Consider the following 141,213-nt stretch of genomic DNA (forward strand, 5'->3'; position numbering starts at 1 on the left):
TCTCCAGTTCCATTCATGATGTTGCAAAACAACAATGAGGCACCACCTCACACCTGTCAGAATGGCTATCATCAACAAATCAACAAATGACAAGTGCTGGAGAGGATTCAGAGAAAAAGAAACTCTACTTCATTGATGGTGGGAACGCAGCCACTGTGGAAAACAGTATGGCGTTTCCTAAAAAAATTAAAAATGGAACTGCCATTTGACCCAGTAATCCCACTTCCAGGAATATATCCCAAGAAAACAGAAACACCAATAAGAAAGGATATATGCACCCCTATGTTCATAGTAGCACAATTCACAAAAAAATGTGAATTTTTTAAATGTTACATCTCGAATGTTGGGCCGCCTGCAATTTTCAGGGTCGGTTGGGGAACCATCCTATTGATAGAAAGAAATGCTTCCTCCAAGTATTCTTTTGTGTTTGTTTGTTTCATCCATTTCTTTTTAAAAAATTATTATTTTTTAATCCTCACCTGATGATATTTTTCCATTGATTTTTAGAGTGGAAAGGAAAGGGAGAGACAGAGAAAGAAACATCGATGTACATCTACTGGTTGCCTCCCGGATGCACCCCAACCAGGGCCGGGAGCCTATAACTGAAGAACGTGCCCTTGACTGCAATCAAACCTGGGACCTTTCAGTCCACAGGCTGATACACTATTTACTGACTCAAGCCAACCAGGGCCCAAGTATTCTTAAGTAACACAGTTTGTGTTCACAGACACCCACATTCACATTGACACAGTCCCACTCCTGCCCACGATGCTCTCACACTCTGTTGTGGCACACATGCATGCTCACACGTGCACACACACATGCTCACATGTGCACACACGCTTGCAGACTGCTTTGCTTACTGTCAAAAGGAACTGCACATGTGGAGCAGAGCAGCTGGACCCATTTCTCCAGAGAACAACTGTTGCTTTTCCGTTAGAAACATAAACTCCAGGATCAGAGGCCCCAGGTCACCCAGCCTGCAGAGGAGCCCCAGTTTCTTAGGCACCCTCAGTTGTCCTCCCCTCACCCCGATCGCTGGTGGAGAACTGGATTCTGTTTTTCAAAGATGTCTTAAGTAATTAGCCCAAAAGCCAGTCTTGGTAGAAGAGGAGGTTTCCCTTCGTCCATCTAACAGGTTTTTGAGTGCCCACCAAATGACAGGTGCTCGGGTTTGACAGTGGACCAGTTACTATCGCTCCTGTCCCTGCAGAGCTTAGTCTTTGGGGATTGCTAGTCTTCCATTGTTGTCATAACAGAATTTCCACCAACTTAGAGCTTTAAAACGACCTACAATTAGTAGCTCATAGCCCTGTAGGTCAGAGGTGCCAGGTGGTTGGACTGCTCAGGGTCTCACAAGGCTGAAATCAAGGTGTTGACCAGCGGGCTCTCGTCAGAGGGCTGTGGGAAGAACCCATTTCCAGGCCCACTAGGCTGCTGGCAGAACGCAGTTCTTTGCTGCTGTAGGACTGAAGTCCCTGATTCCTGGCTGGCTGTTAGCTGCAGACGCCTTCGTTCCTAGCGCCTCTCTCTGGTCCTTGCCTATGGGCACCTACCTCTCAGAGCAAGTCAGACCCTTCTCTGCTTGGACTCCCCCTGACCTCTGCTTCTACTGTCTCCAGCCTGAGAAATTCTCTGCTTTTTAAGGGCTCATGTGATTATACTGGAGCCACCTGGATAACTCAGGAGAGTCTCCCTACTTTAATCACATCTGCACAGTCCCTGTAGCCTTGTAACGTATTTCATAGTCACAGGTTATGGGGACCAAGGCACAGACATCTTTGGGGGCCATTCTGTCTACTAAGGGCTATAGAGAAGTAAACTATTTTAACAATATACACTGATAGATATTAATAAAGGGGAGGTAAAAAGTTGCAATGGGAGCAAGGAGCAGAGACATCTAGATCTTTTGGGAGGAGGCTGGTAAGTCATGGCTGGCTTCCTAAAGCAGGTGACATGTAAGCTGAAACGTGCAGAAAGGGCTCTGAGTCAAAGGGTTAACTCTTCCAGGCAGGTCTGTGCTTGGAGAAACCTGGGCGGGCTGTGCCCTAGGGCGACACTCAACTTCGGTGCCTTTAGCTCAGCCTGGATTTCTGACTGCGGGGTCTTTAGCAGGGTTTGATGGTCCAAGCCTGCACCCAGGGAGAGGCAGGAGAGAATGGGGGTCCTGCCACTTAGCCCCCATGAGGTGGGGGCTTTGCAGTGGGTGGAGCTTGGGCACCAGCACTGAGCTCCCCACCTGCCCCAAACGTCCTGGGGCACGAGAGTCTGTGAACCTCTCCCCCTTTGGGTCTGGTGCCCTCCTTCCCCACCTTTCCATGTACAGCAGATATTATTTTTCAAAAGGAGCCTCAATGCAAAATTCTCTAGTTCACATATTCATAGGATCACTTATTCATTACAAAGTATCTGTTGAGCACCTAACACAGGCCAGGCGCCTGCTAGGGAACGCAGCAGAGAACAAGGTAGAAGGGGCACCTACTCCAAGTGAAATGGAAATGTTTAATTCGGGAACCTGGAAACCTCCGCTCACAACCTGTTGCTAGAGGCCGTGGAGAGTCTTTCTGCTCAGGCGGGTGAGAGTGGAAGCCACAAGAGTGACGACAATTGGTTGAGCATAAGAAATATATAACGACATTGATACTGTCATTGATACCCCTAAGTTCCAGACGAGGAAACTGAGGCACGGGGCGGTTTACCCAACAGTGCCCAGACAATAGGTTGCAAAGCCAGTATTTAAATCTGGCATTCCGACTGCAGAAGCTGAGGCTCAAACACTACATTAGGAGTGTCTGTATGTCTGCCAGACACCAGAATTGTGCTTGGGCTCTGTTTAAGTCCTAACTGGATTCCCCTAATCACCCCACCTTCCCAATTAAGACATGCAGAGGCCCAGGCCCAGGACAGGTCAGTAACCGGTGTGTGTCAGCACTGGGAGCTGAGCTCCTGTCTGCCCAGCTCCAAAATGATTTCCTTGGAGGATGTGGGGAGAGTCAATTGTGGGGAGAAAGGAGCTGGTGGGGAAGGGGGTTTAGAGGGAGAAAAGATGTTCTCAGGGGCATGGCACCGTCAGAGCGGAGGCTGGATGCAGGTGCAGGAGAGGCCTGTGGAGGCAGCAAGGGGTTAATGCGGAGAGAGCAGTTTCTGGGCACAGCTGGACTACAAAGCTTCAGAGGAGTGAGTGGGCTCATGTCAGGTCGTGGAGAGGGAAGGGGTCCTTTGAGCATAGAAGACCCCCCCTTGTTTGCTGAAAAAGGGGAGGGAGGCATGAGCCAGAGCAGAGGGAGTCCGTGTGTGAATGTGTCTGTGTGAGTGAAAGTGAGAGTGTGTGTGAGTGAATGAATGTGAGTGTATTTTGTGTGTGTGTGTCTGTGAGAGAGAGAGAGAGAGAGAGAGAGAGAGAGAGAGAGAGAGAAAGAGAGAGAGAGAGAGGGAGAGAGAGTCAGTGTGAGTAGGGTGCAGGGGTTGTATCCAGACTATGGGAAGGCTATTCTCAAGGAAGAGAGAGACCTTCTTTTCCTAAGAGCAGAAGAAAGCAGCAAGAAGGGTAAGTCTACAGAGAATTTCTTCGTGGAAGAGTGATGTGACAGGGGGAATTTGTAAAATGAGACTCCCATCTTTGTCCCTCATACCACCCCCATGGTATGAGACTGTGTTCATTTCCTGGGGCTGCCATAACCAATCGCCACGAACTGCGGGGCTTGTCAGCAGAAATGAACTCTTCTCAGTGCTGGAGGCCAAAAGTCGAAAATGCCGATTTCGCTGGTGGCTCCTTCTGGGGTGGCTCCTTCCGGGGGCTCTGAGGGAGAGGAGGGTCCAGGCCTCTCTCCATGCGTGGTGGTTGCCAGCATTCCTCAGTGGTCCGGCCTCTGCCTCCATCCTCACGTGGTTCTCCTGTGTGTGCCTGAATCCAAATTCCCCTCTTCTTACAAGAACACCAGCCACTGGATGAAGGCCTACCATAATGTATGACCTCATTTTAGCATGAGTACATCTGCAAAGGTTTTATTTCCAAATAAGGTCAAATTCACAGGTACTGGGACTTGAACATATCTTTTTTTTAAGGGGGGGAAGGGGGAGCGCAATTCAACCCAGAACAGGGCACAAAGGATATAGTGTGTGGAAAGGCGCCCTCAAGGGTATAAAATGCGACAGGAATTCAAGGTTGTACCAAAATCACTGGTTCAAGGGACCTTAACGTTGAATGTATTCCTAAAGTAAACCATTTCTTCCAGAATTTATGTTTTGCACACAACCCCAGAGTGTCCAGTAAAGGGTTTGTTGAAAGTAGTGTCCATCACCGCACAGCCCCTGGGAGAAAGCACTCTTAGCAAATGGACATCCTCAGCGTGTGCTTCCTGGGAAGGCTTCCAGGGACAGCACACATGCTCCCCACCTTCCTTTTAGGGGTAACGGGGAGACCTCTCTGCCACAGATACCCTTTGCCTTGGATGGGGTCTTACTGTGGGTTCTAACCATAAACCAAATGAGCCTCAACTCCCCCCATCTTTTCACCTTCCTCCCACCCTTAGATTCCTAGTTAATCCATCTAAGGTCAGAGGTCAGGTGTGTCTTGAAGGATGGGCGCCTCTGTGGACTATTTAGGCTTTAGGCTCTGTAGTTGCTGTTAGGGAAGTGGTGGCCAGAAGGGGGAACCGTCTCTCAGGGGCAGGAGGGGGAGGCAGGAGCCAGGGAGCACGTCTGGATCCCAAGCGCTGTGCACCAGCCTCTCCTCTCCTGGAACGTTGCTCAGCCACAGCAGCCCAGCCTCTGAGTAGGGAGGCAGCTTAACATAGTTTCCTTCTGCCATTTCGGGGCCCATTTGGGGTCAGGGGGCCCTTAAAGAGTTTGATCAGAGCTACAGACATTTCTCCTAGAAATATATGTAACTACCCACAAAAAAGCTCAGATAGCTTTAAAAGCTTCCCTGACACCCTGAGGCTTATTCATGAACCCATGGCTCATGCCCCCAGGTTGAATACACTCTCCACCCGTTGAGGACACAGAATTCAGCCTGGGGTAATCGGTTTGCTCCCGTGTTGTCCATTTCCTTAAAGGGAAACCCAAAACGGAAGTATAAAGTCTGGGACTCTTGTTCTAACCATATATATATATATATATATATATATATATATATATATATATACATACACACACACACACACACACATATATATAATTAAAAAAATTTTTTTACAGAGAGGAAGGGAGACAGATAGAAACATTGATAAGAGAGAAACATCCATCAGCTGCTCCTGCACACTGCACTGGGAATGTGTCCATAACCAAGGTACATGCCCTTGATCGATCGAACCTGGGACTTTTCAGTCCACAGGTCGACGCTCTATCCACTGAGCCAAATTGGTCAGGGCTCTAGCCACAATAAAGAGAGTTTGTTTCCATTAAATAAAAGCTACTCCTCCCCTTTAAAGATGAGGATCTGAAGGAGAACTTTGCTTTAGTGGGGGGAGGAGAAGAAGTGATGGGAGCAGGAGGGACGTATCAGCTGGAAAAGCACCTGTGGCCCCCTGTGTTTGTAAATGAGATTCATCCATCACAAATATCTGCAGTGGCCCTGGGATCCCACAGTACACCAGGGTGGTGGGGTGACTGCGAGCCAGCAAGTGGGGTTCCAGCTTCTAAGGACCTTGTCCTCTGAAGTTAGTGGGATGTATGTGCTTACAAAGGACTAGGCTGGGAGGCAGGAGACACGTGGAGCAGGCCTTAGACCCCTCACTGAGGGCATCTCAAAAGCAAGGCTTCCACAGCCCACTGATTGGCCTCTTCCCCAGACCAGCTAGAATCTGGGGGTGTCGTCTAGCAGGGAGAGCCCTTCTGTTGCCCAAAAGATGAATGGATCTACAGCAGACCCCCACCCCCTTCTTTCTCACCCAGGAACACATGCCCTCCTCTTCTCTACGTCCAAACCCTTTTAGACTCTGGGGACCAACCCCTCTCCAATGAGGGCCGGGAGAAAGACCCTGATGAACCAACCTTTGGGGATTAGCTTGGGAAAGTCTCTATATAAGCGCTCTTTGGAGGTGGGGAACTCTCACAGACTCAAGGGAGGTCTTCATTTGGAGATGTCCAAGTTTAGCGAGCCCAGTCCCCCTCAGCGGTGTCCAGGCTTTATGTTGGAGTTTTCCTATTAGGAGACCCTGGATGGGGGTCAGGGTTTTTGTTTGAGGGGGTCTCCAGTTGTCTGAGGTATGGCCGTGTGCCTGGCCCAAGGGGCTGGGGATTCCTGCGAGGCTCCTAAATCCCTGTCTTTCACCCCCTGCGGCGCCTGGGCCTGGGGGACTATGGGGGGGTCCATTGGCGGTCTGGGGGCAAGGACCCCTTCCCTTGCCCACCCCTCGGGACCGGCCAGAGACGCAGGGGAAGGGGACAGGGTGGGGGAGCGGTGGGGGCGCACCCGCCAGGCCAGGCCTGAGCCGTCGGGGGCCTGGGAGCTGGGAGCTGGTTTGGGGAGGCCGAGCCTGGGTGTCGGGCGAGTTGTCCCGCGGGGCAGAGGGAGCGGCGGCGGCGGCGCGCGCGGGCGAGGGAGCATGCCCGTTGGAGCCCGGCCTCGGACGCGCCCCGGCCGCCGTCTCCACCTCCGCCTCCTTCTCCTCCTCCGTCTCCTCCTCCTCCTCCACCTCCTCCTCCTACTCCTCCTCCTCCAGTCCCGCCGCCGCCGCCGCAGCCAACATGGCTGCGCTCCTGAGCCCGGGAGGCGGCTGCCGCTGAGCGCCGCCCGCCGCCGGGCCCGCCGCCGCGCCCCCGCGCATGGCCCCCGCCGCCCGCGCCCCGGCGCGCTAGGCTGCAGGCGCCGGGAGCCGCAGCCCCGGCGGGCGGGCGGGCGCGCGCCGCCATGGAGCCGCCGCGCCGGGAGCTGCTCGCCCGCTGCCAGCAGAGCCTGGCCCAGGCCATGACGGACGTGGAGGCCGTGCTCGGGCTGCTCGAGGCCGCGGGCGCGCTGAGCCCCGGCGAGCGGCGGCGGCTGGACGCGGAGGCGGGCGGCTCCAAGGCGGAGCGGCTGCTGCAGCTGCTGCTGGCCAAGGAGCGCGACCCCCTCCCGGAGCTGCGGGCGGCGCTGGAGAAGACGCAGCCCCACCTGCTGCCCATTCTCTACCTGAACGGCGTCGTGGGGCCGCCGCAGCCCGCCGAGGGCGCCGGTGAGTGTCCCGCCCGCCTGGCCGCGCGGCCCGCCTCCGCCGCCTCCCTCTCCGGCCCTCGGAGGGGCGCGGGGAGGCCCCGGCGCTACCTGGCGCGGTCCCGGGGCCAGCAACCTCCCTTCTCCAGCTGCCGGGGACCCCGCTTCACACCTCCTCCAGGGCCGGGGACAATGCCCGCGCTGCAGGCCTGGGCTCCGGGGCCGGGGCTGCAGGGTCCTCCTGAGACCACCGGGTCCAACAAGGGCCAGCCCCCTGGGGACCGCCGGGGGATGTCTGTCAGCCCCATTTCCGAGGCTCTTCACCACCCACCGGTCCTTGGAGAGCCTCTGGGAGCCTTTCGTTAATACAACAGTCAAGGAGACTGGACCCTGGGCCAGGACCCGGAGTCCTGAATGTGGGTCCCTGGCCACCTGGTTTGGGGATCACGGGTGCCTTTTCTCTTCCTGGCTCTCTCCGCTCCCTCTGCCCAGAGCTCAAGCCCCTCTGCGAGCCCAGACTTGTGGCTGGTTGTGCACAATGCCTGCTAGGTTTCTTTGGAAACTGTGGGCCCGGAAAAGTTGGGGAAGTTGCATTGCACCATGGGAAAATCCTAGTAAGTGGCTGCTGGGGCTCAGATCTCAGAATGGGAGTGCTGAGCGGTGCCACAGCGAAGACTGGTGCTGGTTCCCTTGGGTGGTGGGTGACGGATTTGTGAGTTTTCACGTGTGTGGGGTGATGCTGGGAATTTGTGACAAGGGGTAGGCCTGGGCTGGCCTGCTTGGGGAGTGTGGACAGCCAGTATTTGAGACAAGGAAGCTCCAGGAAGGTGTAGCACCGAAGAAGGAAGAGGACAAGCATGTATTAGGCACCTACTGTTGTGGTGGGGACACTGGTTTATCGCGTTTCCTTGTTAATACTCTGTGAGCTATTGTTCTAACCTTGCCAGAGAGAAAACTCTGGCTTGGAGCGGTTAAAACGCTCAAAGTAGTTTTCAGTTGTGACCTACTGTTTTATTTAACTTGTTCGGAGCCAGGAAGCGGTAAGTTTCTATGTCTTGTCCTTGTTTTAAGGGTGAACCTTAAGGACCAAAAGACGGCCTGTAGCAACCTGTAGGCCCCAGGCTGAGGAGACCCGTTTATAAGGCTGTTAAATGCCTCCCTTATTAAGGGGATGATTTTATAAGCCGTTCTTGGTAACAGCTCTGATGTGCACTCGCCCGCTGAACCTCAACTTTTTATAGGGAAGGGACTGACCTCCAGAGGGACTAAATGGCCGGCCACACAGCGTATCTTTTTATTGGTGGCCCTTTTGTCTCCACTTGGGGTTGCTGACTCTCTAGCATTTACACCCCTCAAACCTGTGTTCTGTCCCCCCCCCCCCCCCCCCCCCCAATTATGATCGTATCTGAGTTTCTGGGCAAACCCAGCCCTCTCCTGGAATGGTGTTTTTGAAGATGCAAGGAAGGATAAGGACAGAGGGAAATCTCTTTGCGGTGACTTTTTTTCCTTTTAAGTTGCTTTTATCTTTCTGCCTGCCTCTCATTTATCTGCCTTTGAAGGAGCGGGTTTATCGCGGATTCCCAGAAGCCGGATTGCGGAGTCAGGCCCTGCTGGGGCGTGTTGGAATCAGTGCTAGGCGCAGTGTCAGGCGTACAGGGGTGAATTGCCGTCATGTAGGTGCCCCCTTTGCCTTGGCTGGTGGGGAAGACGGGGCCGCACGGAACCAAAGTTCTAGGAGCCGCTCCCACCCTGTGAGGAAGGAATGGAGTAGAGTTTGGGTTTTATGCCCAAGGGCAATGGTTTCAGACCCGAATTTTACTACAATGTAGAGATCTGTAGCCTTGCAGAGGGTCATGAAATCCACAGAAAAATAATTTTCAAGGGGAAGTTAAATTATTTTAGTTCATACTTTAGAAAATAAATATAGGGTAGCATATGATGTCATAAGATGCCACCTAGAGCTTCTGGGAGAGAAGTGACACGATGTGCAAGCTAACAGTGGCGTGCTGGGGTCTGTGTAAAGGAGGACAGACTGTGCAGTGGTTTTCCAGCTCTTTTTCCTTTCAGCCAGGGAGCCCTTATGGGGCAGACCTCAGTGCATAAAAGCGCTGCTGTGGCTGAAGGGGTGGCTGTACCCATCGCACCCCCAGGGAGCCAAAGTCCGGGGAATCCGGTCCTGTGTCCTGCACCCTTGCTCTCCCAGCAGTTTCCACTCTGCGTGCAGGTCCACTGCTCTGCTGTGGGTCGGCCTTAGAGCCAGGCCCGTGTGGGGACCTGAGAGGAAGCAGTTGGCTTTGTAAGGATCAAGCACAGCATCCAGGGAAGGCCCCTTGGTCACCATCTCTGTAGTGGAGGTGCTGCCACCACCCAGGTATGGGCTTCCTTGGCCCAGAATGCCCATCCCCTGCCTGGCACGTGTATGCTGTGGGAGTTGGCTGTGCTGCAGGCCTACACTGTCTGACAGCCCCCCCCCCCCCCCCCCCCCCCGGGCCCTGGAACCGGGAGGAAGCAAACCCACCTGTTCTGCCCATGCTTAGTTAGAGCCCCGGACATTTATAACCCATCATGCTTAGGCTTGGCGTGTGAGAGTGGCTAAGAAAATACAGTGCTGTTTTATTTCGGGTGGCAGGGGGGCTCCTATGTCAAGACTCACAGTACAGTGCTGTTCAGCGTATGGCATCTTACTGAGTGCTTTATTTTTTATTTTTTTAAAAATATTTTATTGACTTTTCACAGAGAGGAAGAGAGAGGGACAGATAGTCAGAAACATCGATGAGAGAGAACATCGATCAGCTGCCTCCTGCACACCCCCCACTGGGGATGTGCCCCCAACCCATGTACATGCCCTTGACCGGAATCGAACCTGGGACCCTTCAGTCCGCAAGCTGACGCTCTATCCACTGAGCCAAACGGTTTCGGCATTACTGCGTGCTTAAGTATCTCACTTAGTCCTGTGGTGGCTCCAGTGAGACGAGTGATGCCTTCCCGCGTGATGCTGGGCTCTGAGCCCCCATCCCTGAGTGTGAGGACAGGACAGAAGTTGCAGGGCAAAGAGGAGTGGGAGTCCAGGGGAAGCAGTTCCTGATTCTGCGATTGGGGACACCTCTTCCTATGACCTGGTTCGACCCTCCCCCTATAATTGCAGGCATTTTCTGCCTTGGGGACCCCCGGGGCTCCTGCAGCCTCTCCTTGTCCCCATGTGGGTCTGTAAGGAGGGGGGGATCGTCCCTGCACCCCTGATGGTAGAGTGAGGGGAGAACTGCTGTGTCCCTCGATGGCTCAGCCTGGAGGCTTTTTCCACCATTGTACCAGGATCGTGTTTGTTCACTTGGAACCCAGGCGGTCTTTTTCTCCCCTCTTTGATTCGGTTACTAACAGCTGGGTTTTCTCACTTGAGGAACATGGACTGTCTGTTCCTGGAGTGAGGGCCTTCCTGGCTGTGTGAGCCTCAGTGTCTTCATCTGGGAGATGGGGCTAAGTGTACTGCACTGCCTGCCTCAGCCCCTGGGAGGGTGGAGTGTGATCGGAGAGGACCGAAGTGCCTGGCTCTGTGCTTGCTCCAGGTGAGGCCGGAGGGTGTAGATAGAGACAGGGGTGCGTAGGATGTAATTCCAGCCTGCAGCTCACTGCCTCCACTGGGGGAATGGAACACTCGGGAGAGTGACAGTATGAGACAGATCAACTGAGTGATACAATACAAGCAGGCCTTTTCCTCCCTTTAAAAGCTCTGGATGCTACATGGCTTCCCCAAATACTCTCCTCCACCCTTAGGGTCTCTAATTCCCATCTCCCTGTGGAGGGCTCCCCACGGCAGGCCTCCCTGGTGGGACAGAAGTGGCCAAATTTGGTGATTGCCGCCAGTCCCTGTAGGGCAAGCATGTCAAACTCAAAGGCTAACGCGGGCCAAATAAATGAGGCATGCGGCCCGTGGGCCGCAAGTTTGACATGCTTGCTGTAGCGTGTGCTCCGAGCTGGATGTTTCTTCTCTTCCCCTCCATGCGTCATCTTTAGTTTCCTAGTGAGCTGGCTGATTGGGCTTCACCAGAGTGAAGAGAATGGAGACAGTGGCAGCTGTTGGGGGTGGTGGAGGAAGCTTCATGGAGCCTGAGCTGGGTGTTGAAGTGGCACTTTGAACACGCAGAAGGAAAGGAGGACGTTCTGGGCGCTAGGCATCGCCCGAGCGGAGCAGTGTGTTCAGGTTGCAGAATTAGGCCAGCCTGAGTGGCGTGGGGGATGCAGAGCTCACCTGGAGGACCACGATGGCCAGCCGAGCGAGGCGTTTGGCGTCTCTTGGAGTTCAGGCATTGTGCACTTGTCAGAAGTTAAAGCTGGAGGAATTTTTCTTGAAGGAATAACCCTGCCAGGTTTTTCCAGTAGGACAGGTGCAGTTGGCTGCTGAGAGTCAGGTGTGGATTATTTATTATTCATTAGAGGTTACCTGGGCCTTTTGTTCTCTGCCTACTCACTTAGGTACCAGCCACTTTTTCTTCATCTGCTTTGCCCTGGAGGGTCAGCAGGGACAGTAACATAAATAAAAGCTCCAACCAGTGTAGCTTTTCTCTTCATTGTGTTATTTGAGAGGAAGAGGTGGAGGAACTCGGAAGGAATGATGGAGAAGCGTTTTCTAAGAGAAAGGCAGAATTTATTTCTCTCTCTCTGGTTTAGTTCAGGGTGCCTCTTGCAAGGGACAGAAACTTAGCCCAAACTGTATTAGACAGAAAAGAGAAGTTTATTGTATAATATTTCAAAACCTTGGGATGGGTTGGGGAACTGGCGCTTGGGTGCTTGAGCCTCAATGCTGCCCTCTTTTCCTAGAACGTGGTTCCCAGCTTCCGGGCTTCCACCTTCACAGCCCCTGACCAGAGGAGAAAGGGCGCTCTATCCAGCGAGTCCAGGCAGAAAAACCTCCAGGAAGGATTTCCTTTGGCCTGACAAGGGTCACGTGTCCATGGGAGGCCCAGTCCTTGTGGCCAGGGCTAGAGGACTAAGCTTGGCCCAGCAGCGGACCCAACCAATAGGGCTGGGCGATGGGACGCTGTGATTGGCTCTTTGGAGAGGGGAGAAGCAGCTCTCCAGAGGCAGAAGAGCGGGAAGGAGACTGAGGTAAAACACCGGTGAACGTCGTGCTATGTGGCCGCACCTTCGTGTGACGACGCAGCTAGAAGGGGAGGCCATTGCTAGCGTGGGAGAGTGGGGAGGTGGGCAGACGTCACCAGGCTTCAGACTTTGAGCAAGGCATTTAACCTTTCTGAGCTTACTCTACACAATAAAACAATAACTACTTCTCTATGCTGTTGGACAATCCGTGGTAAGAAGAGAGGAGGAGCATTTGTTAGTGTGGTGAGCAAAACAGCCCAGAACCAGCCTTAGAACCAGAAACCTGGGATCCTCCTGACACTTGTGGGGGTTATGGGAGAGCTCCTTGTAAACCGTGCTGCACAGATGGCAGGGATGCTTTAGCTGTGGCTGTGGGTCCCCGAGAGCAGAATGTCATATTCAGGAACCGAGTTTGCTGTTCTGTCCCTAATGCCTAGAATAGAGCCTGGGCCCAGAGAGGTGTTCAATATATTTCTGTTGAGTGGATGACTGGTCAGCTGTGTGTGCAGCGTGTGGTGTGATCCTGCGTAAGACCGGATCTCTTCAGAAATACGTGCAGATTTCTTTCTTTCTTTTTTTTTTTTTTAAATATATTTTATTGATTTTTTACAGAGAGGAAGGGAGAGAGATACAGAGTTAGAAACATCAATGAGAGAGAAACATCGATCAGCTGCCTCTTGCACACCCCCTACTGGGGATATGCCCACCACCAAGATACATGCCCTTGACGGGAATCGAACCTGGGATCCTTCAGTCCCCAAGCCGACGCTCTATCCATTGAGCCAAACCGGTTTTGGCGCAGATTTCTTTTTTTATTTTATTTTATTCTTCCCATCACCTTCTATCCTCTCTATGCCCTCTTTCACCTCCACCCTCCCTCTCCCCCTGGCAATCATTTAGGTGGTGACTTCACAGCGGCAGAAGGCTGTGGGAGTGCAGGAAGGCTAGAGCGAGTCCCAGATGCACGCACAGATGTCACCACCTACAGCATGTCTGTGATGGAAGCAGGTGGTGTGACTTTGGTGTCTGAAGTTCCCAAGGTCACCCATCAGGTACCGGCATGGCGGGGCTGGCTGCCAGGAGCCATGTGGAGCCTTTTGTAGGATTAGAGAGCCCTCCCCTTTCTGTACTTAGAATTTGAATGTCAGCTTGGTGTCCTCGAAGGAGTCTTGGATGGATGGTAATCTGTTCCTAACTTTGCAGTATCTTGACATTGGATGAGCTTTATAACCGCCTGGCACGTGTGTTCTGTGTGTGTATATGTGTGTGTTTTCCGTCCAACAGTAAAACCAGAAGTTTAGCATGAGGGAGGCCGTGCTCAGTCCTGTGGGACCCTCAGTGCTTCCAAGGAGGCGTCAGGTCCAAGGAGGCTTGGTGAGAGGGTTGGGCTAGATTTTTGAGGCTTCTTCCAGCTCTGTTCCATAATTACTGTTTCCTTGGAGTTAGTGTGGAGTGATTTTTGATACTCTGGCTTTCTATTTCCTGAAAAAGTAAGCAGCAGATAAATGTTTTGTCTTAGTTTTTGTTGTTGTTGTTCTACCTCATTTCCAACCGCCTTTACCTTCTGCTTCAGTAATTTCCTGCAACTTTGGGAAGATGGAGCCGCACAGAGCGAGAGAGCTAAGCTGCTGTCAGGCTGTGCCGTAGGGATGCCGGGTGTGTTCAGGAATTTTAAGGTGAATTGAGTTGGGATATTGCATTTTTTTTTTTTTTCATCTTTTACCTGAAGCAGATGGCTTATCTCTAAATTGTGTGTCTCTGTTGATTTTTTGTGACAGAGTTTCATGAAAGTGCTACAGAGAGCTTTTAAACTCAACAGAGATGTTTGGAATGTTTCATGTCAGTCTTCCAGATCTAAACCCTTGGTGACTGTTGACCTTGATGCTTGTTTCATATTAAGGGTAATAACCTATTTGCTTTTTATGTGTATGTGTGGTAAAATATACATAACATAACATTTACTATTTGAACCATTTTTTTTTAATACATTTTATTGATTTTTCACAGAGAGGAAGGGAGAGGGATAGATAGCCAGAAACATCGATGAGAGAGAATCATCGACCAGCTGTCTCCTGCACACCTCCCACTGGGGATGTGCCCGCAACCAATGTACTTGCCCTCCACCGGAATCGAACCTGGGACCTTTCAGTCTGCAGGCCAACACTCCATCCACTGAGCCAAACCGGTTTCGGCTATTTGAACCATTTTTTTCCCTATTATTTAAAGCTAAAGGCCTGGTGCACTAAATTTGTGCACTGGGATGGAGGTCACTCAGCCTGGCCTGTGCCCTCTCACAGTCGGGGACCCTCTCATGGGATTTCTGCCTAAGCCAGCAGTCAGACATCCCTCTTGCAGTCTGGGACACCTTGCTCCTTACTGCCCGTCTGCTCGCTGCTTCTTACCACTCGGCTCACTGCTCCTTTGTGTTACACTGACACAGAGGCAGGAGAGGCTCCCGCTAGCCCTGCTGCACTCACCAGCCGTGAGTCCGGCTCCTGGTTGAGTGGCGCTCCCCCTGTGGGAGCGCACTGATCACCAGGGGGAAGCTCCTGCATTGAGTGTCTGCCCCCTGGTGGTCAGTGCACACCATAGCAACTGGTTGTTCCACCGTTCAGACAATTTGCATATTAGGCTTTTATTATATAGGATTGTGGCACACCATACATAACATAAAATTTTCTGTTTTAATTATTGTTAAGAATTCAGTTCCATGGTAATTCACATTGTTGTAATCATCACTACCATGTTTCAGTAGAATTTTTTCGCCTTGCAAAACTGAAACTCTCTGCTAATTAAACAGTAACTCTCTATCCTCCTCTCCTCCCAGTCTCTGGCCACAACCCTTCTACTGTCCTGTTTCTGGGAATTTGATTGCTCTAGGTATCTCATATAAGTGGAATCATACATTGTTTGTCTTTTTGTGACAGGCATCTTTCACTTACCGGTGTCCTCAGAGTTCATCCATGTTGTAGCATGTGACAGTATTTCTTTCCTTTTTAAGGCTAAGTAATATTCCATTGTACTATGTATAGACCACATTTTGTTTATCCATTCTTCCATCAACTTGGGTTGCTATTGGCTATTGTGAATAATGCTGTATACAGATATCGCTTTGATAATTTGCTTTCAGTTTTTTTTTGGATATATATCTTGGGGGTAAGGGGTGTTATGGCTCAGGAGGCAATTCAGTGCTTACTTTTTGGAGGAACTGCCATACTGTTTGTTTTGAGTTTTAAAGGAAATCCGTACCATCCACAGCTCCTTGACATGGGGGTGATTGGCCTGGCTGGAGTCTTAGTGCCAATATTTTCTAGAGTTTTTCTTCTAAAATTGTGTATCCCCGCCCCAGACCTATTTTGGGAGTCTCGGGACAGTTCCTTTGGACTTTAAGTAAAGATTTAGTTTCAGTCGTCTTCTGTGGCTCTTTCGAGGCCAGCGGTTACTAACCGTAGAATCCCAGCAGTATTCCTATCTGGCAGCCAAGGGATGTTCACACATTTCCTTTGGGTTTCAGCACTAACAGCTCCATCCCCAAAGGCCTTGAAGTATGTTAGTTATTTCTGCTCTGTAGACACTCCTCCTTATCCCTTTCAGGGTGGATTTGGTTTCTTAGTCTTGATCCAGGAGAACCAGCTCTCATGATTCTCCTTCAAAAGGCTTAGCTCAGCATTTCCCCGGGAAGCATCTCAGGACTGGTTTGGTGGGGTTGCTCGTTTAAAGGGTTCTGCGGTCAGAGGCATCGGACCAGAGCTGGTTTGAGCAGGTCACGGGGGCTCCTCTCCGGGGAGCCTCCTGAGAACACAAACCAGCCTGTGGCTTTGGGCTTCCCTGGCGTGGGTTCCCTAGGCAGCGTTTCCCAAACTGCTTTGACCACACAATCCTTCTTCATTGAGCATTTTGCGACATTGGTGTCCTGAGGAATGCGCTTTTGGGAAACTTGAGCGTTAGTGCACAAAACTGGGACATTAAATATACCATTGTTTTTCGTATTTTCCCTCGGCTCTCTCACATGGGGAACCAAAACCTTAAACTTTCCCATTCTTTTAAATTCGGCTGAAATGGGCACATATGATTCTGGGGCCAGTCGATTTTTTTGGTTATGTGATCTGAAGGTGTGTGACTTCCCTGGGCCTCAGTTTCCACAGTGTGGCTTGACAAGAATGAAGTCTAGTTTTGTGATAGTTATTCTTTGAGATGGTTAAGCCTCTTGTCTTCTCAAGGAGTGGACTTGGTCCCAGAAAGCGGAACATGGGCTGATTGGAAGGTAGAATTGAGCAATGGCCTATCTTTCTTCTTTCCTTCTAAACTTTATAGTCTAAAATTTTCAAGCATAGGTAGAGATGGAGAGGATAATATAATAAACACCCAACTTTCCAATCTCTTTTGTTTTCTGTAGTATTTTAAAACAAATCCCAGAGAGCATATCACAACCCCCCAAAGTGTCTTTAAGAGATAAGGCTTTAACAAAAACATTACCAGGTGACCATTTTTACAACCATCAGTACTAACAATACTTTTTTTTTTTTCATGTCTATAGTTTTTTTAAAAAAATAAATCTTTATTGTTCAGATTATTACAGTTGTTCCTCTTTTTTTCCTCCCATAGCTCCCCTCCACCCAGTTCCCACCCCACCCTTTTCCCTTACCCTCTCCTTCACTATCCTCATCCATAGGTGTACAATTTTTGTCCAGTCTCTTCCTGCACCCCCATACTCTTTTCCCTTTGAGAATTGTCAGTCTACCCCCTTTCAATGTCCCTGATTCCATTATATTCACAGATTTTTAGATTCACTTGTTGATAGTTATGTATTTGTTGTTCATAATTTTTATCATTACCTTTTTCTTCTTCTTCCTCTTAAAGAATGCCTTTCAGCATTTCATATAATACTGGTATGGCAGTGATGAACTCCTTTAGCTTTTTCTTATCTGTGAAACTCTTTATGTAACCTTCAATTCTGAATGATAGCTTTGCTGGGTAGAGTAATATTGGTTGTAGGTTCTTGCTGTTCATTACTTTGAATATTTGCCACTCCCATCTGGCCTGCATAGTTTCTGTTGAGAAATCAGCTGACAATTGAATGGGTGCTCCCTTGTAGGTAACTAACTGTTTTTTCTCTTGTTGCTTTTAATATTATCTCTTTGTCTTTTGCTCTTGGCATTTTAACTATGATGTGCCTTGTTATGGTCCTCTTTGGATTCCTTTTGTTTGGGGTTCTTTGCGCTTCCTGGACTTCTAAATCTATTTCTTTCACCAAGTGGGGGAAGTTTTCTATCATTATTTCTTCAAATAGGTTTTCAGTATCTTGTTCCTCTCTTCTTTGGCACCCCCATAATTCAGATGTTGGTATCCTTGAAGTTGTCCCAGAGGCTCCTTACGCTATCTTCATATTTTTGGATTTTTTTTTCTTTTTTCTTTTCCAATTGGATGTTTTTTGCTTCTTTGTATTTCAAATCTTTGACTTGATTCTTGCAATCCTCTAGTCTGCTGTTGGACCTCTGTATATTATTTTTTATTTCAGTCCGTGTATGCTTAATTTCTAGTTGGTCATTTTTCATATCCTCAAGGGTCTCGCTAAATTTATCGGCGTTTTCTAGAAAATTCTTGAAAAATCTTATAACCATGGTTTTGAACTCTATACCCAGTAGTTTGCTTTCCCCCATTTCTTTCATTTGTGACCTGTTTCTTTGACTCCACATTTTGGCTGCTTCCCTTAGTTCAGTGTTTCCCAAAGTGTGGTACGTGTACCCCCAGGGGTACGGGAAGAGTTTGGTGGGGGTACGAGTTGCACTAAGTTTGGTGGGGATATGCATTGCACCGTGTTTAGCTGCGCCTAATTCTACGTTCTCATGAGTACGAGGGGTAATCAGCATTACAAAAATTATAAAAGGGGTACACATATGTCAAAAGTTTGGGAAAAACTGAGTGGCTTTGTGTGCTAGATGTCATATAAGGCCTAGTGGGTCAGCCTCTCCAGTTACCTGAGGTTGACACTCTTGGTGCACCTCTCTGTGGGCTGTGTGCACAGTCTTGTTATAGTTAAGCTTTGATTGTTGTTGGTCTCACTCAGAGGAATTGACCTCCAGGCCAATTGTCTGTGAGAATCAGCTGTGTCTATGCTGGGAGAACTTCTGTGTTAGAGACACCCTTATGAGGCAAGACTTGCTTCAGTGGGGCTTTGGTGCTCACTGAGTCTGCCCCCTGAGTATGCCCCTTATGGATTTGAGGAGTTGTAATCTGGATGGTCCTACTCTGACCCTTGTGTACACTGACTCTTGGATCTCCAAGGAGGTGCTAATTTAGCCTCTGCCTGAGGCCACCCAGCAAGAGCTACAAAGAGATCTACAGATTCCTCTTCTTTGGGTTTTGGAGGTGCCCAGATGTGGCCCATCCGTGAAGCAATTCAAGCTGCTGTGGGGCCTTGGACCTTCTTTTGGATGTTCTGGGTCTCACTGACTCAGCTGCAGTTTGTTAGATAAATTTAGATTGCACAGGACCAGGCCATTCATATGCAAAAACCTCTGCACAGCTTGGATGGGGCGGAGCCTCAAGGTGGAGCAAACAGCAGTGGCTTCCCATCAGCCCTCCCTTAGAGGCCCCAGGGTCTCAGTGTCCCTTTGTAATCTCTGCAAGCACTTCTGAGAGAAAGCCACCCTTGAGTTCTACCCACTGCCAAACAGTTCAATTTCTCCCAGTATGAGTCTGGGTCCCCAGAATCTCGCCCAGAATTGGAGTTCAGAGTACTCGGGAGCTTTAGTCTCCCTCTGGCTTGAAAAAGCCAGCCGCTTACTCAGTTGCCATTTCTCTCCACGCGTGTGCCTTCGTACATCTGTCTTTACTTTCGTACCTTCTCAGTGTGCTTTTCTCTTCACTTCTAGTTGTAGAATTTCCACTCAGCCAGCCTTCCTGTGGTTCTGGATGATGTCCTTTTTTTCTTTTAGTTGTAGTTTTGAAGTTGTTGTGCGAGGCAGCAGTTCAGGTGTTTACCATCTTGGTTTCTCCTAACAATACTTTCTTAATGTCACCTCATAGCCAGTTGATGCTCAGTTTTCCTTGTCTCAGAAATGTCTTTTTATATAGATGGTTTGTTCAGATTAGGATTTTAATGAGATGCATATGTTGCACTTAGTTGCTGTTGCCCTCTGAACCTCTTTTATAATCCCTAACAGCTCCTGGACTTCTAAATCTGGGCCTTTAAAAAAAATAAATAAATAACATCGTTTGAGCACTTACTATGTGTCAGGCACTTAAAAAAAAAGTATATTTTTTATTGATTTTAGAGAGGAAGGGAGAGGGAGAGAGAGATAGAAACATCAATGATGAGAGAGAACCATTGATTGGCTGCCTCCTGCATGCCCCCTACTGGGGATCCAGCCCACAACCTGGAACCTATTAGTCTGCAGGTCGATGCTCTATCCACTGAGCCAAACCAGCCAGGACTTTCCTGGGCCTTTTGTTTAAGGAAGAGCTTGTTGTAATGGCCATTACCAGCCCTCTCCGGAGTGGACTGTTTCTAGGTGGTGACCCTTCTTCCCCGAGAGTCCAAGTGGACACTGGGCGAGCACAGTGTGGTTACTCTGCAAATGGGCTGTAGAATCTGACCGGACGCCTCTTCAGCCTCAGTTTCCTCAAAGGGCTGTTGTGAACAGTGAAATGGAGGAGCATGTGAAGTGTAAATGAAGTTCTTTTTTTTTTTTTTTTTTTAAATATATTTTATTGATTTTCATACAGAGAGAAAGGGAGAGAGATAGAGAGCCAGAAACATCGATGAGAGAGTCATCGATCAGCTGCCTCTTGCACACCCCCTACTGGGGTTATGCTCGCAACCAAGGTACATGCCCTTGACCGGAATCGAACCCGGGACCCTTCAGTCCCCAAGCCGACGCTCTATCCATTGAGCCAAACCGGTCCCGGCTAAATGAAGTTCTTTATGATTGGGCCTTTTTCATTAACTGGACTCTGACAGAAAAGCCAGCTACGTAAAACAGACCAAGAGGTGCTGTGGCAGTCAGGTGTGGAGGCCTGGAGCTTGCCCCTCCTGTGGCCTCCGTGAGGCACTTCCCCAGGGCCCCCTACCCTCCCACCCCAAAGCCTTACCTTCCTTGGCCTGAGCGCAGATGGTGAGACACAGGTGGACACAGCAGCTGCCATTGGTGGCAGCTGTGCTTCCATGAGATACTCTTGTCTTCCTCTGCTTCCTCTGTTTACCTTTATAGGTTTCCTTTCAGGATGACCTGGCTCTCAAAAATAGTGTGGCTAATAAAAAAAACAAAAAAACCCTTCTCTTCGTCCCAAGACCTTGATATGGGAACGCATAGAGTGAAACCCCACCCAGATGGTCCTTTTGCAGTGGGAAGTGGTTATCTTTTTTGAAAAATTAGCCTGTTTTTAAAAACATACATGGTCCCTAGCTGGCCCTACATTACGTTGCCTAAGAGAACTGTTAGCCATGGATGCATAGGTGAGCCCCGGCCAGCAGGCTCTCTGCAGGTGGGCTGGGCGGAGCTGCTGCGTGGGAAGCTGTGCCATCAGAGAGAATCACCTGCGACTCCTCTGCTGCCTTGTGGGCTGGCTCCAGCCAGGGTGTGTGTTCTGTGCCCACAGCATTTTTCCAGGTGTGGCTTGTCTCTCCTGCGGCTCTCAAGTCTCTTTCTGAGTCAACTTTAGGTTATTATACTTATCTGAATGGTAATCTGTCTGACTCCTTAAGGTGGCCTGGGACCCCCCAGATAAATCTCGTACATCATTTGACCGTTGTGAGTCTGTTGACCAAAAATGATGAAAACCCCCCCGCCAGGGGTGAGTGGTGTGATCAGAAAACAAGTGGGAAGAGACTAGAGTTTTATATTTTAATGTCAGAAGTCATAAAAAACATTTAATGACCTTTTCGATACTATGAGAAGCTCTGTTCTTCTTACTCAGGGTAACCTCGTTTTCATCTCAGCGGGCCAGAACTTCCATTTCCTGTTTATGTTTCTTAAGCAGCTTACGGCTGTTTAGTATCAGGGCTGGAAGGGGTCTTGGAGACCGTTTTGCCCAAACTGCCTATTTTACAAATGAGAAACAGCAGTCAAGAGACACCGAGGGACTCCGCCGGGATCTCAGCATGCCCCTGGCAGAGCTGGACCCAGGACGCAGGTTTCTGCCCTTGCTGGGGTTCTTTCCAAGGCATCTTTGCCAGCCCCAGGCTGGGCGGGGAGTCTGGTTTTTGCTGATCCGGGCCCTGGCTCTGCAGGCACCAGCCTTTCCCGTGAGGGTGAGCGAGGAACAGGGCATTGCAGTTCGCGGAGTTGTGCTGCAGCTTCTCATTCCTGACCATTGAAGTGAATCTTTTGTCCGTCTGTGTAAGAGGTATTTGCATCCCACTGATGGGCAAACCAGGCGAAGAGATGTTTGTCAGCTTGCTCAGGGCCGCCAGCTGCTCGGAGACTGGGCAGGTTTTGGAGTCCTTGTCAGTTTCTTTATAAAGACTGCGTTTGTTCTGTGCTCTGGGCCAGCCTGGGAAGGTCCCCGTGGAGATGTCCAGGTCCTCAGTCTTGGACACCCCTTCCTGTCTTGCCACAGCATTCATTCATTCAGCAGATGTGTTCTGAGAACCTGTCACGTAGGGGGGACTGTTTGCTGCAGACAGAGGTCGTGACATCTCACTTTAAGCGCTGAGTCAGATAATGGGTCTGATGTTGGCAGGAGGTACCTCCTTGTCCCATTCTTGTTGTGACACAGCAAAAGAAACTCCCAGGGCTGACTGTTGTGGCTTCTTACTGCTTAGTCACAGGACAGAGTTCAGGCAGGAAAATGACGCCACCGAGTCTCTTGCCTCAGAGGAAAAAGCCTGAAATAAAGATAAGAGGGTAAAGGCCCTAGGACACTGAGCTGGGCCCACCCCCACACGCCAACCTCAATGGGAACTGGATCCAGGAAAAAGCAAGAAAGTAAACAAAACCAAAGTGTGCTGGTTCTCAGTCTTTTTCCCAGAAAAAAACAACAAAAAATATACAGCTGTACCTGAAGCAGCTTAGACTCAGGGGCTGTGTGTGAGAGAATACACACGCCTGTCTGTTCTCCTACTAATTTTTGGTAGAAAATGGCAGATGACCATTATAAATCCTGTCATATTTTCTAGCTATTTTATGAGCCCAGGGAGAGGGAACAAAACAGTGACCTTGCTTTCTAGGGAATTTTGCTTTGTGGGATTTTATGTCAGCTTGTTCTGCCCGCAGCCCCCCTCATATTAAGGTTGTCCTGAAAACTCAGAGGAGCTGATCACAGTGTCTTCTCCCCCCCCCCCCCCCCCCCCCCCCCACAGTGTCTTCTTGCACAAGATCACACAGCCTCTCGGGTGGCTGTCCACTTGTCTGTCCCCCCCACCATCCACCCAGCATATATCTGGTCTGTGACTCTGGGAGTGCTGAGTGTGTGAAAGACATTAGCATCACCCATGATTAGCACCATAGGCCCAGGCCAAAAGCTCTGACTTTGATTTGTTCTTTTAGCTGCAAAGCCTATCCTATTGTTCACTGAAGCTTTTCATTTTGGGTTGCTCTATTCTCTATTCTGCCTGTACTGCCAGAAGTAAGCAGCCTAGCCTACTGACTTCCTATTCCTCACCTTCCATTTTTTTTGGTTTATAGCAAATGGCAAGTGTTTTTGGTTGCAGAAACCTGAAAGATTCTCAGAAGGGCGGAAAGAAGATGATTCTTGGATCCCAGGAGTTTACTGTCTCATTGGAAAGCCCAAACCTGCTGGAGCAGGTAGCCTGCAGGACAGGTCACGCAGAGCATGTGAGGCCGCCCCACGGACAGTGTGCAGTGAGCTGGGCGCGGGCAGATGCCTGGAAGGCTGGATGAGTGCACAGGGGAAGGCAGGCCTGGCCAAGGTAATTCCCAGAAAATGGGAGGAGACTTGGGAGAGAATCCATTCTCCGAAGAGTGCATCTTTTTGTTGTTTGTTTTTGTTAATCCTCACTAGAGGATATTTTTTCCATTGATTTTTAGAGAGAATAGAAGGGAGGGAGGAGAAAGAGAAAGAAAGAGAGAAAAAAACAAACATTGATGTGAGAGAGACGCATTGACTGGTTGCCTCCCACACGTGTCCTGACCGTGGCAGCGGGTCGAGCCTGCTACCCAGGTACATGCCCTTGACTGGGACTTGAACCTGCTAACTCTAATCACTGAGAAACTCTGGCCAGGGCTGGAGAGTGGGTCTTTGTGGGAAGTACAGGCTTATACTGGAGGCAAGCATTCGGCAGGCACTGGGGAGACAAGCCTAGGCTAACCTGCCCTGGCAGACACAGGGCGGCCAGGCTGCTGCTCCCAGTCACTCTCCTGCCATTAGGTCTCTGAGGCTGCCTGAGCGGGGCTGGAGAGGAGTGGCAGAGTTGGCGTGGAGGAGGAGGGTCATCCATGGGATGTGGCCAGAGGAGGGTAGGGTGAGGGGATAGCCCCGCTGGCCTTGGCAGAGTCCCAGAGGAAGGGGTGAGTGTCTGATCCGCTTTCTGTGAGTTGTTAGATGGATTGGAGAGCCATCTTTTCCCTAACTTTCAAGTCTGAGAATTACAGCTGGGCTGTTTAGAAACCAGAGTCCAGGAGTCCTCTGGAGAGCTTGAGACCAGTTCCCATCGGCTGGCCTTCTCTTTGCAGAGGAGGAGGAGGGAGGGATTGAGGAGTAAGGTGGCTGACCGGGAATGAGTAAGTCTAGCTGTGTTCCCATGCCGCTCACATAGTCTCCCTGAGCCTCATCCTTATCTCTCTGTTGGGGTCCATGACACCACCTCTTTCTCGGAGCTGGCGTGGAAGTGGGTGGGTGGATGGAGCCGGTGTGTCTTGTGTGTCTTGTAGACGGTGTTTCTATTGCACAGATGCCTTGTCCTTCTTTTTGTATTTACTTTCTCATTTGATCTCATGAGCAACCCTTTGGGGGTCCTTATTCCACCTTACAAGTGAGGGAACAGGTAGGGGAAGCCAGGTCTCTTGGGAGTCAGTTTAGTGGGGTGGTTAAGAGTCTGTATCTAAGTCAAGAAATTGGGTTCAAAACCTGGATCTGCTACCTACTGTGATCCTGGGCAAGTTCCATTCCCGCTCTGTGCCTCAGTTTCCTTACCTATGAAATGAGGGTGACAATAGGGCCTTGTACGGTAAGGATTAAAGGAGTTACTGTCTCAACAGTGTCTGGAGCAGTGCCTGGCAAACAGTAAGGGCTATGTAAGCATAAGCTGTCATTGGTGCTGTCCAGAGTGCCCCAGTCCCGTAGCTATTGAAGTGCCACATTAAATGGTGATTTTCGGGAGAGGGTGACTGGTTTGTTCCTGCGCTGCATCCCACACTCAGGGTGAGGTCTGCAGATCGGCGCTGGGCTCGGGCTCTCGGTTTCGGGACTGTGCTGTCATTAGCACAGGAATCTAAGAGGAAGCGGTTAGCAGCCTCTGGAGCAATTTGACCTTGCGGGGACTCATGGAACAGGTAGAGACTGCTTCAGGTGCTGTCAGGTCACATGGCAGTCACCTGTGGCAGGAGCCGTGCGTAACAGTCATCAGGTAGCAGGACCGTGTGATTGCAAATAAAAGTGGCATGAGAGCGCCTCTGGATTGCCGCCTACCCCCAGCAGTCGGCTTCCTTGGCAGGAGCCTCTGCCTACCGGAGCAGGCGGGTGGGCGTGCGGGACCCAGGGCATTGTGCAAGCTAGTGTGTGATGTTTGTGCTCTGGCAGCCCGTGACAACTCAAGGCAAGCGAGGGCTCCCTACGAGAATTCTTATTAATGAGCAGTTGTTTCCATTCAGCTCAACCTATTGTGGTAAATGCCGTTCTTGCCGTTCTAGCAGGCGTGGCTCCAGTAGGCTTGGTAAGAATCCACAATGAGCTCTGTTTCTTTCCATCTCTGAGGCTGGCAGAAACAAGAAAGCTGGGTGCTGTCAATGGACAGTGGTGTGTGGGGTTTGGGACACACCCTTCTACTGGTGCAGCTGAGCTGGAGCCTTTGGCAGAGTGCTTGAAGGCCCTACCCTACTTCAGAGCCTGGAAATCCGCCCCCCTCCCTCCCAGCCCCACACGCCAGGCTCTCATGCAGGTGCCTGAGGGGATCGGTCCCTAGAGATGCCTATGGGAGATGCCCATCCCTGGGGGAGCTGATGGGTGGACACGGGCTGGCAGTCCTCCGAAGCAGCTCCAAGAGACTGATGAGAGGCACATGGCAGTGCCATGGGTCATAAAGCATAGAGCTCAGTGAGAAAGAAAGACAAGTAACACAGGGCTGGTATGTAGTTGCATACAAAACAATACCCGATTTGCAAGAATACAAAGAAAAAGATTAACCCAAAGAATGGTCACTATGGGCTTGGGGCAGGAGAATGGGAAGGGAAATGGGAATAAAAGAAAAAACACACACATGCCCTGCTGCTGTCTTTGAGGGAAGGCCTTGGGTGTCTGGGCTGCACTTGATCCCTCAGCTTCTCGTAGTGAGGCATCTGCTTGTCTTGGTCTAGCCAGCAACTTTAAGCAGACAGTTCACCTCAAAACGGTCTCTGTAAAGAGTTACTGCCCAATGAAGTGGGGGTGGGGCAGCTGTTCAGGGAACAATGAATGCAGTCGGGGTACAGGTGTTTTTAATCATCTAGGTCACATGTGTCAAACACAAGGCCCGCGGGCCAAATCCATCCCGCCAGGCCTTGCAATGTGGCCCGCACCGCGCTGTCATCACTGCACTCCGCTGCGTTTCCATCACAATGACAGTTTATGACTGTTCAGTAAACCATTTGGCCCGCGATTTAGGCTGGATTTTAGATTTTGGCCCCTTCTCTGATTGAGTTCGACACCCCTAATCTACAGTAGGTGACTGTGGGGAGCAAGAGTCAATTTTAAACATGGCACATTGAGAATAGCCATGCTTGCAAAACCCCAGATTCTCATCTTGGCCGTAGTGGGGAAGCATGGGGCTCATCCTGTAAGCCAGTTAATTAAAAAACACGGCCCTGTGCCTTGTGTTTATTGGGCATATGATGTCATGAACTGCAAACTGCGTTCGGGAAACAGGAGACTTGAACTTCAGGAAGGCAGACTCCTGTGCAGGAAGGGGGATAATGTTTACATTGCTAGATACTGCTCTATGGAAGGGAATGAGCTGCTGCTATTGCTGAAGGTATTCAGGTATAACTTTCATTTTAAAATATGTTTTTTTTAAAAATTATTATTGATTTCAGAGAGAGAGGAAGGGAGAGGGAGTGAGAGAAACCTATCGGTTGCCTCCCACACATACCCCAACCTGGGAATGAGCCTGCAACCTGGGCGTGTGCCCTGACCGGGAATTGAACCAGTGACTTTTTGGTGCTGAATGATTCTCAACCAACTGAGCCAGGCAGGGCTTCAGGGCTTCAGGTAGAACATCAGGCAAGCCAGGGAAGGAGTTCTGCCATCTTCATGGTTGAAATAGTTGCTGTCTACAGTCCCTCTTGTTCTAACTGAACTGGGCTTCAAATTTTAGGTTTGATGCTGGTAATTAAAACTAAAAAAGTTACGTTGTTTCAAAAATATTATTAATCAGCCAGGTTGACAGTAGAGAATTTAAATAAGGTAGATAATCAAAAGGGAAATAACTTGAAGGTAATATTACTAACTGGAGATAACCACTATAGATTTTTTTTTTTTAAGTGAAAAAAGGAGTCATTTTTTGTGGTTGCACGGTATTGCCCTAGCAATAGGTCATAAGTTCCCTTCTATGGAGATTCAGAGAGTTCCCATTTTTGAGTATAAATCATGCCGCAGTGAACATCCTTATGGATCTTTGCTCACGTCTTTATTTCGTCAGGATAAATTCCTGGAAGTGGTGCTCTTGGGTCAGAGGGTGTGGATGTTTTGAAGGCTGCTGATACAAATTGCCAGGCTGATGGCATTGACCCTGAGTCACTCCCCCGTTTCTCCAGGTGTGGTGTCGGGACTGGCTTCTTCAGAGTCACTTGCCCCGGGTGAAGCAGAGCCTGGGGGTGGGCTGGTCTCAGCAGCTGCATTTCCCAGCAGCGCTGGGGAGGCCCTTACCGTCAGGGTGGGGATTTCCTCAGGGTCCGAGCTTGCTCCGGGAAAGAAGCCGCAAAGCAGGTCTGTTCTGCCTCCTCCGAGAGAGAACTGGGATGCTCACGGGGGTCAGCGAGGCAGTAGGGGAAGGAGAGCACCGTTCAGGGATCCACCCCCGGGCACCACTTTCCTTCTCTGTAAAGTGAGAGTCTCAGAGTGGTTGTGATGAGCCAATGTAGTCTATACGAACACCTGTGTGATTGTTTCCCTGCTGATGTCCCAGGTGAGAGGGAGCACACGGGGCCGGGCCAGGGAGCTCTGGGAAAAGTGGGTCAGGACGCAGAGCTCATCTTTCCGCCTCTTCCCCGAGGGCACCCCGGCCTGATTAACTGTGGGAGCTGGAGCTTGGTGCGCTTGGCCCAGGCCCCTCCAGGTCCTGGCGTCTTTCTGTCTGGGACAGCAGAGAGGAGCCCAGGATTGCCTCTTCCTGTGTCAGGAGTGAGAGAACCAGGAGGCCCCGGACCAAGCCTGAGGTGGGCTCCCCTGCCAGTGCCAGGAGTGGGTGCAAAAGACCCAGAGACATCCCCCCTCTGCAGCAGTGTGGCTCCTAGAAGGCCCGATGGCGCCCTCACCACCGCGTTACCATGTGGAGGTGCTGCTTCCTGCCGCTGGAGCCGATAGTCCTGAGGGGGTCACTCCTGTGCACCCCGCCGAGAACGAACTGTTTGCCAGGAGGCTACTCTAGACCTGCTGTTTACCAACTGTCCCTGCAAAGGTCAAGTCCACCTCTCCCTGTGTTTGTTTCCTGGTCTGTAAGTCTAGAAGGGAGATATTCATTCACTTACTCAGGCCAGCACACTTAGCGGTGGTGACAAGATGAATGATCTCCTTTAGGGAGCCGCTGTCTTGGGGACTGGTAAGCTGTGCTCTGATACACATCTGTGGAAGGGACTGGTTCTGCCTGTGGAAGGGAGTCGCTGGGCTGAGGGCCGGTCTCATGGAGAAGACACCGGGGAGCTGGGCTTTGAGGAGTGAGTGGAAGTTGTCAGGTGATGGGGAGCTGCAGCCCAGCTGAGGGGAGAGAAGCCCGCGGAAGAGCAGGGAGCCAGGAAGCCTGGTCTGGGAGGCGCTGGGGGAGACAAGCCGGAGGAGGAGGCAGGGCCGGGCCTTGGAGCCCGCTTCTGAAGCTCCTGAGCTGTGAGGCTTGGGCAGAGTGCTTACTTTTTCAGAGCCTGACTTCCTCCCCCCTGTGCGATGCAGTAGTAAGACCTACCTGGAAGGGCCGAAACCGGTTTGGCTCAGTGGATAGAGCATCGGCCTGCAGACTGAAGGGTCCCAGGTTCGATTCCGGTCAAGGGCATGTACCTTGGTTGCGGGCACATCTCCAATAGGGTGTGTGCAGGAGGCAGCTGGTCGATATTTCTCTGTCATCGATGTTCCTAACTCTCTATTCCTCTCTGTAAAACTCAATAAAATATATTTTTAAAAAAAAAGACCTACCTTGGAGGGAGTTACTAAATGGTGTCATACATGTAGAGTATGTAGCTGAGAACTTGCCACCACATGAGATGCTCAGTGAATGTTTCCTTCCTTTCAGGACTGAGGGGAGACTTTCCGACTGGCCTCGTAGGTCACAGGGAGCCCTGGGAAGTTGTGGAGCATGGGGTTCGTACGACTGTATCTATTTGCCTAAGTGTGTGTGTGTGTTTTGGTGGGCTGGTGAAGGATCCTTTGGGAGTCTAGGATGGTGGGCTAGAGACATGGGTCAAAACAGGAGAGATGAGAAGAGTCCTCCCTATCATGGCACCCAGCTGCCTTTCTTGTCCGCCCTCTCCCGTAGGGCCTGCCTGAGCTCTGGTCAGAGGTTTTGGGGGGAGGGGCTAGGGTTGAAATGTGTGTCGGTAAGCCAGCCATCCCTAATGGAGGCTGCAGTGCTAGTCTGGTTGTCAGAAAGTGGGGTGCGTGTCCGGTGAGGGGCAGCAGACCATGACAGCAATGTGGCGTGATGGTAGACAGTGATGACCACTTATGGCGGGTGCCTGGGAGTTTATATGGATGTCTCTTGAGTCTTCCCAGAAACCCAAAGATGAGGGGCTGCTGTCCCCATTGTACAGACGAGGAAACAGGCACAGAGAAGGGAAGCTACTTGCCCAGAATCTCAAGCTAGTGAGTCAGGATTTTGCCCCTGGTGCTTGGGATCCAGAGCCCCATCCATGGAGATGTGCTGGGTCTGGGAGATTGAGCAGCTTATGGGGCTGCTAGATTTGAGCGTGGCTGCCCGTTCCTACTGGCAGATTTCAGCTGCCCGCACGGAAGAGCACTGTGCACAAAGAACTGGTCAGCAATGCAACAGCTGCCTCAGGAGGTGTGAGCTTCTGAGCCAGGAGGGTCTGGGTGGCTCTGTCAGGGGCGCTGGGGGTGTGGGAGGAAGGCGAGTCCGCACCTCTTGCTAAGGAGACGAGTTTTCTGCCGCTCGCTCCTGCAGCTTCGAGACTTCCTGCTAGATGTCCCTTCCTTCCCACCTTCTTCCCGCACACGCTCCAGCTGTGGGTTTTGAGCTGAAGGTGGGGGTGGGAGATGGACGTTTGCAGAGGCAGGCAGAGACCACCTTGCATGGGGGCAGGAATAAGCCCACGGTGTCTTGGAAATTGCTGCTGCGGTGTCCTGAGTGACTTCAGGATCAGAAGTCAGGCTGGCTTGACTCCAGGCTGAGCCTGCCCGGGGTCCCAGGATGCTTCTCGTTCAGAATCCTAGGCAGCTCACCACGGCCAGTTGGTCACAGCTGTTCTTGATCTGCAGCCCTCTCTGCCACATCTGGGTAGAAGGGGAATCCTGGCATGATGCCAGCCTGCTCAGTGACCTTGGGCCAGTGCCTTCCTTTCTCAGGTCTTTGCATCTGGTATTGGGGACCCTGCAGAGCACGGCGGCTCCCTCCCTCCGCTCCCTCCCCCACAGCCTCGCTGTCCCAGGCGTGCACAGGCCTGTCAAGCAGTAGGCCTTGGAGAAGCAGGGGCCTCACCGCCCCTGGAGCACGGAACACGGAGCCCGGGCAAGCCCTGGCCTGAAGGAGAGACCAGGGCCCCTTGTGCCTCCTGTGCCTCAGGAGCTGCTCCTGTGCTGCTGCCAGACGCTGTCGTCTGGGGTTGGATTAAAAGATAACTCGAAGGGCGGGAGAAGCAGCCCTCTCCCGGCTTTCATAAGCAGCCATCGGGCTCTGCAGCCTCTCAGCGCCTGCCCTGGTATCTCTTCTCAGTCCCCTCCAGCTGCCGGACAGCCCTGCTCAGGTGATCCTCCACTTCTGTCTCCTTCACCTTGTCACCAGCCCCTGCTCTGTGGACAGTTCAATAATCTCAGTGAGCAAGTTAGCAGCATTCTCTCTCCCTTTTCTCCCCGTCTCTCAGAAAATCAGTCTGCAGGAATGCTGTCTAAGTGTAGGGGAGCAAGGTAGAGATGAGGAAACGGTGTGTGTGTGTGTGTGTGTGTGTGTGTGTATGTGGAGGGGAAGGGGGAGTAAGGGGAAGTGCAGGGCCAGCTCAGCCTAAGTGTGGGGGTTTGCTCTGAGCCATGTCCTCCAGTCACTGGTGCAGGGGGCCTTGCAGAAGGTGCTGCTTCGAAGCTGGGTGGTCATGAGTAGTCCTGGGTGGGGGGTTCCATGTTCCTGGACCCTGGGTGGGCAGTCACAGGGCTCGGACCCTGGGTGGGCAGTCACAGGGCTCGGACCCTGGGTGGGCAGTCACAGGGCTCGGACCCTGGGTGGGCAGTCACAGGACTCTCGAGGGCCTTGGGAGCCCCCGGAGACTGCACTGACTATGGACAGTGGAGATGGAGGGTGAGCTCCACCTGGAAATTCCACCACCACCATCAGGTGACCCACAGGCAAGCAGACCAGAATATTCTGGTATAATATTTTCCGATTTCTTCCCTCTATCTCCTGTCTTTGCACAGGCCCTCATTTTGGGAATCACATACTTAAGAAAAAATTCATTCTACGCGCTAAGAAATGATGCAGTACACTTTTAAAAATGGATTATTCCTTATTTGCCTATACATTGGTTTATGAAGAGAAAAAAATTCTCTAGAACATTTTCCTTCTTGAGTAGGCAAAACATGGCTGGACACAAAATATTACCTATTTTTATTTATCTTTAAAATTTTTATTTTTCAAATACAATTGATTATTTTGATTAGTTTCAGGTGCATTGTGGTTAGACAGTCATACACTTTATAATTTGAACCCCCCAATATTTCAAGTACCCACCTGGCCCCATACATAGTAATTATAATATTATTGACTCTGTTCCTTATGCTGTACTTAAATCCTTGTGACTGTTTTATAACTACAAATTTTTTTAAAAAAATATATATTTTATTGATCTTTTACAGAGAGGAAGGGAGAGAGATAGAGAGCCAGAAATGTTGATGAGAGAGAAACATCAACCAGTCGCCTCCTGCACACCCCCCACCGGGGATGTGCCCACAACCAACGTACATGCCCTTGACCGGAATCGAACCCGGGACCTTTCTGTCCGCAGACCGACGCTCTACCACTGAGCCAAACCGGTTTCAGCTATAACTACAAATTTGTACTTCTGCATCTCTTCACCTTTTTCACTAACCCCACAATCCCCAAACTCACATATTTTCAAATTCACAGTTATATTGCAACTATTTAAAAGAATTATCTAGGCATTGGGATTATGAACCATTTTATTTAAAAAAAAAAAAAATTTTTTTTTAGTATGTTTTTATTGATTTCAGAGAGAGGAACAGAGAGATAGAAACATCAATGATGAGAATCATTGATCTGCCTCCTACACGCCTCCTACTGGGGATGGAGCCTGCAACCCAGGCATGTGCCCTGACTGGGAATTGAACCATGACCTCCAGGTTCATGGGTTGACGTTCAACCACTGAGCCACAATGGCTGGGCTAAATTTTTGTTTTAAGCAAATTCTAATGGTACTGTTTTTTTCTTTGATATTTTGTTTTATAAATTTTCAGATCCACAGAAAAGTTGAGAGAATAGCACAATAAACATTTGCGTAGTCTTCACCTAGACTCACCGCTGGGTAACAGCCTGCATATTTGGTTTTTCATTCTGTGACTCTCTCCCCATATATATTCACATACATTCCCCCTCCCCCCCATTCATTTAGAAAAAAGTGGACATCAGGACACTTCCCCCTGAAACACTGACGCTGGCATCGCTTGTGAACCAGGGTGTGCTCTTACCTAACACACCACCCTTAGCACTCCCAAGGAGTTCAGTGGGGATACAACAACATGACCTACTGTGCAGTCCATTTAAGTCTCCCTAATTGTCCTAAACAGGCCTTTTATAGAGTTTTTATTTTATTTATTTTTAAATTTTTTATTGTTGAAAGTATTACATAAGTCTCCTTTTTCCCCCATTGACCTCTCCCCGGCTGCTCCCACCCCCCAGCATATGCCCTCACCCCCCTACTGTCTGTGTCCATGGGTTTGCTTATATGCATGCATACATATAGTTGTACTGGTAAAGATATTGCTACGACATGTCTGATAGTTTATTGCCTATCGATTCTTCTAAGATTTTTATGGTTTCCCATCTTACATTTAAGTCCTTTGTCCATTTTGAATTTATTTTTATGTATGGTGTAAGTTGGTGGTCTAGTTTCATTTTTTTGGATGTATCTGTCCAATTTCCCCAACTCCCATTTATTGAAGAGACTGTCTTGACTCCATTGTATGCTCTTGCCTCCTTTGTCAACTATTAATTGAGCATAATGGCTTGGGTCGAATTCTGGATTCTCTGTTCTGTTTTTTTATACAGTTTTTAAAATGTAGGCTCTGATAAACACTTATTTGGTTGTTATGCTAATGTTATCAAAACCGTGGATTATAAACTCGGTTACCAGTGATTGACACAGCTTTGTTAGAACCCATTGTTATGAAATAGACATGTATGTACATGCTACTGATAGTGTCCCCGAGACCAGCAGTCACCAACCGTGGTCCATGGGCCACTGGTGGTCTGTGAGGACTGAAAGGTTGGCAACCTCTGGTTTAAGGAAACCGCTGCCTTAGTTTTAGAATTCCTCAACTTTGGGCAGGGCCTGGAGATCTCTCTTCCCAGAGTCTGTGAGCCGAGCAGTGAGAGGCCCCTCCGGAGTCCCAGCGTGCGGTTTGCACATGTGCTCTGAATCGCTCCGATTTATGAAATCTGACACCTCCACGTCTGGACATTTTAAACTGTCCTGCTAAATTCTTCTAAGTACCCAGGGCTCAGCCCTTTTAAGTACCGCTGCCTGGGGTGTTAGAGGTCATTTGACATAAAACAGAAAAACCAGCAGTATCTTCTACGAAACCCAACCCTCCTCCTGCTCACTGGCCTCCTCAGCTATGGACACCCCCAGAAGGGCTGCTGGCTGCTGTGGGGCCATGGGTGGACCAAAGCCCAGTGAGGGAGGAGGGACGTGAGCAGTGAGCGGGAGGTGGAAGGGAGGGAGCAGAGAGAGAGGTGCCACCTTGGCATCGCAGTCTGCCCTGTGGAGCCAGTGCTTAGGTGGCCCTGGCGTCTGCTGTGGGCCTGCCCTGTGCCTCCCCCGGGGAAGCAGTGTTGGGAATGAGCCCTTGATTAGAATCGATCAGACTGGCTTTAGTCCAGCTGTGGGACTGGCTTACCGCTTCCCTTCCCTGAATCGGCCACGCATAGGGTTGTAGTGAGGATCCAAGAAGAGAATTCGGGCAAGTGCCTTGAAATTGCAGAGGAAGGAGGTGGCCTTGCCCTCAGGACTACCCATGGTGGGGTTGGCCAGCTTTTCACCCCTGGAACTGATTCATGACGGGCTTGCTCAGGGGTGGGCAGGCACCAGGTAGTGGAGGGCAGGGCTCAGGGAAGCTGGTGTCCCAAGGAGGAAAGCTGCAGTGTGGCCCTCAAGGAGGCCCTTTCCCAGGAGGCCAGGCTAAATGTAACGGGGTGGGCAGGGGTGGAGAAGAGGTGAGGGATCCGGGGGCTGAGAAGGCTGGGGCTGCCTGGGCAGTAGAGCTTCTGCCCTGAAGGAGGGGGTGGGGGGGCAGTTTCCTGAAAATAGAGCAGCCATGAGAGGGCGGCTTCGGCGGCGCTGAGGGTTTGGAAGAAAGGTTGCCTAGGGATTCTGAGTCGTTTTTCTCGCTCCATCTCAAAAACATAAACATGAAGCTTTATTCACTGCCGACAATAAGGCATGCACATTTATGTAGAAAATGTAATTAACGGCCGGGACCGGTTTGGCTCAATGGATAGAGCGTCGGCTTGGGGACTAAAGGGTCCCGGGTTCGATTCCGGTCAAGGGCATGTACCTTGGTTGCGGGCATGTCCCCAGTAGGGGGTGTGCAAGAGGCAGCTGATCGATGACTCTCTCATCGATGTTTCTAGCTCTCTATCTCTCTCCCTTTCTCTCTGTATAAAATCAATAAAATATATTAAAAAAAAGAAAGAAAATGTAATTAACGAAGAAGGAAAAAGAAAAGCACACAAAATCCCAGAGGCGGCGACACTATAAACATTGTGCTGGGGGAAAACGGAGCTTTTATTTTATGCCATGCATTGCCCCCAACGTTATCTCACTTCGTCCTCACAAAAACCCTGGCAGGCGGGTACTTGTAGTGTTCCTGTGTTACCAGTGAGGAGAGTGGGGTGCAGAGAGGTTAAGGAAGGTGCCCTGGCCACACAAAAGGGGCATGAGCTGGGATTCCCGCAGGCAGGCGGGCTCCAGGGCCCATGCTGGCCACCCCTCCAGGATGTGCCCATCCGTGCCGATACTGGTATGTGCACGCATGTCCTTATGCACCTAAACTAGGACTCAGATGCTCCGTGGGTGATGGAGACCCCCTAACCGCATGCAGTGGGTACCAACAGACGGGAGTCTGTGCCATCTTCCGCCCCACAGCTCCCTGTGTGAAAGCCGGTTTAGAAACTGAGGATTGTCTGCTTGCTCTGGTTGCTGTGGGGCCATGGGAGGACCAAAGCCCAGCTCTGGTTGCTGAGGATAGAGCTCACTCATCTGTGGCCACATCAGGAAGAGGAGACTGGAGAATCGGTCCAGGAAGCAGGTGGGCTCTGACACTGCCTCCTCCTCCCCACATCGGCTGTCAATAATGTTTACCCTGGGCCAGTGACTTTTAGGCCACGGGGCGTAGTTGTTTTTCACTTGGCCATCTGAACTTCCTTGGACTTCTGCCCTTCTGCCCCAGTGCCTGGGGTGGTCCTCAGCCAGTGCTTCCTTGTGGCTTCAGGGACTGGCTGTGAGCGTGGCAGGTCACAGCCAGGAATGGCTGCCCAGAGGGATGTGGGATTGGCAGTTGTTGCTACCTGGGGGACTGGCACCCCGAGAACCCTTCCCCCACTCCTTGGCCTGGGGGGTCAGTTAGGGCAGGAGTGGCACCAGGGTTTCCTGGGCACCGCGAGGCCTCGGACCTTGTTTCCCCATCTGGACTGTGGGGCTGCTGGTGCCTGCCCTCCCTGCTCACCAGGGAGCTGGAGGAGGAGGCGGCGGCGGCATTATTGGGGATTTCATCCCTCTCATGCACTGTCTTCGGGGCCCTGCGTGCTCCCTTTCTACCTTCTTGCTCTGATGCTGGCAGGCAGGCGAGGTGAGGTTTATGACCCCTCCAGCTGAGCCTGGAAGGAGCTGAGGCTGAGAGGGAGCTGCTCTGTGGTGACAGGGCCCACATGTGGGTGTCAGAGGCAGGCTGGCCGTGGGTCTGCCTCCAGGCCGGGGCCCTCACCCGGCAGCACGCAGCTTGCTGGCCTGGCCGTTCTGAGGGTTGTGTTCTTCCCCAGTTGCCCAGCACCTGCCGCGTGCAGAGTGAGAAGAGAGCAGGAAGCAGGGGACACGGGAAGCTCTGTGCTCCTGACCCTGTGGCTTCGGGATGCCCCTGTGGGCCGCTTGCTTGTTCAGAGTTGTTTATCGACCACCTGCGGGTGCCTGGCCCCGTGGGAGCTGCTGGAGCTGCAGAAATGGAAGAGGCGACAGCCTGGTGTCAGGGACCTCACAGTTTGGTGGTGGTGGCAGCTTGTAAACAGGACGCATACGGTGCCCTGGCGGAGTGTCCAAGCAGAGCATGGTGGGGTGTAGGAGCCCAAAGGTAGGAGTCTTGACCTGCTGAGCCAGTGTTCCCACCTGTCAATGGGCGCATTGCACTATGTTGATTTTTGGGGTCTCCCTGTCTTTTACGTTCTGTGGTTCTTCATGAAAGCAGTGTTATCCTGGGGGTTAAAACACACCTGGCACCAACCAAAAATGTATGTTGAAAGTGCTCGCAAGCCAGTTGGAGAGGGAGGAGCCTATTGTGCTCTCTCTATTTATCTTTTCTCAATTACCCCTCTAATGCGTTTGTTTTGTATGGCCAGGAAGTGTCTTTCTCACAACTTGCTCTGGCTTATTGCTGTGAGCCGGTGCCAGGAGGTTGCTTATGGGTCATGGAGTAGGGAGGGATCGAGGGCATGTGTCAGATGTGCTGCTGTGCGCCTGAGCCAGGGTTGGGTGTGATCCCATTAGCGGGGTGTCCCAGGGAAGTGGCTGCCATCCCTGGTTCCTCAGGCTGTGTCAGGCCTGAGGGTGTCTCTGTCCTCCTGAGGCTGGGCCTGTGGGCACCACAGAGGTGGACTGTGAGAGCAGAGGTGGTCGCTGTGGGCCTGAGTCGCTTGAGCCAGGCTGCAGGTGGGGGCAGGGCTGGGACCAGGTCTGAAGGAGGGGCAGGGGCAGGAAAGGTGGAGAGGGCCCTGTCCCTGAGGTCTCTCCCTGTCCAGGCCTCATGCTAGGGACGTGGTCACGGTTACACAGCCAGCAGCAGCGGTAAAGCCGATGACTCGCAGTCGGTGTCCCTGCGTTTGACAGCTCTCGGAGGTGTAGCATTTTTAGTAGTGTCCACGGCCTTTTTCTTGATATGAGTGCGGACCAGAGAGGAAAGTGGGTATAGGGAAAGACCGCTGCTCTCTGCTGTGTGTGTGTGTGTGTGTGTGTGTGTGTGTGTGTGTGTGTAGGAGGAGGGAGAAAGGTGAGTGGCTGAGGTGGTGGAACCGCTATTAACTGCTCACAGAGAGCAGATGCCTGGACCTTCACCTCCGTCCTCTGCATGGAATCCCGGCTCTAACAGGCGCTGCTGCTCCATGGGCACTGCACATCTGGGCGTCACCTCCGTCCTCTGCATGGATCCCCTCTCTAACAGGCGCTGCTGCTGTGGGCCATGCACAGGGATAAACGAAGCCTTGCCCTTAAGAAGTCCTCAGCAGGACTGAAGACGTTACGTGTGGCCCACTGCAAAGTGAAAATGTGGGCCCCTTACTAGCAGGGGTCCTCAAACTTTTTAAAGTGGGGGCCAGATCACGGTCCCTCAGAGAGCTGGAGGGCCGGACTATATGAACTACTAATTCCTACTGTAACACCTCGGCTGCGCTCACTGCCCAAAAAACCTGGCGGGCCGGATCAGACTCCTCTGCGGGCCGCATGTGGCCCGCGGGCCGTAGTTTGAAGACGCCTGTATAGGCCATTGAGAATTTTAAGGTGACGATCGCAGAGCGTGAAGCCAGGCATGGGGCGTTGGGTGACTATAGCTTGAGTGCAGGATGCCGGCCCTGGTCCCATCTCATAGGTGAAGCCAGGCCTGTAGACATCAGTTAGAAGCATAGGGAGGAACTGGCAGAATGATGGCAACAGGTCACTTCCTGATGGAGGGATCTGGAATGCTCCTTGGAGAGGTTCCATCTCAAGCTGGGCCTAGAGGGATGGCTAGGATCTTGGTAGAGGTGGTGGTGATGGAGGAGATGAGAACGTGTGGGCATGGACGGGGAGTGAGGAATACTCTTCCTTGTAGCTTGCTGAGAGGCCTGGGTGGAGGTAAGGGGCAGCGGGAGGGTGCAGACCGGCTGAGCCCAGCCCTTTAAGACCCTCAAATGTCAGCCTCAACCAGGGACTCCTGGGTGCTTGGACATGGCGCAGAGCTGGGCTCTGGGGGGCGCTCTTGGAAGGTGGGGCTCAGTGACATTCCAGCAGCTGGAACAACCGATGCTGAGATACCTGACATTTGTTACTCATTTAGTCATTCTGAGCCATTGCAGATGAGGAGCGGAGGTGAGAGAGGTTTCTGAACTTTGTCCACGGTGGTAGGTGGCTGAGCTGGGGCCCTAGAGACCCGAGCAGAATTAGGAAGTGGATGAAAGGAGAGGTGTCACTGGGATGGTGGCAGTAGAGAGAAGTGACGAGTGTGAGAAGGTGTGGAGTCGGTCAGGCGGATGTTGGCACCTGAGCGGTGGTGGGCTGCTGCAGTGGTGGGGCACCCGCTTTGAGAAGCTGCTCATCTGTCTCATCGGTGAGTTCTGCCAGTTGTTAGCCTTGGTGTTTTGACCCTAATCTGTGTATAAGTTCCCCTTTTCTCATCATCACCCTTTGGGCATGCAGAGGCAGCAGGCTGTTCTCCAGACCTTTGGTTTTTTTCTTTTTGATTCTTTCCTGCTCTCACATTAGTGGCGGTTCTACATTGAACACGGTGGTTCAAGCGCTGTTCGAACAGCTGGGAGAGATGGGACTGGCTTTCTTAGTGATGCTCTTGGGTTTGGATATTCTTGTGCTTTGAAGGTGTTCCTTATCTTTGGTGCACCACCCACTGGGTGCTCCTCGTCATCAAGTGTCCACTGAACCATGGTCCCAAACATTCCCCCCTCAGAGGGCTAACTCCATACCCCATATTATCCCAAGACCTGACCAGGTTACTCATGTGATCAGTTCTAGACTCATTCATGTGATTACCTTTCTTCTCCTGCCCTCAAGTGTCAGAGGATACAATGCTTAGGGTAGAGGGATGCAGTAGCCTGCAACTGACCCTGCCTGACCCCTTCCTAGGTCTGGGAGGTGAATCCTACATAGTGTCCCAGCCTGGCAGGGACCTTCGGAGCTTGGTAACTCGATACTGCCTTGCTAATTGTCTGCTGAGGTCACAGCTAGCCCTTGTCACTGCCCATCCACCTGGACCACAGTCCCCCACCTGGGCTAACTGGTTGAGCCGGTGTTCTGGGCACTCATGGGAAACAAGTGGCCTTTGTGGTGAGCCGGCGGACAGGGTGGCTGTTGGCATGGGCAAGGTGGCTGCACAGGCAGGCCTTCCAGGCTGGCAGGGCCCAGGGCGCTGGGAGGCCTGCAGCAGACCCCGTTTTTCTAAAAATATATATATTTTTATTGATTTTTTTTTTTTAAAAGAGAGGAAGAGAGAGGGATAGAGAGTTAGAAACATCGATGAGAGAGAATCATCTTGCACACCCCCTACTGGGGATGTGCCCGTAACCAACGTACATGCCCTTGATCAGAATCGAACCTGGGACCTTTCAGTCCGCAGGCCGACGCTCTATCCACTGAGCCAAACTAGTTTCGGCTGGACTCCGTTTTTCTTGATGATATGGGGCACAGACTTGCAGGGATCGCTCCTCTGCCCTTTGGTTGCCATTGAAGGCAGCGTTTTCTGTGTTTTTGTTGTGCCTATGTCAAGAAGCTTCGTCAGTTCTCTGCTTGGCCTAGGCCTGGGAAGGTACCGGTGGGGTGTAGCACTTCTGCATGGCAGTTTTGTTTTTATAATAGATTTTTATTGATTTCAGAGAGGGAGAGAGATAGAAACATCAATGATGAGAGAGGATCATTGATTGGCTGCTTCCTCCTGCATACCCCACACTGGGGATTGAGCCTGCAACTGGATATGTGCCCTGACCAGGAACCGAACCGGGACATCCTGGTTCATAGATTGATGCTCAATCAAAGAGCCACACTGGCCAGGCTGCATAGTAGCTTGTTTTTCACCAGGCCTCCTTGAGATGCAAACAGAGGGGACGTGAAACTTTGGGAGATTTGAATCGTTCCATTGTGGCAAGTCTTCCTTAGTTATCTTGAGGGAATCCAAACACAAACCCCAATATACCACACATTATAAGAGACCATACACCTCAGAGGAACTGGGTAAATATTAGGTGACTTGGTTTAGTTAGGTTTAACTCTTGGAACATATAATAACAGGGCTGGGATGGTCCTAGATGTCTTTGCCTCAGAATTTCATTTGCTTGACACACTGGTCCTGTAAAGGTGGATTTGGGCACAGATGGATGTCTTTTGAGACTGTTTTAAGAGGCTCCAGTGAATGATCTTAGAGTGAAAAGGTGGCTGGCCCTTTAAAATGGTTCCAGAAGAATCAGTGTCATTAACTAAAACTATGTCCAATAGTTTTGCCCAGTGAATATTAGTAATTCTTTTAACCCCCTCATCTAATCCTTTCATATGGGAACTCTTTCCTCTGTCATCATGGTTTTGTGTCCCTGCCCCCCACTTTGGATCTGAATTTTGCAACTCTTGGTTCTTTCTGCCTCCCACATTTGTTGCGGTTTTATGCTGGGTGTGGTGGTTCAGGCAGGGCTATAACAACTGGGAGATAGATCCCTTTTCCCTCTGCCTGACCTGCAGGTCATCTGGAGGGAAGGTGTGGTCACTCAGCCTGGGGCATGCCTTCACTTACAGGAGCTGCAGGAGAAGGGGGAGCTGTCGCTTCCCAGCTTCCCACGTGGACCCTTCTGAGGTCATTTCTCTGAGACTGACCCCTTAGGGCTGCCTTTGCCTCCGAGGCATTCAGTTTGCTCTGTTCTCTGGTGCTCCCAACAGCCCTCCCTCCCCACCCGGGTCTCTCATCTTTGATGTTGCTGCCGTGGACAAAAAGCTTAGGAAATGAAAGAACAAGTTGTAGACTCAGAATGTTTGCCCCAAGGAAAGCGCATGTTTGCACAAAATCCCGTCTGACAGTTTCCATTTAAACAAGGAAGTTGGGGGCCAGCAGGCCCATGAAATGTGAAGATTGGTGCTTTGTGGGGCTGCAGGCTGGGGGAGCTCCGTGGAGGAGTCCAGTCCATCAATAGAAATCGGAATTTTCAGATGAAAATCACTGACTAGCCGTGCCCCCTGCCTAAGCAAGTGCACATGCTGCACGTCGCCTCGGAGTCTGATCATCTGTCCACCAAGGTCTCCTCTTTGTTTTTCTGAAATGGGATGAAATGGGATGAATGGGATGAAATGGAACAAGCTTTTAAAATACATATTTTCTGGAGAGGGCCTGGCTAGGATGGTACTTCTGCCCACGTAAGTCCCTTCTCTCATATCAGGTGATGAAACACTGGCAAGGCTTATATTAAACACACACACACATACACAAAACAAAACAAAACAAACCCCCCCCCACAACTTAATAGTCTGTCCAAATAGATTCCCTTGATCACTTACTTACTTGCACACAGGCTGAAGATTTTTTTCTTTTCTTTTTTTTCTTTTTTTTTTTTTTTTAATATATTTTATTGATTTTGTACAGAGAGGAAGGGAGAGAGATAGAGAGCTAGAAACATCGATGAGAGAGAGTCATCGATCAGCTGCCTGTTGCACACCCCCTACTGGGGATATGCCCACAACCAAGGTCCATGCCCTTGACTGGAATCGAACCCCGGACCTTTCAGTCCCCAAGCCGACGCTCTATCCATTGAGCCAAACCGGTCTTGGCGATTTTTTTTTTAAATATATTTTTTATTGATTTTTTACAGAGAGGAAGGGAGAGGGATAGAGAGCTAGAAACGTCGATAAGAGAGAAACATTGACCAGCTGCCTCTTGCACACCCCCTACCGGGGATGTGCCTGCAACCAAGGTACATGCCCTTGACCGGAATCGAACCTGGGACCTTTCAGTCCGCAGACCGACGCTCTACCACTGAGCCAAACTGGTTTCGGCCAGGCTGAAGATTTGATAGAATTCCTTAGCCATGTTAACTTCTCCTTAAGAATAACTTTTTTTTTTTTTTTTTTTTTTTTTTTAATCAAAGTAGTGCTAATTTTAAAGGGGAAAAAAAAGAAAGGAAAAGATTTCAGGATTATACATGATAGAAACCCTGAGTTCTCTTATGCGTCTGCCAGGGGCCCAAGGCTGGGGAGAAGGCATAGTGGCCTCAGACAGTGGGCACCTGGTGGGCAGGGCCATCCTGGGGTCGTGGCTGCTGGGTGGGTGAAGAATGGGCAGAGGGAGCAGTTTGGCTTAGAGGCAGCTCAGGAGTAGTTAACCCTTTGCACTCCGAACCATTCTGGACATTGGCTATCAGCTACTTTGCGGCGGACACGTGCGTTGAATTAACTCAATTCCCCGTAATCACTAATTAACTGCAATGTCCCCCCTGAGAGGGGACATCCGAGTAATATGCTAGAATTCCGATGTCCCCTGAGAGGGGACAGCGGAGTGCAAAGGTTAAAAGGTGCAGGGTGCATCTGACTTCAAGTGATTGATCCAGGGCTAGTTCCTTCACCTCTCTGAACTTCAGGGCCATTGTAAATTGGGGCTAATAGCACTTCACCTCTTTGCTGAAGTGCGGGGAGTTTTAAGTAAGAACCCACGCTCAGTTGATGGTTTTTGAAGGCTCTCACTGGGGACGATGTCTCCATGGGAAAGGACTGCCTGGAGCGTGGCACAGTAGCACCTGTATTAGTGTGGTAGGGCTGCTGCACCAAGAACCGTAGCCTGGGGGTGGGGGAGAGGGCTCTCAAGCAGCAGCCACTCACTGTCTCCCAGTCCTGGAGGCTAGAAGTCAGAGATGAAGGTGTCAGCAGGTTGAGATCTTCTGAGGCCTCTCGCCTTCTCTTAGAGGTGGTTGTCTTTTCTCTGTGTCCTCACATGGTCTTCCTCTGTGTGCACACGTACATCTGTGTCCACATTGCCTCTTCTTAGAGGGATGAGGGCCAACCCTACTGACCTCATATTCACTTAATCACCTTCCCCAAGACCCTATCTCCAACGTAGTCACATGCTGTGGGACTTGGGGTTAGGCCTCAACACATGGATTTAGGAGAGGGTGCAATGCAGCCCTTCCCAGCAGTTATTTCTGTTACGCACGGTTCTGAAATGGTGCCCGAATCCACACCTCCTGGTGTGACCTGGCTCAGTTGTAGGATATTAGGGCTGGGTGGGGTAGGGGCCCCCTTACTCTCTGAGGAGGCTGGAGTGTGGCTGGAAGTCATGGAGCCAACACTTACTCTTCACACGTTAACTAAGCTGGGCCTGGGGAGAGCAAGCACACTGCAGGAGTGGGGTCTCCCATCTGCTGGGAGGGGACGGGGCATGTTTGCTGTCATGGCTACCTGCCGAGGACCAGGAGCCAGGAGGAAGCTGGGAGCGTTGGGGGCTGGTGCTGTACTCTGTGGTTATGGGTTTTGTGTTTTTCTCCTTGCACAAAATAGTAAAATGTATTCTCTTGTTACTTAAGATCAGCTTTCTCTCCTGAGGGCTGCCACTGTGTGAAAGACACACTTCTTTGTATATTTGAAATACTTCTCTCATCTCCTCCTCTATTCTTTTGAGATGCTGCTTTCAGTGTTTTTGTAAGTGCTAGGAAGTAGACTTATTAGATCATATGGTAATACTATTTTTAATTTTTTTGAGAAATCACCATGTTAGTGTTCAGTGGCTATGCCATTTTACACTCTCAGCAGTAGTGCACAGGAGTTCCAATTTCTCCACCAACATTTGTTATTTTCTGTATTTTTCCCCCCAAAAGGTGTGAGGTAGTATCTCATTGTGGTTTTGATGTGCATTTCTCTAATGACTAGTGATGTTGAGCATCTTTTCATGCACTTAGTGACTGTTTACTTTCTCTGGAGAAATATAACTTATGTAAGTTATTTGTTTATTTTTGAATCAGGTTGTTTTTGTTGCTGAGTTTTAGGAGTTGTCTACACCCTTTATCAATTTCTGATTTAAACATGTTCTCCTATTCTGGGTGCTGCCTCTTTACTATTGATAGTGTCTTTTGATGCCCAAATTAAACAATTTTAATAAAGCCCAATATGTTTTGGTGTCAAAACCAAGAAATCATTGCCATTTCAATGTCATGAAGCTTTTGTCTGTATTTTCCTAAGAGTTTGGTAGTATTAGCTCTTATCTTTAATATTTTGAGTTAATTTTTGAAGTGATATTAGATAAGGGTCCAAATTAATTTTTTTTTTGCATGTAGATATACAGTTTTCCCAGCAACATTTCTTGAAAAGACTGTCCTTTCCTCATTGAATGTTCTTGGCACCTGTCAAAAATTATTTCACCATCTATGCCAGAGGTGAGTTAATTAAATATTTGATCAAATAAAGCAGGCTATTTTTTAAGTTGATAATTTTATATGGCACTCAAATGGTGTTATAAATATCCAATAGCCCTTGGCAGAAAAAATGTTCCCCACCCCTGATATGCAAAGGTTTATTTCTGGTCTCTCTATTCTTTTTCATCGGTCTGTCTTTATGTCAGCATCACACTGTTTTGATTATTATATCTCTGTAGTATGTTTTGAAATTAGGAAGTGTGAGTTATCTGGCTTTACTTGTTCATTTCTAAGATTGTTTCATCTATTTGAGATTCCTTATTAAAATTAGGATGGGCTTTTCTATTACTGCAAAACATGTCATTGGGATTTTGATAGAGATTGCATTGAATCTGTAGATTTGGGAATCTTAACAAAGGCCCTCCTTTTTTACTCATTCCCATGTGTTTGCTGTTTTGTTTGTGTTTTTAGTAAGAGCAGGGGAAAAAAAGCAGATGGAATTTTGGGAAGAAAAGAGCTGAGCAGTAAAGAGTCGAGGAATGAAGGAAACTGGGAAAGGTGTGGTGCCGGCAGGGAACGGTGAGACTCAGGACTCCTGAGCAGCTTAGAACATAACGTCCTGGGCAGTTCCTTCCTTCACAGTTAAAATGCAGGTTCAACATCTATTAATATTTGTTTGACACAACAGTATGTGAACTACAGATAAATGCTTTTTATAGCCCCCAGTGTACAGATATGGAAACTGAGGCTCAGGGAAATGATTTGCCCCCTGGTCACCCATTAATAGTCAAACCAGGAAGAGCCAGTCTATCCAGCTCCTGATCCTGGGCCTTTCCCCTGGGCAGAGTCACTTTGTACCTCCCACCCTGTGGCAGGGGTCTTCTTGGTGGGTTCAGACTCAGCAGGAATATTGGGACAGTGTGGGGGGAAGTGAGTGCTTGCTCATGATCTCAGAGCCCTAGAGACCCAGGCTAAGTTGCTGTGGTGATCAGTACTCTTCAAGGCACCACACAATGCAGATAAGGAGGGTGGTGTTGATGCTGGTGGAGGAAGATGGAGCATCAAACAGTTGCTGGTGAAGACAAGACCTTTCCTTTGTAGTTGCCCTCTTTGGCCTTTGTGGACTCAATGGCCCTGGCCTGTCCAGCCCGGTGGTTATATCCTTGTGACCTTCCCAGCTCTTGCCCTGAGACTTGGGCTGTTCCCGGAGCTGTCATTTCCTCTGGCTGACTCGTCTGCGTACCCTGACCTGAGAGTAATGAAAAATGGCCACTTGGAGGATGACGTGGCATTAAGAGGACAGTGGGAGAGAGACATTTTTGCAGTTCTTTGCATGCAGTCTGACAATCAGAATCATGATCATGTTCCCCAAACCCCATTGGTTCACTCTGTTTCCTGCTGCCTTTTGAGCCGGGATGGAAATTTTTATCTAGTTTGTTCCAGAGAGTGTAGTGGTCTCCCCTGGGTGGACCAGGATTAGCTGATGGCCGGGGGAGTGATGTGGTTGGAGGGGTTGAAGCCAGGAGCAGAGGTCAGGCCTGCAGCGGAGGTGCAGCAGCGATGACTGGAACCCGCTTTCTCCCCTTTCTTCCTTTCCACTGTTAGGAAAGATAACCTTGGCCACAGTGCCCACGCTGGCCCATAAGCCACTTCCTGGCGGCTGCCTCTCAGAGTCATTGACCCATTTGTCATGATTCCTAGATGCTTCTCACCTGAATGGTGTCATTGAGCAAGGGGATGACTTGCTCGCCTCCTCTGCTGTCCATCGGGGCAAGGGATTGGCGAGTTTCAGTTTTGCTGATCTTGCTGGGAAGGAGGTAGTATGGAATTAGTGGATAAGAGCAGTGTTTGAATCTGGACCTGCCACTTTCCAGCTTTGTGGTTCTGAGCAAGTGACTTGGCCTGTATTTTGCCATCAAGAAAATGAGGTGTCAGTAGTCCACTGCTCATAGGGTTCTTAGGAGGATTAAATGGAATAATCCTCATAAATAGTGACAAGTGCTCAATGAATGTTAGCTGCTGTGAATATTCAGGGTGTAGTAACACATTCTGTGTATCATGTCTTGGACACATGGGAACGTGCAGGGGGTAGATGGAGTGCAGGTACAGTTTGGTCAGAAGTCAGGAGGGTGTGTGTCCATCTCCCCTTCACCATGGACCATCATGGGCATCTCAGCCCACCTCAAGCCCTCTGCCTCATGCCTTTGTGTCCCGTCCCTTTACTGGGCCATGTGGCTCCCCTTCAGCCTCCCTGCCTGCCCCTCCTTTGTCATCTGGGTTGATTCCTCTTTTCACTCTTAGCCCTGAGTGCTCAGAGCTTATTCCTTGGACGCCTCCACTGCCCTTCCAGTCCATACTCCCTCCTTGGGCTGTGATATTATACCATCGACTCATTGCTTTAAATACTGAGCATATGCTGACAGTTCCCAAATGATAGATGCAGCCCCAGCCTCACCCCTGAACTTGAGACCATATCTCCACCTGCCTATCTGTCATCTGTGCTTGGGTGTCTGTTCTTGCCTCACATTAATTTGGTGAAACATGAACTCATGACCCCTTATCCTCCATCCCAACTCTTCCTCCTGCAAGGTTCCCCATCTCGGTGACAAGCAGCTCATCCTTCCTTTTCTAGGCCGAGACCTTGGAGTCATTCTTAACATCTCTTGCTTTCCAATTCCACACCGAGTCTGTCAGCAGACGCTGCCTGCTTTACCTCCATAGCTTTCCCCTCCCCACCTTCCAGCCCCAGCCCCCTCACCAGCTCCACTCTCACCACCCGCCTGGCCGCCAGCACAGCTCCCTTGGATGATTGCCTTTGCTGTCTGGCTGGTTTCCCTGCTCTCTTCCCCCGCCCTGCCTCTCTCCCTGTGGACAATATGTAATGCAGCAACAGCCAGTGATCCTGTTAAAGTGTAAGTTAGACCCTGTCTTTCCTCTACGCAAAGACTTCTAGAGGTTTTCCTCTCCTCACTAAACTCAGTGCCCGCTTTATGGCCCACAAGGCCCTGCTGCCCCGAGCCCTTCATGCTGCCCCATCCAGATGTTGCTTGCACACCTCGCCGTTACCTGGGACATGGACACCCCACTCATCACCCCCATTCACATTGAAAGATGGACTATTGGCCCTAGCCAGTTTGTCTCAGTGGATAGAGAGTCGCCCTGCAAACTGAAGGGTCCCAGGTTCATTTCTGGTCAAGGGCACATGCCCGGGTTGTGGGCTTGATCTCTCATGGGGGACTTGCAGGAGGCAGCCGATCCATGATTCTCTCTCATCATGGATGTTTTTATCTCTGTCTCCCTCTCCCTTCCTCTCTGAAATCAATAAAAATACTTTTAAAAATGTTAAACTTAAGATGGACTACTGGTCAATAACTGGCCAGGGAAAGTGGGAAATAAGCATCATTACTGTGGTATTTTAGCAAGTTCATTATTCTTCCAGAATTGTGCGCAGCTGCGGCTACATCTCAACGAGGGAGAACTAGTATTAGCTTACAGACCTGACACTCAGGGGCGTGTGCTCTGCATACGAGGGGTTGACTCTTCGCCTGACCCAGAGATAACAGCAGGCTCTGCTGTGTCTCCAGCCTCCCTGTGTCCCTCAGGGAGAAGGTGATTGGTCTCACGGAGCTGGGTATGGAGGGTGCACGAAGGCAGCACTTCCGTGGTTGAAGCCCCAGCCTCTGCGGCTGCTCCATTCCAGGGCCAGTCAGTCAAGCCTCCCTGGGAGGCCGGGGCTGGTCAGACTCCAAGTTGGGGTCTCAGCACCCACAGCCTTGGGGCACATCTTTAAAGGAAAGGGGACTGTGGCCCTAGGTGGAGTGTGGCTGCCCTGAGCCCTGGTGCTTCACGAGGCTTCTTAGCAGCCAAGGGAACCCACCCTCCCAGCACCACCTGAGGTCCTCTCGAGTGAGGGTGCCCCCGCGCTGGGGCCAGTCTCTGCACGCATATGGGAAGTGCCATGAAGCCATGGCTCCTCGCCCTCTCCTTTGCCCACATTTAGTTCCTATGCTCAGCTCAGCTTCCAGTGCCTGCTGAGTGTCCTCTCGGTGAGGAAAGGAGGGTGGGGAGGGGACAGCTCACTCAGGACGGTGGAGGGTGGGGGGGATCCAGGCTGGGAGTTCCTGGGCTGGGCCACTCCTGTTCTGAGACTTTGCATTGCACAGGGTGACAGGTTCTGCCTGTGTCTCCTCCAGGCTGATCTGGCTTCTCAGGTGGTTACTCAAGTCTACTGTCCTCCAGGGCCAACTCCAGGCCCCTTCCTCCGTGAAGTCCCCCTGACTGCTCTTCCACCTTCAGGGCTGGGCAGAGGGATCAGGAGTGCAGGCTTTGGGTTAGACTGCCTGGGTTTGTATCCTGCTTGCCCCCTCAGTAACTCCGCCACGACCTTAAGCAAGCCGCAGGGAGGAGTCACCACCAGGCCACCTGCCCTTAATTTTTCTAACTCTTAGTTGCCTCCTTTCTGAAGTGGGGCTGATGACAGCCTCAGGGCTCTTGTGGGGACGAACCGAGACAAGCTTGCACGGTGCTTACACACCCAGGCACTAATGGTTAGTGAGGCTCAGAAGGCCCCGCAGTTGTCATGGGGAACTGGGTGACCTCGTCACGCTAGTACGGCTTTCACCTTAGGTCACCAAGAGATTGAGGACAGGTTGGAAGGTCTGGTTTGACCATAATAGCAGCAGCTAACAGAGTGCGGGCTGGGCAGGAGCTGTTTCAAGCCCTGCCTTGCCTATTAATGCAGTTGGTCCTCTATGAGGTAAGTGCTCCTATTATCCCATTTTACAGATAAGCACATGGAGGGCGGGTGGGAGAGCCTGAGTGACTTACCTGAGGGCACAGAGCTGCTGAGTAGCAGAGTTGGGAGTTGAACCTAGGCTGGCTGGCGCCCCATCGGCATTCTACTCATTACCGCCTTGATTTGCAGACAAGGGCCCAGGTGCAGAGACTTGTGCAGGGTCTTGGCAGGTGACCACCCTCCTCAGCCCCAGCTTCTCTTCTTCCCACCAGACCCAGCCTAGTGCTGTGCCGATGGCCTGTGAGCCCCCCGTGGGCTGTTTGCGGGCTGCAGTGCCTCGGGTGTGAGCTAGCAGCGGTCCAGGGAGGGCAAGCGGCCTGTTGGTGACAGGCCTGGCAGCCTGGTAGAGCCTCAAGGGGGTGGCAGCTTGCCCCCTCCCTTTCTCCTCAGATGCTTTGGGGAGAGGTGGTGCACATCCTCCTGGGACCTGAGCTGTCTCAGGGCAGCTGGCGGGCCAGCCTCTGTGCACCCTCTTAGGCTGGCTCCCGGCTGGAACACGTCTCTCAGCGCTGCAGCTTCCACATGAGAAAGCGTGAGTCACCCAGGCCTCTCGGGCTCCAGGTGAATGGAGCCCTGTGTGCGGGACGAGCCTCTGTCTCTCCCAGGCCCCACAGGCTGGTTACCGCTCATGTGATTTTACTGGAAGTTCTTTTGAAGAGGTCTCCGTGACCCCGTGGGGCTGAGTCACAGAGTCAGCAATGTGCAGGGGCCCCAGTGCTCTCGGGAAGGGCGCAGACAGTGCGTGGCCTGGGCCCGGCCCAGAGTGAGCGCTCTCTCCGGGCCTTCCGCCTCGACGTCGTTTTTGTTCCACCTGCTGGCCCTGGCCAGCCACGGACCCTGCATTCTTTCCTGCCTGTGGACCAGGCCTGGGGCTTGGCAGAAATGCAGGATCTCAGGCCCCACCCTGATCTGCCCAGGTAGAACCTGCACTTGGGACCAGGGTCTGAGGTAACTTCTACAGTCCAGAACCCCTCTCTGGTTCCCACGCCATGAACCCCCGGGGTGCATGCCCTGCTCTCCTTTGCTGGAAACATTTCCAGATCATCAGCTTTCTCGGGGCCTGGCAGGACCTCTGCGCAGGCGTGCACGAGGCTGCGGGCATGTCCTGAGGGCAGTGCTTGCTGTCTGTGGGCATGGGGGCAGGGCAGGGGGAGCGCGTTCGCTGGGCCTCTCCTGGAAGTGGAGGGTGTGGAGGTGTCGGAACAGGTGGGGTGCAGGTGTCTCGGACGTGGCCGAGCGTGTGGGGCTGTGAGGGGCAGAGGCTGCCTGGGAGATAGGACTCCTGGTGGCCTCTCGATCTGATTGCGAAATCCCAAAGGTAGAGATGACGCTTGACACCCGCCCCTCAGAAGCACTGGCGTGAAAAGGAGACCACATGGCTCCGGAGGAGCGTGACTCCTGTGCCCGTTCCCGAAAGTCCTGACCACACAGTCCTTTTAAGACCACAGTAGCCGCAGAGACAAAGCATGATCAAGACAATGTTGTCTTCGGGCCCTTCCCACCCCCCGGATGACGTCCGAGGCCCTGGGAACGTTGTAAAAGCTGGACCCTGTCCAGTTTTCATTGCTCCTTGCCGGCTCCCAGGAACCTTGCCAGCCGACTCGGGGGTGGTGATGCCCAGAGCTGCAGGCAGAGATGTCACACCGTCCCCGGGTCAGGCCCCAGAGCTCCGGCAGGATGGACAGGACGGACTGCGGGGACAGGGGAGAGGCACAGAATGGGTGGGTTGGCCAGTTGATGTCCCCAGCTGGGGTGGGAGATGGGCGGGGAGAGAGAAGGCTGCCTGCCAAGTTTAATTAACAGTGGAAACTCGCCACAGGGAAGGAGAGAGACCATCTGCAGAGGAGGGGCTGTTTACTGGAAGATGGGGCACTGCCGATGCCAGTCTGAGGAAGGAGCGAGGCGTTACTGCAGGGAGCGCCCAGCAGAGCATGGGCGCCCTGTCCGCCAAGCTACAGGCAGGGCTGGCTTGAACTCAGAGAACCTGGAGGTGTGAGTGGGGGCTTTTCTGAGTTGGCGGCTTTTGAAAACAGTCCACCAGCCTACCAGCTGGCAAGCCTTCCTTGCCCCCATAAATGAAAGAAATAATTGAGAAAATGGCGATTTGGTTTAAAAATAGGCATTGTGCTGCCCTCTTGTTCTTTTGAAGATGTCATGGTCTGCCTGAACTGCATCTGACTTTATTTCATGGATCCCTACACACCACTCGACATTTCTGATCTGGGAAGAGAGATCATTTGAGAAGTTTGTGATGCTCATTGTTTAAAACAAAAAATGCAGAGGTGTTGAATGGACAGTAAAATAAATTCAGTGTGGGTTGAACTTCAAATACAGGAGATAGCCAAAACCGGTTTGGCTCAGTGGACAGAGCGTCAAACTGCGGACTGAAAGGTCCCGAATTCGATTCCGGTCAAGGGCATTGGTTGCGGGCACATCTCCAGTAGGGGGTGTGCAAGAGGCAGCTAATCGATGATTCTCTCTCATCGCTGTTTCTAACTCTCTATCCCTCTCTCCCCCTCTCTGTAAAAAAATCAATAAAAATATATTTAAAAAAATACAGGAGGCACTTTTTTGAACATTGCTATTCATGTCTTAGTAGCTCCAGGGAACTTCAGGACTGAATAGGGTTTTCTGGTTCTAGCCTCTTTCTGATGGTGGCAAGACCCCTCTGGTTCCCAGCCAGGGCTGCTTGGGTCAGCACGGACTGCCTGGCCACCCTGGCCTGGAGCTTTCTCCACATCCCCCTGCTGTTCCCAGCGCTGCTGCGGGAGACCATGTGAAACCAATGGAGTCCCTTCTGACAGTCCTATTTGAAGTCAGAACACCGGCCCAGCCCCCAACTCATTCTCTCCAATCCACGCGTAACACCTGTAGGTTCTTCAGAGAGTCTCACAAAATGTGATAATGAGGGCACTGGTCTTCCCTGGCCACTGTTCTAGTTTCTGCCATTGCCAAAGTCCCCCTTTTCTTCTCTTCGTTCTCTCTCCTTTCATCTGTTTTCGTGGGGGCACACCTGCTGGCTCAGATGCCCCGCTTGTCCATCTTTCTGCCCTCCATGTGTGGTCTTCCCCCCCCCCCCCCAATTTTCTCCTTCCTCTGGGGCCTCTCCTGCTCCCTCCCCTCCTCTCCCTCAGTCTACTCCCATCTCTCTTTTCTCCCCCTTCTGAGTATGTGTGGCATGTATGGGATGGCTAGTCAAGAATCAAGTTGGGAGTGAACCCCTTCAATTTGGCCCCACATTTCTGGTCCTGGAGCCCTAGAGATTAGTTCTTGGACACTTTCTGACACTTAAATCCTAAGTCTTGTTCAAAGGCTTTATTGCTAAAATCCCATCCTGGGCTCACCCACCATGCCCAGTACACACTCCTCTTCATTATAGTTTCTTTTAGTTCCAAGAAAGAAAACATCGAATTCCTCCATTATCTTGTTTTGATTGACCCGCCATCTCTGCGCGTTGTGCTTTTTTTAAAGTTCCAGTTTAGTCTCTCAGTCTGTTTACGCTCTTAATTCGGTGTCACCCATAGTCTTGATAAGCAAGGCACAGCTTCTGTTCCCATTCATCAGTAGAGAGTGGAATCGCTGAGGTGGGGCAGGTGCAGGACCCCATAAGACTAAGCCGCTTGACTGAATGCTTCATCTTCCAGACCAGGACAGAGTTTCAGAAAATGGAAGTGATTTGCTCAGCATCACCCAGCTCCTCATGCCCGGACACAAGCTGAGTTCAGAAACTGGGTTTCCGGTTTGACTCAATGGATAGAGTGTTGGCCTGCGGACTGAAAGGTCCCAGGTGCAATTCCGGTCAAGGGCATGTACCTTGGTTGCAGGCACATCCCCAGTAGGAGGTGCGGAAGAGGCAGCTGATTGATGATTCTCTCTCATCGATGTTTCTAATTCTCTATCCCTCTCTCTTCCTCTCTGTAAAAAATCAATAAAATATATTAAAAAAAAAGAAAAGAAAAGAAAAGAAACTAGGTTTCCTTACCCGGAGGTTTTTCCTGATGCTAGGTGTGAATATCCTGTCTGAAAATAATGGAATTCAAACCAAACCATATTAGTTTTGTGTCTGTAGCCGGGAGTTGTGTGTCTATAACATTGTGTTGACAAACAACAACAACAACGAAAGGTGCTACTCCCTGGCTTCGAGGACAGCGTAATTGCTCCAAACTTGATGAGTAACTTTTATTTATTTATTTATTTTTTTAATTTAATAAAGCTTTATTGCTCAGATTATTACAATTGTTCCTCTTTTTCCCCCCCATAGCTCCCCTCCACCTGGTTCCCACCCGACCTTCTACCCTTACCCCCTCCCCACTTTCCTCATTCATAGGTGTATGGTTTTTGTCCAGTCTCTTCCCGCACCGCACACACCCCTTTCCCGCGAGAATTGTCAGTCCACTCCCTTTCTATGCCCCTGATTCTATTATATCCACCAGTTCATTTTGTTCTTCAGATTTTTTTATTCACTTGATTTTTAGATTCACTTGTTGATTGATATGTATTTGTTGTTCATAATTTTTATCTTTATCTTTTTCTTCTTCTTCTTCCTCTTCTTAAAGAATACCTTTCAGCATTTCATATAATACTGGTTTGGTGGTGATGAATTCCTTTAGCTTTTTCTTATCTGTGAAGCTCTTTATATGCCCTTCAATTCTTAATGATAGCTTTGCTGGGTAGAGTAATCTTGGTTGTAGATTCTTGCTATTCATCACTTTAAATATTTCTTGCCATTCCCATCTGGCCTGCATAGTTTCTGTTGAGAAATCAGCTGACAGTCATATGGGTGCTCCCTTGTAGGTAACTAACTGTTTTTTCTCTTGTTGCTTTTAATATTATCTCTTTGTTTTTTGCTCTTGGCATTTTAATGATAATGTGTCTGGTGTGGTCCTCTTTGGATTCCTTTTGTTTGGGGTTCTCTGTGCTTCCTGGACTTGTAAGTCTATTTCTTTTACTAAGTGGGAGAAATTTTCTGTCATTATTTCTTCAAATAGGTTTTCATTATCTTTCTCTCTCTCTTCTTCTGGCACCCCCATCATTCTGATATTGATATGCTTGAAATTGTCCCAGAGGTTCCTTACACTATCTTCATATTTTTGGATTCTTTTTTCTTTTTGTTTTTCTGGTTGAGTGATTTTATTTCTTTATATTTCAAATCTTTGACTTGATTCTTATGATCCTCTAGTCTGCTGTTAGATCTCTATAATATTTTTTATTTCAGTCAGTGTATGCTTAATTTCTAGTTGGTCATTTTTCATACCCTTGAGGGTATGAAAATTATTTAAAACCTTATAACCGTGGTTTTGAACTCTATATCCAGTCGTTTGCTTTCCTCCATTTCTTTCATTTGTGACCTGTTTCTTTGTCTCCTCATTTTGGCTGCTTCCCTGAGTTGATAGAGTGGCTTTGTGTGCTAGGTGTCCTAAAGGGCCCAGTGGCTCAGCCTCCCCAGTTATCTAAGGTGGACACTCTTGGTGCACCCCTTTGTGGGCTGTGTGCGCAGTCTTGTTGTAGTTAAGCCTTGATTGTTGTTGGTATCACTGGGAGGAATTGACCTCCAGACCAATTGACTGTGAGGATCAGCTGTGTCTATGCTGGGAGAACTTCTGTGCTGGAGACACTCTTATGAGACAAGACTTGCAAAAGCCTCTCTGTGCTCAGCTTGGATGGGATGGAATCTCAAAGTGGAACAGACAGCATTGGTTTCTTGTCAGCCCTGCCCTAAGAGCCCCCTGGGTCTCAGTGTCCTGTGATCATCACTGCAAGCACCTCTGAGGGAAAGCCGACCTCAAGTTCTGCCTGCCACCAGACAGTCCAGTTTCTCCCCAAATGAGTCTAGGTCCCCAGAGTCTGTGCAGTTCACTGCGGTCGGGAGCTTTTGTCTCCCTCTCGCTTGAGAAAGCTAGCTGCACACTCAGTTGCCAGTCTTCTACACGCGCTCGTACCTCAGTACCTCTGCCTCCTGCAGATTCTCCGAGTCTCAGTGTGCTTTTCTTTTTCCTTCTAGTTGTAGAATTTCCACTCAGCCAGCCTTCCTATGGTTCTGGATGATGTCCTATTTGTCTTTTAGTTGTAGTTTTGAAGTTGTTGTGCGAGGCAGCATTTTAGATGTTTACCTATGCCGCCATCTTGGTTTCTCTCTTGATGAATAACTTTTAATAAGGGGGTAGACACTGGCTAAATTATTAAGGACTGAGCTTAAATACAGTTAGAACTAAGAACAGAGTAGTCCGGCATAAACCATACGTAATTCACCTACGGTCAATTTATGCTGCTACTGTCTGCATGGAAGCCATACTAATCTGTGGGGACTCCTCACTGCATTTAACCTGGGCATGCTGCTCCCTCGCTGAGCCTTTCTCCAGATGTCCCAGTAGGAAGCCAGCTGGCATTTCAAGTTCCACTCTGCCTGCACATACATCAGCCTCCAGAGCTGAGGCTGCGGAAAGAGGCAGAGGCAAGGCAGAGACACCAAAGGCTTGTCCCTGCTGATGGCCCTGCCCGTCTGGCCCTTGGGATTCGGTTTCTGGCCCCTGGTTCAGTGCTGGTTCTCAGCCTGGCCATGACTGAAGGTCATCTGGTCCGGCAGTAGTCTGGGGTATAGACAGGAGGCCCCTTGGGGTTAGTAACAAATGCTCTCCCTTTCTGCCCCCAGGCTCCACATACAGCGTCTTGTCCATCATGCCCTCTGACTCCGAGAGCAGCAGCTCCCTCAGCAGTGTGGGTGAGTACCACCTCCCGGCTCCTCCTTCCTGCAGAGCCGGCGGGCCAGGGTCTGGGTGCGAGCCAGGGCAGCCCCGGGTCCATGGGATGGGAAGCTGGCCCTCACCTTTGATATTACTCAGGGGCTCATCTTCTGTTAATTCATTTTCATTTTCTCGTCAGCAATGTGTCGTCTTCGTGCAGAGGGCAGGAATTTGGCTCTGGCCATGGAAGGGTGGTGGGTGCCGAGGGAGGCACATGTTTAGCTGTTTCTTCACTTGTCAGGGCACAGGACTTCTCAGTGAGCTCCCCTGTGCCCCACCAAGGCCACCCTTCCTACAGGGAGATTTCCACTCAGGGAGGAGAGTCTCTCGCCAGAGATTCCAGAGCTTGTGGAGGGTTAGCGGGGGACAGGCCTTGCTAGCTGTGTGCTCTCGGGGTGACAGCTGAGACCCCTCCAGGTGCCAGAAGTGGGCTTGGGATGTGGTGGTGACCACTGGTGTGGTCCCCGTGCTTGTGCATCTTAGGGTCTCTGGGGAGGCGGCGGCGGGGACGGGCAGTTACACAAGTGTACAAAAAGTGAGGCCAGAGTAATCAGAAGGGAAGACAGGTACAGTAGGGGTACTACTATATATTCATTTGCTATGGCTGCCATAGGAAGTACCAAGACAGTGTGGCTTGTACGACAGAAAGGGATTCTCTCGCAGTTCTGGAGGCTAGAGGTCTGAGGCCAAGGTGTGGTATTGGCAGGGCTGCACCCCTCTGACGGGTCCAGGGGAGGGTCTGTTCTGGGCCTCTCCTGGCTGCTGGCGGCTGCTAGCAGTCTACGATGCTCCTTGGCTGGTAGGTGCATCACCCAGTCTGTCCAAGCCTTCTTCCTCACATGATGCTCGCTCTGTGTCTCTCCAGTTTCTCCTCTTAACGGGACACCAGTCATATTGGCTTGGGGGCCCTTCTTACCGTATTTCCAAATGAGGTCACATTCACATTTACAAGGGATTAGGACTTGAGCATCTTTTTGGAAGACAAACTTCAGCCCCTCACAGGTTCCCTCCTCTTGTGTAGGGCTCAGGGAGGACTCTTCTGGGACCATAATTCAGAGCTCCCGAGGCTCTATCACATTATCCTTCCTGCTCCCGGAGACACATTGATTGCATGATGGATTGCCGGAATTTCGAACTTGGGACTGGCTTTCAGGAAGCACATGGGGTGTGCAGGTGGGATAAGGAGAGCAGTGAGGTGCGGCTTTTGTAAAGCTGTGACCTGGTTGAGTCCTGAGTTTGTACCCGTGGCCTCCTCTCTCATGCTTCACCCTTTTCCGGCTTCCTGTTCCTTGGAAACAAGGTACAATGATCTAACTTATTCAGCTGCACGTCCACACTTCAAGGCCTAACCCAGCACCTTTCCTGGGAGCATTTGCATTTTAAAAGGGAGCTCCAGAGAGTGGCCTTGCTTAAACCACGGTGAGCTAGAGCAGGAGGTGTTTTTCCAGACCTCGCATGCCTGGAAGGAGCCTTGCCAGTAGCCCACCATTTAGTTCTGCACACACTGGTGGTCCTTGGGATGGAGGGGTCGGCAGTGTCCCCAGGTCTTGTGAGCAGGCAGAGGGGAAGCACGCTGTGTCCAGATCTGAGTGCTGCAAGACCGGGGTGCATCCCTCAGGTCCAGCCCTCTTCAGTTCACAGGAACAGGGTTCGCTTCTCTTGCTCTTCTGCATGCAGGTGACGCATCCTTGGGTGGCTAGCTCCACTTTTTCACGGGCTTATGTGAATGTCCTCATGGCTGCAGCAACAGGGGTTACCGACTCATACCGCCTTAAACAATAAAGGAATGCATGACCTTGAACAGTAGGAAGTGAGCATCCAAAGTGTGGTGTCCTCCCCCCTCAGTCCAGGTGGCTGATGGGGACAGTGATGTCCATTATGGGAGCCACAGGCCATAGGTGGCTTTTAAATTCAAAATAATTAAGCCGGGACCGGTTTGGCTCAGTGGATAGAGCGTCGGTCTGCAGACTGAAGGGTCCTGGGTTTGATTCCGGTCAAGGGCATGTACCTTGGTTGCGGGCACATCCCCAGTGGGAGGTGTGCAAGAGGCAGCTGGTCAATGTTTCTCTCTCATCAATGTTTCTAACTCTCTGTCCCTCTCAATTCCTCTCTGTGTAAAATCAATAAAATATATAAAAAATATTCAAAATAATTAAAATGAAGTAAAATTTCTAGTTTCAACAGTCACGCTAACCACATTTCAAGTGCTGCCTGACCACCTGTGGCTAGTGGCTATTGTACTGGACAGAGCAGGTAAATGGACATCTCTGTTGCATGAACAGTCCAGCAGACAAGAGGATTGTCTCCTTATGAGCTGAGAAGCCTTCGCCAGAACTCCCTCAGCACAGTCTCCTCTAAGAATCGCTTGTCTGTGTCCGAACTGGTGCTCACCCGTGTGGGCCCTGGATCGGCAGCCCTCAGGCACGTGTTAGAAATGCAGGGTCCAGGCTCCACCTCCTGCCTGCTATATCAGAAGCTCTGAGCGTGGGCCCCGCATGTAGGCGCCCTCCTGGTCTGGGTTGGGTGGGCCTAACCTCAGCCCTGGCAAGAGAAGTGGAATGTGGGGGCCGGCGTGGACTGGTCCTGGGTGTGGAATGAATGGTGGGGTCAGCCGCGGGAGCACAGGGGCGCCTCCTGGAGAACCCCTCCTGGCTCAGCCTTCGCCCAGTGCCGCAGCCCTCCCTTTCCACAGGGCTGCTGGCTGTTTGAAACTAAGGAAAGGCAAGAGGAAGGTCTTAGAATGAAAATATCGCCTCTGCTCTTCCATGTTTACCTCCCTAAGGAAGAACATTTGGGGAGAGAATGGCAAGTTGTATTCAGCTTAAGAGAAGCTGGTAGATGAAACCTTGAGTATATAACATTTTCTTAACGTCGCGTCCCCTGGTGGGCGCTAGATCCTTAGGCGGTTTGCCTCAGTTTCGGCTCTCCAGCTTGATCCACTGGTACCTCACCATGCCTTTGCCAACTAATGGTCTTAGAGGCTGCAGTGTCTTTCTGTTGAGGTCTCTTCAGGTTGTTCCCTCCCTCCCTCCCTCCCTCCCTTCCTTTAACAGTGTAAAATTTTTATATTTACTATTGGGCAGTGGGACTCAGTTTAGATGATCCCAGTTTTGTTGGCAACATCCAAAGCATCATCGTCAGGAGTCAGTCGAACATACGCCTTCTTCTCGCCATCAGGCCTCTTCAGGGTGCCGACCTTGGCCACATCAATGTCATAGAGCTTCCTCACAGCCTGTCTGAGCTGGTGCTGGTTGGCCTTGGCATCCACAGTGAACATGAGTGTACGCTTTCTTCTTTCTTCTCCCGGGCTGACTCTGGTCGGGGAATGGATGACGGCCTAGTGGGCAGGCTGTTTCTCCTGGTGGCTTTCCCCAGAACATGGGGCGGCCTGCAGAGCCTCAGGTCTCTGGCCATCGGAAGGTGGTTGAAGGTGGGTGACGTGGGGATCTTCTTTGTGTGGCTGTGGACGCCTTTTGGCACTGCTTTCTGTGCCTTCAAAGCCCTTGGTTTGGCTTCGGCTTTGGGAGAGATGGGGCTTCTGACACCTTCTTTAGCTTTTGACACCTTCTTCACTGTCATTGTAAAAAGCTCCAGGCAGTTTTCATTAGCCGAGTGTGGTGGCCTCTTCAAGGCCCTCCTCCATCCCGTGCAGCTCTTTGCTAAGGAACCTGCCCCACGGGGAGACCCAGGGACCTGCCGGGATTGCACACTCATTTCAGGCAATCCATGTGTTCTCCTCCCCATCCATCTGCACTGACTTCTCACCATGAACAACTGGGGAAATTTTAAGTAAAGACATTCTTGGGTGGCATTTATAAAACGAGGCTTAGATGTCATACAAGTTGAAGTAACGAGGGATTTCGCATTGAACAGAGAGTTCTCTGGCCTGTTGGCAGGGCGGGGGGCCTGAGAGCGTCCTTCATGTCCCAGCAGTGATTTCTTGACAGGGAAGGTGGAGGCAGGGCTGCACCCCAACTCTGTGCGCCCTCTGGCCCTTTTTTCTCTGGTCCTTTGGGATCAGGGACCTGTTTTCTCTCAGTCCGACAGAGGGATAGAAGCATCTCTCTGCTTGGAGCGTCCGTTCAGTCTCTTAGCGATCCCACTGGGGCCTGAGAGTCCAGCCAGTGTCCCAGTCCATCCAGGCTGCTCTAACAGAACGGATGGCTCAAAGACAGACATTTATTTCTCTCCGTTCTGGAGCCTGGGAGGGCCGAGATCAAGGTGCTAAGGCAGCTGCAGTGTCTGGTGGGGCTCATTTCCTGGCTCAGGGCTGGCAGCTTCCCACTGGGCCCTACCTGGCAGAGTTGGGAGAGAGCTCTCTCTGGGGGTGGGGTTCCTTTATGACACATTCATCTCATTCATAAGAGCTCAAAATTCATAAACTAATCACCCCCTAAAGGACCACCTCCTAATATGCCTTCGGGGTTAGGATTTCCAAATAGGAATTTGGGGGGACGGATGCAAACATTCAGACCTTGGCAGCAGAGATCAGCTTCTGGCCATTCTGCCCCGTGAAACAGAAAGGAAAGCCCGGGAAGGAGCAGCTGTTTCTGATGAGTGCTTCAGAGTGCGTTTCGGGGAGGGGACCCTTCAGGTGGCCTCCAAGGCATGGATGGCTCAGGAAGCCGGCGGCCGGCTCCGCGTGTCTAGGCCCTGGTTTCTGCCAAGCAGATCCTGAGTTTAGGACTCAGAGCAAGTAGCGTATCTGGGAGAACTGGGAGCTGGGCAAGGCTGCAGCTGCCGCTTGGAGTTTCACCTCCTCTCCCCGAGTCCTGGGAGGAGCTGAGCTGTGGGCTGCGGGACCAAGGAGGCCGTGCCCCTGGGTTCCATAGTCAGGGAAGTGTCCTCCTTGCGTTTCATCAAAGGGTGATGGCTTTATGTGCAGTGGCTGGTGGACCGCCAGTAAAACAAGGAAGGAAAAGCCTTAGCTGGTTTGGCTCAGTGGATAGAGCCTCAGCCTGAGGACTGAAGGGCTCCAGGTTCGATTCCAGTCAAGGGCACATGCCCGGGTTTCGACAAGTAGGGAGTGTTCAGGAAGGTAGCCGATGAATGATTCTCTCTCATCATTGATGTTTTTATCTCTCTGTTCTCCCTTCTTCCCTCTGAAATAAACAATAACCACAAACAAACAAACAAACAAACAAGTAAAAAACAAGGAAGGAAAAGCTACGCTGGGCCACAAATGTAGCTTTGGTCTTCAGCTTTATCAGGCATCAGGATCTCCTGGAGGGGATCTCCCAGGGTTTCTGATTTGGTGGGTCTGTGTCATTTCTAACAAGTTTTCTCCTGATGCTCAGATGCTTCAGAAGCACTGGCTCCGCGTCTGGGGCTGTTTCCCCCTTGGCCCTGGCTCTCCTGGCTGGAGCGGAGGTTGGCTTGGGTTTCCTGTCTGCTGCCGGTGATGACCTCGGCCTGCTGCTCCTTTGCTTCTCCCCTGACAGCCAGGGCCTGGAGGTGGCCAGAAAGTTTACCTGGGCATCCTCACTCCACCTGACCACATTTGGCCGTACCAACTTCCTCCTTGACTCTGGCACCGTGCCATGGGGCTCTGAAATAGTGCTGCCACCTGTCCAGCTGTAAATAAGACAGAGGGGCAGCCTTTGGGGCCGGCGGGAGCGTGGTGATGAGGGAACCAAGGACAAAGGGGCTATGGCCAAGAAGCCCACCCAGCTGCCAGGCTGTTCACTGAGCCTCATGGTCTGTGGGGGTGGGCACCTCAGCTGGGGTGATGAGGAGGAGGAGCCAGGACTCCTGTGATGGAGACAGGGCTCTGCCCGCTCTGGTTCTGCTGCTCCCCTCATGCCAGGGCCCTCGTCAGTGATGGTTTATTGTCCAGAGTCCAGGGCCTGTGCCAGCTCTCCTGCATCCCCTCCATTCCTTTGAGGCTGTTTCAGTGCGATCACATCCCTTACCCCCTGAATCCCATCTGAGACACCAAAAAGGAAAAGAAAATCTGACTTCCCAAGTGGTTCCAGACTTGGGAAGAAGAAGGGGTGAAGCTGGGGAGAATGGACAGTTTAGCATTTGAGTCCAAAAGAACAACTGTACTGGATAGGAGAGAGAAGTGGCGTTTGGATTTTTTTTTTTTTTTTTTTTTTTTTACAACTCCCTTTTTAAAAACATTTACCTTTATTGTAGAAAATATTATAGATGTTTTCCCCCTCCCTGCCCCCATTCACCATCTCTTCCCAATCTAGCCCCCTACCCAGGCCTTCCCCCCATGGGCTATGCATGTGTGCAAATACATTCATTGATCTCTTCCCGCTGCCCCCTTCTCTCGGGGGCAATTCCCTCTTATGTTGTTTGTTATTTAAGATGTTTATCAGGGATGAGTGACTGGAGAAGGGCTCACAGCTCCCATCTCTGCAGCAGCCACTCCACTCCTCGGATGTGGCTTCAGTTTAGGGCCCCGCAGGTATAGTTTTTTTTCTCTTTCTTTTTAACTTAATTTTTCTGTTAAGGCATACAATGCATACAGTAACATTTATTCTTTTTAGCACATAGTTCAGTGAGTTGTGACAAACTCATGACCATTTAACCACTGTCACAATGAAGATACAGAACAGTTCCTTCACCTGAAACATTTCCTTCTGTGGCTGTCGTTTGCCTTCCGCCTTCCACCGCCTGCACCTGGCAGCCACTGGCCTCTTCCTGCCGCTGGAGTTTTACCTTTTCCTGAGAATCACGAATGAGTTTGACATGCTTGCTGTAGTATGTAGCCTGGCTTCTCTCACATGGCACACCCGGCATTTGTGGTTTCCCTCTGCTGTTGTGTATATTGGTAGTTTGGTCAGTTGTCCATTCATTTTTACTGCTGAGTAGTACTCCACTGTAGAAATGCTGTTGTTTATCCATTCACCAACTTCTTTCTACAAACAGTTGTGTGCTGGTTTTGGGTAAACCTAAATGTTCATTTCTCCTGTGTAAATAGGAGAGTGGATCATGAGTAGTACAATAAATGTGTGTTTAACATTATAAAAGGCTATCAAAGTGTTTTTTAAAGTGGCTATATCATTGTGTATTCCTACCAGCAGTGTTTGAGAATTCCAGCATCTTTGTCAGCATTTGGTGTTGCTACTTTTTAAAAAAATAATTTTTAAAAAACATTTTTATTTCATGGAGGAAGGGAGAGGGAGAGATAGAACTATCAACGATGAGAGAGAATTATTGATCGCTGCCTCCTGCATGTCACTTGGGGATCAAGCCCACAACCCGGGCATGTGCCCTTGGCTGGAATTGAACCCTGGGCCCTTCAGTCCCAAGGCTGATGCTCTATCCACTGAGCCAAAGCAGGTAGGGCTGGTGTTGCTACTTTTTACTGTCAGCTGTTCTGACACAGGGACTTGATAGCTGTCTTCACTACTTGCAGGTCTGCTGTGTAGAAAAGGAATCGCAGTTGTACCTTGTGGCCCTTTGGGGCAGAGCGAGGGTCATTGTGGGAAATAGCCTTTAACTCCCGCAGAGAATCACTCCGTGGGGGACGGTTGGATGGGTTTTGTGTGCGGGAAGGAGTGTGCTCCCTCACTGTGGAGGGTTCTAACAGTCCTGATGGCCATCTGGGGGATTCTGCTAACGATTTGGATGGGAGGGCAGCAGCATCTTCCAAATTCCTTTCAACCCCGAGATGCAAGTAAAAGGGGAAATCCTTATTTTCAGTTGACTGGGATGGAGTGAGTTTTCTGCAGTACTTGCTGTTATTTTGGAACTTCCTGGCTTAGCACATCTGGGGACGCTTCCTGAGGGCCCCGGGCCTCCTCTGTCCCCCGCCTTCCTTACTAGAAGCACAGGGGCGCCCAGCCGCATTCCCCTCCATCAGGGAGCAGCTGCCTGATGGCTTCTCAGGCCTGGGCGGCCTCACTTTTGTGTGTTTCTGTGTGCTCAGCCTTGGGGCAGGAGAAGGGGCACCAGAGGCACCCCTGTCAGGAGGCCGTGCAGCGCAGGGGGAGGCCCTGGCTCTGGAGTTAGAGCTGCGTGTTGCGTGGGGTCTGCCGCTTTCCTAGCTGTACAGTCTCTCTGGGCGTCATTTTCTCAAGGGGCGGTAATAGCGCACACCTAGGAGGGTGCCGTGGGGATGAAGGAGGTCAGGATGGAGGGTTTAGCACAGAACCCAGCGCCAGGCTGTGGTGGGCAAATGTCAGCACTCACTTCATCGTCTGCATGATCCGCTGCCCCGGACCCTCACCCTGCAGAGACAGACCGGAGGCCATGGCCGTGCATGGTGACAGAGCTGATGGTCCCCGCTTTCTCCTGCTGCTCCTCTCCAGCTTCTGCGGAAGCCGATGGACGCACGCACGCATGCACCTTCTGTCGCTTCATGTGTGACATGAGGGGAGAATCCTTGATGTCCCTGGAGGCAGGTCTCTGCCCCTGGTGGCTTTCCGTTCCCTAACCCGAGATGTGATGCTTCTCGGATGCTCGGTGCGCTTGGGCGCAGCACCAAGCGGCCGTTCTCAAAGCAGGGCCAGGGTCCCCGCGGTCTCCTCAGGGGCAGTGAGGTCCAAACCCTTCCTCAGTGACACGCAGGTGTCACTTGCTCCTCCACGCTCACACACTCGCTGTGGGTGGGGTTTTCTGAAGGCCTGCCAGGGCATGCCATCCTGCACGGACACGAGGTAAGCCAGGCACCAAGCAGCATAAGGATGCCCCGCCATGCTGCTCTTCTTGCTGCGTTTCTTGTTTTGTAATCAAAAGGGTCGTTCACTTTTAATTTAAAAAAAAAAATCTTATGTAAATCGGTAGTAGGTGTTTGCTTATTTTAAAACTAGATTTTCAGAATTCGTAGTTGTAATTTCTAATCTGGTAGGTAGTGTTAGGCAGATGTCGCCCATGTAAACAAAAGCTCTTTGCAGTCCTTAGTCATGTGTGAGAGTATAGAGAGGTCCGGACATCAAAACGTTTGGGAACTTGTGGGTCAGGCCTTGGCTGTGGGGTCTGGGCTGCAGAGGGAGGCTCAGTGCTGTCATCTCTGGCTCAGCGACCTGGGCACGCTGCTTAGCCTTGACGAGGTTGGGTGTCCTGAGCTGTAAGAGGGGAATGACAGTGGTATTTTCCTTACGGGGAGTGGGTGGGGTGATGTATGGAAAGCATTTCAGAAACTGCCGGACACAAAGTAAGCGCTGCTCATGGCCGTCATTTGGGAGGCAGGGAACGTGGTGGCAGTGTGCGCGCCAAACCTATTGGAATTGATGAACCAACCTTGCTGGTCCTCGATTTTCTCACCTGTAAAATGGGGTGGCAATCGTAGGGCCCGCCTGGGTTGTTGGGAAGCTGGAGTTAATGTCTGGGACATCTGTGTTGTTTGTGCTGTGAACGTTTACTGCCCCCTTTCCGGGTGCTCTCTGAGCCTCTGCATCCCACTCGCTGAGGTTTGCCAGTCTTCCACGGGTAAGTTCCCCCGGAGTTCAGAGGGTGACTCATGGACATCTCCCGGAGGGGCACCGGACACATGTCCAGAGGAAGCCCCATTCATGAAGACTCGGCCCTGGGCTCACCCCATAAAAGGGACTTCATTTGCCAGAGAGCAAGAAATTGTGCAGCCCACACCCAGCTGCGACAAGCCTTTTCCCAAAATTCCGGGGCGGGGGGGGGGGGGGGGGTAGGATGCGGGATGTTCGGGGGAAGGCGAGGGAAATCGTCAGGCTGTGGGGCAGAACCACCTGGGGAGGAAGATGGGAAGGGCTGGTCTGGGCCCTACTTTGAAGAACATTCTGACCCCAGAGTTCTGGCCCGGAGTACAGAAGTCCTGGGGGGCAGGGCGTGGTGGTTTTAAAATACATGCATTTTGGGGGGTACTAGGTTTAGGTGTTTGGGGTACCAGTGTTGGGAACCTGAGCTGAACGTGAGGCTCCTCCCTCACACCAGGGTATGGCTTGTCACCACAGCGTGGAGCTCCCCATCCTTCCTGGCACTCCTGGGAAATGCGAGGCCACACCTGGGTGCCCCTCTTTTGTCTTGGTGGGGACACTTGTTTTTTTGTGAACAGCCAGCCCACAAGGGTCAGCTGAGGGTGTGGGGGGTCAGGACGGCAGAGTCAGAAGGCATGCATTTGCCCTTCGCACATTTGAGGGCTGTGGGGGTGAGTCAGCCTCCTAGGTCCCGTCTATGAAGTGGGAAGGCTGCTCTGAGTTCCTGACCTGAGTTCCTGGCTCCCTGAGGGCCGAGGGCATCTCAGGTAAACACACGGACAGAGTTAGATATAAAGGCAGCATGGACTCATCTCTTTCCCGGACATGTGAGCGGGGGGCTGTCCTGTTAGGAAAGGATTCGGGTCTTGTCAGAGGTGCTGGCAGTGGCACTGTTCCCGGAAATAGCAGGAGGCACGGGGCTCCCTTCAGGACGCTTTCTTCCTGGCCCAGAAGCTGAGGGCCTGATGTGGGCCGGGCCACCAGAGCCCCCACGACTTCCCTGTACCACCTTACACTTACTAACTGTGGGCAGCGCTCCCTGACCGCCCTCCAGCCCGCACCCCTGGGCTGTGGGCAGCTCCTCAGGCAGGGGGCTGGCTCAAAGAAGGGGGCTGTACGAAGTGACCAGCACTGGCCAGGGGAGGATGGGGACCCAGCCCTGGGGCCCAGCTTTGGAGCCAGTCACCTTGGTCCTCAGAGCTTCACTGGGTCCCAACTGGACCTTCCTCCTCAGGCCACAGCCTCTTCTCTGCTGGGGCTCAGATGGGCCTCTCCGTGCCCAGGGGTGGGCGATAGTTACTGTTTCCAGATGAGGCGAAGATGCGAGGATTAGGGCCGAAACAGTCGATGCTGGAGGTGTCCTGGCGGGACTGGGAGGAGGGAGGTGCTCGGGGTTCTCAGCCGGGGCCAGGAGAGCGGGCTGTGAGTGCTGGGAGTCTGGGGACCGCCTGAGCTTTGTTTTTGTTTCGTCTCTCACTCTCTGACGTGGTGTTGTCATCTCTGAAGCGCGATGCTAACAGGATACACCTGGTAGGGCCGTTGGGCGTAAGTGATGCAAGCCAAGAGTCGGAACGGTGCCTGGCAGCTGGTGACTCTGTCCAAATGCCAGTTCACGTTATTATTTCCCTCCCGCCAGGAACCACCGGGAAGGCACCGTCCCCGCCGCCCCTCCTCACGGACCGCCAAGTGAACGAGAAGGTGGAGAACCTCTCCATTCAGCTGCGGCTGATGACCCGAGAGCGGAACGAACTGCGGAAGCGCCTGGCCTTCGCCACTCACGGGACCACCTTTGACAAGAGGTAGAGATCAGCCAGCTCCCCTGCCCAACGCTCACCAACCTGCCCAAGGGCACGGGTTATTATCCTGGTGCCATCACCATCCCCTCCCCGCCAGGGGGTCCTCAGCTCCAGGGGGGAGGGGCACAGGCTTGTCGTGCTTCTTCCAAATGGGAATTGAAGCCCGTGGCCTGAATCACACCACTCGAGGACTGAAAGATGTGGGTGTGTCTATCAGAGGTTTGGCCCCTGATGGTGGTGTCTCTCTGTGTGTGTGTGTGTGTGTGTGTGTGTGTGTGTATGTGTGTGTGTGTGTGCACGCGCACGCACATGTGCATGTGCCACTGTCTGGGAAGTTACGCAAACACATTCATTGTACCCTGTGTATTAGGAAGACCATATCCCACCTGGCTTGTTTGTTTTGAGGACAATCTTTCATTGATCCTGTTGCCAGGAAAGGGCGGTCCAAGGGTTGGGGAAGAGGGAGAGGCCTTCCCCACCTGCGTGATCCAGGGGGACTTCGTGGAGGAGGAGGAGGAGGGATACAGAGTGGTTTATCCTTCCAGGAGGTGCTGGAGGGGTCCTTAGTGTTTTAGCTTCTTCTTTTTAGGAGCATGTGTGTGCCTTGTCCCGAGGAAAACTCCTCTTGGGGGAATGTCGGGCTGTAAGCCTGCTCCTTGGGGTTGCTCTGATGAGGAAATGCCCCCGTCAGATGGCACCAAGGCGGGCCGTGAAGACACGGTGTGCCAGCGTGCACGTTGTCCACGGCTACTTACATGCTACGGAGGCAGCGTGTGTGGTTCCACAGCAGCCGTGTGGCCAGCAAAGTCTGAAGTGTGGCTGATGTCTGCTCTGGGACAGGGGTTCTCAAACTCGAGTGAGCAGGGCAATCCGTAGGCCTTACTGTTGAAGCACAGATTGCTAGTTAGCCCACCCTCCCTAGTGTCTGATCCAGGAAACCTGGGGCTGGCCTGACAATTTGCATTTCTAACTGGTTCTCCGGTGATATCAATGCTACAGGTCCTGGAACCTCACTTTGAGAACCACTGCACCCTGCCAGTTTTCTCAGTGTTGGCTGCACATTGGAATCCCTTGGAAAGTTAAAAAAAAAAAAAAAAAATTCTGTTGTCTGATTTCCATCCCAGGGTGCTGATATATTGGCCTGGAGTTTTAATGTGTACCCAAGATGGAGAATCACTGGTCTAAAGAGAGAAGAAACCTCATCATGGGTTTCTGGTGGACCCACTGTGTGCATAGGCCTGTCACAAGGTCTCCCAGAAGCTCCTACATGGTACATTCTCAGCTCTTCAGGCCCCTGCAGGGAGCTCGGGCAGCTGAGGGTCCCTCCATCCTGGGGATTCTCATTCTGTTGGCGTGTGTGCAGCCGAGGCATCTGAGCGTAACACATCCTGGTAGTTGTGGTGCATAGGAGACGTATTTGGGAACCACTGGGCTGGGGTGACCTAGGTCACGGCTTCGGGGGAAGAGACGTTCCTTGTCAGTGTGTTCACGGTGCCGTTTGCCCTCTGGGCCAGGCCCTACCACAGGCTGAACCCTGACTACGAGAGGCTAAAGATCCAGTGTGTGCGCGCCATGTCGGACCTGCAGAGTCTGCAGAACCAGCACACCAATGCCTTGAAGCGGTGCGAGGAGGTGGCCAAGGAGACCGACTTCTACCAGTGAGTGGGGCCTGCCTGGCCAGGGCTCCGGCATCCGAGAACGACTGCCTCTTCCCCTTCCCCATTTCTGGTCTTGGAGCCAGGCCTCCTGGTTCTAGTCCTGCCTCTTCCATGTGGCCAGCAGTGTGCCTTCAGCTAGTGGGTTTTGCCTCAGTTTCCCCAAGCACGAAGTGAGGCTTTTAACACCATCTTTGCAGCCTCAGAAGCAGGGTGGTCGGCAGTGATGGAGAAGGGGACTCAGGGGCCGGGCAGATAGATCCCTGGGATTCCGGGTCGCTGTCCAGGGCTTTGCTGCGACTCCTGCCACAGGAGAGGCAGGTGCGGCGTGCACCCTCCTGGTCTCCTGGTGCCCCTCTGAGACCAGGTTCTTTCCTGCCCACCTGCTGATATTTGCTCAGACCTGAGTACCTCAGGACGTGGTGGTGCCAGGCCTGTCCTAGGGAGCCCCCCTTGTCTGTGCACCCTTGTTGGTGTCAGGTTTTTAATAGTGGTGTGGGTCCTTCTGGCGTCTGGCTGACAGCAGGCTTTTGGCCGCCCCTGAGTGCTGGGCACCCAGCTTCTGTGGTTCCCGGCTGGTGTCTTGGTATAAGGGGCCCGGGAGGAGCTGGTGCTGCCTGGGGTGGGGGTGGAGGCAGTTTGGGGCTCACCGTGTGTGGGGGGGGGGCGTTCCAGCACACTCCACAGCCGGCTCCTGAGCGACCAGACCCAGCTGAAGGACGACGTGGACACGTTGCGGCGGGAGAACGGGCAGCTGCTGCGGGAGCGGAACCTGCTGCAGCAGTCCTGGGAGGACATGAAGCGGCTGCACGAGGAGGACCAGAAGGAGATTGGTGACCTCCGGGCCCAGCAGCAGCAGGTAGAGCGGGCTGGGCGCTGGGTGCTGGGTGCTCGGTGCCGGGTGCCTCCCCACCACCTCCAGCCACTCATCCATCAACCCCCCCCCCCCCCCCCCGATAATTTAGCTAGTATTTCTGGAGGGTTCGCCTCATGTGAAGCTCTGGGATATGTGAGCAAACACTCAGGCCTTGCTCTCTGGACTCTGCAGTCCCATGGAGGAGACCCGTGTTAATAAAATAATCCCAGGTACCCGTGTATCATTATGAATGATGCAAGGGCCACCAAGAAGGAGGTGCTATGCAGTGTGTACCGGGTATTAGACTTATTCTGGGGCTGGAGGTTGGTGGTCTGTAGCTTCTTTCCTTCGTACAAATCCCGTGAGATTACAGTTGGAGAAGCTTGGAAACTTTAAAGCCCTGTGCAAATATGAGGTGGGAGTGGTTATCATCGTTATTTTGGTGGGCGTGTGGCCTATTGCTCTTGCCGCTCTCTGCGCTACAAGTTGGTTTCTTTGCTTTGCCCAGCTCTTGTTTCGTGTGGACAAAGGCATGGAGGGGCAGGCCAGTCAGAGCCTGGCTCGCTGTGAGAGATGGTGGCCCCTTCTCCTCTCGGAACTGCCCGGCTGCCCAGGGACACGGCAGGCTGGTGGCATGTTCTGTGTCCACAGAGGGTTGGCTGGGTGAGGTCGGAAGGCAAGCCCAGGAGGAGGCAGAGTGCTGTCCCAGCTCTGCAGCCTGGGTCTGATTAGGCAGAGAGCCCCGTCCCCGTGAGAACCATTTATGGTTCCCTGAGACACTGCAGGACTGCTGGGCTTGCTCAGCACAGTTTGGAGCAACCTGAACTCCTTGGATAGTGTAGCATGACGCTATCTTCATTGCTTTTTCATTTATAATTAGCATTTTTAAATTGTGAAACTTTTACCAGCTTACAGGAGAGTTTTAAGTACAATGCAGAGAATTTCCCCCTTAACATTCAAGAGTACGTTGCCAACCCGATGCCCTGTCAGCCCTGAGCGCGCTAACGTGTCCTTCTGACTGGCAAGGATGTTCTCTACAAGAGCAACACAGGCTCATCGGGAAGTCAGTGTACACACTGCCACCCCATCAGCAGACCCCTTCGCGTTTTGCTAATTGTCTCAATAGTGTAACTGGAAAAGGATCCTGTTCAGAATAAAGCATTGCGTTCATTCCCCACATCTCTTTCATCTTTTAAAATTGGAACAGTTCCTTGGCTTTGACCTGCATGACCTTGATGCTTTGGAATGTTACCAGCCGGGTATTCTGTAGGCTGTCCCCCCACCTGGTTTTGGCCGTTCTCACTGTTTGATGCCCTTTGAGCCTCTTAGGCAGGACCGTCACGGACGTGATGCTGCCTTTTTCTCTTTGTTTCCTATCGGTTGGGACGTGGCTTGAGAGGGCCTGCCACTGATGCTGTTCACTTTATGACTACGGTGATGTCTCCAGGCTTCTCTCCTGTAAAGTTACTTGTTCACCTACCCACCTACCTGTTTACTCATGGTTGCTGTGTTATTCAGCAGGAGCACCTTCCAAGTTGCTTCTCCATTGTTTTGTCATGTCCTCCTCACTCTGAGTGCTGAGTCAGGCACAGGGTCAGTGACAAGATCAAGTCCATGTGTTACATGATTCCATCCACAGGAAATATCCGGAGCAGGGAAGTCTATGGAGACGGAGAGTGGCTGAGGGATGGGAGGATGGAGAGTGATCTGCTAATGGGGACCGACTTCTTTCTGGGGCGATGAAAATGTGCTGGAATTAGACGGTGGTAGTTGCTGCACAACTTTGTGATTGTACCCCAGACCACTGAATTGGGCACTTCAGTGGGTGAATTGTATGGTCTGTGAATTGTATGGTCAGCATAAAAAGACTCCAGTTATCGCCTTGTCATTAAAAAAAAAAAAAATCAGCCCTCATGAGGCAAATATTTCCTGCCTCCCGATCCCTGTCTTCCCTAGGCCAGCGGTCGGCAAACTGCGGCTCTGTTGACTAATGAGTTTGCCGACCACTGCCTTAGGCCTTGCACGGCTGTGCAGCCAGCCAGCCTGAGATGACCCCCACCCCCTTTCCTGCTCTTCCCACACATGGCAGGGAAGGTTCCCCCCTCCCCTCCTCCAGTCCTGTTCTCCTTTCTTTTCCCACAGCTGTGACCCTTGGGCGGGTCGTTTTATACAGTGGTCAGTGAGTTTCCTAGCTCTGTTCACGGGACCGGCGCCCCTTACCATGTGCCAGCTTGGGACCCCCACCAGGAGGGGAGGCACAGCCGGGGGTGGCTCTCCTCTCCGAGCTGCCAGGCCACCTGCTGCCCCGGCCTGGGCCTCCTCACCTGAACCAGGTCCAGGGTAGGCGCCTGGCTGAGCAAAGCTCCGGCCTCGGCAGGTCAGCAGCCGAGGAAGCCGGGAACACGGGGAGGCCCAGGTTTCCTCCCCACGGGCCCGGGGGCAAAGGTTGCCCTTGCTGGACAAGGCCGGTTTTGTTGCCTGGTTCCTCCCACGCCTTGTTCACTTGAAGAGGCCCTTGCGGGGTAAATGGTGCTGTTTGACTTGCTTGTTTGCTTGAGGGATTTGTGGGGCTCCCAGCCCTCGGCATGATTTATCTCCGAGGAAATGAGGCTGCCCCGGTGGGGGTGGGGCTGGGAATGGGGGTGCGGCGCCACAGGCAGGGGCCTGGGCCCTCTCCCACATGAGAGCAGCACACAGGTGGTCTGTGCACGCATGTGTGTGTGCATGTGCATGCGTGTGTGTGTGTGTGTGTGTGTGTGTGTGTGTGTGTGTTTGCAGCGTGGCAATGCCATCTCCAGGGTTTCTCAGTCAGAATGCACCACTTCAATGCTCATTTGGGTCAGAAATGTCCATAGCTCCCGGGCAGAAATTGCTGAACTTGGGTGGGGGCCCAGCGTAGAGGGTGTTTTTATGTCGTCGTACTTTCTGCAGCAACACGTGTGTTTGGGTAAGGAAAGGAGAGAACCTCAGACTGCAGTGCAGTGTCCCCCACCCCAGGGACCCCGGGAGCTGACCGACCTCTCTGAACCTAGGGGATACACCCTTGGACACTTTCTGTCCCACTAGCCATGCAGAACTTGTTTTTATTACCATTTTTAAAAAAATCTAAGACTATATCACAGGTCTGCTTATAGTTTCTATAAGTTTGAAACATCCAACAAGGTATTACACAGTTTAGTTGTCAATAACTGATTAGCCCCATCTGCACGTGCTGAGAATGGTTGTCGACTTCCCTGTTACAAATACTTTTTGGGGGGACACACTTACCTACGTCCTTGCGTTCCCTTGTGCACGTGTGATGCAACTGGATTCTTAGGGGTAAAATTGCGGGGTCCAAAGCATTGCTGCTCTCTGTCAGTAGGTTCTGCCAATTTATTTGGGAACTGTATAGGGCCTCAGGAGACTTCTGTCTGCACTTCCTGGCTCTGAGCCCTGCCTTTAAATATACTTGCTTCTCTGGTGATTCATGAAAGTTAGCTTTTCCCAGACATCCCAGGAAAGGGGCTTCACAGCCTCAACGAGAGGCCCAGAGGAGACGTGTTTCTGACCGGGGCAGGGCAGTTGTGTGGGCGCCCTGTGGGAGCCGCTCAGGCTGCGGCTGCAGCCGTTTGGAGAACCCAGACCCGGCTCTGTGCCTCCCGGTGACACTGCTCCCCGCCTGCCAGGCCCCTTCCGCCCTGTCTGGAGGGCAGGCATCCCTAGACGGCCGCCTGCCGAAGACGAGAAGTTCACTGCATTCTCGTTGGGGAATTCTGGGCCCAGTTTCAATTCTCTCATTTGGACTTCCAGTATAGCTTTGGCTGGGAAGTTGAGCATTGGATTGGTGTGTGTGTGTGTGTGTGTGTGTGTGTGTGTCTGTGTGTGCGCATGTGCAACTTCTTACTAAGAACATAATCTACAATAATAAAAGCGTAATATGCCAATTAGACTGGACAGCAAATGATTTTCCAGACGAAGCCAGGCCTCTGAGGACTGAGGCAAGCCTCTGTGGCTGTGAAGGCTGAGCCCCTTGCATGAATTTCGTGCATGGGGCTCTAGTCTAATGCTAAAACGGAAAAAATCCTAGACTAATGGGATTTTTTTTTGAATTCTCTGGAGTTAACTTTGGCCGTGCTTTCCCCAGATTTCTTCAGATGCGTTCGATGACCTTGGCACAGGCATGTGCTAAGGCCTCTTCTGGAGAAAAGCGGAGATGTGTTTGGGGCCCGGGAGCCTCTGAATGTGTGGCTGCTGCTCTGTGGGAAGGGTTGTTCTGCAGGGCTCCGGGCTGGCTGGGAGCCAGAGGTTAGATGTTGGGGAAGGTCGGTTTCCACTCACCATAGGCAAGACCTCCAGGCAGGCCTCTCCTGCAGTTCCCACTGGTGGGATAGCCGGAGTCCTGGCCCAAATAGCACAGGTTGTCGGCCCGATTCCCCCGGTCCCCCAGTTCCTGGATCCCACATGTGATCACAGTGGAGTAAGCCTCAGAGGGGATCCCTGGGCACTGGTGAGCTCTGGGATTTTCCCTGATCAGCCTCGTCTCACTGGGACCTGGTGACCCACCTGCCCTGTTGGTTTCTGGGTCGCCATGCAACGAGGTCCAAGCTCCTCCTGGTTAGGGCATTTGGGGGGCTTTTCCCCATGAAGAAAGGTCAGGCCAAGGTGTAGATCGAGAATCCTGTTTGTGTCATTTCGAGGCTGCCTTTAAAATTTGTTTTTAATGAAGCTTGAAAGATGGGACTGCAGGAGAGCATTTGTCTGGTTTGCGCAGGGCTGCCACCTTGTGGGAACTCCGAGAATGGCAGCAGTGCCTTTGTTCTGTAGAAACCACTTGACTCCTTTGGAGACCTTGGGGCTATTTAGAGTAAAACATCTAAAATGACTTAAATATGTATTGCTTTCAGAGAAGAAGGAAGAGGGAGAGATAGCTAGAAACATCATTGATGAGAGGGAGTCATTGATCGGCTGCCTCCTGTGTGCCCCCTATTAGGCGTTGAGCCTAGCCTGAAGCCCGGGCATGTGCCCTGACTGGGAATCGAACTGGTGACCTCTGAGTCCTTGGGTCAATGCTCAACCACTGGCCCACTCAGCTTGGCAAAATAATTTTTAATTGAAACATTCAAGGTACTGCCACAGTCAGGGCAATCCGTGACTATACATAACACTACCGACACGTGCACTTAAAAATGTGCAGAAACTGTTAAGACAGTTTTATCACAATTAAAAACTAAAGGAACAATCTGACAGTATGAAGTCTCGGTGAGGATGTGTTGAGGACGGGGACTCTCGGAACTCTGCCCACAGCTGGTAGGTCCTGCGTTGGCGGACAACGTGATGCTGTCCAGAAGGCGTGAAAAAGGCCACGTCCTGATACCCAATACGGAACTGCTGCTAGAGGAACCCCTCAGGTGTGGGAGAGCAGACGTATGCAGCGGTGTTCACGGCAGTATCGTTATAACAGCCTAAACCCCCACAGACCCCGCCTCCCCCCAAATAAACCGAGACAACGTGAATGTTCACCAGACAGAAGCGGGAGAGCGTGGCCTCACACAGTGAGGTGCTGCGGACGCCACTCCACGCAGTCTCAGAGGCGCGTCCAGTGAAGGAAGCGCACACGGTGCCCCTGGAGGAGCACAGATGACGCTGTGCCCACGTGAAGAGGGTCCGCTGCATGTTCAGGGGAGCGATTCCTGGGGAGGGGAGGGCGATGGGGTGAGCAGGGTGCCTTGGGGGCTTTAGCAGTATCAGCAAGACTGTATTTCTTTGAAAATCACTTTGATATCACGAGATGTTGAGATTAGAGCTAAGTGGTGGGTGCTTAGAATTTTGTTCTTCATTTGCTGTGCTTTCTGTATGTTTGGAAGAGACTCACCGGTTGTTTTAAGAATGGGCTTTAGCGGGTGGAGTGGTTTTCCGGCTGTTTCTCCGTGTGGGTCCTTCTGCACAGTGAGCCATTCGTGCAGAACAGTGGAGGTTTTCACTGGCGGGAAACCTCTTAGGAGGAGCTTTGTATTTTGGTGTCCTTGTAAGATTGCCTTTGAAGGAAAGAGCCTCCCTTCCTTCCTTCCTTCCTTCCTTCCTTCCTTCCTTCCTTCCTTCCTTCCTTCCTTCCTTCCTTCCTAAAAAAAGGAAAAAGAGCAGAAACTGGTTTGGTTCAGTGGATAGAGCGTTGGCCTGCAGACTGAAAGGTCTGGTCAAGGGCCTGTACCTTGGTTGTGGGCATATCCCTAGTAGGGGGTATGCAGGAGACAGCTGATCTGTGTTTCTCTCTCATCGATGTTTCTAACTCTCTAATACTCTTTCTTCCTCTCTTTAAAAAATCAATAAAATATATTAAAAAAAAAAAAAAAGGAAAAAGACTAAAAGCCCCGAGTGAGCTGATTCCTGAGGCTCCCTTCCTCTGCGTCAGTCTGCAGTCCCAGAGCCGATGCTGTGTGTCTCAGGGACACGCTCCTGTTCTGGCCTCTGTGGTTCTGGCCGCTCATGAACCCCTCCTGGGCATTTCGTGCGAATTCATGGAGGGCTGGCCCCGCCCAGGGAGCTTGGAGATGTCGCAGGTTCTGTTCCAGGTCACCGCAATGCCGCGAGCCCTGTCTCTCTGCCGGCCGGGTGCTGCCTTCAGTTTGTCAGAGAACACACCACCAAGAACACACCATCACGGCTGCAGTAGGAGGAGTCTGCCTGTGTGCAGCAGCTCCAGCTTCTGGCTCTCTGGCCACCGCGATCTGATAACCCGGGGTCCAGGCTGAAGGACCAGGCGATGCCTGGACTGGAGCTGGCACGGTTAGGCAGGCTGTTCTGGTTCAGTCCTCTCATGGAGGAGTAAGGAAACCGAAAGCCGGGAGGTGGGTGATGTGCCAACACCAGCAGCTCCCCCACCGACCTCTGCAGGCCCCTGACAGCCTCCTGAGTCATCTTGTTTTCCTTCTCTAGAACAGTGCCCCGAGCAAACCTGCAATGGCTCTCTTGCTTAAAGCTCTCCCAGGGTTCCCTCTCCCTCAGGACACAGTTTTGGCTGTGAGCCTTGAAGCCGGGCGGCCTGTCAGGCTCCTTCTGAACCCACTGCTCCCGTGCAAGGCTCCCCTCGCTCGGCCCTGCCCTTCCCTTTGTGCCTGGCACACGCTGGGTGGTCCTGCTGCAGGGCCCTGGCGCTGCTCAGCCAGCGGCTCTGGGCTGCTGCGGCACATTTGCATCACGTTCTTGAATGACCTCCTCAGGCCTTAGCCTCTCCCACACCTGCTCCAAAGGTCTCTCTTGCTCATTAGCCTCCTTCATTTGTTATTTTCTTGATGGTTCTTATTATGCCAGGAAGTTACTTTATTTGGTCTCATTCTCTTACTTTCTATCTACCTACTTTTATGTCTGTCTGTCCATTTGTGCATTCATATTCTCCTCTAGGACTAGAGGGACACCAGCCACAGTTGTCTGACCTATCTGGCATCACCAGCATCTGGAACATGTCAGGTGTGGGTTCTCAGACCTGCTGATCCCCAGGTGTGATTGTCTAGGACACATGTGTCAAACACAAGGCCCGCGGGCCAAATCCGTCCCGCCAGGCCTTGCAATGTGGCCCGCACCACGCTGTCATCACTGCACTCCGCTGCGTTTCCATCACAATGACAGTTTATGACTGTTCAGTAAACCATTCGGCCCGCGATTTAGGCTGGATTTTAGATTTTGGCCCCTTCTCTGATTGAGTTCGACACCCCTAGTCTAGGAGGACTCAGCATATAATCCTACTCACGGCTAACGTTCATTCCAGTGGAAGCACACAAAGCAAAATCAGCAAAGGGAGAGGTGTGTGGGGCGAAGTCCAGTGGACACCAGTGCAGGTCCCAGCACACGCTCGGGGCCAGCACAGGTGGAGTGGTGTTAGGGAGCTCCTGGGGGCTGGCCCCGGAGGCACTGCTGCCTGCATGTGCTGAGACATCAGACTCCCAGAGAAAGCAGGAGCTCAGCCTGAGCCACGCTGTTCACCTGCGCCAGGCACTGGGAGTCCCTCTTCTCACCCCGGGAAAGTCTGTATCAGTGTAGGGAACTCTTTGCCACCCGGGTTCCCGGGCACCAGCCAGGGTGGACCTGCAGGCAGCCCTTCTAAGGAGGGAAGTGGAGCCTGCTGGGAGCTCCCTTCAGCACACTATTTACCAAATGCTTACGAACGAATGAGTCATCCAGGGTGACTGCAGGGCCATGGAGTCACCTGAGACCATCCCGGGGCCTCCCCTCCCTGGTCAGCAGTTCTACCCCCAGCAGCACCGCGAGGTGAGAGTGCTCAGCACCAGAGCGAAGGCTCTGAAAGGTCCTGCGTTGCAGACACCTGTCTGTGTGCAACCCGGCAATTCCGGAGTCTTCCTCCTGTCAGTCTGTCCTTCCTCCACCGCCCCCCCCCCCCCCCCCCCGACCCCCGGTGAGTGTGACTCTCTGGTCTCAGGTGTTGAAGCACAACGGGTCGTCAGAAATCCTCAGCAAGCTGTACGACACGGCCATGGACAAGCTGGAGGTGGTCAAAAAGGACTATGACGCCCTGCGCAAGAGGTACAGCGAGAAGGTGGCCATCCACAACTCGGACCTGAGCCGCCTGGAGCAGCTGGAGGAGGAGAACCAGCGCCTGCTGAAGCAGACGGACATGCTGACCCAGCAGAGGGACACGGCCATCCAGCTGCAGCACCAGTGCGCCCTCTCCCTGCGGAGGTAGGAGCGAGGCCCCGAGGCGGGAGAGCGGGCCCTGAGGGGGGAGAACGGCCCAAGGGCTAGGCGCACCTTCTTCGCTCTGGGGCCCTGGCCTCTGTGGGCGAGTAGTTCCCTATGAGGCTCCCAGAGGCGTCCGGAGAGTGAGAGCAGCACAGCCATCGTGCTTTTCCAATCAGAAAGTGCTCATCTCCAGGAAACGTTTTCTTGACACTCAGTGTGTCTTGGGAGAAGTTCTTCCTCTCTTGAACAACTTTGGGGTGTTCTGACCGTCTCATTTCCTAGGGCTCCCACAAGCCTCTTCCCTCTGTCAGTCACTTGCCTACCTAATTGCAAAGTTAATTGTCCGAGGCATCAATTCTTCCAGAATTTTTTTTTTAAGTAAGGTATCTCATCCATAGGGAATTGAGCCCTGGTCTCAAACAGTATCCTGTGAAGTACATTTCTGCAGAATCCCTGTTCCCCGGAGTGCTCATTGCTTTCTTAGGGAAAGTGTTGTCTGGATAGAAACGGTTTTGGAATTGCCAAGTTCCATACAGACACGGGTGTCTGCAATGCGGGGCTTCTCAGAGCGTTCTTGCTGGTCCTGAGCACTAGACAGAATGCAGTATTTTCCAAACATAAGTCACCCAAGAACATCTTTTTTCCCTTCTTTTTAATGAGCACTACATGGGATGGGTGTTCTCAGAACACACTTTCGGAAATGCCACTCTAGATCCGCAGGCTTTTAACTTGCAGGGTTGCCTGGCTTGGAAGGGCTGAGCTCTGCCCTCACACTAACCTGGAGCCTCTGGGCCAGCCCCCTCCATCTCCTTATTGTCTGTATTTGTAAAGGAGGTGGTGGGATGAAATGACTGATAGACCACTTTTATCTCTCATATGCTGTGATTCCAGCATTAAAATAATGTCGCTGACTGTGGGAGACATTTGCTGCTGTTCCCAGTAGAGCAGGGACATGAAGTCCTCAGTTCAACTTTCGGTTTTAGTAACAGGCTAAGAAACATTCCCGGGCCCGGGCACTGCTGCTCCGTGACTTCCCTCCTGGGGGTGCGGAGAGTGACCTCACTCAGAACTTCATGCTTGACTGTCCTGCAACAACAGAGCTGACCGGGCAGGTCTCCGCCCCCTCTCCCCCAACCCCCATGTCCTGGCTGCCTTTCTCCCCAGGTTCGAGGCGATCCACCATGAGCTGAACAAGGCCACGGCCCAGAACAAGGACCTGCAGTGGGAGATGGAGCTGCTGCAGTCGGAGCTGACGGAGATGAGGAGCACGCAGGCGAAGACCGCCAAGGAGTCGGAGAAGTACAAGGAGGAGCGGGACGCGGTGTACAGCGAGTACAAGCTCATCATGAGCGAGCGCGACCAGGTCATCTCCGAGCTGGACAAGCTGCAGACCGAAGTGGAGCTGGCCGAGTCCAAGCTCAAGAGCAGCACGTCGGAGAAGAAGGCAGCCAGCGAGGAGATGGAGGCCCTGCGGCAGGTAGGTGGCTGGGCGCCGGCCTCCCGGACTCTGGGACGGCGGCGAGGGAGGAAGGGCCGCGGCGCGCACGGTGTCCAGCTAGCAGCCAGCTAGCAGAAGCTCAGAGCAAAGAGCTTCTCCTCTTAGGCCTGCGTGCTGGCTGGGTCACGGGCGCTGCCCAGGAAGTGGCTGCACTTGCTGTACTTAGTCCCTGGCTCTAGTCTGTGCTACAGGGATGCCAGGGGAGGTCCGGCCATGGCCCCAGCCTCCACCCCTCCCAGTGTAGGAAGCAAGTCAGGTGACATGGCCAGACACGCGTGTGTCCCATGCACAGACACTCATCATGGGCCAGTCTTGTGCTGAAGGCCAGCAGGTATCTCGAAGAGTAGTTGCTCGTGAAGAAGGAAGTTCCCAAGGCCAACTTTCCAAAGCCGTGGATGCCTTTGGCCTCGTGAGCCAGAAGAGCACCCTCAGGGCTCCTTTCTCCTGGCATCAGAGGGGTCTGCTCATTTGGGGGCAGCGGCGCCTGCTGGGAAGATGGTCTAAGAGGCTGTGCCAGAGGCCCTTCTGCAGTCTTGCTTCCTGGGGGACAGGCCTCCGGGATTGGGGCCCGGGGCTCGCCAGCATTAGAGTGAGACCACTCAGCCTGAGTGCTGAGGGATGAGTCCGTGTGGACCCTTTTCATCCTGCCTTCTGGCCCCGCGGCTTCATCGCTGACACCCCTCACCCCAAGTGTGGATGTGTCCTGCCCGCTTCCTGATTTGAGGTTCCTTTCCCATCCTGCGGGTGGGTCAGTGAGTGGTTCTGTTTAGACCTGCTGAACTTGACCATAGCAGACTTTCTCCCGTGGGAATGCCTCTCCATTCTACTTTCCTGTCTAGTGTATTGAAGCTTGGGAGCATTGGTAGGAGATGGCGGACATTGGGTTGTGGGATCCAGAGCCCCTGGACCCAGCGCGAGGCAGGGCTGATGCCTGAGGCGTGGCCAGGGCCCTGTGAGGCTTTCTGTGAGCAGAGGCATCTCCTGATGCCCAGGCAGTGCGGGGGCCATGGATGCCAGGGGCACAGGCCCTGTGCTTGGAGTGGGCCTTCTCAGTCATGTGACCTCTTCTATTTCGTGGCCTCAGTTTCCTCCTCTGCAAAATGGGAATGATAATGGATAGTGTCTACCTCAGGGGGCTGTGACAAGCACATGACTTAACATTGAAAACGTACTTAGATCAGTGCCCGCACGAAGCAGGAATGATTTGAACCTTTACTATTAAGATGATTATTAGCTACTCTGTCAGGAACCCCATGAAAGTGCCCTGGAGGCAAAAATGGGGCAACTAATGGCAATTTCACATCAAGGGAGTGAGACGGTTTCTAAACCGTCGAGGTGAAAGCCGTTGTGAAAAGGAGGGTTTACTTCGATGAGTTTTTTTTTAAAAGGATGAAGGAATTTCTAATGAGCAAATAGAATGTACTAGAACATGGTAATTGTCCTGGAAAAATTATCAACTCCTGGTTTTCACACTCCAGCATCTGAGAATGTAATGGTTGGGGAAAATGTTGTTATCAAACAAGGAAAACAAAGTGATGAAGAGGATGTCTTCGGAGATGACTGAGCCAGTCAGTCACTGCACCAGAAAGTCAAGGCTGACGTAGGAGACACATTAGAGATGAGCCTGGAAGAGGACATAGCCACACGGAGGGGCTTTGACACGAGGAGGGTAACCGTTTCCTGTGCAGGAATGTGGGAAGCACCGAGAAGTAGGAAGAGTCGCCGATTTCCGAGTGCCAGCATCTGGTGGTAGCCCGTCCCCCCACTGCGTGCCCTCCAGCCCGGAGCCCGGCTCCGGCTTCGCAGGGGGCATTGGCTGGGTGTCAAGTCTGCCTGTCAGCTGAGGCAGGAATCTTTTCCAGGCACCGATCCAGCCAGCAGGCAGGAGAGCCTCCGCCCCCACTCCCACCGGCAGGTTCCACAGCTGAAGCCCTCGATTCCTCCTCTGCTCTGTGTGGCTTCTCTGAGACCACGTCCCGCTCCCCCAAGTGGGCCGGGCCAGGTCTGTGGCTGGGCCATTTTGGCCCTAAGATGTGGATGGGTGGGAGGCTCTTAATCTCCCCAGGGCCTGACGGGACCCCAGACCTGCCGGTGTGGGCTCTGCCCCAGGCCTTTCTCCTTGGCCTTAGGTTGAGGTGGGGTGAGTGTCCTGTGAAAGCCAGCCGTCCCTTCCTTAGCCTGTCGCCCCAAGGTCACCGGGGTGGCCAGAGGACACCATGCGTGTGGTACGTGTGCAGGGTGAGATCGGCATGCTGTGGAGGAAGAAGCACAGGGGCAAGAATCTCGGGGACCTGGGGTGTGGGCTCAGCTCCCCCAGATGGAGCAGTCACTTCCTGGAACCCTGAGATTCCTCATTGGTGTAATCGGGGCTCAGACAAGGGACCTCAGCTCCCATTCTGTTGCCCTTTTAAAGATCCCTATTCCTTCTCTCACCTCAATAAAACCAGGTATTGTGCTTCCGGTGTTTCGCAGAAGGAATCAGTGTTTTGGAGGTGTTATCATTTTGGAGACTAACAAGGATAGCCCCAGCAGAAGGAAGGGGAGATGGGGGAGAAGTGAGGAGAATAGGTGCTGCCTGATTCCCTGGCATTGGTCTCTCTGCCTCTACCTCCAGCCTTCAGCTTGAGATGCTTATCCAGGGCCAAAAAGAAAGACCTTTCACTGAAACCACATGTTAACACGTTTCAAATAGTAAACTATGTTAATATAAAACACTGAGTAAAATATAAATTTAAGAAAAAACATTATTAGACCTAAAACACATTACAATAAATTCATGCTAGAGTTAATAAAAAAAAAAAAAGATTTTTTTTTTAAATATATCAAACTAAACAAGTACTCAGCACTTGCATAAAAGTGGGGGAAATAAAAACGGAAATCATCTGGCATGACTTGATCCTGGGGAGTGTCTCAGCAGAGCGTGACCTGTCACTCTCTTGAGTTAAGGTGTTATTCTTGTGTAACTCCCCCCCACCCCGGGCTCCTCCTGACTCTGGACGTGAGAGACGAGGGGGAGTTAGAAGCCGACTGCACGCATTTCCCTCTGTCTCCGTCATCCTTGTCTCTTGGCTGACCTGGCGAGGTCTCCAGGGGTGTTTTCCTCGTTGGCGTGTTGCTGTCTACTGTGGGCCGGGGAAGCCTCATGTGTGCTCGTCTTCCTCACACTTGTCGCTCTGAGGCGCAGAGTCCAGGTGGAGATGCAGGGTCTGCTCCTCTCGGTCTTGTTTGTGTTTTGCCCGTGAGCAGGAGGCCTGGGAGCGAGAGTAGGAGCAGACACTTGCTTTATCGCTTCCCCGTGTTTTCTAAGGATCAGAGGCACAGGGAGCTTGCTGTATGAGCTCTTTGAAGGGATTTGAATTTTAACGGAGTATGTAACGCTCTGGGGAGGCGTCAAGACGCAAGTGCTTCCGATTTCAGCTTTTAAATCGAACTGAGATGCACAGGCCCTCACCAGCACAACTGCTGCCTGTTCGGATGGGAGAGGAACCCAGGATGTCAGGGTGCAAAAACCAGCACACAGAAACAGTGCTGCGGCCAGAGTCGGACATGACCCTGACCAGAACCTCCACCCTTCACTGCAGTTGGGCCTTGCTTCTTTATGTTTTGTCACAGGAGCACTTTGTTTTTTATTTTTGTTAAAATTTTTTTTGTATGTATGTATGTATATATGTATTTCAGAGAGGAAGGGAGAGAGAAAGATCAATGATGGGAGTGAATCATTGATCAGCTGCCTCCTGCACGCCCTCACGGGGGATGGAGCCTGCAACCCAGGCATGTGTCCTGATCAGGAATCGAACTGTGACTTCCTGGTTCCTAGGTTGATGCTCAAACAGTGAGCCTCCCGGGCGGGGCTCACAGGGGCACTGAGAGCCACGTGGTGGCTCCCTGTGAGATACAAGCCCGTAAGTGGCAGGGTGGAGCCTGGAGCGAGCCCTCCAGGGGAGATGGTCCCTGAGCCACTTATTCTTGGCTGAGAGAGACAGGGGTTCGAGTTCAGGCATTGTGCAGAGTGGTGAGAGTTTGGACTTAGACTAATGTTACTAGGGTCAGAGCATGGCTGGGGTGCAAGGTCACTGGGAGATGGGGGTACAGCAGGGGGGTGTATGGATGGGACCCCAATATCCCCCTCCATCCGGCTCCCGGGAGTTCAGCCCTGCCCCAGCCCCCGTCAGTCGGATGGTACTTCTGAGCCAGATGCCCAGTACCCTCCTCCTCTGCCGGCCCCTCGTCCCCACCAGATCAAAGACACAGTGGCCATCGACGCCGGGAGAGCCAACAAGGAGGCAGAGACCCTGCGGAAGCAGTGCAAGGCTCTGTGCCAGGAGCTGAAGGAAGCCCTCCAAGAGGCGGACGTGGCCAAGTGCCGGCGGGACTGGGCCTTCCAGGAGCGGGACAAGATCGTGGCCGAGCGGGACAGTATCCGGTACGGTGCCCTGGGCGGTGTGGGCTCAGGCCCCCCTGGCACACTGGGTCTGTGGGGGGGCGGGGGGAGGGGCGCAGTCACTCGCCACGGGTCCAGGGAAGGTGAGAGTGGCTGGGCTCTTCCCTTCTCACCCCGGGCGACGCCCCACTCGCCTCAGAGCATTAGCATGTCCACGTGTCTCTGCTCGATTGCACTTCGCCCCAGACCCCGTCCCAGTGCACTGAGACCCTGCGGGGTGGCCCGAGACCAGGCTGGTTTCTCGGGGGGCTGCTGATGACACAGTCAGAACTGCGTTCTCCCAGGAAATATTAATGGGCACCTACTATGAGCCAGGATCTTAGTCCCTTGAGTGAGGAGATCCTGGGAGACAGCTCAGAGCTCCCAGGTGGGGTGATGCCTGTGGGCGCCACGGGCAGCTCTGCCAGCCAGGGCACAGGGGAAGGAGGATGCGTGAACGGAATCCAGGGCCCTGAGGGGGCAGCAGGGCACTGGGCAGGGGGAGCAGATGGGGAGGTTTCCCCAGAAAGCACGGAATCCGAGCGAGAATGCAAGCATGAGTGGGATTTTCCCACAGGGGACGGGCTTTGTGGCCTGAGCGACCATCATCAGCAAAGGTGTAATGATGAGGCAGGAGGGACGTGGGTATGACTGAGCAGGTCTCGCCCTTCGTGTTGGAGCAGGCAGCTGACAGTGTCCTGGGGGCAGTTGTAAGGGCTTAAAAAGAGGTGGGAGTGGGTTCCGGTGGAGGGAGCGCCAGGAGAGGCTGGGGTGGGGTGTTGGTAATGACTGTCATTGAGAGTTTTGGAAAGACCCCTGGTGGCCTTTTGAAGGAGAGGCTGATGTCCATGCAGGCTGGCCAGGCGGTGAGGGTTCAGGGTTGGAGACTTGGGGCCATGGAGGGGGTTCCAGATCTCAGGATCCTTCCATTGGCAGGTGTGATGCCAGAGGTGGCTCAGAGCAAAGACTCCCTGTTTCCACACCGCCTGTCCTCGCTTCCTCTCTGAGGAGCCGAGCCAGTCCTGAGGTCCTGGCGGCCACATGTCCGTTAGCGGAGCTGTCCCGCCTGCACCTGCGCAGAGCTGTCTGGCCGTGGGGTGGGGGCAGCTCTGAGAGGCCTCTTGTGGGTTGTTGGGCATCTGGTCGGTGCTGGGCACAGGGCCTGCTTGGTGGGTTGGGGGAGGGTAGTGGAACCCAGTGCTTGTTGCCGAATAACTGGGGTAGGGGGGGTCTCTTCTCCGGGGTCCTCATGTCGCCTCTGCCCCTCCGTGGGGCTGGCCTTTGATGGCCCCACTCCAAACTCTCAAACATTCCTGTGCCTCTGGGGTGAGGCAGGCGCCTGGGTGTTCACCTCAGGCCGTGGGTCCTGCATCCCTTATCCCTAATGCTGACCTTACCCCGTGCCCTCTGCCAGGACGCTCTGCGACAACCTGAGGCGGGAGCGGGACCGGGCTGTGACTGAGCTGGCAGAGGCCCTGCGCAGCCTGGACGACACTCGCAAGCAGAAGAACGACGTCAGCCGGGAGCTCAAGGAGCTCAAGTACGCGGGGGCGGGCGCCTGCCCGGGCTGCGTGTGTACCTGGGGGTGACGTGCCCACCCTCCGCTCAGGGCAGGGCCTGGCCATCTGTTCCTTCTCTCTGCCTTACTCTGTCAATCTGTAGAATGGGTTCAAATGCTGCCTCCACGTGCAGTGTTAATTAGAAATTCTTAGACCAGCCGAGAAGGTGGCAGTGGCCCTTTGGTGAGGACATGGAAGTGTGCGCTGTGAGCAAAAGCGTATGGGAAGGAAGGGGCTGCTCCAGGGCAGCCCAGCCGGGCACAGGCGAGCATGAATAGTTTATTCCCTCCCTCTTTCATCAGCTGAACCCGCTCTGGGTCAGGCCTGTGGGGCTCACAGCACACAGAAGGAGATGGACCACAGGCAGGCCCATCAGAGAGACAAGTACAAAGGAACACAGTGATGACGGTGGTGGTGGTGGTGGTTTGCAGGCGATTGTGACCACCACTCACAGTCTGTTCGCTGTGTTACTCGATGCCCATCTGGAGGAGACTGTTTGGAATGGAAGATTACCTCCCTCTGTGACAGCAGAGCTCCCAGGGTGTTGTTTAAGGCTTGGTGACGCTAAGCAATAGATTGAAAATACAAATATCAAAGTTTAACAAGAGAAATTGCAGCCCTAACCGGTTTGGGTCAGTGGCTTGTGGACTGAAAGGTCTCAGGTTTGATCTCAGTCAAGGGCATGTATCTTGGTTGTGGGCACATCCCCAGTAGGAGGTGTGCAGGAGGCAGCTGGTCGATGTTTCTCTCCCATCGATGTTTCTAGCTCTCTATCCCTCTCCCTTCCTCTCTGTAAAAAAAAAAAAAAAAATAATAAAATATATTGGTGTCCGGGGGGGGGGGGGGGGGGGAGAGAGAGAGAGAGAGAGAGAGAGAGAGAGAGAGAGAGAGAGAAAGAAAGAAAGAAAGAGAAAGAGAGAGAGATTGCAGAGCCCAGGAGCCGTCACGGCAGCCCAGGATCAGATTCTGGTTGAGGAGCAGTGGCTCGGTCTGTGCCAGGAGCTTCCCAGGGATGGAGGCGAGAGGCAGGGGCATGGGAGTGTGCCAGCCCTGCTCGCTGACCTGTGCCCTTCTGCAGGGCGTGCAGCTTCCCCTTCCCATCAGTGACATCTAACAAGACGAGCACTTCATTCATTAGATAGAAACCTGGAACTCTGGGCCCTGAGTGCTCTAAGGAAAACCTCAGAGGTTGCAAAGCGACAGTCTCTCCAGGGACTAGCAAGTGATGGAATCGAATTAAGGTGCAGCCTAGACCCCCTGGGGCTTCAATGCAGGAGGAGGTTTCCATTTTCCTGGTGCCAGGTTGCCTGGACCATCTGAAGAAGTCAGCCTCCTTTGCTTGTTCAGCATGTTTGTAGTTGCACTTCCTTTCCTCTGATTCTCTCACCGGGGTGCTGGTGATAGGGTTCTAGCTGCTGCACAGGAAGCCCCCAGCCTGCAGGAGCAGCAGGTGCCCAGTGGGAGTGGGGAGAGGAGTGCAGTCACATCCAGTGCCCGGTTTCAGGCTGCACAGCGGTGGGCTGGGCTGGGGCGTGGCCAGTGAAGGCTGAGTGACATTCTAGAGCTGGCCAATGAGAGCACAGCCCAGCCAAGGTGTGGACCAGGAGCTGTTCACCAGGGCAGGAAACAAAGACGGGTCCAGAGTCAGCCAGGAACTCCCCCGGACAGGGCCAGTGAACTGGGAAGGTGGTCTGGGCCTAGGTTTTAGGAAGAAGGGCATTATATGCAAGTGATAGGACAAGGTTTCTGACTCCTTTTTTCCCTCTTACCTGGATCTTTCTGAGAGCTTAAGTTTTTATTTTGATCAAGTCCAATTTATTGATTAAATTTTTTATTTTTATTTTCAATGGATTATGTTATATCTAAGAACCCTTAACCTAGTTTTAGATCTTGAAGATTTTCCTTTTGTACTTTTCTTCTAAAAGTTTTATAGTTTATTTAAATAAAGAGAGGAAGGGAGAGGGAGAGGGAGATGGGAACATCAGTGATAAGAATCATTGATCGGCTACCTCCTGCATGCCCTCTAGTGGGAATTGAGCCCACAACCTGGACATGTGCCCTGACTGGTAAACAGTCTGTGGCCTCCTGAGCCACACTAGCCTGGCTATAATTTATTTTTTTACCTATAAATCTGTGATGCATTTTGAGTTAATTTTTAAGTAAAGTATGGTGTTCAGGTTGAGATTCTTTTTTTTTTTTTTCTTCTATGATGTTCAGTGGCTCCATCATTAGTTGAAGGCTCTCCTTCCTCTGTTCCCTTACGACTGCACCTTTGGTACTTGGTGGTGCTGTTTCTGGATCCTGCCTTCTGTTTCATTGATCTGGTGCCTCTCTTCCTGGCGGTACCCCTCAGCCTTAAATATGTAGCTGTAGAAAAACTCTTAAATTGGAGTAGAGCGGTTTTTCTCACCTAATTCTTCATTTTCTAAATGAGTTTAGCTGCTCCGCTTTTTTTGCCTTTCCCTATAAACGTTAGAGTTGTCTTGTCTGTACCTATGAAAATGTCTTGCTGGCATTTTCATAGAACTGCATGAAACTTCTAGATAAATGTGAGAAGAATTTCTGAGTCTTTTTTTTTTTTAAATAATTTATCTTTTAAAAAACATATATATTTTATTGATTTTTTCTACAGAGAGGAAGAGAGAGGGATAGAGAGTTAGAAACATCGATGAGAGAGAATCATTGACCAGCTGCCTCCTGCACACCTGCCACTGGGGATGTGCCCACAACCAAGGCACATGCCTTTGACTGGAATCGAACCTGGGACCTTTCAGTCCGCAGACCTACGCTCTATCCACTGAGCCAAACTGGTCTCGGCAAATTTCTGAATCTTTCAAAAAAAAGTATAAAACCCATTGAAATCCAAGAAGCCTGGGCCTGGCGTTGAGGTTTGTTGGGCAGCTGGCGTGAAGGACGAGATGATAGCCCATTGGTGGTCCCTGGTTTCCAAGCTGTGACTTGGAGGGCTGTTTGGCCTCTCACAGGGCTGTGGCCATGGTTTCCTGTCTTTGCAGGGAGCAGATGGAATCCCAGCTGGAAAAGGAGGCCCGATTCCGGCAGCTGATGGCCCACAGCTCCCACGACTCGGCCATCGACACGGATTCCATGGAGTGGGAGACAGAAGTTGTGGAGTTTGAAAGGGAGACGGTGAGCTTCCTTCATGTCTTTTCTGCCCGTTCTCCTGACAGGAAGACTTGGGATGCCCTCTCGCAGTGTCCCCAGTGTCCCAATGGCTAGTTCGGAGGTTCAGCTTTTCCTCCTGGGGCGCACATGCATCCTTCCCTGCACTTGCTTCAGTTGGGTCACAGCAGATGGTTCCTGAGTTGCGTGGCGGATGCTGACACGGCACACAGAACAGAGAGGGAGGAGCAGGGCCCCCAGGGGTAATGCTGGTGGCGATGTGTGTCTGAGTAGCTGAGAGGGGTGGGTGGTAGCAGCTCAGAGGCGCTGCTGGGGGCCTGAATGCCCTGTCAATCATGGCGAAGGTGCACTCCCACAGTGGAGGGAGTGGCTTGGGGTTTATGGCCACGTGTTTCTCATCATTGCTTTGTAAAGTGTGCGGCTGCTGCTGCTGTCTCGACAGGAGGACGTTGACTTGAAGGCACTGGGGTTCGATATGGCGGAAGGTGTGAACGAGCCGTGTTTGCCCGGGGACTGCGGCATATTTGTCACTAAGGTGGACAAAGGGAGCATTGCAGACGGCCGCTTACGGTAAGAGTTGAGGAAGCCCAAGTTCTGAGGGAAGTTGGGGAGGGTGAGGCCCTCCTGGCTTAGTGGAAGGCCCCACAGAGCCAGGTGGCAGTTAAATTAATGCACCCCGATTGCGTTTCTGGGTAGAAAAGGGCTCATGCCATGTGTGAGAGCGTATGATGTGCATTGCATGCTCATTCCATGAAATACCAATGATGAGAAAATAGTGCTGACTGCTCATTGCTGGTTTAAGTATCCTATATAATAAAAGACTAATATGCAAATCTACTGAACGGTGGAACCACGGGTTGCTATGACTTGACTGACCACCAGGGGGCAGACACTCAATGCAGGATCTGCCCCCTAGTGGACAGTGCACTCCCACAGGGAGAGCGGCACTCAGCCAGAAGCTGAGCTCACAGCTGGCTAGTGCAGCGGCGATGGTGGGAGCCTCTTCTGTCTCCTCAGCAGCACAAAGGATGTCCAACTGAAAGCTTAAGCTAGTTAGTCAGACATCCCCCAAGGACTCCCAGACTGCTAGAGGGCACAGGCTGAGCTGAGGCCCTGAGTGCACATATTTTGGGCACCGGGCCTCTAGTTTAAAATAATTCAATAATCTCTACAATCCTATGAGGTAGGTGCTACCCCATGGTACAGATGGAGACACTGACGCCGTGAGGGTTAGGTCACTCAGGTGATAGGTGGCGGAGCCAGGCCTTGAACCCAGGCAGTCTAGCTCCAGCACCTGTGAGTTTAACCGTCCGGCCATCCTGGAAGGGGAGCTCTTTCTGAGTGTGTATGTGGGGCACCTGCTTTCTGATGTTCAGCTCCCCAGGTGGGCACAGTTGAGCAGCCCCCCGGCCCCAAGGCCTGCATGGGCACTGAGCGTGCTGCCCTCCGCAGGGTCAATGACTGGCTGCTGAGGATCAACGACGTGGACCTCATCAACAAGGACAAGAAGCAGGCCCTCAAGGCGCTCCTCCACGGGGAGGGGGCCATCAACATGGTCGTGCGGCGGAGGAAGTCCCTGGGCGGCAAGGTGGTCACGCCCCTGCACATCAGCCTGAGTGGACAGAAAGGTAGCGGCCGGTGGCCCGGGCAGGGGCCTCCGATGGCAGGGGCCCCTCCTTGTGTTTCGGGTGCACTGCATTCCAGGGCTGAGGTGCTGATGCTGCTTGAGTGCAGCCCGTGTGCTCCCCACCACGTGGGGCCTCTGGGTCCTGAGTCCTGCTTGTCTGAGGCACTCCCCAGAGCACACGCCCCTGAGCTCATGGGTGGTCTGGCCTGGGGGGCGCTGGGATGGACAGACGCTTTGTAAGAGCGTCTCCCAAAGATGAGGCGGGACAGCCAGGGTCCATCCGGTTGGGTGGGGTTAACTGGGGACGCCTGTGGTTGACAGACAGCGGCATCAGCCTGGAGAATGGCGTGTATGCTGCCGCCGTGGTGCCCGGAAGCCCCGCCGCCAAAGAGGGGTCTCTTGCCGTGGGGGACAGGATCGTGGCGGTAAGTCTCCGGGGTGGGCTGTCCGTCCGCGGCATGTAGAGACAGATCCAAATTTGGGAGGTGTGAACAAGATGTAATGGACACAGTTTTTACATTTGCCTTTTTCTTTAAATGCGAACAGTTAAATGTCTCCCCCCCTCCCCCTTTCTAATAGTATGTTTCTATTTACTGTAGAAAATTCAGAAGTTCAGAAAAGGTTTAGGAAGGAATAGATAACCTTGGTTAACATTTTCACTGTATTTCTCTACAACCTTTATTCTATATGTGAATGCCTAGAGAGGCCAATTTAAAGAAATCAGTTTTTAGAAATCTTTTTTCTTTAATATTTTATCCATTTCTTCTAAAATGTATTTATTTTTATTATCAAAGTAAGACTCTTTTGTGGTAAAATAATCAAGCAATACCGAAGGGTGTGATGTGGTGGTCCCCTCCTCCCTGTGATCTAGCTCCTGAAGCACCTCTGCCCCCTTTTGGAGATGCGCCCCCAGCCAGACCACAGGGCTCATGCCGATCTGTGTGCACAGAGGGGGGCTTTTGGGTTTTGTTTGCTTTTTACGATACGATAATGGAATCATCTCATGTTAGCTGCAGTTTGCCATCGTGGATATCTTTCCAAGTCGATCCTTACTGGTTTTGTCCCCACCTCGTGGTGGTTTAAATTATCCCACAACTGATGGACTTAGGAGTTGTTCTCAGTTGCTGCCATTGCAAATAGCCCTGCATGGACGTCACCTGTGTGCAGCAGCCACCATTGGAAGACGTAGCAGATCCCTGTGACCACACCCACAGTGCCGTGTGGGGTCTGAGTCATAGAGCATGCACGCTTGGTCTTTGTAGTAACTCTTCAAAAGTGAAGGCATGTGTGCGTGAGCATGACACCCCCCCAAATCCAGGCCTGTGACCAGCACAGTGGCAGCAGGATCTCCTCCAGTTCTGGACGCCCCACCCATCAGTTCCCATGGCAACCATGGTTAACAACTCACTATGTTTTCTTTCAGAAATGTTCAAAATATGGGTATCTCTCTCACACACACACACATACACACACAAAACCAGATGGGATCATCGCAGGCCTAGCCGCTAGCCGTGTTTTGTTTGTGACGCATGCCCTGCGCTTCTTCCTTGCCGTGTCGGGGTCCTTGCAGGAGCTGCAGGCTCCTTAGCAGCTGTTAGCTGCGGCCTCGGCGGAAACTTGGGGCGTCTTTGCCTTTACAAGCTGTGCTGCTTGGCACCTACTGCATCCTTCCTTCCACGACCCCATGGCTCCTCCCCACAAACCCCCAGAGAGTGTGGGCTGTCCCTAGGGCAGGGAACTGCTGGTCAGATAAGCATTTAATGTTTGGTATGATCCTCCCTGCACCCCCTCAGGCCCAGGCCTTTCCACCCCACCTGCAGTGTGTGTGGGAGCTCCTTACCTCATGTCTTTGCTGGAGTTTTTCAGATTTGGAGGGCTCCAGACATTAAAAGCAACATGGCCATTGTGGAAAAATTTCAAGATATGGGAAATTTATAAAGAAAAGACAACCAAAGGAATCCACCACTCTAATCCCTCTGCATGTTTTTTTAAACTTTTGGCCTTGAAATAATTATAATTCAGTTAAAATATTTCATAATGAATATTAAAAAAGTAGTATAGGAAGGTTCCTATATACTCTTCACCTAGTTTCCCTAATGGTTATATCTTACATAGCTGTAATATTAAAAGCAGGTAGTTGACAGTACAGTGTGTGTATTTAATTCTATGTCACTTGATCATGTTTAGGTAACCAAAACAAAACAAAAAAAAACAAGACAGAACTGTTCCACCACCACACTCTCCCTCGTGTTACCTGTTACCCCTCTATAGTGACACCCACACCTGCTCCCTCATTCAGAAACCCTGGCAACTAGTTTGCTCTCCATCTCTATACCTCTGTCACCTTGAGAATGGTAGATGAGTAGAATGGTACAGTGTGTGGTTGGCTGTTCTGCCCCGCACGGGGCTGTGTTCCTTCCCACTGCTGGGTGTCATGTTCCCGGTGTGGGTGCAGCCTGGCCTGACTGTTTGCCTGTTGCTCATACACTTCTAAGATTGGAGCACATCCGAGAGGGATGTGGACAGAAGTTCAAGCAGAAGCAGTGGTGGTGTGTCTTTGTGAACAATGGCGAAACTTCATCTCACGTGGTACTTTCTAGTTTACAGAGGCCTTCCGCACCATGGCTGCGTTTTCCAGTCTCCTCCCTGCCCCTGGGGGACTCATGTGACTATCTTTCAATTTGTGCTCGAAGGCATTCTGAACCAGGGTCCAGCCTTACACAGCAGGAAGCTGGCTCTGGCCAGTTGTCCCCGCAACCTTGGTGTCTTGGTCCTAGTCAGACACACATCTTCTTGTAGAATGCTCTCAAGGCTGTGTGGTCCATGGCCACGGAAGCCCCTTACCTGGATTCCTCAGGCCTTATGGGCAGGGCTGTCTCCTCCGCCAGCTGCAGACTTGGGGACCATACAGAACCAGGCCCACTGTCCTGGCTGCGGGCCTGACAGGTTCTCTGTTTGGCCCTAGATCAATGGCATCGCACTGGACAACAAGTCTCTGAATGAGTGTGAGTCTCTGCTGCGCAGCTGCCAGGACTCCCTGACCCTCTCCCTCCTGAAGGTAAGGGTCCCGCCCTTCCGTCCTTGCTCTCGAAGTCCCAGCTCCACTCCTCTGTGTCACTCGGAAAAGGGGTATTGATTTATGAAGTGCAGCGAGTGCATGAACCCTGACCAGAATATGGTTTAAAAACAAAAATTAAAAACTATGAGGGCATTTTGGGGGTAGTGGGGTACATTTGGATCTAGATTGAATAATTAATTGATCCTAAGGAATTGTAGATTTTCATGGGAGCAATGACAGTATTGGGGTCACAGAGGAGAATGACCTTCGTTTTGGGAAGTACGTGATAAAGTTGTTAGGGATGACATATATTGTAACTTTCAGATGTTCTGCAATATTGACAGATATAGGAATATTGTCGAATCTAAATGGTGGGTTTATGAGTATTCATTGTACTTTTCTATCAACTCTTCTACATAATTGAAAAGATTAATAGAAAATTGGAAAAATAGGCCCATCTACTTCATTAAGCCAAGTTTTAAGAATTTATTTTATAATAATAGACTTTTTGGGGAGTAGTTTACGTTTATAGGAAAGGTGAACTAGTGTAGAGAATTCTCATATTTCTCTGCTTCCCCTGTTAGTAACATCTTGCATTAGTGGGGTACATGTGGCACGATGCTAACACACCAAAGTCCACAGTTTACACGAGGACTTACTCTAGGTGCCGTACGTTCTGTGGGTTTAGACAAATGTACACGGACTTGTGTCCCCCACTGCAGTACCACACAGCTGGCTTCACCGTGACGAAGCCACTCCGGGCTGCACCGTCCACCCCTTTCTCTCGTCCTGACCCTGGAGACCATTGATCTTTTCACCGTCTCCATCATTCTGTGTTTTCTAGAATGTCTTCTCGTTGGAAGGTAGCCTTCCCAGATTGGCTTCTTTCACATAATGATACGCATTTAAGTTTCCTACGTTTCTTTTCGCGGCTTGATAGCTCATCTCTTTTATTGCTGAGTGATATTCCATTACGTGAATACTAAAAGAGACGTATTGTTAATAATGAGTCTTCCTTTTACTCAGTCATATTAAAAAGGATGCAGGGCATTCATTATACAGGTGATTTCAGAAAGTGCTCAAAGTCAAGAGCACGTACGGCTCTCCTGTGGGTCCCAGTGAGCAGGGCGGTGAGAAAGCCTCCGGTCAGGGAGAGGGTGTGTGTGTGTGTGTGTGTGTGTGTGTGTGTGATCGTGTATGTGAGATGGATGTGTGTGTGTGTGTGTGTGTGTGTGTGATCGTGTATGTGAGATGGATGTGTATGTGTGTGTATGTGTGTGTGTGTGTGCCTGCTACCCCTCCCCCCATGCACGTACACGTGTCTGCTTTCTGGGGTGTGGGCCCATTTCTGGCCGTTGCTCTACCTGCAGGGGCAGTTTCAGTGGTGACGCCAGGTTCTGTTGTCTTTTTCTCTCTTTCTCATCGCTCCGTGGTCCCTACACATAGGTGTTCCCTCAGAGCACCTCCTGGAGTGGCCAGAACATCTTCGAAAACATCAAGGACTCGGATAAGATGCTGAGTTTCCGAGCCCACGGCCCGGAGGTCCAGGCTCAGAATAAGCGGAACCTGATGCAGCACAACAACTCCACGCAGACGGACATCTTCTGCACCGACAGGCCGGACGACAGGAAGGAGCCAGGCCCCCCTGGCGGCGGCAGCTCCTTCCTGCACAAGCCGTTCCCGGGGGGGCCCTTCCCAGCCACCCCCCACACGTGTCCCAGCGCCTCCGATCGCAGCCTGAGCTCCTTCCGCTCAGATGCCTCCGGGGAGCGCGGCTACGGGCTGGGGGACGTGTGTGCCCGGCGGCCACTGCTGCCCTTCGAGTCGGAAGCTGGCTCCTGCGGGGCCACGGAGGCTCCCCCGGACAAGGCCGAGCCCGAGGGCGCCCACAGCGGCGGGACCTGGCCCAAGGCCGTGCTCAGCTCTGCGGTGGCGCCCGAGAAGCTCTCTGTTTACAAGAAGCCAAAGCAAAGGAAGTCCATCTTCGACCCCAACACTTTCAAACGCCCCCAGACACCCCCCAAAATAGACTACCTGCTCCCCGGCCCTGGGCCTGCGCATTCCCCCCAGCCCTCCAAGAGGATGGGGCCTCTGACGCCCCCAAAACCTCCCAGGAGGAGTGACTCCATTAAGTTCCAGCACCGGCTAGAAACCAGCTCCGAATCCGAGGCCACCCTGGTGGGCAGCTCCCCGTCCACCAGCCCCCCCAGTGCCCTGCCCCGCGACCTGGACCCCGGGGAACCCATGCACGCCTCGCCCCCTCGCAAGACCAGGGTCCGCATTGCTTCCAGCTACTACCCCGAGGCAGACGGGGACTCCTCCTACCTGCCCGCCAAGAAGTCCTGTGATGAGGACCTTACCTCCCAGAAGGTGGACGAGCAAGGGCAGAAGCGTCGCCGGCCAAAGTCTGCGCCCAGCTTCCGGCCGAAGCTCGCGCCCGTGGTGATCCCCACTCAGTTCCTGGAGGTAGGGCAGCGCCGGGTGGAGGGTCAGGGTAGGAGGGGTAGCTGGCCATCGCCTTGTGCTTGGCCCTGGCTCCTTGGCTCTGAGCGTCTACCTGAGGGAGCAGAGGGAGGCAGGTGGATGCTCGTGGGAGCAGCCTTCCTTTGCAGAGTCCCGTAGATGTGCACATTCCTGGGGACATGACACCCAAGAGAGAAACACATGCCTGGGTGTAGCATTAAATGTGCTTGTTCAGCGAGAAGCTTTTGAAACTGTACAGCAAAACCAGGTGACATGGACCGGCCTGGAGGGGTTGCACAGAGACTCTTAGCTGGCAGCAGGGCAGGCCGGTGGTCACGGCGGGGGTGCGGCCATTTCTGGAAGGGAGAGCTGCTGTGAGCGGGACAGGTTCGTGCGGCTGCAGACGGAGCCTCCCTGGCTCTGGTGCACGGTCCACCTGTGCACACACAGCCTGCTTATTGGAAAGCACAGGACCTTCCTCTGTGGTTTTCTTCCAGAGCATTTTTGAAGGCAGTTCTTCCCCCCAGGTGCATAAGGCGACTTGAATGAGCAAGGACGTCTCCTGACCGTCACTTTGTGTCCACGTGGGAGGAGCTAGCGTGGAAGGGACAGAGTTGCTTGTAAACACCTGTGGGTTTCCCTGTCTCCAGCCACTCCCTCTTGCCTCTGGTTCTGCAGGAGCAGAAGTGGGTCTCGGCCAGTGGAGAAGTCTCCCCAGAGCTCCCGGAGTGGTCCCCTTACTCACCAGGGCACTCCAGCCGGCACAGCAACCCCCCCCTCTACCCCGGCAAGGCATCTGTGGGTGAGTCAGTGGGGCAGGGCCGGGCGGGGGAGGGCTTGGTGGCCCCGGAGCCTCGCAGTGCCCGGGTCAGTGGAGGGGCGGTCATTTTAAGGGGCAGCTGTGTATCCTCAGCCCAGAGGTCCACAGAGCGAGCAGGTGCTGACCTGTCGGGGTGATGTTAGTCAGTGTCAGTGACATTTCCTGGCTTTGCAGAGTGCTTTCTCCCATAGCAACAGGCCTGGGCAACAGGAAGCAGCAGAGAGAAAGGCTCGCACAGCTGTGGGCTGGCTGGGTGCTCTGGGGAGCTGGGTCTCACCCTGCCCATTTCTAGGCACCGTTCCCCGGAGCATGACCCCGAGCACCACTGTGAGCTCCATCCTGAGGAACCCCATCTACACCGTGCGCAGCCACAGGCTTGGCCCGTGCAGCTCTCCGCCCGTCCCCAGAGAGGTCGGCCCCCAGGTTTTGCATCCCAGGTACGTGAAGTCCCCCACACCTCCTTGCACCCCCGCCACCCAAGCCTACCCGGACACACAGCCACCGGGGCACGGAGAGGCTCACGGACACAGGTTTCCTGGCCCATCTGGAAGGGGCTGGTTTCAGCAGCGCCTTGACCCCAGGGAAAGTGGTTCACCAACGTGGAGCTCTAGAAGGTGTTTAAGGAAAGGTGATGGTGATGGTAGCCAGTGCTCCGTTGCTCATTGTCAGGCACTGTGCTCAGACCTTTGTAAGTATCATCTCAATTGCCACAGCAACCCTAGGTGCTAAGGACTATTGTATCTCTGCTTTTTTTTTTTTTTTTTTTAATATAATTTTATTGACTTTTTACAGAGAGGAGGGGAGAGGGATAGAGAGCTAGAAACATCGATGAGAGAGAAACATCGATCAGCCGCCTCCTGCACCCCCCCCCACTGGGGATGTGCTCACAACCAGGATACATGCTCTTGATCGGAATCAAACCTGGGACCCTTCAGTCCGCAGGCCGATGCTCTATCCACTGAGCCAAACCAGTTTCGGTGTGTCTCTGGTTTATATAGATGAGGAAATAGCCAGAAAAAATGGTCACTTTTGTTTGTTCGTTCATTCATTCACTCATTTCACAAGTTTTTATTGAGCACCTACTGCATGCCATGGACTGTTCCAGTTCCAGGGGGATGCAGTGGAGAACTAAATAGACAAGCTTCTACTCGTGGCGTTTGTTTTCACGTGTGGGAGGCAGATAGGAAACTTGAACAGAGCGATACCACATGGTGCCGAGTAGCTCTGAAAACCGTAAAACAAGGCGATGAGCTGGCCTGAGTTGGAGGCCAGTGAGAGTTAGATTGGATGGTGGGGAGCCGCTTGGTGGGAGGATGGTGCTGTGGGCCAGCTGCGCAGGACATGGGCCGAGTCCCTGGGAAGGAGGGCTGTGGGTGCTGTGCCTGGGCACCTGACAGCAGTGTGATGGGCTCTCGGGACAGGGTGGGGGAGCCAGACAAAGGGAGAGTGGGTCAGAGGTGAGCCCAGGTCACAGGGCACCAACTGTGCAGCCACAGTACAGAGTCGGAGTCTTACTGGGAGTGCAGTGGAAACCATTGGAGGGATTTAAGGCAGGAAGAGATGTGGTCTCATGATGCTGAGAGAAAGGCCATCATTGGGCCTGACACGGAAGATGCCTGGGCTCTCTGCCCTCTGACTTCCCAGGCCTGTTCTCCTGGGGAAAAGTCCTGGTCCCTCCCCAGGGCCCTCTGCCCACTCCTGGGCACCCCCTCCTCAGGATTCAGAGCCCGTTTTCCCTGTAGAAGCCCTTCCTCCAGAGAACCCGACCCCGCTGAGGCAGAGGTGGGTGGGCCGCTCCTGCTCCATTTGTGCGGCCCTCTCTCCCTCGCGCAGGCCCTCGTGGCTGTGCCGCTGGCATGGCTGCGGGCAGGCTGCTGTCTCCAGTTGACAGCCAGCAGCTTCCAGGCCTCCTCCTGCCAGCCCGGGGAGGGAGGCCTTGCTGCCTGTCTCTGTGTTCCTCCCAGGGGCTGCCTCCAGTCCTGGCCCCTCACCCGTCTGGTTCTCCCACAGTGCCCAGCACCAGGGACGCCTGAGCCTGGACCTGAGCCACAGGGCCTGTGGCGACTACTCGGAGATGCGAGCCTCCCACGGGTCCAACTCGCTGCCCTCCAGCGCCCGCCTCGGTAACTGTGCCGCTCGAGCCTTGTCAGTGGCAGCCCCGGCCTGTCCGTCTCCTCCTGCAGCATCCCGCCCGCCTCCTGATGGCCTCTCCGTGGCGCCTCCCCTCCTGGCCCAGGGCGGCTCTGACCCGCACTGTCTGTTGTGCTCTTCGCTTTCCTAGAGGCCATGCGATTGTTCCTGGCAGCCCCTTGGCCCAGGAGCCCTGCTCCTGCTCCTGAGCTTGTTGGTCATCCGGGGGGGGGGGGGGGGTAATCTGTAGTGCTCTTTACTTACGTGGATGCAGCCCCGAGCGGAGGCTGGCACTGGCTTGTGTGGCGGTGTCCAGGCTGTGAGAGCAGGGGATGCTAGTCAGAGTCTCGCAGAATGCTTTCTCTCCGTAGCGGCCTGGGAAATAGGAAGCCCCTGTTCCGAGCGGAAGTGAGGTTCATGTGAGTCTGTCTGGGAGCAGGCTGGGCCCACACAGTTCATCCAGACACTGGGCGTTCGGTGGCTGCTTTTCTCGCCTGAGCCACATGCAGGCCCCTCGGGGATCAGTGGCAGGGCCCTGCTTTGCATTTTGCTGTGGCCACAGAGGGTGAGGGTAGTGTTGACTCTCGGGCCTAAAGTTCTGTCCCCCGTGGAACCCAGGGTCTTCAAGCAACTTGCAGTTCAAGGCCGAGCGCATTAAAATCCCATCCACACCAAGATACCCCCGGTCCATTGTGGGCTCCGACAGAGGTGAGGCCTTCCCAGCATGCCTTCCCCTGCTGTTCCCGCTGTGCCCCCAGCAGAGTGTCTGCCAGGGCTGTGGCTGCCTTCTCAGTCCAGCCAGTTTGTAAACACGGAGTCTGGCTCAGCCCGGCCATGTGGGTGGGGGTGGAAGGGCCCTGTGGAGCCCGCGTCTTAAGTCCAGGCCACGAGCGGTGGCCGCGGTGGTGTGGGGCCACGTGTCTGGATCGTGTCTCCCTCTGGGTCTTGGCTGCTGGAGAGCCGATGTGCAAGATCGAGCCCTGTGTTACTTCCACACCTTTCTTGGCAGGTTCATTGTCGCACTCTGAATGCAGCACCCCCCCGCAGTCACCCCTCAACATCGACACCCTGTCCTCTTGTAGCCAGTCCCAGACCTCAGCCTCCACGCTGCCTAGAATCGCAGTCAACCCCGTGGCCCTCGGGGAGCGGAGAAAAGACAGGTGAGCATGACCTGGGCGTCCGTGCTGGGCACAGTGACGGGTAGCACATCCCGAAATGGGCCAGAGCTGTCGAGGGAAGGCTCCTGGCAAGAGCAGGGGGAGGTGGAGTTCTGACTGAGTGGACCCCCGGCCAAGGCCACCCTGAGTGGGTCACCCAGCACTCCCTGGCATGTTGTCCCAGTAGCCTGTCCTCTCAGCCATGCATGTCCTTGGTATTGTCCCATGTCAGTAAGTCCTGGCATCGTTTGTTAGGCTTCGTGGCGTCTATTGTATGGCTGTGACGATTCAGTTGCCTGCTCTTTATTGAGATAGATGTGTTGATTGGAGATGGGACAGAGGAAAGGGTATTCAGGGGGACTGAGGATGCCTGGGCCAGAGACTCACCCTGCCACACCCGCAGGCCGGCCTAGGCCTCGATACCACCCCCCTCGGCTGGGGTGTGAGGAGGGTGTTGGAATGGTTGCTCACTAAGTGTTTTTTGTTAATCCTCACCCGAGGGTATTGTTCCACTGATTTTTTAGGGAGAATGGGGGAGAGAGGGAAAGACAGAGAGAAATATCGATGTGAGAGAAACACATCGATTGGTTGCCTCCTGCATGAGCCCCGACCAGAGCCTGTAGGACTACTCGGAGATGCGAGCCCTACACCAAGGTTCGTGCCCTTGACTTGAATCGAACCCGGGACCCTTCAGTCTGTAGGCTGATGCTCTGTCCACTGAGTCAGACCAGTGAGGGCATCACTAAGGGTTCTTAAAACTAAACTGCCTGGGACTCTAACACATGTTGAGTCTCAAAGTGATGGAGGGTGCGGGCCTGGGACTCACGCGTCTGAGCCGGAGGGTGGAGGAAAGCATTGCAGAGCAGGTGAGTCTGGGAGGGGAGAACTCTTTGGGCAAGAGAGAAGAGACCAGGCAGGAAGGATTTTATGTCGGCACCAGGGAGATCACTGCACCTCAGGGGGCAGGGTGCGTGGCTCAGGGCCTGCCCTCCGCCCGCCCTTCTTCACCTCATGGACCCACATGGACCACCCCCACCCACCTGCTGGAGGGCAGCCCCAGGGGATGGCTCTCCTACTGGTCCCACCTCGGCCCCTGGCCAAGATTTTGTCCTGAAAGGGAGAGCTCCGGGCAGTGTGAAGCGCAGTCACGTGGCTGTCTTTCTGTCTTGTATTCCAGGAGTCTGTGGTTGTCCTCCCGCTCCGAGCATCCCTCTCCTTTCTAACCTCTCGCACCTTCCAGATGCCAGCAGCACAGATCCCTCCTGAGACTGCCCGTGGCTGCCCGGCCCAGGTCCTCCTCCCTGAGGAGTCTGAGGTTGGCCGACTGGAGGCCCCGCCGAGCCCCTGGGGCCCTTGGCACATGGTCAGCTCCCCCGGGGCCTGCGAGTGCATGGCTGCGGCCTTGCTCTGCGCCTCCCGGAGGCTCCCTTTTCAATGGCGCGGGTTTGCAATAGCTTAATTTCCATGGTCATCTCACCTCACCCTGCGTTCCGATAAATACAGACACGGACACTTTATGTGTCTCTTCTTGGGTGAATGTCATCCCAGAAGACTTTCTCTTCCTCCGAAGGCATCTTTAGACCCCACTGGGGGGTTGTAATTTGCACATTCTCACGTGAAAACCATTGTACTTTTCTCCCGCGTAGACTAGCATTTACTAGTACATTCAGACGGATCTGTCTTTGTGTCTTTGTGTCTGGGTGCTCCCATATCATTTGGGTGTTGTGTTGGGGTAGCATGAGGTTGCAGGGATGGGTATCGCTGTCATAAAAAAGGTGGGCCATCATGTTCTCATCTGGCTGTGTCCACGTAGGAGCGCCTGGCGCTCCCCGGCCCTGTCTGTGTAGCTGATTGCATGCCTCGCCTCAGGTCCTCCCCAGACCCTTCCTTCGGGTCCCAGCCCCCAGAATCCTTGTCTCTCGTCCCAGGCCCTACATGGAGGAGCCGCGCCACGTCAAGCTGCAGAAGGGCTCGGAGCCCCTGGGCATCTCCATCGTGAGTGGAGAGAAGGGTGGGGTCTATGTCTCCAAGGTGACCGGGGGCAGCATCGCTCACCAGGCTGGCCTGGAGTATGGTGACCAGCTACTTGAGGTGAGTGGGAGCCTCCCCGCCGTGGAGAAGCGGTGCCCCCGTGTCCCCGTCCTGCCACGTCACCGCTCGCTCTGGGTGTTTGTTCCCTAGTTCAATGGCATAAACCTGCGGAGTGCCACGGAGCAGCAGGCTCGGCTCATCATCGGGCAGCAGTGCGACACCATCACCATCCTGGCCCAGTACAACCCACACATGCACCAGCTCAGCAGCCACTCCCGGTCCAGGTAAGGCCTGGCCTCTGATGGCCGTCTGGGTGTGCAGGTGCACGGCTCCCCCCTGGAGACCGGGGCATTCTGCTGCCCCACGGGGAGAGTTGCCTAGACGGGGGATTTTGGAAAAAGGACCCATAAGAAGGAAGATGCCTCCTCCTGAAATAGGGTGTGGGAAGGGATGGCTGGGTCCCCCAGTGCTGCAGGAGGCCCACACTTGGGGGTGTGGTGGCTGGGGGGGTTCACACCCAGAGCCCCTGTCCACGAGCATGCACTGCCTGTGTTTGCCCTCCTGCTGTGGGTTGCAGGGAAGAGGAGGGGAGGAAATGCCCCTGCCACCCAGCACTGCACAGAGGGGACGAGATGTGCAGTGTTGAGGAGCCTGGTCCCTGTTGCCCCCGGAGATGGAGTGGCTCCGGCTGCTGAAGGCTGCATGCCGCTCCTTATTCTTCCTGTCCTGTGTCCTCAGCTCCCACCTGGACCCTGCCAGCACCCACTCCACCCTCCAGGGCAGCAGTGCTACAGTCCCGGAGCACCCCTCGGGCATTGACCCGCTGATGGAGCAGGACGAGGGCCCTGGCACCCCCCCGACCAAGCAGAGCGCCCCCAGTTCCAGGTCAGCAAATGTGCGCCGTGAGCCCTCCTCCTGTGCGCCTCAGTGGGTCGTTGTCATGGCCTGAGCACATGCATCCTCTAGGGGCGCGGGCACTGGACAGGCTGTCACCGTGCTGCAGACGGCACAGCAAGCCGGCAGGATCTGGGTGGGGGGCACACCGTTCCTCTTTCCCCTCCTCCTCACTGCCCTTTCTTCTTTACTCGTTTCTCTTGTACGTATTAGGGGGGCAGTGCAGGCTGTGAGGGCGCCGTCAGGAGTGTGGCAGGAGTGGTGGAAGCTGGGTCACATGTTCAGGATGAGCAGGCGTTAGGTGTGCAAAGGGTGGGCATGGACAGCAATCAGGAGGAGCGGCCAGCCTTGCTGTGGGCAGGAGGAGGCGGGCACACATGGGAGCTGGAGGGGCCACGGGGACAGGCCGCCCGGGCCAGGGCAGGCAGCCCTGCGTGGAACCGTTCCCTGTCATGGTGGGGCCTCAGCCATGCCCGGCCTCGCTCAGCGTGAGGCCATCTCCGTGGCCTCGGCACCGGGTCTGTCACGTTGGGACCATCCTGCAGCACATTGTCATCGCCTGGCTTCCCCACTGAGGTCCCTGTCCTCGGGCTCCACCCCGCCCCCTGTCCCACGCTCTGTCTGTTGCCAGCACCTTAGTCTCCCTCACAGCTCCAAGGGTTCCTCGGTAGCACGGGGCCCTCTCTGTGGGTCAGCGCCGTCCCTGGGTCCAGAGTAAACGTGTGCCGCCCAGTTGTGTGCTGGTCAGTGGGACTGGCTCTCACTGTCCTCGGGCAGAACAAGGTGAGGAAAGCAAGCACCACCAAGTGGGAGCGATGCCAGGCCCCAGGCACGTGGCTGGCAGCTGGCCAGAAAGCAGGGCTTTGATGTCCGCTCTGTTGCCAACTGGCTTTGCGACCAGGGCCCCGTTTCACCTCTGCCAAAGCTCAGCAGCTCGCGAGAACTGGGCCTGCAGAGGGACCTCCCGGCTCCCTGGGTTCTGAGACCTCAAGCAGACAGGCGAGGGCCTTGGCCGCTCTGTAGCCTTGTTCCTGCCCTCCTCCCGGGCCTGCTGATGGAGCTCCATTTCTCTCCTGGCAGGATGGCGGGAGATGCCAACAAGAAGCCCCCAGAGCCACGAGTTGTCTTTGTCAGGAAGTCCCAGCTGGAGCTCGGGGTGCATCTGTGCGGCGGGAACCTGCACGGGGTGTTCGTGGCCGAGGTGGAGGACGACAGTCCCGCCAAGGGCCCCGACGGCCTGGTGCCGGGCGACCTCATCCTGGAGGTGAGTTCCGAGCGCTCTGCACTCTGCCTGCACATCAGGCTCCCTCCTTCTCAGCGGGCAGCGGAGGGCGCGGAGCTGCCCAGACCCTCTGGGCCGGTGGTCAGCAAATGGCAGCTCTGTGGACTAATGAGTTTGCCAATCACTGACCTAGACTCTCGATTTCAATAACTACAGGCTGCTGTTGCTCCTTGTGATTAAGCCCCTGTCCCAGTGGTCGGCAAACTCATTAGTCAACAGAGCAGCAAACCTCGGCTCGCAAGCCGCATGTGGCTCGCGAGCCACAGGTTGCGGAGCCCTGCTCTGGGCGATTTCAGGGATGCGGGTGCCCACTTGGGCACTAGCATCTGTCTGGAGGGGAGTGCTCGGCCCCTGTCGGCAGTAGGACTCCGATCTGCCGAGCGTGTGTCTGCCTCTCCAGGTCTCCTGCCTGATGGGAACTGGGTTGTAGGCCTGGAGAAATACAGGTTGTGTAGGCAAGATGGAGGGCGACATTACTTGCTGAGGGACTGAGCAGGGTTTCCTCCGGGCCACAAGAAGAATAAAAGCACCGCTCAGCCGCTCAGCTGTGTGCCCTGGAGGATGGGACCCTGTCTCTAGCACCCCCTCCTTGGTGGGGGTACCGTGTTTCCATCCTGCTGTGGAGGGCAGACCGGACACGGGCAGATGCGCCAGCCCTGCCTACAAAGGGGAGGCAGACGGGTTCTCCTTTGAGGGATGTTGAACCTACACCTTATCCCACAATCTGCCCCTCATGGGTGCCCAAGCTGCTCTGGCCTCTGCCCTTTGACCCCGGTCCCCTGTCCCCGGGCAGTATGGCAGTCTGGACGTGCGCGGCAAGACAGTGGAGGAGGTCTACGTGGAGATGCTGAAGCCCAAGGACAGTGTCCGCCTGAGGGTGCAGTACCGCCCAGAGGAGTTCTCCAAGGTCAAGGGCCTGCCTGGCGACAGCTTTTACATCAGGTGCCGGTGCCGGGGCTTCCAGGGGTTCGGGGCTGGGGGAGGGGCTTTCAGTGGAGACTGTTCCTGGTAAATGTCTCTATTTTCACCCCAGAGGGTGGGACCATGATCATGACCTTGGGCCCCAAACTGCATCCCAGGGCGGGATGCTAGTGACTTAGGAAGACCCTTGAGGGCTCGCTGGGCCAGATGGGCTCCCTCTTTAGGGTTTGGGGCCTGGGGGCCTTTGAGACTAAAGAGCCGCATTTCCCTGTGGGCTGCCCTCCTTTCCCGTCTTCCCCCGACCCAGGTCTGTGGATCCTCTGCAGTGTCCTCAATGTGTGTGGGGCGGGCACCTGGCAGCTTCTAGGGGGTGCTCATAGCTGCCTTCCTGTTCCCTAAGATCTGAGGCCACAGGAAGAATAAGAGCCCTGGTCAGCTGTGTACCATGAGGTGTGGGTCCCTGTCTCCAGGGCCCCCTCCGAGGTGGGGTGACATGTTTCCATCCTGGGGAGTTTCCTGTCTGTAGGAACCATCAGCCTCGACTCAGGGAGGAAGGCAGAAGGAAAAGTGCTCGTGGAGGGGTGGACACTGCCTTGGTCCTTGGCAAGTGCTCTGCCTGATGGGCGTGAGGTGCTCTCCTGCCCCACAGGGCGCCCTGGGTCTCAGGGAGGAAAGGCAGTTGCGTTGTCCCATTAGCAAAGCCCGCTCCCTTCTTTGGACGAGGAGAGACAGCAGGTCCTGACCCTGGACTGGGAAAGCTCCGAGCAGACAGTGTACATGGGGCCTGGCTGTCGAGGCTGTGGCTCCTGACCCTCTCCCTCGCCGCCTGCCGCAGGGCCCTGTACGACCGGCTGGCGGAGGTGGAGCACGAGCTGAGCTTTAAGAAGGACGACATCCTCTATGTGGATGACACATTGCCCCAGGGCACGTTCGGGTCCTGGATGGCCTGGCAGCTGGACGAGAACGCCCAGAAGATCCAGCGCGGGCAGATCCCCAGCAAATACGTGTGAGTGTTTTGTGGGGGGGATGTGGGGGCGGGCGGGGCGGTTCCCATGGCACTCTCCTCCAGGACGGAGGACTCCTTCTGCCTCCCATCTTGGCTTCTGGTCGCCTCGTCTTCCAAAATCGCTGTCTGAAAGCTGCTCCTAGCGTAAGCCACTGCCGTGCGTGAGTCAGCGCTGTACAGAGCACAGTGGCAACTGAGGATGCATAGCTTTTTAAGATGTTTAACAGATTTATTGAGGTATAATTCACATAGCATACATTTCCTCGAAGTGTACGATTTGTGGCTTTTGGTACATTCACAGATATGTGCAACGATTACCACACATTTTAGAACAGTCTCATCGCCTAACAAGCCCCACCCCTTTAGCTGTCCCTCTCTGCCATCCCTGCCCCTCCTCTCACCCTGGGCAATCATGAACCTGCTTTCTGTCTGTAGGTTTCCCTGTCCTGGGCTCTGGTGGGGCGGGGATCATAGAGTTGTGGTCTCCATGCCTGGCTTCTTCACTTAGCGAGACGTGCGTGCTTCCGCGTGCATCCGAGCCCATTCCTCTGCAGCAGGGCACATAGCTTGCAGTGCCCCCTGGGAAGGCCGTCCTGGTCCTTTGATGCCATCTGAATATAGACGTTGCCTGCTCTGAGAGCTTGCCCCACAGCTTGCCTCCAGGGCTCCTTGAGGTGGCACGGGTGGGTGAGGTGCCCAGGAGGCCTGCAGAGCAGTATTGGCGGAGCTTGGACTTCCAGCCCCCGCCCTCCTTAGGGGCGGGGAGAGAGGGGGGAGAGGAGGGGATGGGGAGATGGGCCCTTCCCAGCTCTGCCATCCCCTGTGACTGCAGGATGGACCAAGAATTCTCCAGGAGGCTCAGCATGTCCGAGGTCAAAGATGACAGCAACGCCTCCAAGACACTGTCCGCGGCCGCGCGCAGGTCCTTCTTCCGAAGAAAACATAAGCACAAGCGCAGCGGGTCCAAAGATGGGAAAGACCTCCTCGCCTTGGACACCTTTTCCAACGACTCCATTCCCCTCTTCGAAGGCAAGTGGCTGAGCTGCCTTTGCCGGCGGGCTTTCAGTCTGGGTTTGCTGTGGGCCGCAGCATCCTCACAACAAGCGCTTAAATAAGACGGAGGAGGCTTGCTTTGCTTTTGCACAGAAGTAGTCCAGAGCTAGGTGTGTGGGTTGGAATGGTGGTACCACTGTCTTCCGTCTCCCTCTGTAGGATGCGGGTTCCTTCCTCAGGGCCTCCCATGGTCACCACGTGTCATTGCAGCTCCAGCCATCATGCCCATGTCCCCGCAGCAGGAAGGAGGAAGGGGCCGGGCAAAGTGTGTCTCAGTTGAGTGTGGCTATTGAAACAGCTCCCCCAGAAGCCCCATCCTGCAGCTTCTTGTGTGCAAGAGTGAAACAGGCGGCAAGGTTTTAGTTGGCACATCCTGGCCTCCGTGACGCAGGTTCTGTCAGACAGGAAGGACAGGTGCTACTTGGTGGTGACCAAGGACCACTGGTCTCTGCAGATCTTTGCCCCTTTCTGGCCTCACTTTTGTGTCCATTAATGATTCTTACAAGATCCTCCCGGGGCTGGGTGCTGATCGGCCTGGAGTTGCATATTAGGGAGGCAGACATCCCTGGCGGGTTGCCCTTGAAGAGAGAGCGTGCTCGTCCCATAAAGCAAGAGGTGCTTGTGCCTGCTGCTCCTGGAACCCGGGAATGTGTCCGCTGTCCTAGAACAGGAGCTCTTCTGGGTGTGGAGGTGGCAGTGAGCAGCAGAAGGCAGCCAGCCGTTCCTCCTTCCCTCCTTCTCTCCCCTCCTTTTCCCCCTTAATGTCTTAAATTAAGGCCTAAGGCTCCCTGTCACTGAGGCAGGGTAGGGGTTAGCATCCCACAGCCCCTGGACCGAGTGTAGCCCACTGCCTGCTTGCTGGGACCGGGCTCTTACATGGTAAAATGTAAGAAAGACAGGTTTTATGGGTAATTTGGTTTTACCTTTTGGCCTCTAAAACCTAAAATATTTACCATCTTGCCCTTAATAGAAAAAAAATCTGCCAACCTCCTGGGTTTCTCACTTATTTAGTTTTTTGTTTCATTTCTTCTTTCATTTCTTTGATCTCCTCTTTCAATATCACTGTTCCCTTTCTCCCATAGACACCATCTCTGGTATATTTGTTGTGTGCTCAATGGATATATTAATATCTCTGAAAAATAGCTATTTGTCAGTTGCTTTTTGAAGTTGTCTTTAGGTGCATACAGCTTTTGAATTATTGTATCTTCCTGGCAAGCTGTTCCTTTTATCATCAGGAGATGTGCATCTTTATCTCTAGTAATGTTTCTTGCTTTAAAGTCTGTTTTGTCTGATGTTATTGTTATACCAGCTTTCGTTTGGTTAGTGTTCACACAGTTCATCTTTTTCTATCTTTTTACTTTAAACATTTGTAGCTTTATATTTAAACGTCTCTTATAAGTGTTTTTTTTTTCTTTTTTTTAACATATGGTGACTAATTCTTTTTTCATTTTATTGAACTACTAGTAGAGGCCTGGTGCATGAAATTTGTGCACGGGGGCGGGGGTGTGGGTCTCTCAGTCTGGCCTGCACCCTCTCCAATCCAGACTCCTCTGGAAATGTCAGGCAGTTGGACATCCCTCTCGTAATCTGGGATCACTGGCTCTTAACCATTCACCTGATTGCCCTAACTGCTCTTTCCTGCCAGCCTGATCCCCCTAACTGCTCTCCCCTGCTGGCTTGATTGCCCCTAACCATCTCTGCCTCAGCCCCTCCACCATGGCTTTGTCCAGAAGGTCATCCAGAATACATTGATCTAATTAGCATGTCACCCTTTTATTAGTAAAGATGAGATATGTATGGAAAAGTGCACATATATTTAGAGTTTGGAAAATTGGAAAATGCCCGACCACTGTTTCTTTAAAACTGCTTCTGTGCTCTTTCCTCTCCTTCTGTGTCTTATTATTATTTTTTGATTTGTCATCACCTGAGAATATTTTTTTCCATTGATTTTTAGAGAGTGGAAGAGAAGAAGAAAGGGAGTGAGGGGGAGAGGTAGAGAGAGAGAAACATTGATGTGAAAAAGACATATCAACTGGTTGCCTCCTGTACCCAACCAGCAGCAGGGCCAGGGTTGAACCTGCAACCCAGGTACATGCCCTTGATCGGGAATCAAACCCGTGACTCTCTGGTTCCTATGCCAATGCTATAACAACCTAGAAACACCAGCCAGGGCTCTGTCTTACTTCTTTGACCATTTCTCCTATGTGTTTTACACTCCCCTCCCCCCCAAATTTTCCATATTCTTCTTTCCTGCTTCAGCCTGGTTGCTTTCTCCTGACCCTTTTCCTGTTCACGATGCACTCTTCTGTTGTACCCACCTCGTTCTTATTTCAGAAATTGCACATTTTAGTTTTAGTTGCCATTTGATATTTTTGTAGTAAAAACACCTATCATTAAATCGGCCATCGCAGCCATTTTTAAATATCCAGCTCAGTGGCGCTAGGTATGTTTGCATTGTTGGGCCACAGACCCCTAGAGCAGAGGATGAGGGGGTTGGTGAGCAGGCCTAAGACAGAAGGAAGGGTTTCAGCAGACAAAGTGCTGAAATGCTTGGGTGTTCACAGACTGGGAATTGTGCTGGACCCCAGAATGGCTGTGCCCGGCTGTGCCCGGGATGTGGGGCTCCAGAGCTAAGACTGGGCAAGTCCAGGCAGACTCGGTGAACTGGCCACACCGCCGGGCGCTGGGTTTGTGGAGTGTAGGTAGGGGTGAGCCTGCATAGAGTTAGCAAGGACAGGACCGCTGTGTCCCCCCCACTCTCCCTCCCTCACCCAGGCGGTTACCATGACACGGCCCCTCTCCCTCCCTCAGATTCGGTGAGCCTTGCCTATCAGCGGGTCCAGAAAGTAGACTGTACCTCCCTGAGGCCTGTCCTCATTCTGGGGCCGTTACTAGACGTGGTGAAGGAAATGTTGGTGAACAGGGAGCCCAACAAGTTCTGCAGATGCCCCTTGGGTAAGCGCCCCCTCTACCTCCCCACCCCCCGCCCCATGTTTGTCCCCGTGCCCCTTCCCTCAGTCTCCTGGGCCGTTCCCACAGTTTTTCTGAGCCCTTTTGACTTGGGTTAGACGGTGAGTAGCCTGTGGCTCTTTCTCTGGAGAGAAGACGGCAGGACTGGGTCCTAGTCCCCCGCAGGGCCCTCGCTCCGTGGTGTCTGGGTCTGAGGTCTGTGTCTGCTTTGCAGAGGTGATGAAGGCCTCCCAGCAGGCCATCGAGCGAGGCGTCAAAGATTGCCTGTTTGTCGACTACAAGCGCCGGAGTGGCCATTTTGACGTGACCACGGTGGCTTCCATAAAGGAGATCACAGAAAAGGTACCCGTTGCTTCTGAGGAGGGTTTGCACCTGTTAGCCTTTGGGTGCTGCCCTGTGCAGTCCCAGACCCTCCATGAGCTCACCCATGCTCTTGAGCCTGGATGAGCCTTCTTGGGGCTGGCCCATGGCTGCTCTGTGCTTCCACTTTCATGAAGAGGAAGCCGGTCAGGGGTCACCTGTGTACGGGGTGTAGGAGAGAGTGCAGGAGTCACCCACCCTGTGCACAGTATGTAGGGGAGGATGCAGGAGTCATCATGAGTAGGGGGTGTGAGGGAGGGGTACAGGAACCATCATGAGTAGGGGGTGCCGGGGAGGGGTGCAGGAGTCACCCTGTACACAGGTTCCCCTTCCTGGGAGGTCTGCTGAGCTGGATGAGAGTTGCTGTGCTTTTTCTGGGACAGGGCCCAGGGCTTCCGTCAGGACCCTGCCCCTGGGTGGGCCAGCAGCCCTTGCTGTGGGTTTTTGGGCTCTGGAAGGTTCTGAGGTCCACTTGCATAAGGGAAAGTGGACATCACAGATCACAGGGCGGGTGGGAAAGGCACCTTTGAGGCTGTGGGTGCTCCTCAGGCCCCCCTTCCCGGACCTCTTAGAGCTGTCAGTGCAGATGCCCAGGCGGAGTGGTGAGCCCCGGGCACTTAGCCCGCGGTGGGGAGAGCCATAGGCTTGGTGTGTGGGTTTCTTCTGGCTCACAGTCTGCCTGGAGGCTCGGGGGAGCCCGGGGCACATTTCAGTCACAGTCCCCCAAAGACAGACACCGTCCGCCACCACAGGCCCTGCTTATCCGGGACAAGGTCGGGCAGCGCCTAAAAAGTTCCCCATGTCTGGGCAAAGGCAGAGAAGGAAGTTTGCAGTCGTCCATCCAGTCCCCGCTGGGCACTGGCTCCTAGCCTGGACCCCATCGGCGCTGATAGCTGTGAGCAGAGTTTGGGGTTAGCTTCCCCACCGTTTGTCACACCTTGTTTTCATGAGAGAGGGTCTCGCTTCCTTGTTCACGGATAGAACCTGGTGTTCATTGTGGAGACAGGCAGAGCCTGTGAGGGGAGAGGTAGGCCCCACTGTTGGCAGAGAAAGCGGAAGGTGTCCCCACAAGGCCTGTGATGTTTCCGAGGCCCGGCCCTTGGGCCTGGCCCTGACACTCACTGTCGGCCCCCCTCCCCCCGCCCCGGCCCCCCTAGAACTGGCACTGTCTGCTAGACGTCGCCCCCCACGCCATCGAGCGGCTGCACCACATGCACATCTACCCCATCGTCATCTTCATCCACTACAAGAGCGCCAAGCACATCAAGTAGGTGGGGGTTCCTGGGCTGGGCCTGGGGCCTGGCTGGGCTGCTGCTCCCATAGCCAGGGCTGGGGCACTGGGTGGCAGGGCTGGGGCACTGGGTGGTGGTGCTGGGGCACCGGCTGGTGGTGCTGGAGCTAGGGGGGACCTCAGCTGGGCGCCCACAGACACAGGAGCCAAGGGGCCTCAGCTGGGTGCCCACAGACACAGGAGCTAGGGGGGACCTCAGCTGGGCGCCCACAGACATAGGAGCTAGGGGGCCTCAGCTGGGCGCCCACAGACATAGGAGCTAGGGGGCCTCAGCTGGGTGCCCACAGACACAGGAGCTAGGGGGCCTGGGCGCCCACAGACACAGGAGCTAGGGGGCCTGGGCGCCCACAGATACAGGAGCTAGGGGGCCTGGGCGCCCACAGACACAGGTGCTAGGGGGCCTGGGCGCCCAACTCCGCCAGAAGCAGGCTATCATGAGTGAGCCTCTGCTCCCCAACCTCTGGTTGGGCTAACTGCTCATCAAGGCCCCTCCCTTTTGCCTGTTTGTGCTTCCAAGCTTCTGGTACCTGCTCTCGGGGCCGCTGGGGTGTCTGCTCGTGATGTGCGTGCACGGGGGTGCCCCTTCCACCTCTGCCCAGAGCTCCCCGTGGAGCCTGTGGGCTACGACTGTGCTTACAAAGGGAGCGAGCGGGGGTCCTGTTACTGTGGACAAAGGAACGGAAGAGGGGGGCTGGGGAAACGCAAGGCTCACTCGTTCTCTGCATGTCCCCACAGGGAGCAGAGAGACCCCGTGTACCTGAAGGACAAGGTGACGCAGAGGCATTCCAAAGAGCAGTTTGAGACGGCTCAGAAGATTGAGCAGGAGTACAGCAGGTACTTCACAGGTAGGTGTCCCGAAGAGAAGTAGATGGGGCACAGCCCGTGCTGGCTGGGGGCCGGTGCTGCCCTTGCCAGCACTCGTTTCAGATGCTCTGATGGCAGGCACAGGGCAGCGCAGGAATTCAATAGGTTGAGAGGTAAAGCTCCCTGATTTGGCCCCAGGCCATGGTCTGGTCGGTCCACCCAGGTTTGTCACGTGTGCAGTGGCAGGTCTGTCTCAGAGCGTGTAGCACAGCTTCTGGGTTCCCGGGTTCCGTGCTCCCAGCACCCCCGGGCAGGTCAGCTTTGCCTTGAGGTTTGGTGAAGAAAATCTGCGTCCTTACCATCCCTGTTCTTTGAAACAAAGCAAACCACAACAGGCCTGGCTCCAGCTGCTGGCTGTCACTGACCCTATGGCTTTCAGCCTCCTCCACAGTGTTAGTCATTTGTGGGGTTAATAGGTGGTGGTCGCAGAGAGGTGTGGAGTGATTGTCGGTAACATGGAGGCTGCTGGGATCTGTGCTTTGCATGAAGTGGTTCTCAGAACCAACCTTGGTGTTTCCGTGTGTGTGTGTGTGTGTGTGTGTGTGTGTGTGTGTGTGTTAATTTCCTGTCCATCACAAACCAGTGTTTTAGTCAAATACATTAATGGTTGCTAGAGAAATGAAGATTTAAAACTCCAAACATATAAAATACAGGCCTTGCTTCTTTTTTAATTATTTTTAAAAAAATATATTTTATTGATATTTCACAGAGAGAAGGAAAGGAGAGAAATAGAGAGCTAGAAACGTCGATGAGAGAGAAACATTGACCAGCTGCCTCTTGCACACCCCCTACTGGGGATGTGCCCGCAACCAATGTACATGCCCTTGACCGGAATCAAACCTGGGACCTTTCAGTCTGCAGACCGACGCTCTACCACTGAGCCAAACTGGCTTTGGCGGCCTTGCTTCTTTTAAAAAATATATATATATTTTATTGATTTTTTACAGAGAGGAAGAGACAGGGATAGAGAGCCAGAAACATTGATGAGAGAGAAACATCGACCAGCCTCCTCCTGCACGCCCCCCACTGGGGATGCGCCCACAACCAATTACATGCCCTTGACCAGAATCGAACCTGGGACCCTTCAGTCCGCAGGCTGACGCTCTGTCCACTGAGCCAAACCGGTTTTGGCCAGGCCTTGCTTCTTTATTAGATTCAACAGACATAGACTCTGTCATGTGTCTATAGCAGTTTCTAGCGCTCCCCAGTGAGTCCTGTGCATGCCCGTGACGGGCACCTGGGACACGCTCTGTCCACTGCGTGTTCTGTGGAGCATATGAACGCCCTGGCTGGTGTCTCAGGGCCCGTGGTGTCGAAAGCCTGTGAGCAGGGCTGGTTAATACATGGAAACGTCACGTCTTTGCTGGGAATCCTCTCTGGTCCATGGGATGTCCAGCTCCTAACCTGTTTCCTGCACAATTCTGCTGCGGATCAGACCTTCATAACTGGTCCCCAAACGGCTTTCCAATATGCTGGGCTCCCCAAGGGCAAGACTGGGCACCTGGCCCACTTGCACCTGATGCCCAGGGTTACATATGGTTACCCTGTGACGGGCCGGGGAAGCCTGGCAAAGTTTGACACCCACCTTCACTTAAGCCCATGCTTTCAGCATCCTACTGAACAGTGGGCCAGAGAGACAGATAAAAAGCCGAGTGATCTGTGCCCAACTCTTCTCTTTCTCCCCCAGTTTCTTGCTGATGGAAGAAAGTGGACGGGAGAGGCAGGAACCTGAAAATAGGCAGAGAAACAAAGAGGAAAGGGTGTCTTTATTTGCCTCACACGGGGCGTCTTCCTCTTTTGCAGGGGTGGTCCAGGGAGGAGCCCTGTCGAGCATTTGCGATCAGATCATGGCCTTGGTCAGCCAAGAGCAGAGCAAAGTCCTGTGGATTCCAGCCTGCCCGCCGTAGGCCGCTGCGCTGGGAACAGAGGCGGCTTGTCACCAGCGTCCGGCCTGGCTCAGCTTCTCTGAAAGCCCATTGGAACATGAGCACCGGGGGAGGGCCCACGGCGGGGCCCCCGCTGCTCCCCTTTGAGACAGGGGGCCGCAGGCGCGTGGCCCCGGGCCCAGCCCAGCGGACCGTCTTCCTCACACGTGTGCTTTAAGACAAAACAATAACCACCCAGGACTCTGCTAGAGGTTCCACACCAGCCTTCCGAGGCCCGCGATCCGAGATGCTGCAGAGAACCTTTCATACCACAAGTTTACAAGCCTTTCTAAGTATTTGGTTGTTTCTGTTTACTTGAACGGCCCATGTTGTTGGTGCCCAGCCCCTGCCCCTGTCCATCCCGTGTTGCTTTCGTGTTTTGGTTTTGTTCCTGTTTTCAGCGAAATGACTCTGGAACCTCGATGGGCTGCTCGGCCCTAGAAGGTTCGTGGTGGGACCAGAGCTCTGAAAAACCTACTCCTCGGCGGCATCTCTCCCGGAAGGACATCGCCGTGGCAGTTGCTTGGACGTTGGTGGTGGCAGAACCAGTGCCTTTGTGGAGCCGACTCGCCAGCAGCAGTGGTTTCCCTGCCCGCAGCAGGGCAGGTGACACTGGCATCTCACAACTCGTCTCAGACTTTCCCTCCTGCCTAAGCGCCCTCTCATCTCTCCTTCCCGCCTCTCTCTGTCCTCCGGAGCCTCTCGGCTCACGCTGACGACTGGTTCTGGCAGGAGGCCAAGCCGATGCATGCCGTTGGTCCTCTGTGGGCTCTGTAAATAGAGACAGCCTTTCTCAGTGCAATGTTTGCAGGGTACTTCTCAAACCGTAGAGGGAGCAGACTCGCCAGCTCCTTTGGACATGGAAAGTGTCTCAAACTTTGAGTTGAGAGTCTTCGGGGAAGCCTAGTGATTAGTATTGTCACCGTCAAAATCTGAAAAGTGGGCGGGACCTGTTAGTCTTGGCTGCAGCGCTCCCGGCATGCCCAGTGCTCCTTGAGGATGTCTTTGTTGGGACTTCTGTTTTTTCTTTTCTTTTTCTTTCTTTCTTTCTTTCTTTCTGGTTTTTTTTTTTTTTTTTTTTTTTTTTTTTTTTTTTTTTTCACTTCTGAAGCTGGGTACCTCTGGCTGCAGATTTGATGTGGTTCCTCCCTAAACTGTGCGTCCTCTTGTTCATAGGTACTGTACCGGGCTCCGTGTGTCACTGGGGTAGGGCCTGTATTTTAATACTGTTCCTAACATTTCATTTTACTAGCGAGAAATCTTTGATTTCATTTTATCCTTTGTAATTCTAGACACTAGATGGTAGTTTAGCCATACTGACATTTTTTAAAAGGGATATATTTTCTTGCACAGTTGTTCAAAAAGAGACACGTGTGGGTCCTCAATGCTGCCCTTCGTTTTACAGGTACAAGTGTCTAGCTCAGACAGCCGAGACGCGAGGCTGTCTTGAGTCTTAACGCGCACTCAGGGCGCTGCCCTGAGCTGCAGACAGTGGGACTGTGATGGTACAGTGTGCACAGGTACTGTCCCAACAGACTGGGATCTTCTGTAAGGAAACCTTACTTTGTATCAAAAGCAAAACAGACTTTAGTACAATAAATAAAGGTCAATTTCTGTAACTTGTGATGAAGGCGGCTGTACTTCACTGCTTCCCATCTTGTCCTGCTCCCTCCACTTCCCTTTCTTCCTAAATTCCTTCGTCCCCGGCAGCAGGGGCCAGCTGATGGGTGGGCTCTTTCCAGCTCCAGAGTATTCAGGAGCCTCTTCTTGGCTGAGACAAAGCTCTGAGGCCAGGCAGAGTGGCCAACTGCAGTTTGGTGCTCGGAAGCCGAGCTGCTGCCCTCGACGAGTTGGCAGGGTGGAGGGCCGCCTGGGTCACAGATGCCAACCGAGGAAGCACAGGGTAGGGCTCAGAGGCAGCGGAACCCCCTGGGGTTGACGGTGCTGTGGAGGGGAAAGGCTCTGAGTCTGGGCCTGGGGCAGCGGGGCCTCCTCCGAGGCTCCCTTCTGGGAATCTAACCTGTGAGTGCCCTCGCCCTCCCCTTCTCCGTCCGTGCTCTCCTCTGCTCACGCCTTCTGGAACCTGGTCTCCAGCCTCTCGGCGTTGCCCCGGCAGTTCTCCTGGCTATTACGAGTTTCTCTGTGTTTTTTAAACTGTGAAATGTGTCATACACACAGAAGGACATACATAATATACACGTATGTTCCAAAGAATAGATGGATGTTGTCCTTAAGGAGCACAACGCTACCTTAGAAGCCACCTTATGCCCAGCCCAGTCAGTCCTCCCCATTTCTCACTGAAGTACTTACTCAGGGACTTGTGGTGTAATCACATCTTTGTTTCCTGCTTTTACCCCCACTGGAGATACCTTGAAGCAGTTCAGTTTTGTTTTGTTTTTTTAAGTATATTTTATTGATTTTTCACAGAGAGGAAGAGAGAGGGATAGAGAGTTAGAAACATCGATGAGAGAGAATCATCGATCAGCTGCCTCTTGCACACCCCCTACTGGGGATGTGCCCGCAACTAAGGTACATGCCCTTGACTGGAATCGAACCTGGGACCTTTTAGTCTGCAGGCCGACGCTCTATCCACTGAGCCAAACCGGTTTCGGCTAGCATTTCAGTTTTAAAAACACCAGGCATCAAGCACAAAGTTAGCCACGTAGGTGAAGAAGTACTTTGCCACTGTTAGCTGAAGTCGGCCAGAAAAAAGGAATGCGACCTGTGGGTCAGAGTGAAGCTAGGAGTTTCCAAGAGCCCCGCTGGGGGTCAGAGAGCAAGGACTTGTAGGCGGCCTGGGACCAGGGAGGTCACACAATGAGTTCAGGTGGCAGCGCTCTCCACAGACCAGGGCCACACTGGCTGGCAGAAGTTCGGTCAGTGGAGGGATGGCTTAAATATGGAATTCAGGAAGGCCTGTGAGAAATAGATTTCCTTGATTCCAAATTTTAGGGCTATTCCATTTCCTTCAACTTGGCACAAGCTGGGAAGTTTTCTCACGAAAACTAAGACGGGGCCCCTCTCCAGCTAGACAACTCTGCTCTGCCTGCTCCTGTGCTGGCCTGCTCTGTCCGCTCCGGGCAGAGGGCTAGTCTCCCTGGCTGGGGAGACTAGCCTTCAGCCTTCAGAAAGGGCAAGTGCAGTTTCAGACCTGAGGGGACCTGACTTACATAGACAGGAAACCCGCTCCTGATAGGCCCATCCTCATGCAAATGAGGACTCAAATGCCTTGAGGGTTGGTCCAAAAGGCACTGACTGTCCTGATTGAAGCTGCTCCGATGGGTCAGTGAAGCAGCTGATGGGGATATACCTGTGCAGCTCTGATTGGATGGCGAAACCTCAGGCCTATTGGTGGAAATAGGATTCCAGGCACTCCCTTGTAAGGCTGGCTCATACGGCAGAAACACAGTGCAGGGGGTGGTAGTTCAGTGCAGCCTCCTCCTGAGGGGCAGGTGGCATGAGAGGCTCATGTAGAAATGACTGCTAGGCTGTTTTTTTACATTTGAGCCCAGGGCCTTCTCTCTCAGGATGGAGAGATGAGTTGAACAGTGCTGTTCTGCACTTGGCCTGCGAGAGTAACTCCTGTGTGTACCTGTCCTAGCAGCCAGAAAAGAACGTGCCCGTTTATCTCTGACAATGAAAGCAGGGCGACTCGGATTGGGCCCGGCAGTGCCAGGGAGAGGAATGGACCGTGGGGGTCGGAATGCGCTGGACATGGATGGCATCACTGCTCTCCACGGTGCTGCCACTGGTCCACCTGCTTTCAGCTTCTAAAACAACTTTGCAATTGTTGCCTCTCTGCTCTCCCCTTATTTCTAGATTTATGGATTTTTAAAAGAAACCCTCTTTCTATAATGCATCTCTTTTTATTATTGATTTCAAGAGAGTGGAAAGGAGAGGGAGGGAGAGAGAGAGAAACATCATGAGAGAGAAACATTGACCTGCTGCTTCCTGCATGCCTCCTACTGGGGATTGAGCCTGTAACCCAGGCCTGTGTCCTGGCCAGGAATCGAATAGTGACCTCTAGGTGCATGAGTCAATGCTCCGCCACTGAGCTGTTTACTTTGGCTGGGCTATGTACTCTGTTTTAATAGAAGAGCAAAATTAAGTTTATCAACATACCCTTTCATTCCTTTACCATTGTATCACTCTCAGTGGGGCCTGGAAGGGCCTAGAATGCATACCTCATTCCTTTCAGGCACATCCCCTTCCAGGTTGTGGGCGTCTGTCAGGCTTCAACAAGAGAAGCAGAGCCAGTACAGTATATATGTAAATGTACACGTTTATTACAAGCTATTTGCTTATGGATTGTGTGTGCTGCTAAGCAAGGCTGAAACCCATAGGGCCAGTGGTCAAAACAGGAAGACCACGGGCAGGTGGAACTCACAGGCGTAGGCCGGAGTTGTCTGAGGCCGAGCAGAGGGGAAGAGTGGGAACAGGATGGATTTCACAGGAATGGGTGGACTGCTGTTCACAGGCGGAATTTCTTTTTTTCATGGAAGCTTTTAAGGCTTCTGCTTCTGATGCCGTTCAACTGATGGAACCAGGCCCACCCGCGTTACCCAGGATGCTCCCTGAGATCTCATTGGGGGCTCTTATTGCATCTGCCAAATCCCTTCACAGCAACACCTAGCAGTGTCTAATCCAGTGGCGGGACTGCAGCCTAGCCGAGTTGACACACAAGAAAAGAAAAAACAGCCAACAAATTAGCCAGTTCTCAGCAAATGGCCATTTGGATTAAGTTTGTTGTGTTTATAGACTTATTTAACGATACAGAAACTTCTGTGTGGAGATTGTAGTTTACAGATAAAGACACTAGGCTTCAGGCCGGTAGAATAAATTGCCTGAGTCCCCCATCCTCACCCCTATTTTTGCCATGTTACCTTTAGGATTGTCACCATAAGAAACATTCAAACCTATAGAGAATTTTTGTGAGTTTATTTGACCCAAATTGTGGACAATTGCCGGGAAGCAAAATCTCAACAGATTGAGATATTGCTCCAAAGAAGGGCAAGTTTGCACCTTATTTTATACATCACAATCAAAAGAGGAGATGCAAGCAGTTGCATGAAATCCACTGGTGACAGATGTGGGAAATGGAAGAAAGCAAAGTGAGGAAGCCTCTGGGATTGGATGAAAAGTAAAATGACAGACACATCTTTTACATACTGCTAGTTGGTATGGGATAGTTAACAGTCAACAATTAACTCAATAACAATAGGGGATGTGTGATCTCCACAGAGTGGTGTCTGGAAAAAGGAATATTACTTTGACATTCCAAAGATCTGTTATTACAGGTGCAAAAAGACAATAGACAGGTTCACTCAGCCTTCCCTGAGCTGGTCAGGTTAGCATGTGTCCCCTTTTTGTTCACATATATCACTTAAGGTAAAGATTATCAGGGAAGATGCCAGTCTAGGACATAACTACCTGCTATAAACGGCTTTTTGTTAAAAAATTTAATTTCAGACCATCCTTTGTGGTTACTTTAGGTCTCTGAGTTTGCAAGGCCACCACACAGGCCTTCCCTGAGCTGATCTGGTTAGCATGTGACCCCTTTTTGTCCATACATATCCCTTTTGGCCATAAAACAATCCAAAGGATGCAATGATGATCAACCTTTTGGTTGGATAACAAGGTCCCACAGTGCTAGGAAGGCTCATTCCTAGGAAATCTCAGCATTAGCACTTGTCTTGCTGAGTGATGGATTATTGGGGATGGGGCAAGACCATAAGCTTGCGTGGAATTCAAGGCCAAATTTTTTCCCCTCCCAAGTAAAAGACAGGTAAATGGGAGGCAGTTAGGTCTTATGGGTCTTTACTAAGAAAAACACTCTATATTATTTATTATCTACAAACTATTATGAGATCCAGGTTTTGTTACCTGTCTCACTTTTTCTATTATATTTTGCATCTAATATAACATTTCACTTATAGTTTTGAGGGCATAACACACACCTTTTTAGTCTTTATAAGCTGACCATGAGATGGGTTTGCTAAAAGGCTAAAGAACAAGTATAATAATAATAATAATAATAATAATAGTAGTAGTAACTATTAGCAACATTAATTTGTAGGCATACAGACTTTGTCAGTGTCTCCGGATGGCTGTCTGATGTTTGGGTTTTTCATCCTTGAAGAGTCTTTGATCTCCCCTGTACCAGTAGATAGAGGGTAGTATTGGAGACAGGGGCAGATGTCCATTTGCGGGTAGGCACCTGTTGAGGTGAGGTCCCCTCCAGCACTGTTGGAGAGAGTCTTTGATTAAGTAGACGAACATCTCCTGGTTGTAAGCTGTGGTCTTTGAAACCGTCCTCTGCTTCGAGCACACTGTGAAATGAATGTTACCAATTCATCAGTCCCTATAACCTTTTTAATGAGCCATTAATGATAATGCAGAATGTCTCCTTTTAGTTTTTCTTATAGTTGGAAAACAAAAAAGATTTAAAAATCAGTAATACTTAAAAAGAGTCATAAGAATAAATGTTTTCAGTTCATTTAGTCCCATACCATTTTTTTGTTCATTCTGATTATTTGCCAGTATTTTCATGAATTCAGTTATTTCTTAGAGTTCTATAAATCTTCATCTAGTTCAAAGATATGACCTGCTTAGAAACGTCTAATTCAGAACAAGTCAGAGTCCTTTTCATGTATTTTTCTAAAGATGTAACATATCTGCAAATGCATCAGAGTAAAACAATGACTGTCCATAAATGACAAAACTTCAAGTGGCATAGTTATAGGTTTGATTATAATGCAATTGATAAAAAAACTTTGCTTTTTTGTAAGACATAACATTTTAAGACAATTTCTTGGTAAATAATAATTACTGTAGAATGACAGAATAATATAAAGTCTATATATTATAATTTTATTATTATATTACATTACAATATATATATATATATTACAATATATATATATAAATTGTCTATATAATACACAATTTCAATATATAAAGAACAGATATATGCAAGATTTTAACATGCTTCACATGGCTTATTGGAAATGTACATTGAGCATTGGCAATAATTCATAAACTTCCGATGTCCAAAGTACCACTGCGGGATGCCCCCACAGGGAACCATCACGCTTGGCCTGCCTGGTGTCCCTGACAGGACACTTGCTATCCCTGTGAGCTCCCTGTTTGAACTTGGCTTTGAATCTTTGCAAGTTCCTTCCTAGGGCAAGATAAAATTTTTATAACACCCACTTTAATAAAAATATATGTAGACAAATAGAACAATTTTATTATTATTATCATTATTTTGGCAAAGCTTCCCATGTAATTTTATATTAAATGGGTCTAACTAGTTTAAAAGCTTTTCTTTTATAAGGAGAGAAAATAAATCCTTGAGGTATTTCAAGGCTCATTGGAATAACTCAAAGTCATCTTTTGGTTAAAAAAGTCTCTTAAAACTTAAACTTTGAGAAAGTTTTCAAATATACTTAACCAAGAGATCTACACTAATAAAAGAGAAAGATGCAAGTTGACTATACCTATATGACACCCACCAGCCAATCAGGAGTGTGTATGCAAATTAGCACAATAGAGCTGGCGGATTAATTTGCATATACAGGCACCCAGTGGCCAGGGGTAGGACGCTTGCATCATCGCTATGGCAATGACACAGGCATTTTGCACTGCCCCAGCCACTCTGGGCCTCTGGGCAGCATGGAAGATGGAAAGACGGCTCCGGGTGGAGCAAAGGCATTGCCAGCAACCAGGGTAAAGATGGCCCATTCTGCACAAATCTTCCTTCATCAGGCGTCTAGTTATATCATAAATTCCTTGTCAATCTAGGTAAAACAAACATATTTTATGGTAATAACTCTAAAAAACATGAATCAAACTTAAACTGATTTTACTATTAAATATTTTGTTCAGACCACAGGATCCTGCTTGACCCATATAAGTATTTAATCTCTTTAGGCCAATAAAATATCACACCCTAGTAATGCCATCCAGAGGCAGAAAACACATCTGTATATATATATATATAAAAAGCTAAGTGACTATCCGACCATCCAACCAGAAGCTATGATGTGCACTGACCATCAGGGGGCAGACACTCAATGCAGAAGCTGCTGAGCTGCAGTGATTTGGTAATGGCAGGTCTCAGGTGATGCACCTTGGAACCAGAGAGGAGCAAGCCTGATTCCAGGATGCATCACTCAAGAACTGCCCTCTTGCAATTTGGGACCTCTTGGGGGATGTCAGAGAACTGGTTTTGGCCCAATCCCCGCAGGCTAGGCTGAGGGACCCCACCTTCCAGAGGGAGCCCACTCACTCCACAGATGCCCTTTGAGCCCCAGCGCTGCCCCAGGTTCAGCCAGGGAGGGACCACAGGAGGTTGGCTCCAGGGCATGTCCAGCCCTTCTCACCCACTGGGTCACCTTCTAATTAATTTCCTTTTAATGTGCATGAATCTGTGCACTGGGGCACTAATTATATATAATACATAGACAAACACATAAAGACTATACACATAATTTGAGTTCCTAATTTTTGTAGAGATGGCACAAGATTTTTCTTATTTGCTTTTTACATCTTTTAAGAAGACTAGAAAATGGGAGGGAAATTCCTAAATGCCAAGCAGATAGACCTGTTGAAACTTTATTTTTTTAATGCCCTTGACCTGGAATCGAACCCGGGACTCTTCAGTCTGCAGGCAGACGTTCTATCCACAGAGCAACACCAGCCAGGGCAAAACTTTCAATGAAAGTGTCAAGGGCTATAAATGAGCAGTGGCAACAAAGAGTCTTGGCTATTATGTAAAGAATTAAGCAATAGGAGAGAGCCAGGCTGGGTTTCTTTCTTTATAAATTTAAAATTTTCACAAATTTTTATAGTCTTCACAACCTTTTACAAACCTTTCTGCAATTTTCACAAATCTTATTCATTCAGAAGTAATCCTATCTAATAAAAAAGTAATATGCAAATTGACCATCACTCCAACACATAAGATGGCTTCCCCCATGTGGTCAAAGATGGCTGCTCCTGCAGCTGCCTGGCTGGGAGCAGCCAGGCCCGGAGCAGCGGCTGCCAGGCTGGGAGCGGCCAGGCCCGGAGCAGCTGGGCCTAGAGCAGCCAGGTCGGGTGCGGCCAGGCCCGGAGCAGCAGCAGCCAGGTCCAGAGCAACTAGGTAGGGAGCGGCGGTGACCAGACCCGGAGCAGCTGGTTGTGGAACGAACCAGAGCAACAGAGGCCAGGCCCTGAGCAGCCAGGCCCGGAACAGCTCGCTTCTCGCCTGCCCCACGGCGGCCTCTCAGACATGGCTGGAAAGTTTTGTGGGAACTTGAGGGTCTGCTGAATCAAGTGATGAAGGCTTAGATCTGGATGTGTTGAGTTAGTATAGGGCTGGGGTGTTGATCTGTGAGTGCCTTGGGTGGGGCCTGGATGAGGCTGGTTGACCTATTTGGAAATGTCTTTTGTGTGAAGTGTATCATTGGGCATGTGGTGGTATTATTGATATGAGAAAATGCTAAGTAACAGATTTACTATCTGAAAAGGGATTTACTATCAGGGAAAGGGAGGGAGGAAGAGACTGAACATAAACTGTGCACCTATAAATGAGGACAAAGGGGGATGGGGAGGGGGCGGAGGTTGGGGTGGGAACCTGGTGGAGGGGGGAAGAAATGAGGAACCTTTGTAACAATATGAACAATAAAGATTGATTTAAAAAAAGAAAAAAAAAAAAGATTGCTGTCCCCATGTAGACACAAGATGGCCACCACAAGAAGGCCAGCAGGGGAGGGCAATTGGGAGAGACCAGGTATGCAAGGGAGGGCAGTTGGGGGCGATCAAGCCTGCAAGAGAGGACAATTAGGGGAAAACGGGCTGGCAGGGGAGCAGTTAGGCATTAATTAGGCTGTCAGGGGAATGGTTAGGGGGTCATCAGGCTGGTAGGCAGAAGCGGTTAGGGGTAATCAGGAAGGCAAGCAGTTGGGAGCAAGAAGTCCTGGATTGTGAGAGGGATGTCTGGCTGCCTGTTTAGGCTTGATCCTATCTGGATTGGATCAAGGGGTTCAAGATTGTAGAGAGTGCAGGCTGGGCTGAGGGACAGACCCCCCAGTGCACAAATTTTGTGCACTAGGCCTCTAATTCAGAAATAACTATCAACGCAACTTGCTTTCTTTTTTTCCCCTCAAAAATGAATTTCTATACATCATGCTTCTATTACCAAAACCATATAATTTCTTTCCAACTTAATTAGAATTTCTAATTTTTAGAAACCTCAATTCCCAATGATAACCAAAAAGTAAGAAACCAGTATTCCCTAGATGGATTTTTATGAATGTATTTCATAATCTTTATAAAATAGATTTCTCAATTGACACTTTCAAGAAACACACCTCTAACAAAGCATTAGGCATTTATATTAATAGCTCCAAGTTCCCCCCACAGCTCCTCTGTAGCAAAAGCCAAAGCAAGCAAACTCAAGACTTGTTTAGCAATCAATGTCTTAGTATTTCATGTTATTTCAAAATATCTAAATATGTAATAAATTTATCAAATTTACTAATTTAGAAAGAAATAGCTGAAATGAGTTACATTGATTTGCTTAGATGGCTGTTTTTTTCTTTTGAAAAGAATCACCTTCCAACATTTGCATTTTAAAAGATGGCCCACATATGAGTTCTTGATGAAGTCCAGCTATTTGCATTTCAAAAGTCCTTGGATTTTGGTTTCATAAATTCAATTATCTATAACTTTTTGAGATGAGTAGGGGAGCTCACTGAGGAAGGTAAAGGACTTATTGGGGTCAGGATGTTCTCGAGCCACACACTTTTGGCACTGTTAAGACTGCATTTGTAAAACAATGACAGCATTTATTTATTTATTTAACCTCAATAATTGGGTTGCCACCCAAATGTAGGCAACAGACTGACAAATCCATTTACTCATTTTTGTAGTGTTTATCCATCTGGGAATTTTTTTTTTTTTTACTAGTTTATAGATAGCACATAGCTTAGGGTCACCTCTGAGAGCCATAAAGCCTTGGGTATATGGAACCCCTGTCCATTTCCTTTGGGAACGGTAAAACAGATTTAGCTGCAAAATAAGCTAAATAATTTCATTTTGCTTCCATGGTGGCCTCTTTAGAATGCCCTAGAATTTTGATACTTGCCAATTGTTTTAATTTCTGTATGACATGTAATCATTTTGCAACCTATCTTCCATTCTTTATGGGCTGCCTTAAAAAATTAAGGCCTGTTTCCACAACATTCTAAAATTGTGAGCGACAATAAAGGCATAGCTACCATTACACCATTGTAATAATCTGGTCATTATTGAACAGAAAAGGAGCAAAGGGGAAGACTAAAATAATATATGCATGCCATTTATACAGCTTTGCTAGTTTGACATTCTCCAAATCTGTTTTCTGCTGACCAAAGGGGGAGGGGATTGGATAAAGACAGTTTAGATGCATCCCCAGTAAGGTCTGAGTGATGTGGAAGCTGCCTACCTGTCTGTCAATCACACTAGAAGAGAGACAGTGGCCAGGAGGGTGTGGCCACTGCAAGCATGCAAAATGTGTTTATTTTTTATTTTTTAAATATATTTTATTGATTTTTTTTACAGAAAGAGAGCCAGAAACATCGATGAGAGAGAAACATCAATCAGCTGCCTCCTACACACCCCCTACTGAGGATGTGCCCGCAACCAAGGCACATGCCCTTGACCGGAATCGAACCTGTGATTTCTGTTGCAGGGGCCTGTGCTCCCAAGTCCATGTGGTCCATGGCTTTAATTAGAGGATTTTAATTGGCTTGGATGCTACACTGGACCCAACTCCAATATGGAAAGACACTCTGGACACTGGTCCTCCGTTGGCTCTACTGGAAGCCCAGCTACACCCTTTCTAGGACTGGTTTAAGGGGCATGGGACTTTGGAGCCTGAGGATGTAACTCCATGCAAATAAAGCCTTTTACCACATCTCATTCTCTTGTGTGAATCTTAGAAGACTCATTTTCTAAAGATATCATAAGAACCTTACTTCCATGAATGACAGGGAAGTTTGTATCTCCTAATGACGGGGGCAGAAATAGAATGTTGAGGACTAGCTATAATTTAAGAAATATTAACTGTGCTCTGTTGACCATGATTGTTTTGTTCTGATTCAAGAAGGCACATTTGCTGAAACAGGTTTGGCTCAGTGGATAGAGCGTTGGTCTGTGGACTGGAAGGTCCCAGGTTCGATTCTGGTCAAGGGCATGTACCTTGGTTGCAGGCACATCCCCAGTGGGGGGTGTGCAGGAGGCAGCTGATTGATGTTTCTCTCTCATCGATGTTTCTAACTCACTATCCCTCTCTCTTCCTCTCTGTAAAAAATCAATAAAATATATATTAAAAAAAGAAAGAAAAAAGAAAAAAAGAAAAAAAAAAAGAAGGCACATTCTAACCTGGCTGGGTGTTGCATGTGGGGACCTGGGTGCTCACCTGGAAATCGGCCCATCCTCCACATCCGGGTCTGCCTATTATCATGGAAAGATTAACAACCTAGTTGCACAAACCAGGCCCCCCAACCCCCCAGTCCTTTGCATATTGCTGGCCCTTTGAAGACCCTCAGCCTTTGCATACCAGCAGACCTTTGCAAATGCCTGGCCTGCATTACCTGTAAACTGCCCATTTGGCATGCCCTTTTGCCTGCTTCCCTTTCCCATGTAATGGTCCTTCTACCCAATATAAGCAACTGGCCTATAGTGGGGTGCAGAGCAGTTTTTTGTGGATGACCTGCTGCTCTCCCATTCTGCTGGCAGTATTGGAATAAACACTCATATGTGATTCAACCCTGTCTCTGCTGAATTGTCTCTAATAGAGACAGGCAGCCCAGACCCATTGATGAACTGGTTACAAGTCTATTACTGAAAAATATTGGCAGACACAGGAATGGCTGATAATAAGGTGTGGATTTGGAACTGCAGGATGTCTGGATATAACTCCCATATTCAGCTCCGAGATTGTGTACAAATTTCCATGTTTTTCTACTTGGTTTTTTTATTGGAAAAATAGGAGAATTACAGGAGCTCATACATGGAATTATTGATAGATCCTCCCTGGGTGGAGTATGACGTAACTTGCACCTGTGGCCTGACATACCTGAGTTTCTAACCTGGTGCCTTATATGGACTATACATTGAACTGTTGCATTGTACCCTGAGTCTCACAAAGGACACCTCAAAAAGTTGAATTATGGAGTCATTTATTAAAGGCCAGTGGCTATAAGGGGCAAGATGCTCTGGATCTCGCAGCGCCGAAAAGCTTGCCACATCTGTCTTATATTGGTAGAATGTCACAAAGGTATCAATTGCATCACTGGGTTTAGAATGAGGAACCTGGTTTGCACAGAAGAATGTGCTTCAATAACCAGGGAGATCATAATCAATGGGATATTCAAACCACCATCAATGGATTATTCAATCGATTGGGATAGCATATATAAGTTCAGAAAATCAAAATAACTTTTCTATTGTTTTAGCAACAAATTAAGTATAGAAGCCAAACAGCAGGGTTAAAATATTTTTACCCAAGCAATTTTTACCCAAGCATGGTTGCTATCACACTTCTTTACCACCAATCAACACCTGCCAAATACCCTAAGCCAGTGGTCGGCAAACTCATTAGTCAACAGAGCCAAATATCAACAGTACAACGATTGAAATTTCTTTGGAGAGCCAAAATTTTAAAACTTAATCTTCTTCTAACGCCACTTCTTCAAAATAGACTTGCCCAGGCCGTGGAATTTTGTGGAAGAGCCACACTCAAGGGGCCAAAGAACCACATGTGGCTCAAGCTGAAGTTTGCCAACCACAGCCCTAAGCACTTGTCCCTAAGTACCTGAGTGACTATGTACCTTACAGGGACCAAACATTAAGCCACCAATCAGGGAGTGCCCAGTACACTAAGCCTCATTTCTTTCCATTCCTCCCCGCAAAAGGCATGTTCACCTCTGCAAGTGTCCCCCTTGTGAGACAGCCCGGCAGGTCTCTTTCTCCTAATAAAGCCTGTAATCCTGGTTTTCAGCTCCCGAATGATTTCATCAACTATAAGCTCTCCCTTTTGTACGGTACTTTTAATTTCTCCCAAACTACTAGTAAGGGGAAGGGGAAATGCCTTCTCGTGGTCATCAGAGCAGCCCTCTGCTGCTTTCTGTTTCTGTTTGCATCTTTTCTAAATCCGATTCAGTTTCCTGTTCCCCTCAAGGTGGACAGACTTCTTCACATGCATTTCTTGTGAACATTATTTGGAATCCTGCTGCTTCGGCTCCCAGAAACCGGTAGGCATATTGACTGCAACAGGTTAGTGAAAGGACAGAAAACAGACCTCTCCTCTTTGTGGTGGGTTTCCCACAAGTTATAAGCAGCACCTGGTAACAAAACCCCAAGGCTGCTGGCTCCTCCCTTCAAACAGTGGCCTAGTCAGGCCCCCTCTCCCCCCACCCCCCCCCCCGCCCCCTGCGGCTGCTGACCAGCCTCAGGAGGAGTCCCAATAAGAAGTCTCTGGTTAGTGAGGAGTTGGATTAGAATTCCTCCTTCACTTCCTCTTCCCCCTCTGTTCCCTCTCCCCTTCAAAAAGACCTCCCCTTTGTACGCTTCATAACTTTTGTTCTAAGCCAGTGTTACAGGCATGGGAAATGCTGATACAGCAAGTTCTTGGTATACCGTTAATAAAGCAGATTTTTTTCAATAAATGCGTTACACATATGTTGATATATATACGATTTAATATGTATGCTATTTTGTTGTGTTGACAACAAGCTTCAAAACTTCATATGTCAAATTTGCTGAAGGTATTAACATCATAGATATTTTTACTCTTAAAAATGTCAAATATCATGCCAAAAAAAGAGCGGGAAGTTTTAGTTCATTACTTTACTTTGAAGAAAAGTGCTGCTGAAAGTTATTGTATACTTTGGGAAGCTTATGGTGAACATTCTCCATCTCAAGATACTTGTGAACACTGTTTTAAATGCTTTAAAAGTGATGATTTTGATGTGAAAGGCCAAGAACGTCCAGGTCAATCAAAAAAATTTGAAAACCAGCATTATTGGATAAGATGCATGTCAGACTCAAAATTAACTTGCAGAAAGATTAAATGTTGCCCAGCAAACAATTTCCGATTTTTTACAAGCACTGGGAAAGATTTTAAAGGAAGGAAAATTGGTGCCACCCTAACTGAATGAAAGATAAATGAAAAACCAAAAGCCATTAGTAAATGTTGATTCAACAGCACAAAAGGAAGTCTTTTTTGCATTGAATTGTGACTGGCGATGAAAAGTGGATTTGGAGAATCTCAAATGCACAAAATCATGGGTTAATCCAGGTCAACCTTCAACATCAACTGCAAGGCCAAATCGCTTCGGGGAAAAAAAGACAATGCTCTGCATTTGGTGGGATTGGGAAGGTGTGGTGTATTATGAGCTTCTAAAACCAGGTGAAACTGTTAATACTGATTGCTACCGACAACAAATAATCAACCTGAACCACGCCTTGATCCTGAAACAATCAGAATTTGCCAGAAGACACGGCAAAATAATTTTGCTTCAAAGTAACACACCATCATACCCTTCAAAACCAGTTAAAGACACGTTAAAAGATCTTGCCTGGGAAGTATTAACCCACCTGCCATATTCACTAGACCTTGCTCCTTCAGATTACCACTTGTTCCGATGGATGGCACACACACTTTCTGAGCAGCACTTCAAAACGTACGAAGAAGTGGAAAATTGGGTCTCTGAATGGCTTGCCTCAAAACAAGAAGAGTTCTATTGGGACAGTAGCCACAAAGTACCTGAAAGATGGAGAAATGTGTAGCTAGCAATGGACATTACTTTGAATAAAGAACTTTTGATGCTTCTCTTGAAATTATCGTGTGTTTTTTTTTTAATATTACAAAATCTGCATTATTAACCGGTACATCTGTTTGACCACCTCCTGGAAACCAAACAACTGTAACTTTTCAAGATAACCCTCGGCATCTGCTCACAGTTGAATCGCTAATTTTACACAACCCTCTCCCTTCCTTATTGTTCCGCAGCAGCAACTGCTTATTCTTTCAAAGCCCAAGCCACTCTCTACACGCTGGTATTGCTCTATCAGTGGAGACCCTTTCCTCTCTTGGAAAGTAAGACAATTTTCTCCTTTTTTGTGGATTTTTTCACCATCCGCATCACTGGCCATCCTAACAGAATAGCCAGAATTACATGTTCCAACAGTTAAATTTCTTGGAGAGCCGATCAGGGTCCTGGATAAAGTGAGAACAAATTGTTAATTCCTCTGTAGCTGAGACCAGCTTTTCTTCAAAGGGAGCCAGTAGAATTCCTATTCTGATCTTTGCTTTGTTGTGGAGCGAACTCGAGTGAACAACCACTGGAGTCCAGACCAAATTAAAATGTAGGGAGCCTTTATTAGCAAGCCGGGCGACTGCTCTGCCATTCTGCATGCAGGGAGTCCAGAGAGCAGCAGCGATCCTTTGTGTAGGACCACGTATAAGCCCATTTACCACATCTTGTTTTTGTAGAACAAGCAACCCAGGACAAAACAGTTTTCCCAAGCAATGTCAGAGTCATGCCTTTGACGACCATGTTATTCACAGGGTCATCCCGTTCTTCAGAAAGCCGACAGAGATCTATGAAAGAAGGCCTACGTGCTGGGAAGGGACCATGGGACCCTACCTCAGCTTGGCCTGGTGTCAGCACTGACAACTCTATCTGGGGCACAGTCCACGGCCTCTCTGGAAGTATGCTCAAAAATTCCTACTCTCCAACACCTTAAGTCAGCAGGGGGTGGTAGTGGAGGAGATAGAAGGGAAGCAAGAGGGAGGGGAAGGGCAAGTCCAAACAAGGAAGTGCAGAGAGCACAGACACAGTAGAGGAGCCAGAGAAGGGGGAAGAATAGGGTGCCTCAGAAGAGTTCAAAGACCATCTTTAAAGTTTCTTTTCTTTCTTTTTTTTTTTTTTTTTTCCTTTTTTTTTTTTTTTTTAATGTTTTTATTGATTCTTACAGAGAGAAGGAAGAGGAATACCTGAGATTCGGGTTGGAGGGAGGACATCCATTTTTCTTTGGAGCTGAACAAGTTCAGCTCTCATATAGTGAAGGTTTTTGCTCAGACTCTCAGAAAGCAATTCCAATGGAAAAACAAATGTTAAAAATCAGTCACCATTTTTCCTCCCATCTACTTTAGCTTGTGTTCTGTCAGCCCTTAACCTACTTCTACCTAGCGGTTTAAAAGTACAGCTCAAATAAAGTCAGACCCTCTACCATAGCAAGGGAAGGTCCCGGATCCTGGAGACAACACACCCAACTTCACGCAAAGTGGCGGGGAGCCAGCAGGCTCAATGAGCCCTTTGCTGGATGCTAGTACCCACTGGGCTTGGGTCCACAGGGTGGTCCTGGGTAAATTTCTTTGGAATCCTGATGACTATGCTAGGTGAAAGTTAACATAAGAAACATTCAAATCTATAGAGAATTTTTGTAAGTTTATTTAAATCAAATTATCTACAATTGCAGGAAGCAAAATCTTAACAGATTGAGATAATGGTAGTTTTGAACCTTATTTTATACATTACTAGAAGCCTAGCGCACAAAATTTCATGCACTGGGGGGGAGGGTACCTCAGCCCAGCCTGCGCCCTCTTGTAATCCAGGACTTCTCAGGGGATGGGACATCCCTCTCATAGTCCAGGGCCCCTCACTCCTTACCACTCACCTGCAGTGGCGGAGGAAGAGGCTCCTGACACTGCTGCTGCCCTTGCCAGGCATGAGCCTGGCCTCTGGCTAAGCAGCGCCCCCCCTGTAGAAGCACACTGACCACCAGAGGGCAGCTCCACGTTGAGCATCTGTCCCCTGCTGGTCAGTGCGCATCATAGCAACTGGTCGTTCCACCATCTGGTCAATTTGCATATTAGCCCTTTATTAGATAGGATAAGCAAAAGAGCAGATGCAAGTGGATTACATGAAATTCACTGGTGAAGTGGGAGAATGCAAAGCAGAAAAATCTTTGGGATTGGATGAAAAGTAAAATGATAGATACATACTTCTTTTAGTGAGGAGGATGCAGGGTAGTTAACAGTCAACAATTAACTCAATAACAACGAGGGGATGTGCGGTCTCCACAGAGTGTTGTCTGGCTTTGAGGGGTCTGGAAAAAGGAAAATTACTTTGACAATCCAAAGACATGTTATCATAGATGCAAAAAGACAACAGATCGGCTCAGTTAAGGTAAAGACTGACCTTTGTCAGGAAAGATGCTGGCCCAGGACATCTACCTGCCATAAACTGCTTTTAGTTAAAAAGTTTTACTTTCAGCCAAAACCGGTTTGGCTCAGTGGATAGAGCATTGGTCAGCCTGTGGATTAAAAGGTCCCAGGTTGGATTCCAGTCAAGGGCATGTACCTTGGTTGTGGGCACATCACCAGTGGGGGTGGTGCAAGAGGCAGCTGATCGATGATTCTCTCTCATCCATGTTATTTTTCCAGCCACTCAGGTTGTTCCAGCTCAGGAAAGGTGAAGTCTTTGCTGGCCAGGAAAGTTTTTACTTCTTCCAAACATACAACAAAGCGTTTTAGCACCTCGCCTCTACACAGCCACTGGACCTTGTTGTGGAGCAGGAGGTCAGAATATATGCTTTCCACCTCATCCAATAGCAAATGGAACTGGCAGTGGTTTAAACCCTCTGCCATTATCTTATTAACAATCTGAATGACCACATCCATCACTTTTGTGCATTCCGGGGGAAATGTTTGAGCACACAATGCCTCTTGGTGCAGGATGCAATGAAATGAGAGCAGCGTTCTACCCAGAGCCTTCTGCAGTAGAGCCACAAAGCCCTTCTGTGCTCCTCTCATGCTCGGTGCCCCATCAGTAGCCACTGAGACCAGGTGGTTGGTGTTTATTTTTTCGGCACTTAAATAGTCCAGGACAGCCTTACAGATATCCTCACCCCTTGTTTGGCTGTAGTCCGGGGAGGAGGCGGCGCTGCCACTGGCACTGTAGAGCAAGTCCCCTTGCAGCGCCGGGAAGATGACAGGAGCGGTGGGGTCGGGAGCCACCGGCAGCACCGCATCCTTGCAGCGCGGCTGCGCAGCCAGGATGTTGTCGATGCTGAACATGCTGGTGGGCATCCCCGAACCCCGCGCGGGGCTGGGACCAGGATGGGACGAGGGGCGCTCGGAGGAGGAGAAGCGCCTCAGCGTGTGGGGGGGGTCCAGAGCCGGAGCAAACCGAAAGAGAGCGCGGCTGCTCCCTCCCCACCCCGCCCCTGCGCCCGCCTCAACAAGTCATCTTTAAAAAAAAAACACACAATTCATCAGGCCCCCAATATTTTGTAAATTAATTAGTGAGCCATGCATGCCATAAAAATAATTCATCAGGCCCCCCAATATTCTGTAAATTAAATTAAGTAAATTAAATTAAAAAATGTAAATAATTATTTATTTTAAAAAAAATTTATATAATAGCCACAAATTTCCTACAGTATACATCTTACAAAAGGACCTGTCTCCCATGCTTAACCAACAACAAAAATTAGTATTAGAGGTAAGTGATACAGCTCCCCGCCCGCCCCCTGCTGTCAGCCCTGCTGGGAGCCACAGCAAAGGTTCAAAAGAGCCGCATGCGGCTCCGGAGCCGCAGGTTGCTGACCCCTGGAATAAGGGATTGTGAGGATAAAAAGTGGAACTGTCAGGGTCCCGGGTGCCCTCCTGCTGATTACCTTTGTGCAGGACCACTTTTAAGCACATTAACCACATCCTGTTTTTACAGAGTAAGCAACCCAAGACAAAATAGTTTTTCCCAAATAATGTCAGGGTCATGCTATTGACAACCATGTTATTTACAGGGTTATCCTGGTCTTCAGAAAGCTGATAGTGTTCTATATTGCAAGGCTATTTTGTGAGGTGCAAGGGAAAGGGGCCATGAGACCATATCTCAAGGCCTGGCTTGGTGTCAGCACTGACAACTCTATCTGGGCCATGGTCCACGGCCTTCTGGAGTGCTCAAATATTCCCACTCTCTAACATTCCTCACTGGTTTTATGGGAGAATCAAATCATTGTTTCTTCATCATCAGTGTTGACATGACAGTGAGTACGCAGGACCATCAGCTTTACTGCCTGTATTCGCCTTTGTACATAGTTGGTGAGACTATAAGACAGGGTCCAAATGTTGCTATTAAGATTAAAGGTCCTGCTAGAGATGATAGGAGTGCTGTTAGCCATGGGGGCCAAGAGAATAGATTTTCTTACCAGTTTCTCTCAGTTCTTTGCCTTTCCTCTATTTTGGAGTCTCTTTCTGAGTTGACTTAGGCTCTCTCTGATGACCCCGGAATAGATGGTATAAAAACAAGTTTCTCCAAGGCCACACAGAGTCCTCCTTGCTTCATGAATAGTAAATCTAAACCCCTTCTATTTTGTAAGACTACTTCTGCTAATGAACTGAGAGAATCCTCTAGGCAGTTTACATTCTCCTCTAGGGTGCTTACGTCTAAATCTACTTGGCTGCTAAGTTTCTTAAAAGTTTTTGTCTCCCGTGACCAGTGCTGCAGTGCCTATTGCAGTCAATATGGCTATTCCCAGACCGACCAGCAGGGGGACAATTACCGGGGCTCTAAGAACTCACTCACTGGCTAGACCCAGGTGCTTGCGCCTTCCCTCCCCAGAATAGTAATTCCCCTGGGGTAGGATATGAGCTAAGATGCATAGGGAAGGCTTGCGTGGGTGCATCTGTGTCAGAGGAGAGACACAAGGGTTGACTCCTGCGGTGCACGTGAAACAGGTGCCTTCAGGGGCCACTAGGTACCGGTCTGTCTCCTCTTCATTGTCCTGACCAAACCTCAGTCCTAACCAACAGGATTCACCGTAGGGGGATTTTGATAAATCAGACTCTGAGGACATAATACAAGTACCTCATCCCTGGAAATCCCTAAGGGTTAATTTTGGGGTTTGCCCCCATCTGCACACCCCTTTGGGGGGTTTGTAATGGAAACATTTCTAATGTCTGATGAATCTGAACCAACAGTGGCATTTGCCATTATCCCAACGCAGTAGGGGGTTCTGGGTTTAAACACAACCAACAGTCTCTGGTGGCATTTGGGGAGGTCTGACTTAAGTTAAAAACTCGCATCCAGGATAGGTCTCCTGCCTGGTTTGGTAGTATGAGTCTTTTTTTTTAAATTTTTTTTTTACAGAGAGGAAGGGAGAGAGAGAGCTAGAAACATTGATGAGAGAGAAACATTGGCCAGCTGCCTCCTGCACACCCCCTACCACGGATGTTCCTGCAAACCAATGTGCATGCCCTTGACCAGAATTGAACCTAGGACCTTTCAGTCCGCAGGCTGATACTCTATCCACTGAGCCAAACCGGTTTCGGCGGTAGTATGAGTCTTAGGGACGAGGATCACCGTCACTTTGGTCAGAGGAGTAACTCAGTATTATTCCGGGTAGGAGGTGGTGGTGTGGGGTCTAAGTGGCTGTGTTGGAGGCAGCCCCTGTTCTAAGGGTCTTAAAGGCCTGATGGAGTTTTTCCTTTGGGTCTGCTGGGATCTCCGGAGGGTTGAAGAGGACCCCAGGATCCCTTCTAGCTACATACAGTCTCTGTCCCCAAGTTTCCCCTGCATCCCAGTAACTCTCCAAACAGTTTAGGGGAGTGATAACAACGGGATTGCAGTCTCCTAGCATACAGTTACTGGAAGGGGCCCCCGGGCGGACTATTCTCTTGAACCAGATGGCAGGATCTCTGTTAGTCCACAACCCAACTGGGCACAGTAATAGTCCCCGTCAGTTCCACATTCAGGGCTACCTTCGGCTGGACAGACATAATGATGAGTTCACCAAAGTCCTCGTTCTAAGTGGAGAGTGCCACACTCATAACCCATCCCTACATGATATGCCCCATGTGCTGCTGGGAAAATGTAAGGGGCATTGCTTTCTGGCTTTCTCCAAGTTTTCCCAAATAATCGGCATAAGTCAGCCTCTGTTGAGGGGGGTCCTAGGGTTGTGGTATGACCTATAACAGTCCCATCCACAGTCCAGGTCAGTTCCTAAGTGTAATTAGCCCTCAGGTGGGGATTACTCGCCGTGATGGGCCACAGGCACAACAGGATCAGGAGGACTGCCTTCGGAGTCGGATTTTCAGGGAGTCCTTGGTGCTCTGGATGGTCCATCTCCCCGGCTGATTCTCTGATTCCGCCTTCTTGATTTGAGTTCAATGTATCCAGTGCTTTTTTTCCCCCGTAACCTTCACCACTGATGGGGTGCTGAAGTGAAGGGTTCAGTCCACCTGCTTGCCAAGGATGATGGGTCATGCTTCCGCACCCACACTAGGTCTCCTGGTTGGAATGCAGGTGGTGCAGGTGTAGTCCCAAGGGATGGGTCTCAGTGAGCCTCTCGAACCAGCTGGTGGTTAAGTCTGGAACTCAACTGTAAGCCTGTAGGGACTTCAGAATGTTGTGACTAGAACGGGATGCCAACACTTCTTCTCCTACCTTGGGAAGCAGTGGTGGGGGTCGGCCAAACAGAATCTCAAAGGGGGTAAGGCCCTTTACGTAAGGAGTACAAGGGGCCCTGAGTAGAGCAAAAGAAAGGAGGCTTACCCAGTTTTCGTCAGTCTCCAGTTTTATTTTTGTCAAGGTTTCCTTTAGGGCCTGATTCATCCTCTCTACCTGCCCTGAACTCTGAAGTCTATCGATACAGTGTAATTTCCATCTTATGCCTAATATTTTTGCCAATAGTTGAATGATGTGGGCAATGAATGCTGGGCCATTGTCAGACCCAATCGCAACAGGTAGGCCAAACCTGGGGATAATTTCTGAGATGAACTTCTTAACTACTATCTGTGCTGCTTCAGACTTGGTAGGGTAGGCTTCTGGCCAGTCAGAGAACACGTCAATAAAAACCAGAAGGTATCGATACCCTCCCTGCCCTAGGGGCAGTTCTGTAAAGTCTACTTCCCAAAGCTCTCCAGGACTTCTTCCTCTGAGCCTGGTTCCTTGGGCCCAGGAGATCTCCCCCAGGGTTTACCTGTGCGTAGACATGGCATCTCCTTGCAATGTCCTTCGAGACCTGGAAGAGCTGAGGGATATAATAGTCTCGTTTAAGCAATTTGACCAGCTTGGTTCCCCCTAGATGGGTGCTCTGATGGACCTGAGAAATGAGTTCCCATCCCAGGGCCTCCAGAGTGAACTGTCTGGAGTCTGGCAATTCTCTCCATCCTCCAGATGCCTCCTTAACCCGGAGTCTCTTTCCCAGTTTGTTATCAGTCTCTAAATAGATGGGGGTCTCTTCGAAGACCTTTGTCGGGAGAGCTGGCAGGATATGTAGAGGCCCCAGTGGTTTTTGGCTGCCTCTTTCTCTGTTTTATCTGCAAATGAGTTTTTTTACGCATCTGGAATGTCAGCTGATTGGTGTCCCTTTAAGAGTATGACTGCTACTGCCTTTGCCAGCCAGAGGGCTGCCAGGAGGGCGAGGATCTCCGGGACATTTTTATTTCCTTCCCCTCCCTGATGTCAGAAGTCCCCTTTCCTGACACAGGGCCCCATGGACATGAACCATAGCAAAGGCATATCGGCTGTCAGTATATATGTTTACTGATTTTCCTTTTGCCCACCCACTGCAACGCTTGGGTGAGGGCAATTAATTCTGCCTTCTGAGCCAATGTCCTGTGCCCCAATGCCTGCGCCCAGATTACCTTATGGGCTGTCACGACTGCTGCCCCCGGGTACCTGGTCCCTTCATCCACGAAGCTGCTCCCATCCGTGTACAAAGTCTCATCTGGGTCTCGGAGGGGTTGGTCTGTCAGGTCCTCCCAAAGAGTTTTCAATGAGGACAGGGTTTCAGCGCAGTTGTGGTGGTGGTGGTGGTGGTGGTGGGGCGAGCAGTTCGGGATTGTCATCCGGCAGCAAGGTTGCAGGGTTTAGAGCTGCTGTCTTAAGAAGACTCACCTGTCGAGGGTTGAGCAGGAGCACTTGGTACTGGGTAACACGGGCATTTGAAAGCCAGCGCTCAGGTGGGCTTCGCAGAAGGGTTTCCACGGCATGGGGGCCACTACCTTAAGTCCTGCCCCAGGTTGAGCTTTGAGGTGGCTTTGACCAGTATGGCTGTGGCCGCTGCCGCCCTCGGGCAGCCTGGCCATCCCGCAGCTATAGGTCTTTTGGATAAATGTGCCACAGGTCTGTTCTGTGGCCCTCAGAGCTGTGTTAGCACCCCTTCTCGATTCCCCCGGGCCTCTGCCACATGCAGCTGGAGTGGCTTCGTGAGGTCTGGCAGTGCCAATGCTGGGGCACTGACTGAGGTTTAAGTCCTGAAAAGCCTTAGTCTCATTCTCAGTCCAGTTTAGTTCTTCAGTCTTCCCCCTGGGACAGGTGTAAAGGGGTTTTGCCATCTCTGCAAAACCTAATATCCAAAGGTGGCAATACCCTACAGCCCCTTGGAATTCCCACACCTGCTTCTTTCTTTTGGGGACTGGGATTTTCGAAATAGCCTGTATTTGGCGGGCAGATAAAGTTCTCTTTCCTTCGCTGAGTTCATACCCCAGGTAAGTGGCTTTTGGGGTGCAGAGTTGGGCTTTCTTAGCAGACACTGGGTACCCCAATTTGTCTAGAGTCCTCAACAGGGTCTCAGTGTCTTCCCGGCACTTACTCTGAGTTGCCTTGGCAAGGAGGAGGTCGTCTACATATTGGAGTAAGGTGACCTCTGGATGTTCTTTCCGGAACGTGCCTAAGCCCTGGCTGAGAGCCTCATCAAACAGAGTTCCTTAAACCCCTGGGGAACCAGATCCAGGTCAGCTGTCCCGATTCCCCTTCTTCATGGTCTGTCCACTCAAATGCAAAAATGGGCTGGCCGGATGGAGCCAGGGGCAAGGAGAAAAAGGCATCCTTTTAGTCCAAGACTGTATGTATTTGGTGACTCAGCGGTAACAGGCTCCGGAGGGCGTAAGGTTGGGAACTGTTGGGTGTATAGTCTCTACCCTCTTGTTGACTTCTCTTCAATCCTGAACTGGCCTGAAACCCTCCGTCCCAGGGTTTTGTACAGGGAGCAAAGGTGTATTCCCCGGGGAGTGACAGGGCACCAAGATCCCGGCCTCCTTCAGTCTTTTTTTATGTACTACGATGCCCTTCCTGGCCTCTTGGCTTATTGGGCATTGCTTAGCCTGCACTGGAACAGCAGCACTGTGAGCTATACTACAATCAAGGCCTGTGAGCCGCCAGCCCAGGGGGATCGCTTTCAGCCCGTACTCCTGGTACCTTTTGCTGTAGTTCTTGGAGCCGTGAGGCGCTTTGGGCCGACAGTCTCCGCGGGATCCTCGGTGAGGACGCATTCCTCGCTTAACGGACACGTCAGGAGCCTGGGGTCAGGTCTGGCAGTAAGGGCTGCTTTTGCTCCCTCCCCCTGGAATGAGACGGTGGCTTATAATTTGCTGAGGAGTTCCCATCCCAGTAAGGGGCAAGGACATTCTGGCATCACTAGGAACGCGTGGGTCACTGTCGCAGCCCCTACATTGGTTATTCGGGCCTGCGTCCACGGGTATGATTTTGTCTTCCCGGTAGCTCCATGAATAGGGGTTCGCTCCTCGCCTGAGAAGATGTCTCTCTGGAAGGTCTGGTGATCAAGAGTTTTTTTATTTTTATTTTTTTTAAATTTTAACTTTATTTTTCTGCTTCAAGAGTAGAACAGGCATACATATGTCCATACTGATTCCACCCCTCATCCCAGAAAGAGAACACGTTTTTGTCAGTTTATTCCAACTGCTGGTTGATGCAGATGGCAGCTGGATGGAATATGAATGGCCCATTCCTCTCCCGAAGGAGTACATGCAGTGTTCTGTGACTTACTTTTTGCTTCACATTGCATTTGCCACTGTGGTGGCAAATGAAGCTGTTACAGTTGAGACCAAAGTGCAGCGTGCACCAGGTGAACAGCCAGTGACCGGAAAATACAAGCCTGCCTGCGTAAGGTGGGCTGCAGTTCAAACCCGATCCCGTGGAGCCTGCTGCCCCGACAGGGAAGCAGGAGATGCTATTAAAATGCTACACAGCCCTCAGGGAGGCCAGAGGCAGGGCAGGGGCGTGGGGTGGGTTGGGAGTTTGTATCAGGAGCATCCCTCAGGCTGTGTGAATTACTCTCATTCCCTGTTTTTCATAGGCAGTTGACAATGGGGATCGTGTTATTTAAAAAAGAAGAGAAAACTATTTTAAAGACCCTTTACTGGAAGCCCTGCTTTGTGCCCGTCTGTGGGGTGGGGACTAAGAGAAGACTCAGTCCTGCTTCGGGCTGTGGGTAGTGTTTCTGTGTGTGATGTGGGCCTGTACACCCTGAGGTTCAGGAGGTGCCATTTCCTGATGGAAGGCAACAAGTAAGCATCCACTCCAGAAGCTTCTGAGTCTGCTGTGCTGGCTGAGACCTTGGGGCATGAGGGAAGGAGCCTGGAGAAAGGGACACCAGGGGTTGTCCCTCAGGGTCCTGGGAGAGAGGGAGAGAGCATGCGCTGCCGCCT

General features: G+C 51.7%; 1 protein-coding gene across 6 annotated transcripts; it reads left to right on the forward strand.

Moving 5' to 3' along the window:
* Nucleotides 1-6,676: 6,676 nt before the first annotated feature.
* Nucleotides 6,677-115,749, forward strand: DLG5 (discs large MAGUK scaffold protein 5). 6 transcript variants are annotated; one of them, XM_045581691.1, is made up of 33 exons: nt 6,677-7,157; nt 55,781-55,849; nt 66,912-67,074; nt 68,586-68,729; nt 69,402-69,585; nt 77,993-78,252; nt 79,417-79,729; nt 83,989-84,173; nt 85,585-85,710; nt 88,714-88,876; nt 89,313-89,440; nt 90,323-90,498; nt 90,819-90,922; nt 93,463-93,555; nt 95,002-96,021; nt 96,697-96,820; nt 97,131-97,275; nt 98,849-98,961; nt 99,587-99,676; nt 99,978-100,128; nt 101,366-101,440; nt 102,054-102,216; nt 102,307-102,440; nt 102,895-103,041; nt 104,131-104,314; nt 105,126-105,274; nt 106,089-106,259; nt 107,092-107,288; nt 110,124-110,267; nt 110,497-110,624; nt 111,800-111,909; nt 112,669-112,778; nt 114,601-115,749. In XM_045581691.1, the coding sequence occupies exons 1-33, from the start codon at nt 6,854-6,856 to the stop codon at nt 114,702-114,704; spliced, it is 5,871 nt and encodes a 1,956-aa protein (XP_045437647.1). In that variant the 5' UTR covers nt 6,677-6,853; the 3' UTR covers nt 114,705-115,749. The 6 variants fall into 6 exon arrangements, with proteins under 6 accessions (XP_045437647.1, XP_045437649.1, XP_036293996.1 ...); XM_036438103.2 differs by having other exon boundaries at nt 6,678-7,157; nt 88,744-88,876; XM_045581693.1 differs by lacking the exon at nt 55,781-55,849.
* Nucleotides 115,750-141,213: the final 25,464 nt, after the last annotated feature.

This window comes from Pipistrellus kuhlii, unplaced genomic scaffold (assembly GCF_014108245.1).
Source record: "Pipistrellus kuhlii isolate mPipKuh1 unplaced genomic scaffold, mPipKuh1.p scaffold_m20_p_15, whole genome shotgun sequence".
Lineage (NCBI taxonomy): Eukaryota > Metazoa > Chordata > Mammalia > Chiroptera > Vespertilionidae > Pipistrellus > Pipistrellus kuhlii.

Bases quoted from the DNA above. Each gene is read 5' to 3' on its own strand.
- DLG5 (XM_045581691.1), top strand. From the start codon at position 6,854: ATGGAGCCGCCGCGCCGGGAGCTGCTCGCCCGCTGCCAGCAGAGCCTG. The intron at 93,556-95,001 runs GTAAGGGTCCCG...CCCTACACATAG, and splicing joins TGACCCTCTCCCTCCTGAAG to GTGTTCCCTCAGAGCACCTC. The intron at 96,022-96,696 runs GTAGGGCAGCGC...CTGGTTCTGCAG, and splicing joins TCCCCACTCAGTTCCTGGAG to GAGCAGAAGTGGGTCTCGGC.